This window comes from Zingiber officinale, chromosome 9B (assembly GCF_018446385.1).
Source record: "Zingiber officinale cultivar Zhangliang chromosome 9B, Zo_v1.1, whole genome shotgun sequence".
Classification (NCBI taxonomy): Eukaryota; Viridiplantae; Streptophyta; class Magnoliopsida; order Zingiberales; family Zingiberaceae; genus Zingiber; species Zingiber officinale.
This window is the reverse complement of record NC_056003.1, coordinates 31,454,028-31,595,123: the sequence shown is the minus strand read 5'-3', so window position 1 is coordinate 31,595,123 and position 141,096 is coordinate 31,454,028. Positions and strand designations below refer to the sequence as shown.

The 141,096-nt window shown below is 39.7% G+C and overlaps 12 protein-coding genes and 2 non-coding genes across 22 annotated transcripts; 5 read left to right on the top strand and 9 right to left on the bottom strand.

Moving 5' to 3' along the window:
- Window positions 1-9,110: 9,110 nt before the first annotated feature.
- On the bottom strand, window positions 9,111-15,796 carry LOC122022718 (ascorbate transporter, chloroplastic-like). The gene is made up of 11 exons (XM_042580790.1): window positions 15,501-15,796; window positions 14,041-14,648; window positions 13,798-13,905; window positions 13,436-13,591; window positions 11,900-12,115; window positions 11,281-11,490; window positions 10,682-10,819; window positions 10,293-10,394; window positions 9,917-9,982; window positions 9,616-9,700; window positions 9,111-9,524 (listed from the first exon to the last, which is right to left on the bottom strand). The coding sequence occupies exons 1-11, from the start codon at window positions 15,553-15,555 to the stop codon at window positions 9,427-9,429; spliced, it is 1,842 nt and encodes a 613-aa protein (XP_042436724.1). The 5' UTR covers window positions 15,556-15,796; the 3' UTR covers window positions 9,111-9,426.
- A 449-nt stretch (window positions 15,797-16,245) lies between these two features.
- LOC122022719 (O-glucosyltransferase rumi homolog) lies at window positions 16,246-19,708 on the bottom strand. The gene is made up of 6 exons (XM_042580791.1): window positions 19,342-19,708; window positions 17,704-18,284; window positions 17,398-17,590; window positions 17,134-17,198; window positions 16,839-17,049; window positions 16,246-16,691 (listed from the first exon to the last, which is right to left on the bottom strand). The coding sequence occupies exons 1-6, from the start codon at window positions 19,498-19,500 to the stop codon at window positions 16,344-16,346; spliced, it is 1,557 nt and encodes a 518-aa protein (XP_042436725.1). The 5' UTR covers window positions 19,501-19,708; the 3' UTR covers window positions 16,246-16,343.
- Window positions 19,709-20,066: 358 nt separating this feature from the next.
- On the bottom strand, window positions 20,067-20,140 carry TRNAN-GUU. Its single transcript has one exon. It is a non-coding gene; the product is annotated as a tRNA-Asn (tRNA).
- Window positions 20,141-21,635: 1,495 nt separating this feature from the next.
- LOC122022597 (K(+) efflux antiporter 2, chloroplastic-like) lies at window positions 21,636-30,364 on the bottom strand. Its single transcript, XM_042580632.1, has 20 exons — window positions 30,353-30,364; window positions 29,481-29,646; window positions 29,177-29,267; window positions 28,901-29,037; window positions 28,741-28,800; window positions 28,534-28,653; window positions 28,361-28,429; window positions 28,015-28,080; window positions 27,126-27,215; window positions 26,579-26,683; window positions 26,379-26,507; window positions 24,980-25,189; window positions 24,547-24,696; window positions 24,230-24,283; window positions 23,482-23,540; window positions 23,044-23,110; window positions 22,784-22,960; window positions 22,556-22,612; window positions 22,403-22,477; window positions 21,636-22,019 (listed from the first exon to the last, which is right to left on the bottom strand). Exons 1-20 carry the CDS (start codon window positions 30,355-30,357, stop codon window positions 21,894-21,896), a joined length of 2,013 nt encoding a protein of 670 aa, XP_042436566.1. The 5' UTR covers window positions 30,358-30,364; the 3' UTR covers window positions 21,636-21,893.
- Window positions 30,365-35,965: 5,601 nt separating this feature from the next.
- Window positions 35,966-36,752, top strand: LOC122022599 (brassinosteroid-responsive RING protein 1-like). Its single transcript, XM_042580633.1, has one exon. The coding sequence runs from the start codon at window positions 36,136-36,138 to the stop codon at window positions 36,607-36,609; it is 474 nt and encodes a 157-aa protein (XP_042436567.1). The 5' UTR covers window positions 35,966-36,135; the 3' UTR covers window positions 36,610-36,752.
- Window positions 36,753-43,444: 6,692 nt separating this feature from the next.
- Window positions 43,445-44,839, top strand: LOC122022596 (brassinosteroid-responsive RING protein 1-like). The gene has a single exon (XM_042580631.1). It carries the CDS (start codon window positions 43,860-43,862, stop codon window positions 44,334-44,336), a length of 477 nt encoding a protein of 158 aa, XP_042436565.1. The 5' UTR covers window positions 43,445-43,859; the 3' UTR covers window positions 44,337-44,839.
- A 401-nt stretch (window positions 44,840-45,240) lies between these two features.
- Window positions 45,241-52,107, top strand: LOC122022626. 6 transcript variants are annotated; one of them, XM_042580661.1, is made up of 12 exons: window positions 45,241-45,402; window positions 45,612-45,898; window positions 45,990-46,082; window positions 46,185-46,399; window positions 46,863-47,053; window positions 47,180-47,285; window positions 47,396-47,685; window positions 48,822-49,136; window positions 49,541-49,625; window positions 49,721-51,172; window positions 51,576-51,695; window positions 51,767-52,107. In XM_042580661.1, the coding sequence occupies exons 2-12, from the start codon at window positions 45,846-45,848 to the stop codon at window positions 51,910-51,912; spliced, it is 3,066 nt and encodes a 1,021-aa protein (XP_042436595.1). In that variant the 5' UTR covers window positions 45,241-45,402; window positions 45,612-45,845; the 3' UTR covers window positions 51,913-52,107. The 6 variants fall into 6 exon arrangements, with proteins under 6 accessions (XP_042436595.1, XP_042436596.1, XP_042436594.1 ...); XM_042580662.1 differs by having other exon boundaries at window positions 45,245-45,418; window positions 51,783-52,107; XM_042580660.1 differs by having other exon boundaries at window positions 45,245-45,418.
- A 618-nt stretch (window positions 52,108-52,725) lies between these two features.
- Window positions 52,726-53,444, bottom strand: LOC122025246 (auxin-responsive protein SAUR72-like). Its single transcript, XM_042584018.1, has one exon. It carries the CDS (start codon window positions 53,176-53,178, stop codon window positions 52,879-52,881), a length of 300 nt encoding a protein of 99 aa, XP_042439952.1. The 5' UTR covers window positions 53,179-53,444; the 3' UTR covers window positions 52,726-52,878.
- Window positions 53,445-64,074: 10,630 nt separating this feature from the next.
- LOC122024632 (ascorbate transporter, chloroplastic-like) lies at window positions 64,075-70,711 on the bottom strand. The gene is made up of 11 exons (XM_042583287.1): window positions 70,412-70,711; window positions 68,953-69,560; window positions 68,710-68,817; window positions 68,348-68,503; window positions 66,811-67,026; window positions 66,208-66,417; window positions 65,608-65,745; window positions 65,266-65,367; window positions 64,890-64,955; window positions 64,590-64,674; window positions 64,075-64,498 (listed from the first exon to the last, which is right to left on the bottom strand). Exons 1-11 carry the CDS (start codon window positions 70,464-70,466, stop codon window positions 64,401-64,403), a joined length of 1,842 nt encoding a protein of 613 aa, XP_042439221.1. The 5' UTR covers window positions 70,467-70,711; the 3' UTR covers window positions 64,075-64,400.
- A 454-nt stretch (window positions 70,712-71,165) lies between these two features.
- On the bottom strand, window positions 71,166-74,581 carry LOC122024382 (O-glucosyltransferase rumi homolog). The gene is made up of 6 exons (XM_042583000.1): window positions 74,245-74,581; window positions 72,623-73,203; window positions 72,317-72,509; window positions 72,053-72,117; window positions 71,758-71,968; window positions 71,166-71,610 (listed from the first exon to the last, which is right to left on the bottom strand). The coding sequence occupies exons 1-6, from the start codon at window positions 74,365-74,367 to the stop codon at window positions 71,263-71,265; spliced, it is 1,521 nt and encodes a 506-aa protein (XP_042438934.1). The 5' UTR covers window positions 74,368-74,581; the 3' UTR covers window positions 71,166-71,262.
- Window positions 74,582-74,962: 381 nt separating this feature from the next.
- On the bottom strand, window positions 74,963-75,036 carry TRNAN-GUU. Its single transcript has one exon. It is a non-coding gene; the product is annotated as a tRNA-Asn (tRNA).
- A 1,317-nt stretch (window positions 75,037-76,353) lies between these two features.
- On the bottom strand, window positions 76,354-86,977 carry LOC122025752 (K(+) efflux antiporter 2, chloroplastic-like). Of its 4 annotated transcripts, none has more exons than XM_042584621.1 (21): window positions 86,721-86,977; window positions 85,054-86,646; window positions 84,182-84,347; window positions 83,881-83,971; window positions 83,605-83,741; window positions 83,445-83,504; window positions 83,238-83,357; window positions 83,064-83,132; window positions 82,721-82,786; window positions 81,830-81,919; window positions 81,283-81,387; window positions 81,083-81,211; window positions 79,697-79,906; window positions 79,268-79,417; window positions 78,951-79,004; window positions 78,200-78,258; window positions 77,763-77,829; window positions 77,503-77,679; window positions 77,275-77,331; window positions 77,122-77,196; window positions 76,354-76,738 (listed from the first exon to the last, which is right to left on the bottom strand). In XM_042584621.1, exons 2-21 carry the CDS (start codon window positions 86,604-86,606, stop codon window positions 76,613-76,615), a joined length of 3,561 nt encoding a protein of 1,186 aa, XP_042440555.1. In that variant the 5' UTR covers window positions 86,607-86,646; window positions 86,721-86,977; the 3' UTR covers window positions 76,354-76,612. The 4 variants fall into 4 exon arrangements, with proteins under 4 accessions (XP_042440555.1, XP_042440557.1, XP_042440556.1 ...); XM_042584623.1 differs by having other exon boundaries at window positions 85,054-86,664; window positions 86,764-86,977; XM_042584622.1 differs by having other exon boundaries at window positions 86,764-86,977.
- A 1,117-nt stretch (window positions 86,978-88,094) lies between these two features.
- Window positions 88,095-98,259, top strand: LOC122025326 (helicase-like transcription factor CHR28). The gene is made up of 12 exons (XM_042584114.1): window positions 88,095-88,482; window positions 90,987-91,065; window positions 91,214-91,705; window positions 91,784-92,724; window positions 93,252-93,323; window positions 93,436-93,513; window positions 93,609-94,494; window positions 95,183-95,313; window positions 95,656-95,877; window positions 96,635-97,228; window positions 97,324-97,533; window positions 97,849-98,259. Exons 1-12 carry the CDS (start codon window positions 88,333-88,335, stop codon window positions 97,951-97,953), a joined length of 3,960 nt encoding a protein of 1,319 aa, XP_042440048.1. The 5' UTR covers window positions 88,095-88,332; the 3' UTR covers window positions 97,954-98,259.
- Window positions 98,260-120,225: 21,966 nt separating this feature from the next.
- On the top strand, window positions 120,226-122,420 carry LOC122022426 (indole-3-acetic acid-amido synthetase GH3.10-like). Its single transcript, XM_042580416.1, has 3 exons — window positions 120,226-120,633; window positions 120,706-120,807; window positions 120,895-122,420. The coding sequence occupies exons 1-3, from the start codon at window positions 120,239-120,241 to the stop codon at window positions 122,258-122,260; spliced, it is 1,863 nt and encodes a 620-aa protein (XP_042436350.1). The 5' UTR covers window positions 120,226-120,238; the 3' UTR covers window positions 122,261-122,420.
- Window positions 122,421-141,096: the final 18,676 nt, after the last annotated feature.

Here is a 141,096-nt window from a genome sequence, read left to right as displayed (position 1 = left end):
GATCTTTGAGAGCGCTGTGGAGAAGTTGGCGAGAGATCTGGAGTGAATCGGTGAAGAGATGCCGCAGCCATCGCACGCCTGCAGCTTAAATCGACGCCAACGGTCGGAACCCGATCGATTCAAATGTTCCCAATCGATCGGGGAGGCTTTGGATCGATCCACGGATCGATCCAGAGCGCCTCTGTGCTCTAGGCCTCGGATCGATCCACGGATCGATCCGGCGCTTGTCGCGCACTCGCCCCAATCGATCCACCGATCGATTGATATCTGGATCGATCCACGGATCGATCCGAGGCTTCTGTCATTGAAGCCTCGGATCGATCCATCGACGATTCAGCCTCGGATCGATCCCGATCGATCCAAGACTTGGTTTTGCCCAAAACCAAGTTCCAAGACTCCCAAACCAACATCCGGTCATCCTTGACCTGTTGGTACATCATGCCTAGCATCTGATCACTCCCTTGACCTGCTAGGACTTCCCACCAAGTGTCCAGTCAATTCCTTTGACCCACTTGGACTTTTCTCGTCATGCCAAGTATCTGGTCACTCCCTTGACCTACTTGGACTTTCCTATTCAGATGTCTGGTCAATCCCTTTGACCTATCTGTATTTCCTCGTGCCAAGTATCCAGTCAATCCTTTGACCTACTTGGACTTCCCAACACCAGATGTCCGATCATCCTTGATCCATCTGAATTTTCCCTTGCCTGGCTTCACTCACCAGGACTTTCACCTAGTTTCACTCACTAGGGTTTTCCATCTGCCTAGCTTCACTCACTAGGACTTTCCATCTGCCTAGCTTCACTCACTAGGACTTTCCATCTGCCTAGCTTCACTCACTAGGACTTTCACCTGGCTTCACTCACCAGGATTTCCACCTGGCTTCACTCACCAGGATTTCCTTCTGCCTAGCTTCACTCACTAGGACTTCCCAGTCAAGTATCCGGTCACTCCCTTGACCTACTTGACTCTTCTTCAATTAATATCTTATTGTCAAACATCTAAACCCAAACCAAGACTCAGCTTGGTTGACCTGAGGGACATTGCACCAACAGGGATAACTTCCCTAGATACCTTCCTAGTGACCTTGTTTGGCTTCTTAGAAGCCTTGGTCACTTTTTCTAGGTCAACTCTAGGGATAGCCTCCCTTGTGACCTTGTTAGTGACTTTCTTAGACTTCTTAGAAGTCTTAGTCACATTTGTTGTTGCAAAGATACTTCTAGGGATGACTTCCCTTGTATCCTTGACTTGACTTCTAGACTTAGGGTTGGTTCCATAACTATATGGAACTCTATGATAAGTAGGTACATCCCTTTTGGTTTTAGGTTTATATCCCAAACCTCTATGACCCTTGGATGACCCTTGTTGTCCTAAACCTAGATTTTGACTCTTGGACCCTTGTGTCATATTTATTATTTTTCGAAGAGTCCTCTCTAATTTGTCAAGTCTTGACCTCAAGACTTGATTTTCCTTCCATAATTCTTCACCCTTAAGTTTTTCACTAAAACCTTGATTTTTCTTCTTCTTAGGCAAATACCTAGAATCCTTAGGGTTCTTGCCTAAATTCCTATCTATCTTTCTAGGCCTAGATTGAGAGGTTTTAGCATGATAAGCTACATGATTTTCCTTAATCTTATCATGCCTTCTATTTTCATGGTAAATAGCATTAAAATGATATAGATTAGAACTATCATGCTTTTTACCATAATTTAAAGGAGTAGGCTCAATAAAAGATACCTTCTTTTTTACCTTGGAGGCTCCCCCTTGAGTTGAGCTTCCTCCAAGAGCCTTGACCACCTTCTTCTTCCCCTTAGGGCATTGACTTCGGTAATGCCCCTTTTGATTGCAAGAGAAACACACAATGTGCTCCTTGCTCTTCTTTGTATTGGGGATGGTCTCCTTGGGCTTCTCCTTACCCTTTTGTACCACTTGGCCCTTCTTCTTGGCCAATTTAGGGCATTTACTTTTGTAATACCCTTTTTCCCTACATTCAAAGCATATAATATGATTTTTATTAGTAATTGAAATTGTTATACCTTTGCTTGTAGGGGTGGCATCTTCTCCTTTTGATCCGGAGGTAGAAGCTTCCTCTTGATCCGAAGATGATACTCCTCCAATAGATTTGACTTGATTCATGGAGGTGGAAGCTTCTTCATCCTCTTCTTCTCTTGACCCGGATGTGGAGGATTCTTCTTGCTCTTGATCCGGTGTCAATGAAGATTGCTCCCCCTCAATCCTAGAGGTGGAGGCTTCACCTTCATCTTCATCCTCTTGTACATCAAACAAGGAATATACTCCTTCCTTGCTCTTTTGATTGCTCTCCTTTGAGGATGAAGCTTCTTCTTGGACTTCTTCTTCAGAAGTTGAGCATCTCTCAACTTCGAAGTCCTCCTCTCGGTCTTGCTTCAATGAGTCGCCCTCTTTGGATTTTTCTTGGCTTGGTACAGTGGATGAGATCTCATGAGTCTTTGCCAATTTGCTCCATAGCTCCTTGGCATCTTCAAACTCTCCAATTTGCTCCAAAATGTGGCTAGGTAATAGATTGATCAAAAGCTTGGTCACTTTTTCATTGGCCTCACATCTTTGGATTTGTTCTTGGCTCCATTTGCTCTTCTTGAGAATTTTGCCCTTTGAATTTCTTGGAGCCTCGAAGCCTTCCATAAGAGCAAACCATTGCTCTATCTCCATCATCAAGAAGTTTTCGATTCTTGATCTCCAAGAATCGAAGCTTGTCATTGTGAATGGTGGAGGCACCCTCGTGTCAAATCCAAGTCCATCTTGGAATTGCATCTTGAAGTTGAGCTTCTTGAATTCTTTGACTTTGATGAATTTGCTCCAACTTCTTCACCCTCTAGCTTTGCTTGTTTTGTTTGCCCCTTCCGGCGATGATTCCGGTGAAGAGCGACCTTGCTCTGATACCACTTGATGGGACCGAAAAGTAGCTAGAGGGGGGGGTGAATAGCTCTTCGCATGCTAGGTGCTGGTCGTTGCTTGTTTCTTCAGAGATATGCAATGGAAATACAAGAAACAAAAACACACAACACTAACAAGGATGGTTTACTTGGTATCCACCTCACAAGAGGTGACTAGTCCAAGGATCCACACCTACTCACACACCCTCCACTAATAAAACACTCCTTTATGGTTACTACCAAAGGTGGAGAAGCCCTACAAGACTCTCAATACAAGAAGAAATGGAAAGGTAATGAAATACAAGCACAAGCTTACAATGAGTACAAAAGCCCTAACCCTAGATTTCTTCTTCTTGCAATAGAGCCGCCTCTTGACTTGGAAGAAACTCCAAGATCCTTCAAGAACTGGCGTGGAGAGCTCTGTGGAGTCGCTGGTGAAGATCTGAGATGATTCGTGAAGTTCTACAAAAGCACTACCGAAGGAATCGAGCACATGCAGCCTTTATCGACGCCAATGGTCGGATCCCGATCGATTGGATTGCTCCCAATCGATCGGTGAGGCTTTGGATCGATCGGTGAATCGATCCAGAGCGCCTCTGTGCTCTAGAAGTTCGCCTGGATCGATCAGCTGATCGATCCAGGGCTTATCGCGATAAAACGCGCCACCCCGATCGATCCACTGATCGATCGGGGTCTCTGGATCGATCACCTGATCGATCCAGAGGCATTCTGTGCTCGCGACATTTCTTCCCAATAACTGATCGATTGGGAGGAGCTCTATCGCAGGGACTCACCCGATCGATCGGATGATCGATTGGGAAGCATCCAATCGATCGGATGATCGATTGGGAAGCATCCAATCGATCAGCTGATCGATCCAGATGTTGGTTTTTGCCCAAAACTAAGTCCCAAAGCCTCCAACCCAACATCCGGTCAATCCTTGACCTGTTGGAGCATCATGCCTAGCATCCGGTCACCCTTGACCTGCTAGGACTCCCTCACCAAGTGTCCGGTCAATCTCTTTGACCCACTTGGACTTTTCTTCATCTTGTCAAGTATCCCGGTCACTCCCTTGACCTACTTGGACTTTCACCAGATGTCTGGTCAACCTTGACCCATCTTGATTTCCCCCGTGCCTGGCTTCACTCACCAGGACTTTCACCTAGCTTCACTCACTAGGATTTTCTCCTGCCTAGCTTCACTCACTAGGTCTTTCACCTGGCTTCACTCACCAGGATTTTCCTTCTGCCTAACATCCCAGTTAGGACTTCCCAGTCAAGTATCCGGTCAACCTTGACCTACCTGACTCTTCTTCAACCAACCTGATCAGACCCTGATCAGAGGGGAATTGCACCAGACAATCTCCCCAAATGCACAACTGCATTGTCAAACATCGAAACCCAAACCAAGACTCAAGCTTGGTCAACCAGGTCAGCCTTGACCTGAGGGATATTGCACCAACAACTTTGATATCTGCTAACCATGCCCACGACAAAACAGATATCCAGTCTCGTATATAGCATCGCATAAATTAGGCTCCCTACAGCCGAAACATAAGGAACTGCCTTCATGTCCTCTATCTCCTTTGATATCTTAGGACACATATCTTTAGATAAAGGTACTCCATGTCGAAAATGTAGAAAACCTTTCTTGGAGTTTTGCATGCTAAAACGAGCTAGGATAGTATTGATGTATGAAGTTTGGGATAAGGACAATATCCTTTTCTTGCGATCCCTTATTACTTTGATCCCAAGAATATGCTCACATTTTCCCAAGTCCTTCATATCAAAATACTTGGACAACTGTACCCTTACTTCTGACAACATTTTGACATTGTTGCCAATGAGCAAAATATCATCTACGTATAGTACAAGAAATATCATCACGTTTCCATCACACTTCTTGTATACACAAGACTCATCCGGACATTGAATAAATCCATAAGACTGAATTACTTCATTAAACCGGATGTTCCAAGATCTTGAAGCTTGCTTTAGTCCATAAATAGACCGATTGAGCTTACATACAAGATGCCTTTGCCCTTTGCAATAAACCCCTTTGGTTGCTTCATATGGATGTTTTCTTCAAGACTTCCATTAAGGAAAGCTGTCTTGACATCCATTTGCCAAACCTCATAATCCATGTAAGCAGCAATAGATAAAAGTATCCGGATAGACTTAAGCATAGCTACTGGCGAAAAGATTTCCTCATAATCGATTCTTTCTTTCTGAGTATACCCCTTCGCAACATGCCTTGTTTTGAAGGTTTCCACCTTCCCGTCTGCCCCTCTTTTCCTTTTGTAGATCCATTTACATCCAATAACTTTTACACCATTTGGTGGTTCTACTAGCTCCCAGACTTTGTTAGAATACATAGATGCTATTTTTGAATTAATTGCTCTTTGCCAAGATACTGTATCTTTATCTTTGAGTGCTTCGTCATATGCTCGGGGATTATGTTCATGTTTGCCTGGGATCAAGTCCGAAGACTCTCCCAAAAACATGAATCTTTCAGGTTGCCTAATAGCCCTCCCACTACGACGAGACACTGTCTGTAGTGTGCATCATTTGTGATACGTGTTACAGTTTTTTGTGATATTTCATTTTGCACTGTTGGTACTATAGTAGACGTGTCCTCTTTCATTTCTTCTAGAACAATTTCACTCATGGGCTTATGGTTCATTACATAGTCCTCTTATAAAAATCGGACATTAGTGCTAACAATGACCTTCTGATCTTTAGGACTATAAAACAAACCACCTTTCGTTCCTTTAGGATAACCTATAAACAAGCGAACTTCTGTACGAGATTCCAACTTATCAGCATCTCACTTCGGCACATGTGCTGGACTTGTTGGTTGCTATGCGGAATATCATACTGGTTTCCCTGTACAAAAATTTTATACAAGTCATGAACCTTTACTAACAATCTATTGTGTTCTTTAGAAATTAAATTAGGAATCGCAAACGGTACTTAACATTATTGATTCCAAATTTAATTTATCTGTTCTTAATGATTTAGACTTGGATCGCAAACGATGCTTAACATTATTGATCCAAATCTACCCATGTTACAAATTCAATTAAATATTAATTTCTAAAATTGGCTTCCAGGACTGCATGGCAAGGTACTAGGCCTTCTTGGGTATGGGATCATCCACCACCGCCTAGACAAAGCCTTTTAAAGAAATTTAATATTTAATTTCCTTATATAACCCTAGGTTTAACCACAAGGAACAATCGAATCACAAATTCGAAAAACAAAAAAAAACACAAACTCGAATCACAAATTCGAAACCTAGAATCATATGCCTCTTGTGTTTGGTATTTCAAAAATCATACAAAGAAAACTAGTATGATGCGGAAAATAATTATTATTTATACCTTTCTTTGTACGCAACAACATCTTGATCTTCTATCGTATTCCTCTTCTTATCTCGGACGTTGTGTGGGCAACGATCTACCGAGATGAAAACCACCAAGCTTCCTTCTTCTTCTTGTGAGTTTCGACCACCACAAGAATTCCAAGAATAGATGAGGTTCGGCCACACCACCAAGCTCCAAGAGATGCTATAAACAAAACCTCCTTTCTCTCCTTCTTCAAGCAAAATCCTGCCACCAACAAGCTCCTTGAGAGTTGATGCCGCCAGCCACCAATGAAGAAGAAAAGGAGGAGAGGAAGAGGATGAGAAGGGTCGGCCACCAACCAAAGAAATAGAAGAGAGGAAAGCTAGAACATAAGTTGTGAGGTGAGGCACCTCTACCCTCTCTTTTATATTCCTTGGTCTTGGCAAATAAGGAAAGTTTTATAAAAACTTCCTTATTCTCTTAGCTAATGAAAGGAAAGTTTAATAAAAAAATTTCCCTTTCAAACTTAATGTGGTCGGCCACCTCTCAATCATCAAGCAAGGAAAGTTTTAAACACAAAATTAAAACTTTCTTATTTGTTTCCGGAAATTTTTAAAATAAAAATTTCTCTATTAATTTTCCCTTCATGGTTGGTTATAAAAGGAAATTTTATAAATTAAAATCTCTCCATTAAAACATGTGGATGATTTCTAAAAAAGAAAGTTATCTTTAAAATTAACTGTCACCTCAACAACTGTCACCTATTAAAATCTCTCTATTAAAATGTCACATCAACAACTATCACCTCGGACATGCGGCGGCTACGCCGACGACATGTGGCGTCCTCCCACAGGGCAGCATTTAATGGGCGTGGGCGCGTGCTCGGGCTTAATGGGGATGATTTGCGCGTGTTCCGAGCAGATTTGGGCGGCGTCAGCATTGACCACCCGGCTCGCACCCCTCCAAGAGTGATGGGGAAAAAAAATCCAAGTACAAAGGCTTAAAGCGCCGATCGGCATAGAAAGAGCAGTCCCACACGGGTTGATCAGAATCCAACCAACCCATTGGCTGATCGACCAATTGGTCACTAGACTACTTGTCCAGTCAGTTGGACTTCCAGCCTCCTTCGACTAGACTTGAGGGGGAGGCACGTGATCCGGCAGTAAGATAGGGCCCGGTAGGCATAAGATCAAAGTGGTCAACGTTAGGTGGGCGTCCGGTCGGGCGAATTACCTCCATGGCCAGCAAGAAGAGTAGCCAGTTCGACACTTCGACAGCTCGGTTAGACACCGAGCTTCCGACGCTCATGAAGCTCAACCAGGGAGGCACAAAGGCCGAGCGACCATCCCGCTCGGCCAAACAGTGGAGCTCAACCAGGGAGGCACGAAGGCCGAGCGACCATCCCGCTCGGCCAAACAGTGGATGCAGCCTTGACTCGACAGGCAGGACTCCTTCATCTGACAGGGTGTAGCCGGCAGCAGCTCATCGGCCAAGTGGACGCTCGGCCCGGCCGTTGCATCGTCCGGACAGCCGACTGGCCGAGCGGCTCTCCCGCTCGGCCCAATAACAGACAAAGGGAGCAGCTGGTAATATCTTCCTGGGGATCAGTGTCATTGACAGGCGGCGTGGTCGGCGGCGTGGGTCAGACAGAGAATCGTACGGTGAAAACTTCCACTGTCACGTCAGGGATATGCCTTGGCTGTTAAAGTATGGCGTCAGACACGCTTTTCTGACACATCATTTCTAGGTATGTTTTGAGAAGTGTGCATGCCTCGAGAAGCGTGCACCCGCATCTCAGGAGTCTTATATAAGAACCCCCAAACTTCGTCGGAGGTATGTTGGGGATTACTGTAGCTACAGTTACGCTGCTCCTTTCTACTTCATTCTTCATTCACTTGCCGATGACTGACTTGAGCGTCGGAGGGTCATCACCGGGGAACCCCTCCCTGGCTCAGCACTAACGATTCTGTGGTTACAGGCTTAGCTCGTCAAAGATCCGCATCGCCTTCCGTCGACATCTAATCAATGTGAGCATCATCTTTTCAACGTCCATCTACTTACATTCGGACAAGATCACAACCACTAAAAATTAATTTGAAGATCGGAGCAAAAACCAACTACATCATCCGTTGATGGGAGGGATGATAACTACAATTCACAATTTATTAGGAATAATTTCAATTCGCTCCGAAATGTAACTATTTTCTCTAAATTTAAAGTTATCTTGTGCTTTATTGTATAAAATAATGGCATTGTCAATTCAGAGTTTCCATATTTGCTTTCGGTTTAATTTCCATATTTGATATTAATGAATGTTCGTAAAAATATTTAATTTAATAAAAACTTATTTATATTCATTTAATTTTAAAAAATATATATATAATAAAAACTTGAATATTAATGAATTTTAATATTTGTGAACAATTTATGAAAATATTTATTTATTTATTTATATTAAATGTGATTATCAAAAATAGTATATTTTATAAAAAAAACATGTTCTTTTCAAATCTGATATTCATAATATATTAAAAGTAAAGAAATAATATAAGTTTCTGAATAGATAAAATTTTAATGTAAATTATAAGAATAACAACGTTATAGTTGAGTTCAATTCGAATGAATATCGAATAATATTCATGAACAAGTTTGAGCTCTTGCGCTTAATAAGATTTTTGATTAAAAAAATTCAATAAATAAATATACAAACTTGAACACAGCTAAGTTAATCTAAGCTTGGCTCGGCTTGTTTACATAGGACAATGATTCTTACTTCAGTCTACTAATTAATAATAATGTTTTTCTGATAGAGCAGCACAGCACAAACCCCAAATTGCATTTGCACCAGAAACAGGAGAATAATGCAATAGATTAAAAGCTCTTTGTTCTGTTTCTTTTTCCTGTCACAATGAGATTGAAAAAAAAAATTAAGAAGAATAAGAAGAAGAAATTCAAAAAATATATGCCTCCATGATTGTAGAACTTCTCGGTCACAAGTATGATGTTTGGCAATAATAATGTGCTCGTATTGCTGTTGGAATGACTCTGAGTTCGTCTTCCAAATGCTGGATTGGGTTTGAGCTGCCAAAAATTGAGGTCTTTGGTTCTAGTCTCTGTGCGCGACTGACTTATTTTCTTTCTAGTTGATAGTCGATGCATCTCATCTTCTTTAGTCAAGAATTTTCTCACCAGTGGAAAAAAAGTTCCAAACCAAAGTGCCAATGATGTACAAGACGACGGCTACCTTGAAAACATCATCCCAAGAGCCTGAGAATTTTGTATCCAGAGAAAGAATGTCATAGAATTGCAAGATTTGAAGCAGTTTAAAGGATGCTAGAACTGGAGGATGAAGGATTACCTCGTTGTAGAATCAAGCCGGTCACGGCAGTGCCAAACACTCCAGCAAGAACTCCGGCTGTGTTTGATAGTCCCAGCAACACTCCCTAATCGGATGGAGAGAAACAATTAGGTATGTGAATTATACTTCAGTGCAAATAAAATTTTTTCATATAATTGATATGAAACACAAGTCAAGCACAATGTTGGCAATTTTCTAGAACATAATTCCACAATAATATGGAACCTCCAAAGCGATCAAAAACTCTTTTGTAGCTCCTTGGAAAATGGTTGAGTGATGATAGAGCAGAAAAGAAACATACCGCATATCGTGGCCCAATATCTTGATGATTGGAATATAGACCAGACTGGGAGAAGGCATCACTACCCTGAAAATTATAGAACAGCTTAATAAGAGTAGGAGGTACTTCAGTGTAGATGGTATAGAGCAATCTTGCATGTCGTAAAATGTGACGTATAGTTTTAACATGTAGTGAAGGACAAGCAAATGTGCTAGGACAGTAAGTAACCAGTTTTGAGTAAAATGTGCTTGCAAATTGCAACTGCATTATTTGATTCTCATTGGTAGTCTAATGTGTTGTTTGGGCTGTTCTTTCAAATATGTAGACACAGACATAACTTTGGTAGAATAATCCTATTTATATAAATGTATCAAGTAAATTGGTTCGTAGGTTAGACCTGACTGCAAGCCATACATAGCACAGCTAAGGCTGGGCTGTTCGCATTCTTTAGCTGTGTGAGAAAGAAAGCAGGCCCAAGGAAGCCAATTGACTGCATTATCTGCAATATGAGAAACAAAAGTGTGATTAACCATCAAGTATATAGGACTAGATGTTTTTGAAGTCTCTGAGATAAAATGTGAAGATGTCTACAAATTGAATTTTCACAAACACAAAACAGAATCTAATATGGGACACAGGAAATTCATGGAAAGGAGGGAGAAACTTTAAAAGAGTCTTGAACATGGAATATGATTATTGGCAAAAAGATCTGTTGTGAAGAAAGCAATGTAGGAAACAAAGTAATGATTTTCCATGGTGGTGAGCTATTGAAGAGTCAGTACTCACTTTACGAACGTTGGTTATAGAAAGTCCTTTTGCCACCAGAGTATCTGCGATCCAGCCTCCTATATTTGCAAAGACCGCCATAGTTAACCATGGCAAGACACAGAAGAGACCGGATTCTGTGAGATTAAACTTCAACACCTGAGGAAAATCAATCCAATAAGCTTGATGAAAATTTGAATGATTCCAAAGTAGTTAATTGGTTGATATGAGAAAGTAGTGGCATACTGTGTTTGGAGTTTAGTACATCATAATCAGAGGAGCATCTAAATAAGCTAAATATGACTTTGGTTTGAAGCTAACAATAAACTAAACACTAGATATTGCATTCACCATAAAAGAATTGTGTTGGGATAAAAGTATTTTTCACGGAAATCACACAAGAAGCTTTTGTAAACCTTGAGTTTCCGTAAGTCTTCTATGTGTTTCAACTATTTAGAACCATCCAAAAGTTATGTATTTCCATGTAACCAGGAATTACAAGGTGAAGTGATTGAGCACTTGAGTATATACATTGACAGTGATAAAATCAGTCTGACAATAACACAAATCTTCCTAAGTAACACAAACAACATGGTTAAGACTAAAGAAACGTCAAGTACCTGATTATAATAAGTAGGCATCCATGTCAAGAGGATAAAGGTGCCCCAGTTATGACAAAAATGGGATATTATTAGGGCCCACACTGGAGCCTTTGATAAGATTAATTTCCATGGAATGGAAGAGACGGGCTCCTTTGAGACACTTCCTCCAAGGATAAGCTTACTTTCATCTTCACTAAGCTGTGGGTCTTCCTTGGGAGAACTATGTGCCTGAGGTAGACAGAAGAGAAAAATGTCAGCAAGTTAACGTGATAACCAAATTTCACTAAGAAACAAATGGGAAAAACTCATATAGCTATTTCTAGGCCATAGAAAAGATGCATCACATCATTTTTGTTGTTACACCCTCATCAAGCTCAACACCCACCAATATAACTTCCACTATGTGTGTGTGTGTGTAAGAACTTATCTATTTATTTATTTATTTATTTGTTTTCTACGGCTCTGCTCTTTTGGGCATCTGTATAGCTATAAGGTGTGAACCTAGTGCAGAAGACACTAAAGCACAACCAAACAAGTACACAGCCATATTAAAATCAACAGCTTCTCTAAAGCCAACACAAAAGAAATGAAAAGACAATGAATCATAAGAATGTTAAGTGCAAGAAGTAAAGCATACATTAGCATTCCACAAAGCAAACCAAATACTTCCAAGTGATCCAAATGCGTAGAAAACAGAAGGCCATCCAAACTTATGAATTAAAACTGGTGAAAGAGCCAAGCCAGTGACAGAACCAAGGTACATTCCACTGTAGACCAGTGCAAGAGATCTGCTTCTCTCGGATACAGGAATCCATTTGGAAAGTATGTTATTCATTGCAGGCATAGCAACTCCCTGTGAAAATGATTAAAAAAGTATTAAACTGATCATAATTGAAAAAAAATGATTGCAATGATTGAATTTTTTTTTAAAGAAGGGGTAAATTAAAAAATAAACCAGAAGAATTGATCTCAGTATAATCAACAATACTAACTAACAGAGTCTTAAATTAACACCTTCAGTTCCAGATTAAATTTGCACTTGAAATTGAGTTGTGTTATTATTTCATTCTTCAATACAGAAAACAAAGGTCTTTATCTTATATTCTTAAACTAGTAGTTAAGCTCCTATTTATCTTGCTAAGTTATTGTATTGGAGAAATAGAGATATGCTAAGTAGGGCTGTAACTTTTTAAGCAGTGAAGCATAATGAAATATCAAGTCACCAAAAGAGAAATCAGCATAATTGGCAAGATGCATACTGGCTCCACATAATACAATAAGGTGGGTTGTTGCAGACTTGCTGTCATACCTTGTAATCAGATAGATGGCAAATTTTCTCTTTTCAATAGTTTTATTCAATGTTTTAAAAGTAGTCTAGAAGGCCACATGAAGGTTATAATAGGGTGAAACAAGGTATTTCGACTAGTATTTTGGCCTCTGCATGATGCCATTCAATTTGGTCCAAGTTAATGAAATTTAAAATTGATGTATGCTAAGGCATTAATTAATTTAGTGATATCACAAGCAATCAACCTTGTTACTTCGGATGATGTTATAATGAGTTACATAACATATTTTCTGTATTCAATAGTTTTAAATTTAATTATCCAGTTCTTCGTTCTTTTATCTAATATATCGCCATGATATTAATCTTTCAATGCAGATTCACAGATATGGATAAAACTTACTGACTTTGGTTCCCGGAAGGGAATGGGTATGATAGAAGTGGGGAATGTGAATGGAAAGGTTTCCATATCCCTACCCCCCCCAAAATGCTATGTAATTGCCCATTCCCATGTTTGGGGGAATGAATCCATGGGACCCACCCACTAATTACCCAAACCAAGCACCAATATTCCATTCCTTTCCCATTCCCCATTCCCATACCATCCAACCAAGCACCCGCTAAATCTGTTATGACCATCTTAAAATAAGACATCTTATCCAAAAGATTGCATGTGGTGCCTTTGAGTGTATGCTACAAGTTTAATTGATGGCAGGAGTCCTTGAAAAGCTTGACCCGTAGCAAGCGAGCGAGCAAGAGAGAGAGAGAGAGAGAGAGAGAGAGAGAGAGACTAATAGCTGGAGAAGTATTGCAATGTGGTTATCCTGTTCTAAGCATAAAAAATCATTAATCTTTGCAAAAGGAAAAGAAAGAATCATATAAACTAACCTCACCAATTCCCATGAAAGCACGCATAACTAACAAAAATGGAAGTCCAATCTTAGCAGCAATTGGAGTTAGAATTGTTGCCATAGACCACCAAACAACACCAAAGCCTAAAACCAGTTTACCACCAATTTTATCTGCCCAGATGCCACCAACAATCTGAACATATGCAAAAGCTTATTAGAGTATTAATTGTAGTCCTGAGACATTGGATTAGAATTAGGCATCAAGGTACTGTTGAAGATTCTATATTCTTAATTGTATTGAAAAGCAAATAAGTAAAATATATGGGGAAAAAAATACACTATGAAGGATCAATCGTCAATTAGAGAAAGTATAAAAATATCCCCTAAACCAACACTCACCTGGGTAAGTAGGTAACCCCAGAAAAATGATGACTGAATTAGGCCCATAGTTGCTGAATTCCAATTAAACTCTGCTGCCATTGGAAGGATAGCGATGCTCATGTTGACCTGATTCAAATTGAGATTAGTAAAATACAAGTTCTCTTGATTTGTACCCAAGTTCCTAAAAATGAGTCATAGAGTAGAATATGATCATAAAGGAAGAAGGAATTTGTTGGCAGGTGTGAAAAAGAGTTAACTTACTCGGTCCATATTGCAAAGTAGAAACGAAAAGAAGCACAATAGCACAATCACCCAACGTTTAGGGAACTGTTTCCACCAAGGAGATACTTCTGTAACATTTGGACCAATTAAAACTGCTTCGCTGGATGCTTCTGAAGAAGTTAGTGAATCAAGCTGTGACTCTGGCACCTCATACTGCTCAGATTTGAAGTTTGCGCGTGTTCTAGTAGGCAATTGCGATACTAATTGATCATGAAGATCATTAGATATTCCAATATTCTCAAGTTTTCTCCTCCGCATTAGTTGGAGACCATGTGAAGAAACAAAACAATTTGTTCTTGCTGGAAATCTCTGCCTGAAACTGATATTAGTCAGACATGCATTTGAGCAATTACCTAAATAGCATGGCGGTGGATGTGCCACCTCCCCAAGGAAGGCATTTCCAGCAATCATGGTATTCTTGGAAAGTGAACAAGAAGTAACAGGAAATAAGATAGATCTCGACAAATAACAATTTTCTCTTTGCAGGAGCAAAATGAAGCCACCAGCCCATGCAGATTGATCTCCACATAACTTGGAATATATCTTCTTATAATGAGCTCTACCACACTTAACGTGATATGGAGTTCCTGCATCATAACACGCAATACTCTAATCATTCATTGTGAATAGAACTTATCTCAACTGCCTCACCTTCCAAGGAAAAAAAGTATCCCACTCCCCTTGGTGATAACAAATCTTCATTTTGCTCTTATGCTTATTTATGTTGGTATTTTTAATCATGTAATACTTATAGTTTTTTTAGCATGTAAAACACATAAGTTTTTCAATATGAACAGCAGGATAATGAAATTTGTGCACTAAGATAATTAGCCTTTCAAAGAAATTAGAATGATGAAAAGAGTAAATTTTTTGGTGTTAACAACCCAAGAGAAAACTAAGATGCTATCCTAAGCATGGAAAACACACCGGAGCTGGGACAACTTCATATGACTTTTTGCCAAAGCTTGTCTAGCTAGCAGGCAATGGACTATCGATTGATTTTCTGTCTTCTTCAGTTGCTCTGTTGAAGTCACACTAGCTGGAGATTCGGTATGTAACTATTCTTTTTGAAATTGTTTTCGTTTGGAAGTTTGTCCAAGTAGCTACTAAAAGACTTTAAATTGAAGTAGCACTTTACTAGGCCAAGCTGATCCGTCTAACCAACTGTTGTATATATGCTTGCTTGAACCACCAATGTAACCTCACAAGACTAGGTTCTTTATCTATTACATTCCTATTTTATCAATCCTCTTCCGAAATCAACTATAAAGTAGCAATTTTTTCGAGTTTCCAACACCAAAGATAGAGCTTCAATGCGGCATTAGGCAGTTCAGGGCTAAATACCGCACCGCACGATTCTCTCAGAGAGAGAAGATCGAGCAAAACTAGGAAGCATCAATTTCCAAATCCAAGGGGGCAAAAAAAACTGAAATGCGTACCCGGCACAGCAGATGAGCCGAATCCTCTACCGGAGACCAGCGTGCCCATCGCCATTCCCCCACCCGATTCCGCGAGCTATCCAGGAACGGGAGAAACCCCCGATCCAATCGCAACGCAAGTGGCTCTAAGTGATGGGAACCGAAGCTGAGATCGACCGCATCAAGAGGAGAAGGGCGAGGAGAAGATTCAGATAAGCGGAGCAGCGAGCGATTGGTGGCCTTCCAGAAGCGGGAAAAAGGAGAAGCAGGAGCTTTCCCGACGTTTCCGGCTCCGCCAGCGCCACGACGCGGCACAGATTCGCGGATAAGGCGCGACGGTGGGCGCTGAGATTGAACCTGGTCCGTCGGATCGGAATCCGATAGAGGGTGGAATCTTTGGCGTGACAATAAAACGGCCTCCACTTTCCAAAGATGCGGTGACAGCATCTGCGCTGCCAGCCACTCGTTTAGTGGATCAACGGTGGATCACCACAGTCCGATTTTGATGAACCGAACCGGTTCAACTCCGAAGGGTTCACTCAATAGGAATGCTTTCGAAGATGTGTCCAAGTCATTGTAACTTACAATAAGACTCAAAGTTTCATCTCCAACCATCTTTGTCGTTTAGATTCTTAAAGAGAACAATTTTATGCTAAACTATCGCATCGAATCGACAAGTCGATAGTACATTATCGTAATTATTCTTCGCATGATTACCCTATTTATGATGTACATTATCGTAATTGTTTATCGAGAAACATCTAGCTTGAGATCACTTGCCATATTTAGATTAGACTCGAAAGATTCAAGCTTTGTGCTACAATTTCATTTAGTTCATCAACTATGATCACAGCCATGGTTCCCTTAGAACTTGTTTGCTTCTTCCTCTAATACCGCAACTTCCTTCGCGGCATTTGCCTTCCTCTCCTGCATCTGTTGGAGCTCCTTGGGCGTGAAGGGTGGAGGCAATGAGCATGGCTCTGCCTCATGAGTCGTCTTCTCCATCGACTCCAACAGGAACTTCTTCACGTTAGTCGGGGCACGGCAGGCAATTGACTCCAAGCATAACTCTGTGGCATTTTCCGGGATGCTTGGTTTGAATCGCAGAAGCTTAGCGTATTCTGTCAACAAATGTAGCATGTAGTCGTAGACGAAGTCCATCTTCACTTCTTCTTGGAAGAAGTCACTGCTCGCCTTTCCCATAGCTTGTGCCTGTTAGATTACCGAACTCAGAATCAATTCGAATTGAGCTATGTTTAGATCAGCATCGTTAGAGTCGAACTATGTTTGTCTCAACTATTTGAGATTAGCTATATGAATCTAAATTCTTGGCGAATGTGTGTTAAGACGAGTGCATACCTCTTCGTTGTGCCCATTGCCAAAGTCGACAGCCACCTTGATCGCCCTGCACTTGTTGTTCCCTCGAATAGGCCAGTAATGGTGCCCCGGAACGAGGCCTCTTTGGAAAAACTCAATCCAAGGAGTGTCCAAGAACAATGTGGGTGAGTTGCATGCCATAATGTACTTCTGGCTCACCGACCACGCAAGGCCATCTACATAAATCCGATACCTGCTCATCGAAGAGTTTCTCACTGATATTAGATGAGAAGATTCAAAGTTTTTCTTGATCGAAAACAGAAACAATCAACTTGACCTGTTATCGCATTGCCTAGCAAGGTCTGAGTGTCGGAAGCCTTGCATTTCCTCTTGTTTCCAATCCTATGTAGAAGATGAAATACTAATGAGAGGCAAGTAATATCGAAACACATTCGTCTAGTAGAATGTGTCTAACTTAAGCTTAGTCCTACAAAAGATCCCTTAAACTACCAAAAGAACTACTAGTTCAAAAAAGGATCAGGCCTTTTGATTCGCACCGAGTTAAAAGAACTAGCCGACTATGAGCCAATTCAAGGCATACCTGTGCGTAGATCCTAGCATTCCAGTCATGTTCATCGGTAACATTACACTTGAGAAGATCAAACCTATTGCCACCCATATGGGGATTGCCCCTCCAAAATGCATAAGGCTCCCTATCGATCCACTTCATCTCTTCGTTTGCTTCTTTCATTTCCTTCAGCAGCGATGCCCAAGGCTTGATGTTGATCTCGGGCCTTGAATAACGAAAACAACAAAAAGCATCAATTGTAGTGTTCAATGGCACACATTCAACTTCAATACACTAAAGGAAACCCACAAACTAAAACTAGAGTGTAACAAACATTACCAGCCCCAGAAGGACCAATCCGGGAAAAGGATATCCCAAGTCTTATCGTTGTTGCAGTAATGGAACACCGGTGGTGGAGTCGATGAATTGTACTCAAAAGACTTAACTGCCGGTTGGTCCATGCAATTGAACATGAGATCAAGATCAGGAACACGTCCAGGATACCGGTTTACAAGCTGAAGAATGCCCCACAGGCTGAAAACATTCCTTGTCATGAATTTGCCATAGTATTCCTGAACATAAACGCGACCATCAAGCACCACCAATCGAAAGGTAGCATACTCATGTGCATTCTCGATCATCTCCCTTGTGATCCCTGTGGACTTCCAATGGCGCAAATCGTCATGGATCCACCTGAAGTATTCAGGACAGGAAGGTGAATTGTAGGAAGTGGTGAGATGTGGAGTAGGCATTGGAGTTGATCGTCTTTCACAAACCGTTGCGGTTGGACTTTCGCAGGACAAGGTGATAGGTATAGGTTGTGTTTTGGAGTGTTGTAGATTAGAAGTCTGACGATCGGGTCGTTTGGCATTCGGGGGATTTATAGTCTGTTGATAGACTTGTTCACTTGACCTGAAGAACTGCACACAATCAAAAATGAGAAAAGTTGTCTGAATTTATATGTTCAGAAATGTATTGTACAACATCCAAGAAGAAAAGGAAAACATTGTGCCAATTAGCATGAAACAATACTAGATAGTTGTCTTTTGAAAACTATAATGCCACAATTTAATTTGATTGTAGGAGGGACGTAGTTTGAATTGTTCCGTCAACCGATTGTCACATAGAATTGGCCAAGAGAGATGGAACAAGCTAGAGGACTTGAAACAGCCCCATACAACTCGGAAACAGTTGAAGATGGCTCATATCTAGTCGACATGAGACACGTCCATGCTGAAAAGCAGGCCGTGTTGGATGTTGTGGGTTGGACAAGCGCGTTGGAACAGCCAGTCACACGGTCGTGCCACCAAACACAATCGGGCCAGGCTGGGCCGTGCTTGGGTTTGGGGGAATAGGCACGCCCCAGAGCACGGGTTGTGCCACTGAACACGACCTAGCCGTGTTCGGGTCTAAGGGAACAGGCACGCCCGTGGCACGGGCATTCCCAAGCGCCAAGAGTTGCGGGATTTATAGAATTACTTGGTATTTTTTTTTTTGTCTAAAATTCTATGTATTGCTTGGGTTGTATATATAGGAACATTGTAACCCTAAAACATATAGAAAATTCTAATTGAAACCATCTTGGGCGTTTTGTGGAGTAGGCACATTGTCGAACCACGTTAAATCATCTTCTCTCCTCTCTCATTTTCTTCGGTTTCTCTTTTGCAATTCTTCGCTATTGTTGCAGCGCAATATCAACAAAAACATCTCCAATGTACAAAGGGGCTTCTTCGGTTTCTCTTTGTTCTTCTCCTTTTTCTTCTTCTTCTTCTTCTTCTTCTTCTTCTTCTACTACTACTACTACTATGGTACCGAAACCGCATCGCTCCGGCTCGAACAAAATTGTAAAGATCTAACAGTTAATCTCACATAATTGGGAATGTACAGGAACTCAAGCATCAATAGCACTCATAATCGAAGGCAAAAGAAAATCTTTAGCAGTAGCAACAGTAGCAGAAGGGGCAAAGGGGCACTTACAGTGTTGTTGGAGAGGAAGAAGGCCAGAACCGAGAGGGCAACAAAGAGGCCAATGACTGCTCTGATAGGGAAACCCTTTCCATTACCCTTTCCCTTTCCCTCCAACTGTGCCCTCATCGCCATGGTCCTTGCTGCCTCTGCTGAAGAGAACAAAGACATGCAACTGGTCTCTGATCCTGATGGAGCCCTCCTCCTTTCTTCGAGTTATTTCTTGAGATTCTCCGTGAGCTGCTCCTCCTCCTTCCCCATGGCTCTGCGTCCGAGCTAGTTGAGAAAAGTATCAGTCGAGCTGTGGCGGAGAGATGGAGAGTGTTGGAAAGTAGTCAAGGGAGAAGCCTGCCATTGGCTGTGTTTACTCGGCGTAGGTAGGAACAGCCTACTTTTTCGTGAAAAGTTAGGACGGTGGGCCTGCATGCGTGTCGGAATCGACAGATTTTTATTATAATTTGTACCGATTTTTTCAATCGATCGGCGAATTTTGTATGGGTGCAGGTAACGATTCGGTGGCTGCTGTCGGACCGGCTCGTGGCAGGACGGGTCGGTCAGTTTTAAATCAATCCACCTACCAATCCGAGTTCGTCTGGACTGTACGGATTGGTCCGTTGAAGGCCGCATTAAATAGAGATCTATCTAAATTGATGACTACAGTGAGTGCTGTGATGGATCGAGTGCGTTAGGAGATCTATCTTATTGGCAAAACGACAAACAAAAAATATAATATAATTCGCTAAAGGAAGGGCTTGAACCTTCGGCCTTGTGGTTAACAGCCACACGCTCTAACCAACTGAGCTACTCCAGCTCTTGTTAGGTATTTAAGAAAAATATTTAAAACTAATATTAAAAATAAAAGGACACTTTTTTCTTAATTATTATTATCAAAACATGAGTACATTTTTATCTTTTTTAAAAAAATAATCCTTATTTCAATATGATTATAGAAACTATACCAGTAAAATAAAACTTAATATGCAAGGTCAATATATTGGTTAAATCATAGGATTCGTAAAAAAAAAAAAAAACACATGCAAAAAGAAATTGAGGTAATTAGTAGGATATTTTGTATCTACTGAAAATCAATCCAGATCTATTAGCAATAATATCCTTGCATGTATCAATTACGTAACTTGTGGGTCTTATGGTTTAAATTTATAAACCATGTGTTAACTTAGTTGGATAATAAGAGCTCTTGAAAAGTCACTATAAGTCTTGAAATAGTATGGGTAAAACTTGAATAATACATATGATTCTTGTTGTTTTATAATAGGTGAGGCTCATTGAGAAACAAATTTAAGAAAAAACATCCTTCTAGGTTCTTAGATTCATCAAAACTAAAAACATCAATTAGTGTAACTGTTCATTAGTTAGTATTCATAATTATTATTTATAATTATTACTTTTCATTATTGTTCACAAAACTAAAAACATCAATTAGTGTAACTGTTCATTAGTTAGTATTCATAATTATTATTTATAATTATTACTTTTCATTATTGTTCACAATTATTATTCACAGATTATGATTCATTTATAATTATTATTTTCCATTATTGTTCACAATTGTTATTCACAGATTATGATTCATGATTATCGATCACTATTTATAATTACTGTGTGCACAAATAAAAACACTAAAAAAACTTTAAATATTAACTGAAACCTAACTTTTACTTTAAAAACCAACCCTACTTCTACAAGAAAGCAAATCAACCCAACTTTTATAATATAAAGAAACAAATATAATTTTAATATGGTGCCTGACTGAGTGTACACAACATCTGAATGCATATGAAAGTCACGGATGAAAGACTGAGCACTATATCATTACTATATTATTTTGTACATCGATCCATGAGCATTCAGAGTTAATTTTTTGTTTTTATTTTTTAAAGTTTACAGTTTAGTATTTACTTCAATTTTTACCAATGCTCACTAACCATGAGACTGATGGCCATATCGCCTCCTCCCATTTGTTCACCCCAACTATCTCTACGTCACCCGTCCCGCTATTGATCGTGTTGAAAGACTCATTGCCCCCAACTCTCGTCGCGACCAAGTTTCGACCCTTCATCAAGGATCTATCACAGACAAATTTTACAATGGAGAAATTATTACTTTAACGAGCTTCTTCAATCGTGGAAGGGGAGCAATAGAATAAAGGGAAAATGTTATCTCTACATCAAAGTAAAATAATGGAAAACAAACAATTTTTTCTTGTAAAAATTTGCCCCTTCAACAAATTTTAGACAGTTTTTTTTAAATAAAAAATAAACAAACCCTAAATCTTCAAAGGTCCATAGAGCAAGATCAAATAATCACTCGAATAATCTAGCAAGCTACAGTCTCAGCAACTACAAGGATTAAGGTGCCAACTCTAAATACTAGAAATGATTTTTTAAAACAAAATAAAAAATAAATAGAAAACAGAGAATTTTCCTATTTGGAAATTTAAAAAAAAAATAAACCATGAGATTTTATGAATTTTCCCTGTACATTTTGGAAATTTCATAGTAAAAAATAAGCTTCAAAATTAATGTAGTCATCTAGTGTGGAGATTATATCGCCAATGTTCCTTCCATAATTTCGATTTCATCAGAATCTGAACTCGGAGGCTTTGGCTTTGGCTTTGGCATTACTCGTGAAAACCCATATCCAAGTGAGCTCCCACTCGCTTGGCATAACTGCCAGAGAAAACTCATGGAGGTCAAGAGTCATCATGTCAAGTGTTACAAACCAGAAGATAACTTTTTTATAATAAACATGAATATTTTATTTATCCTTTACGTCTGCTATGCGACTCAAGTGCACATCGTGACAACATTTTCGTACCAGAACCTGAATCAGCCGGTTATAAGGAATGATTAACAACTCGAGCACCCTACTTGAACGAATAAACAAGCAAGAATCTCTAGACAACTGTCTTCCAATGATCTTTGAATTGATGAAGCTTAGTGTCTCATTTCAACTAACATGATACTCTTCCTCAATTTGTTCTCAGTGCAACATAATAAAAAAAGCTCGTGTATGGAGCGCCAAATGAACATGATAAAAGATAGTATCATACCTCGGTAAGCTCAGAGAGATGACGGGATCTGAACTCATTGATTGTGGCAGCTATCTCCGATGTCGGCAACTTGGCCTGCAAGGAAGCATATATTTGTTGTTAATCCTAGAAGCGGTGAACGCTCAAACATTCAATCACATTGCATAAGTTCACCTCTGCAAGAACAGCAGCCGCTAGCTGGAGACTTGGTTCCAAAATCTCTGGTACAACCTTAAGAATTTATAATAATCTAGTTAGAAAGCCAGAAAGGTCTCCTTCCATCCGATATGATATATAAATATGAGCTTTTGGAAAATCATGCTCAGCATATTTTGTTTCTCTTACAAATTTCAATAATGGCAATTGGAAAGGTATTGACTGTCAAGTGTATCGTCAACTTACTGCACTTGCTCCTGCCTTCTCTAAGTTAATGCCATGATCAACATCGTGGGCCCGAACAAATGTCTTTACATTCGGAAAGTATTTGCTAAGAGCCCAAACTGTTCTATAATTTGCCCCAGGAGTATCTAGAGCTATTGCAGCAGCACAAGCTCTCTCAGCCCCAACTTTATGAAGAACCTAAAGTTTCATATTATGGAAAAACAAAACTCAGATTATTATGTCCCATAAATTCAAATATGTACTATAGAAAAACTCCAAACCTCTCTGCTCCCTGCATCGCCAAAATACACAGGAAGGTCAAGTGCACGACCAGCGGCTACCCGGTCACTAACAGTATGGAATAAAGAATAAACGGGCTATCAATAACATAGTAGCTTCAGGCACAAAAGTAAATTTAAGGATCAGTAATTGTCAGAATTTCTACCAACTTCTTTAACTATTGCAAAATTCAAACAAAGGTATCATGGATTTGGATTGAACCTATTGCCAGAGAAGATAAAAGAATCTAAATAAACTAATTTCCATCTCAAAATTGTTACTCTTAACCTGCTATGTAGGATTGCACACAACTGACATGCAATGAAGCAGATGCAATATGTGCTCAAGATTATATGGTAACTATTGGTGCTTATCTAATTTGCACAATGGTATTAAGAGTCCCTTTGAAGACTCCAACTCAGAATGCTGGAGAGCCTTACCTTCTGACGTCTAGAGCGACAAATGGGATTAACCGCTCGGAAAGAAGTTGGGCTATGATCTGAAAAGGAAAGAAAAGAGAGAGATCAATGCTTTATATTAGGGGTGTAAACGAGCCAAGCTGCTCGCGAGCTATTCGGGTGCTCAAAAAAAAGTTTGTTCGATTAAGTTAACAAACCGAGCCTGATTTCGAGCTCGAAAAAATTATCGAGCCGAGCTCAAGCTTAACAGTATTTGGTTCATAAGCTCACGAACATGTTTGTTAACGAGCTCAAACTAAGCTCGTTTAATTTTTAAACGAACTTTTTTTGAGCCGAACTCGAGCTATTTAATTTTATTACGAGCCAAGCTCGAGCTTAAGAACTAAAGCTCAAATCGAACTCGAACCAAGATCGAGCTTAGGAAAAACGAACTGAGCCCGAGCTCGAGCCTCGTACTGTTCGGCTCAACTCGGCTCATTTACATAAAAAAGGATAGCCCGGTACACGAAGCTCCCGCCATGCGGGGTCCCGGAGAAGAATCCATTGTAAGCAGCCTTGCCCTACTTTTTGCAAGAGGCTGTTTCCAGGATTCAAACCCGTGACCTTTTGGTCACAAAGCAACAACTTTACCGTCGCGCTAAGGCTCCCCTTCAGCTCAACTCATTTATATCCCTACTTTATATTTAGAGCAAAGCAAATGTTGTCTGAATCATGAATTGATCAGCTATGAGGTGAACAAGTTAATGAAACATAGAATACCAATAAGTACCTGCCCAACGCGACCAAATCCACAAATGATTATATGATCTTGCAAGTCATCAGTCTACACAAGACAACCATTCAACCAATATTTAATGCTTGAGTAGTACACATTATAATTGCAACTGGAAAAATATAAATATAGAACAGTTAAACGAGAATTTGTAATTTGGTAGGGAGCCTAACGATACCAGTCATGCTTATTATCTGAATACCAGACAAGTACACTATTTTAGTCTGTGGCTGGTATTTATAACTCTTTTCTGAATTAAAATTTTTTAATATGGAATATCATGAAAGATATTAATAAATTATAAAATATTTTACCTCGCTTTCAACAGGCAACAGACTTCTGACATCATGCTGCTCAAATCTAGAAGCAAGCAATTGGCCTCCAGCTGCCAACCATGGTGTAAGAGCCATTGAAATGCCAACAACCAGAAACAGTAGCGATGAAAGTTGAGAAGATAAGATGCCCTACAAAAAGAAAAACAAGAAGGGAAGAGTCAATAACACACCTGTCAGTCAGAAAAATGTGCAACTTGTGTAAAATGATAATCTTTTCAGAGCAACTACAAAATGGCACATAAACCAACTGTGACATTAATGAAAAATCCATTTTTTGGACTGTTCAATGACTGACAATTTCTCCAGATAGGCTTGCATAGTGTTTAAGACACTTGATCCAGATTCCATAGAGTTCGAATAAGCCACTGCCTGATGAGAAAATAATGGATGCAGAGATCTGTTAATAAATCACCTGATTTACAGCTTCCCCAAATGCGACAAATGCAAATTCTCCACCAGGAGCAAGTAGAAGACCTACTCTTATAGCTGATATAGTTGAAATACCAAATAATCTACCTACTAAGGCAACCACCAGTGTCTTTCCAGCAATTAAGAGACTCAATGCCCCCATAATAACTGGAAAATTTGCAAGAAGAAGTTTTGGATCGATAGACATACCAACCTGAAAAGATATGATGGTCAGAGTGGGCAGTGTAGGTTATGAACAAGAAGTTTGTCAGTGATAAAGAATGAATAGTAGCATACTAACTCAAGGCAAATAGTGCAATCTAAAAACATATTTCAAAAAATAATTGACAGTATATAGGAACCAGTTTCTGCTACAAGAAAGATGATGCACTCTCTGAGTAAAAAACAGTTTAACTAAAGATGATGCACTTTCTGAGAAGAAATGCTATGTATCTCTGCTGATTACATGTCTTAGTCACAGTAGATGTGAAATGCAGATAGAAGCAACGCATTCCTCTTTCTCTCCACATGCCATGACCACCATGAACTGAGTCATGGTATGTCATAGAAACGAAATAAATAAAATCATCCACTGAAATAGCCTTCTGTATTGGGGCTTTTGGCTGGTTTTCATAACAGAAGTGGCTTTGTTCAGTTTGAAAAAAGCAAGAATACAACAAATTCAACTAAGTTCAGAGATTTAATAATGAGGTGGTAAAGTATCCATTTTGGTAATTGTTGATCTTTATTGCTGATTTTTCTTTCCATATATGCAATTTTAGAATTTCTAAAGGAATCCAATAGGTTGCAGATTAGTTAGCAAAAAGTTGAGTCTTTATATCTTGAACTGTCAGCCACGTGCTATTAATTTAGAAACAGAGATGCAGCCTTTAGCAAGGAAGGATATATAATGTGAAGGCTTTTATCACACTTATTCACTAAATGCTTAAGGTGGTGTTGAATTAGCTAAGCAGCAGTAGCTGGTATTGAATAAGTCAAGCAGCAGTTGTTGGTGCTGGATTAGTTAAGCATCAGTAGTTGCTGTTTTTTTTGTTTTTTTAATGTTTTTGCTCTTTCAGATCATTATGGATCTACTACCTTATCTGTTACACATGACATCATCATTTCATTAATTCACCTCTTTCTGCATGATTAAAACAAGAAAAATTCTTTTTCGAGGAAAGAAAAGAGAAAAGAGAAAAGAGAAAAAAAATCCATAGTGATTTTTAAGGGCATGATGTCAAGGTAAACTTAGACCTTTTCAGTCTTGTATGAAAATCACATAAAGCATCAGTAAGCATATGTCTGGCATGTAGAACCAAGTTTTACACTGGTCATCAATTTTATTCACTTGCTCTGTAAGAAAATTTTGAGAGGAAGATGAGCTCTCTTAGGATACTTGCCGTCATGAAAAAGAGGCCTAACAGAAGGCCACGATAAGGAGCAATATCTGACTCAACCTGTAGGGAAAACTCAGTTTCTGCTAGGAGGAGACCGGCCAGAAAAGCTCCCAAAGCCATTGAGAGTCCAGCCTGTCACAGGAAATTCCACTTGTCATCATTGCAAAGATCTGTTGGGAATTACAGTGAATAGCTGCACATACCCGTGCTGTAAGAAGACTAGTTCCTAGAATAACAAGGAGAGTATTTGCAGAAAATATCTCAGCATTTTGGTTTTCTGCAATTTGCTTATAAATTGGTCGAAGAAGCTGCCAGGTCGTAATACCAAAAGACAATCAGTATCCGCCCCTTTGAGAACCAAGACAAACTTTACACGCAAAACATGTTATAGAAGTGCATAACAAAGTTTGAATTCATAAAACAAAACGAGTTTAACCATATAGAAAGCTAACAAAATCCATCTAGAAATCTACTACTAGATTGCACAAACTAGACTTATGTTCTGCCAAAAGATACATAATATACAACTTGGAGAAAGAGGATAACTTTGCTAGGCTATGGAACTCAAAGTAACAGATATCATAGGCCGTAAAGTGTTAGTAGATCCTCTTTTCTTATGAACATGTATCCAAGGTACCAACAAGTGCACTCAGGTGCCTACAATGGGAATTGGACCTGCAACCCACACTTGTACAATTGGGTTCTGTCTATACTATAAAATTTCTATTTGAGCACCTATAGGTTACTTACCAAGCGCCCACCAGCAATTATAGCAGTAATAGCAACTATTGCTTTTACAGCAGCCAACCCAAGAGCCTCTGCTATTGCTTGAAATCCCACCTAAGAAAAGAGAAACAGTAATCATAAAGATTATTCAAATTGCACACAAAACATATTCATAAAAAAAGGCCTAATTAGGATATTAGAAGATTGCAAGTAAAAGCCCCTAAAAGGACAAAATTTGCCAGTGTGTTGGCTAATCATCAATTGCACTATAGTATCAAGGGTGAGCTTGTGAATACTCTACCAAAGTACTTTTATTCTCCAAAGCATTTTCTGAGAGAAATCAGGGGTTATGACAGTGCATTTTGAAACTGATTCTCTGTGCCGGATTTGAAATAGTTCAAGTTTGACTATAAAGTTTACAAATATTAATAATATTATAATCCCACAAAAGTAATAAAAGCTAAAATTTCACGTGACAAGAAGTTAAATAATAATAATAATTTAGATGATAATATGCCAATAAATAATTCTGTTAAATTGGACAGTAAATTGATTGGACAAATATATATACATATATAGACATCAACCCTTAGGGGAAATAGATTACTTTAATCGGATATGGATAGTTGTGGAAAAATGGATGGGAATTATAAGATTAGATTAATGAATTATTATAACTCAAGCTCAAGAATTGGGGCAGCGGATGAAAGTCAGAGGACTAATTCTCACATATGAACATATCTGATACTAAATTTGCTCGTAAAACTAGTTTATTTATCATATTAATTATTGTTTAAAAGGATGACCCTGCTGCTAAGGTAAATTTTAAATAATACTATACAGCAATTTAAGAACACGAAGATCACAACTTGTGAGATACAAGAAAATAAGTAAATGTGTAAAAGAAGAATACCCCTCCTTTTGATGAGTTCGGAGAAATGAGAGGTATCAAAATCAAAAGAACCACCACTGCAAGATCCTACAAGTAAACAAGTAAATCACACACACATATATATATATATAACTCACAAAATGTAACATAAGATTGATAGCATACAAAACCAGGATGTTCAAGTTCTACTAAACAAGGTACCCTGGAATAGAGAACCCCTTTTGTCAATTTTATCAATAAACAGCAAGGCAGATTTTTATGGCATGAAACCTAGAAGCATGATATTAACGCAAACTTGTATGGGGACCAAGATAGTGTCCTTCTTTAGAAAAAATATCTCAGTTCAACCTAGGAATGAGAGGTCTACCTGGAAGAGCAGCACAGAGAAAGTAGCACGCCCATGGCGTGAAGTGCTCTCACCTCGTTCTTGCAGCACCTGGAATATGTAAATGATAAATTAAGTTGAATCTTACTAAATATAGCTGTAAAATGTATAAAAAAAATATGGAAAGGAAAGAGGAGAGGTAAAAAAAATCCCACCTGCAACACAACTGCTGTAGATGAAAGTGCCAAGCCATTGCCAATAACAATTGCTGCTGGACCTAGTTGCCTAGAGACTAAATGAGCAACCAATCCAACAGCTACAGCAGTGACTAGAACCTGCAAATTGTAAGGAAAAGCAACAACTTATTTAAAAGATCTTTGCCAGCATCCCACTACATGTAGTAAAAAGTTAACTAGAATCACCTGAGAAGAACCTAACCCAAAGACATATTTCTTCATTGAGCTTAATCTTTCAACAGAAAGCTGCAATGTATATCATAAAATTGAAGGTTGTGTTCCAAAGAAGTATGACATATGATCATATATTAACATATTACAACAGATAGCAAATATAAGACACTACCTCAAGCCCAATATTGAACAGCAAAAAAACAACTCCAAATTCAGCAATAGCCTTTGTCCCATGAACATTCTTGATGATAGAAAAACCATATGGACCAATTAAGATGCCAGCTGCAAGATAACCTAGGACTGGACTGCCTGGAAGATGCAAAGAGCAATAGGTAAAAGAATGAATTGAACGTAGGCAGAAGTTAATATTTCCTCCAAAACAACTACAGCATTTAGTGCAAACTTCCAAGATTGGGCAACTGGTTCAACAGGATGTTTTTGGGCTTACCTCCAGGTATTTTCTGGAATGCTGGTACAAAGATAACACTAGCTAGAAGTAACCACAGCATGTCAAAGAGAGAGGCTTCTTCTTCATTAATCTAAAAACATAAGTCAGTACAAGAGCAAGATAGGCAGGCTGTATTAGAAATGTATGAGAAAAGACAACTAACCAAAATGAGTGAAAGCACTTTTTGAAATATTTAGATAACAACTTTTTCCATTTGAAAGTGTTGGATCTAAGTTGAATAAAAGCCCAAAAGATTGAAAGACTCAAATTTAATCAAATGAAAGTTGCAGTTAAAATAACATGCCTCTTGCTGAGGTAAGAGTTCAATTAACTTTTTCAATCTTTTGGGGAGCCTTCTTATTGCTCTAACCACAGGCTTGGTAGATGAGGCAACTTCCTCAATGCTTAAGACATCCGGTTGATGAAGCAATTGTGAGGTCCTTTCTGCTCTACTGCTTATAAAGAAAGCCCTGACACAGTATTGAGAAGGAGATCATTAACCCTGGCCAATTATTGGGCATAAAAAAGAAACAGTAGCAACTAATGTTGCAAAACATGTCATATCCTTCCAGGATACAAAGTAATAATGGAAGAAAATGCAGTTTATTTAAGTAGCATTGTTAACATATCTTATATAATCACGATAGCATAAAAATTGGTCCAAGTTTCATACTCATTGAATGCAATTAAGTGCTAGTAGATCTGCATCAGACATCAGTCACACAGAATCAATTCTTCCATGTTCAAATACTACAGAAGAAACTTATGTATGAAATAGTTGATTTCCTATATGTGATCAAAAGTATACCTATATGTTCAATAGGCAATTTCCTTGCTAATGTGCTTATTAGGCAATGTATGAAGATGTCACAAGCACATGAGAGTTGTTACAGAACACAAGTGATATCACAATCAATACTAGTGATATCTATATCATGCTTATATTAGTTTGGTATGCGGAAGATAGACAGCAGAATAAGAGATTCAGTAAAATTTGAGGGAAAGAAAAAATAACAAATTACTATTTCATCAAACAGAATTCCAAAAATGCCTAATTTGTTCTTTAGTTTCTCCTACAAGGTTCCCAAAGATTAAATTGTGCATGCAAATGCCAATAAAAATGGATATCAAATAGGATATGAGTGGCTGAAGCTAATGGATTTGCATAAAGCTTACCCCATCCCAAGAAAAACCTTTCGGATACGATCTCTAGTACCAACATTATACTCTTCAATCAATTTTCGTAAACCAGGATCAACAACAATTTCTACTTCACTACTCAGATTTCCAATATTTTCAAATAAAATTTGCAAAAGAGGAGGTGGTGGTGGTTGTGGTGCAGGAGTAGACTCTTCATCGGGAACACTAGATAATTCAATTAAACTCCTATGTCTCTTTGTAAAATATTTCAATATTTTCTATAAATTAAAATATATGAGAAAAAATTATCAACATAAAATATTATTATACTAAACTTAATGTGAATAATTTAACAATAACACAATTAAATTATTAGCATCATTCATCATTCATCATTCATCATTCATTGACAGGGATCCACCCCTGTCAATGATCATGCATTATTTTCACTAACCATCAAGACATGGAGTTGTATGACAATTCATGGCACAATGTCACCTACCATCGTGCCTTTGTTTTTCAACCTATTCCGAACTTAAAGTTGGGAATTTTCATGTTACCCTCAAACTTTATCTAATTTGATAAATGTAAAAACAATAACAAGATGGATGTTTTTTTTTTAATTAATTCAGGTATCTAAGTCTCGGATCCTATAGATCACTCGGATCCCATTAGTCTTGAACCCTATGATTTACTCACCGTGTAAATTTGAAAACTGGAATGGTTCCTGATACAACAACCTTAACTATCCCAGTAATTCGAGCACTGCGAATGAAAATCGAACTCATGACTCATGAGACTGTGCCTCTTACCGTTGAGCTGGGGGCTCTCTAAGTAGGTTAATGAAAGATACATAAGTTAGTAAAACAAATATAAAAAAAGACGTCCTTTATTTTTAAAATTAAAAGAAGTCTTATATTGGAAAAAAAAAAATCAAAATGTCATAAAATCTTTTTTTTATTCTTAAAATATCTTTATTTTAGTATTTTTATAAAAAAATAAGGCAACAATTTTGATAAAAAAAATTGAGAAATGTATTAAAAATAATTATTATAAGTAAATAGTTATTTATTTTCTAGTTATTAGGGAATAATTATTATTAGAAAATAATTATTTGTTTCCTAATTATAGTTTCCTAATATGGGTGTATATAAATGTCTTACTATTCAATAAGAAAGATATATTTTTTTCATCTCTAATTACATGATATCAAAGCCATAGAAATTAAATTAGGACTCTATCTCCTCTCCCGTCGAAATTAGGTTTCTTTTCTTTTTCTTCTTTCTCCATCGTTTCTCACTCGCGTGTGCTCTATTCGTCGTGCAACCAATAGGCATCACGACCAGCAGCGTTCCTTGTCCTCACACTCACAAATACTCCTGATTCTCTTGCCTCTCTTGTGGTTCTCAACGTCAATGCTCAAGCACCGTTGAAACTCACCACCTCCAATTATTCTGTCCGACGCTTGTAGTTCACGTATCTTTTATTCGGATATGACTTACTGGGTTTTGTTGATGGCTCACGTCCCTGCCCCCTGCGCAGATAACACCTACAGATGTCACACTCCCTCAGGCGAATCCTGATCATATTCTCTGGCTCTGCCAGGATCAACTTCTCCTCAACGCTATTATAAGTTCGATGTCTCCTACTCTTGTGCAATTTATTTCTTCATCAACTTCATCTAGAGACGCATGGCAGACGCTGGAGAGAACCTAAGCCACTCCCTCACGTGGTAGGATTATGACTCATTGTCGAAATCTTGCCAGCTCTCAACAAGGTAACAGGTCTATCACTGATTATATGTAGGACATCAAAAGAAATATTGACGCTCTTGCGCTTATGAATGTCAAAGTTGACTTGATGAGCTCTCTATTCGTGTCCTGAATGGTCTTAGCCAAGATTACTGCAATATCTCACATGCTCTGCAAGTTCGTGACACCCCTATTACCTTTGATGAGCTATTCGAGCAGCTCCTCAGCTATGAAGCCCAGTTAAAAGTCTCAACACCATCTCCATCTTCGAAGCCAATGACTGCTCTTGTGGCTTCAACAAGGAATTCTCGTAATCGGTATTCAAACTATCGTGGTGATCGCCAGCAGGTTCCGCCTGTATCCTATCAGCCACGCATGTCTACCCTTGGGCTATCTGCGTGTCCTCCTGCAGATCCAGCTGTGTCCAGTCCCAATCGTTATCTTGGGCGCTGTCAGATTTGTGGTGTCCAAGGTCAGTCTGCTCACCAGTGCGGTCATATGACTGCCTCGATGCTTGCTCTGCTTCCGCCGGCTCCTCCGCGTGCTCCGCGTCCCACGTATAGTGCGCCGCTTACACACACTGCCGTTCATTATACACCTTCGTTTGATTCTTGGGAATGGGTTGTTGACTCTAGCGCCTCTCATCATATCACCACTGATCTCGCTACTCTCTCGTTGCATGAGTCTTACTATGAGAATGATAGCATCGTCATTGGTGATGGTTCTAGACTACCTATTACACACACTGGTTCTTTCTCTTTCTCTACTCCATCTTTCCCTTTAGTTTTCTTCAATGTTTTATTTGTTCCATCTATGTCAAAAAATTTAATTTCTGTCACAGCACGTTGTGCTACTAATCCTGTTACATTTCTTTTCTTTGATTCCTATTTTCAAGTGTTGGATCGTCGTAGGGAGCGACACTGGTCAACGAGGTCCATAGAGATGGTGTCTATTACTGGCCAAAATTTATGTCTACGCTATCATCACCTTCCGTCTTTTCTATGTCTATCTCGTCATCTATTTCCTTATGGCATAGTCATTTAGGTTATCCGTCATTAGATGTTTTGCAACGTTTTTTTTATCCTTGGGTCTTTTGTTTCCTGCGAATACTTTGTCTAATTTTTCATGCACTTCGTGCAATATTAATAAGAGTCATAAATTACTCTTTCATAAATTTAGTATTTCGTCTCGTGCTCCTTTGGATATTATCTTTTCTGATGTTTGGGCATCTCCTATATCATCATTTGATGGACTCAAATATTATGTTATCTTTGTCGATCATTTTACAAAGTATACATGACTTGATCCTTTACGCAATAAATCGGATGTATACTCTACCTTTATTGCATTCAAAACTCTTGTTGAAAATCGGTTCTCGATGACTATCAAAATACTTTTCACTGATAATGGAGGTGAATTCTTAGTCCTTTGCTCCTTTCTTACTACTCATGGTATTAGTCATCTTACTACCCTCCCCATACTCCTGAGCACAAGGGATACTCTGAATGTCGTCATCGCCATATAGTCGAAACTGGTCTCACTTTGTTGTACAAAGCATCCATTCCACTCACTTTCTAGCCTTATGCCTTTGCTGCGACAATCTATTTGATTAATCGCATGCCTAAGGTCGGTCTCTCCCATATATCCTCTTTTGAAAAATTGTTCACCATCGTTCCTGATCTTTCTAAGCTTCGAGTTTTCGGGTGTCTATGCTTTCCGTGGTTGCGCCCCTACTCTCACCACAAGCTTGATCCCAAGTTAACCTCTTGTGTCTTCCTTGGTTATTCTCTCACCCAGAGTGTCTTCCTGTGCTATGATGTAGCTCTCAAAAGAATCTTTGTATTTCGTCATGTTAAGTTTGTGGAGCATGTTTTTCATTTGCCATCACCTCCTCCTTGGATTCCACAGTAATACATTGACTCTGAGCTCTCTGCTGCACCAGTTCTCTCGTGGGACCCTCCAGCACTGATGCCGCAACCTGTCACTAACCGTAGTCGTCCGCAAGTGACTTCTTCATCGCTGTCATCATCGCCGCTGTCATCATCGCTGCCATTATCTCTGCCATCATCACCTCTTGTTGTTGGGTCGTCCACGTTGCCTGGTGGCAATCGACCCTCTAGCCCACCGACTCTTTCTCCCTCTTTCACTTCTCTAAACCAACATCCCATGCAAACTCGCTCCAAAAATATCATCTACAAACTCAATCCAAAGTATCTTCTTTATACTAGTCTCCCACAACCCGCGCACCTCCTCCGCCACGCTGTGCGCCAAAGATCCGAATCGGGTACAAGCGACGATGAAGAGTACGATGCTCTTCTCCGTAATCAAACTTCGGGACTTTGTCCCACCTTCGCTGCACTAAAATCTGCGGGTACAAGGGTGTTTTGCATTAAGTTGCACTGGCTGCCTGAATTGATCGGTACCATCTGCTACAGCGTTTTCATCAACGCCCGGTGTTAATTTTCGCGATACATTCAACCTGTTAATCAATAACAAATGCAGCATCAGCAGTAGTTCGACCGTGAACCTGAGGTGGTGTCTCGCCAACTTGATGTAAATAATGCATTTCTTGTCGGTCATCTCTGAGGAGGTTTATGGTTTAACCTTCTCGGATGCTAGCACAGTTTCAACTATGTGTCATTTGCATAAGACGCTTTATGACCTGAAGCAGGCTCTATGCGCCTGGTATTTGGAGCTTCGCGCTTTCTTGGTCTCTCTTGACTTTATCGCATTCCAAGCTGACACCTCCTTATTTGTTTATTCTCGAAATGATACTATTATCTATTTCCTTGTATATGTTGGTGATCTAATCATTACTGGGAGTGAGGCTTCTTACATTGACGCTATAGTATGTAAACTTCATACAAAATTTGTGATTAAGGATCTTGGGGCTCTTTCCCTCTTCTGCGGTATTAAAGTTCTCCCAACTTTAAATGGTCTTCTCTTGTCTCAACAAAAGTATGCCACCGATCTTCTCTCCAAACATAACATGCTTGATTCCAAGCCGGTCTCCACTCCTATTGTTGCTGGCTCTCGTCTTACTTTGCATGATGGATCTTCATCTTTTGATACGACTAAGTTTCGAGAAGTGGTCGGAGGCTTATAACATCTCCGTATGACTCGTCCTGATATTTCCTTTACGGTCAACAAGCTTTCACAGTTTATGCATGCTCCTTCAGAGACGCATTGGGATGCTGTGAAGCGTCTACTTCGGTATCTCAATGGTACTAGGGATCTTGACATTCATCTTCTTACGGATAACACCTTTACTCTTCATGGTTTCTTCGATGCAGGCTGGGCAGGAGATCCAGATGATTAGTGTTCTACGGGTACATTTATTATTTTTCTAAGTGCTAATCCGATTTTCTGGAAATATACTAAACAGCGCACGGTTGCACGCTCTTTAACTGAGGCTGAATATCGTACCATTGCCTATGCAGCAACTGAGATCCAATGGATTAAGTCACTTTTGACAGATCTGCTTCTTCCGGTTACCATGTCTGTTGTACTTTTTACTGATAATTTGGGTGTCACGTATCTTTCAACTAATCTTATTTTTCACTCTCGGGTGAAACATCTGACTATTGACTATCACTTTATTCGTGATCTGGTACATGCCTCCGAACTACGAGTTACTCATATTCTTACTGAGGATCAGTTGACTGATGCACTTACAAAGTCACTTTTCGACCTCGGTTGTTTGCTATTTATAGCAAAATTAATATCATTTCTAGGTTACCATTTTGAGAGGACGTATTAGGAAATAATTATTATAAGTAAATAGTTATTTATTTCCTAATTATTAAGGAATAATTATTATTAGAAAATAATTATTTCCTAATTTCTAAGCTTGCTTGTTTGATAAGAAGATCGAATCAATAACCTTTTTTACTACAATTTTACCATGTCCTACACTCTTCTCCAACCTCCCACCACACAAACTCCATTTCTTCCCCCACACCACCAACTCCAAAAAAGGCGCCTCCTTTTTTTTCGCCCTTTCCGCCGCCGCCGCCGCCGCCGCCGTCGCCGTCGCCAACGGCACCACCTCCGCCGCCATCATCCCCAATGGGCTTCCCCTGCCTATGCTACACCGTCATCCTACCCCGCCCCGTCGCCCTTATCGTCCACCTCCTCGATCTCCTCAAGCTCGCACTCTCCGCCGGCCTCTTCTTTCTCGGCCTCCCCTCCTCCTCTGCCGCTGCCGCTGCCGCCATCGACGACCTCGACGCTTTTCCCTCCTACCTCCTCCCCGACTCCCACCTCCCTCCTCCCGCCTCCGTCAAGTCCCGCCTCCCCGTCGTCCGCTTCTCCGCCCTCCGCCCCAACGGCGCGGCCATCTGCGCCGTCTGCCTCGACGCCCTCTGCCCCCGCCACGAGGTCCGCCAGCTCGGACACTGTGCCCATGCCTTCCACAAGCACTGCATCGACAAGTGGGTCGACGTCGGCCAGCTCACCTGCCCTCTCTGCCGCGCCCCGCTCCTCCACCATCAGCCTCCGGAGGAGGATGAGGTCAGCCCTAGATCTCACACTATTAGCTAGGGCTCCTGCCTGTTCCGAATCCCTAAATGTGCCTAATTTTCTTCTCAATTTGTTGAATAATCGGGCGATTGAGTGCCATCAACAGTCCTAATGTATAGAATTGGTTACAGATCGACTAACAGATCGCCTGACCTTGAAACTAATCGATCCCTATAAAAAAAATATCTCCGAAAAGTTAATGAAACCTGCTTCTAATGGCTGTTTAGTAAAGCTTCAATCTTTATCCACTAAAGTAGCTTGATCTTAAGAGTAAGCTTGTTTCTTTGATCAACTGTGAAACCTCTTCAGAATACTGCCAAGATCTCCAGCAAACAAGTAGAAGAAAAATGCAATTAGCTCGATCTTAGAACATGCATCTCCTTCTGCAGGCAGGTTCATCATCATGTGAGTGTTTCAAAATGGAAAACCTAATTAAGCTACTCATGATTTGGCTTTAGAGTACTACTCAAAACCTCCAGCAAAGATCTCCTTCTGCAGACAGAAACCTAACTAAAACTTACTTCCTTGACCCAACTGTGAAATTGTGTGTCGGTTTAGCTGGGAAAAGAGCTGCCTTGAGCTTCAGAATGCTGCTAAAGGTCTCCAGCAAACAAGGAAAGAACTTAGTTTGCTTGATCTTAAAGCTTCTGCAATTTTTCAGAATGGAAACCTAATTAAAACTTGCTTCCTTGTGAAATGTGTGTTTGTTTGGCTACTTATCAAAAGTAAAGAATGTGATCAACTGTGAAATGTGAGTTTGTTTAAGTAGATATGAATTCTATTGATCATGTTTCAGAATAGGAACCTGGTTAAAACCTGCTTCTCATGAAAAGTAAAGATCAGGAGGATCTCCTGAAAACAAGGAAAAGAACTTGATTAGCTTAACCTCAAAGCTTCTACAGTATTTCCAGATGGGAACCTAACTAAAGCATGTTTCTTTGATCATATCTGAAAAAGCAAAGAACTTAACTTTAGCTTCAGAATACTTCTAGAAAAGCAATCTTTGTCTCCAGCAAACAAGGGAATAACTCAGTTTTCTTTATCTTCAATCCACTACTCCCCTCTTGTCTCCAGATGTATTGATGTGAATGTTCTTGATCAGATGCGAAATGTGTATTTAGATCTTTGATTAAGAGATTTTTCAGAAAGAGGGCTAGATCAAGGCAAATGTAGGGTTTAGCTTTTACCTACCCCTGCTTCCTTATGAAAATTATGTTTCCCTTGACTAAGTGGTATAGTTTAGCCAGTTAAGTTGGAAGTTGAACAGAAATTAGTTCAGTTGGATCGAATAGAAACACAAACTTTGGTTAGAGAGGATTTTTTATTGAGTTAGCCAGAAGAACTAGTAGAAAGATAAGGGAAAAAAGAATGAGGCTTTGAGGATGAGTTTAGGAAAGCATTAAACACTCGTATCACCGAGAACCCATGTTTTTGAAAACAAACTTGATCGAGTGGTTCGCTAAATACTAGTTTGAAGTCGAAACACTGGTTGATCGGAGAGCCAAAGTGAGCTTGTATGATCAAATTAGTGGATAAAGAACTGAAATTAAAGAATTTATTCATTGCCTGACCCCATTATTTGATCTAATATGAATTGAGGGCATTTGATTCTTTTCTAGAAATAGGAATTGGAATGAGAATGGGTATGAGCATGAATATCATTCTTAAAAGTAATGTTTGATTAATTACATATTTTCTATCGGAATAAATCAAAATTTTCTTTTTTACTCTTAAAGGAAAATAAGAGAAAAAATTAGATGTGAGAGAAAAATATGATGAAAGAGAATGATGAGAGAGAAAGTATGATGAGAGAGAAAGTGTGATGAGAAAGAATGAAGAGAGAGAAAGTGTGATGAAAGAAAATGAGAAAAGAGAGTGTGATAGAAGAGAAGATGACGAGAGAAGATGAGAGAAAATATGATAGGAGAGGATGAAGAGAGAGAAAATGTAATGAGAAAAATGAGAAGAGAGAGTGTGATGAGAGAGAAAGTATGATGAGAGAAAGTGTAATGAGAAAAAAAGAGAACAGTGAGTGTGATGGGAGAGATTGAGGAGAGAGAAAGTATGATGAGGGAGAAAGTATGACGAGAGAGAAAGTGTGATGAGAGCGAAAGCGTGATGAGAAAAAAAAAAGAAAAGAAAGTGTGATGAGAGCGAAAGCCTGATGAGAAAAAAAGAGAAAATAAAGTATGATGAGAAAAAAAGAAAGAAGAGAGTGCGATGGAAGAGATTGAGGAGAGAGAAAGTATGATGAAAGAGAAAGTGTTATGAGAAAAAAAGAAGAAAGAAAGTGTGATAGGAGAAATTAAGTAGAGAGAAAGTGTGTGATAAAATGATGAGAGAGAAAATATGATGAGAGAGAACAAGGAGAGAGAAGTGATATGAAAGAATAAATAAATAAATATATTTAAATATTTGATATTTGATATTAAGGTAGAAAATTTTAATTTTAGGTTAAGGGTATTTTTGGAATAAGAGAATATTTTGATTGATAAAAATAGGGTAATGACTCATTGAAAGGGAGATATATGGGAATGAGTTATTACTCAATTTCAAGGATTCATTCCTTTATTTGTATTCTTATTCCTATAATCCAAACATTAACAATGACAATCAATGATTCTCATTCCCATTCCCCACTCTTATTTTCCTAAACCAAACACCCCTGAGTAAATACTATGTAGTAGAACACAGTCACACTTTCAAGCACAATGAGATTGAGTAGACAAATACAAAACTTAAAGATTGTGTTCGAGAACAATAATGATATATTAAAATTTTCATTGAAAAAAACAAAAAAAAAAGAATTTGATTGGATTCTATATGTAACTCATTCACTTAGAATTTATTCATATGCAACAAAATAATGATATCTAGTTTTTTCTTCATGTTTTAGAATGAGATTGGAGAAATTGGAGGACCAATTGTCAGGATCTGGACATATTCGAGAAGAAAAGAATGAAGAAGAAAAAATATTTTTCAAAAAAAAAACACAAATATAATATTTTTAATTAATTAATATAAATATTTAAATGAATTATTTGTCCTTTTGATAATATGCACCCTAACAAAACATTCTTAACTCCAAAGGCCTAAAATAGTGTCACATTTTCCTCGTTCACTAGTATCTTAAACATTATGTAATGACATTTGAACTTTTGGTTGTAACTTTCCAGCACAAAAGGCAAAGCATAGAAGAAAAACGTCGGACGCCAAAAGAGAACTCACAAAATAACAATAGCTCAAAGTTGTGCAATCTTTGAAGAGAACTATTAGGTGTTGCAATCTATGAATGCCTACTAATCGATTTAAAAAGAAGAGTTGAATGGAGTTGAATCCAAGTTTTCTTCCATTTTCGTTTTTTTAGTTTGTTTAAATAATTTTAAAGCATATTCACAAAGGCAGAATAAGAGCAAAGTTTCTTAATATAAAACTTATACAATAAAAAAGCAAATTAAGTCATTGCCAACAATTTATACTATAGGGTTTTCTCCATTCTCATTGTACTTTTCTCTCAACGCTAATAGAGAAAGTAAGGTCCCCTTTAATACTCCCTAAACTAAACACCCAAAGTTCTTTCTTGAAAGGATTTCTCTTGTCTACAGGTTGTTTGATCTCTAACAATCTTCATTCTCTAGTCTCTAAATAGCTTCAAATGTGAGAATAAAAATCTCCAAATAGGTTTCTCCTTGATCGACTTGTATCCAAACCTAGTGAACCACACTGGCTCATTGCAGTATGGTTGCTAGCATTTACCTATACATGACGAACACATCTACATCGAACAACTCAAGCTAATTTCATACGACAATTACACTTACGACCGATTTGACTATCTTTACCCAAATTGGTCAATCCGATCAAACTTTGAAAAAAGAAGTTAAAGTAGTAAACAGAATATACAAAATTTAAACTTAGGATGTTTGTTCTTCCCATGGAGGGACCATTCCAACTCGCAACTCTAATTTGGACTCTACTTCCATGGGCGGAGACAAGGAGGAGACATGTTGCTCCCGCACTTTCAATGGTTGTACAAGAAACAAAAGAGGGTGATGTGAATGTTCCTACTTCATCACAATGATAAATAATTGACAAACACTTCTAGTGTCATTATTTTTATAATTATAGCTTATCTTAATAGTTTTTTTTTTCTGCCCCATGCTTTGTTTGTTTGTCGTTATCGTCACCGCCACCACCACCGCCATCTTTCGGTGGAGTAAGTAGTCAGCATGGTCCAAGGTGGCCCTGTGTATTAAGATTAGGGTTTTAGATAGGGTTTATGGCTGAGGTAGGGTGGCTGAAGGAAAAAAAAGTATTAGTACACCATTTGGACTATCTTTGACTGAAAGCGCACACCCTTGAAAGGAGGAATGTGAAGGCCAGATCACACCTAGGAGACTTTTTGGCCAGCTTCTCAAGTTAGGGGCAATGTTTCAGAAAATGGATTGGAGTGATGAATCTTAGTGTAGCTCAGTCCCCTGGTTTTACCAATTAAATAGATAGAATTGGTTTCTCCGATCAACTAGTAGAATCGTTTAGTTTGATCTGGATTGAAGTGTTCACACACCTACTCATCCCACCTAATAAGAAAGCAACAAATACTTATCACAAGTCTCCACCGCAAAGTCTTATTCCAAGTCAATATTTACTATTCGTCGAAAATCAGACAGGCTTCGATACATTGGTAAAATGTGGATACATGGTATAGATAGAAAGTCGTAGCTAGAGGAAGGAGATAATTGGAAGTTGAGGTATTGCAAGCATTAAAATTAATTGGCTTGAGCTATAGAAAAGTGACTATTTTATAATAGATTGCCACCCTTGTCCATATGAAACTAATGACCATGTAGTATTCATTACAAAGTGGCCATGGAGCAAGAAATCCACAAAAAATGTTTGTGAGTAATGTTCATTCGTAGAACACCAATGGAAGAAGACGAGATTGTCCAACACTTGCATTGCCTAGTAACTCTTATAAAAGATTTGTGGAGGAAGACAAGACAAGGAAAGCTCGTGGAAAAAAGGGATAGGGCTCACAGCAACCTCGCCGAATAAATATTGTGTATTAAGGGGTTTTGTGTGCCAATTGGCTAATAAAATGATACATTTCAACCTTGCCAACTGGTGTTAATTTGTCTTCATTTTCCCCCGTTTTTATAAATCTCACTCCACCTGTGCCCTAATTCCTCAATGTGCTGGAACATATGGGATATTGTCTTGTTACCAGGAGGAAGAGTGAATAAAATTTTAGGGTGGTACTGATTTGGGGAAGGGAGCCACATGGAGACCTGCACTTTTGCCTCAACCTTTGATGACACAAGGACTTTGATTAGGTGTGTTTGTTTGCTAAAACCATGATGGCTTCATGGTTGGATTACACCTGTTAGATTCCATTCAAAGCAGAAATTGATCTAAGAAAGATGAGAAAAAAACAAAAAACTAAAATTGATTCAATGCATGTGCCACCAGATGCAACACTCTAAGGCACAACATATGTCACATAGGCTTACTGTCAGAAAAAAATATTACTATCTAAACTTTAAAATCCTGATAAATCAAGGAAGAATTCTAATTACAGATACTCCTTAATTCAATTATCAACAACTCTAGTTCAAGGATCTTAAGCTCGTATGAATTTAGAACTCTTTGTTAATTGATGATAAGCTAGAGGCAATGTGAGATTTGACTGACAAAATTTAACTAATATGAACAACCTTGACAAAGACTCATCCCGCTCATATGGCTTTAAACAAGACACGAGCATAGGTTCTCTGTATCTAACAGACAAAAAAGTACCATATATTCTTATACTCAAACAGGTATAAGTTAAGTGATTTGAAAATCTTGCTCTAATTAAGAATACCAGATCTATCAACTAGGGATGGGCAACCTATCCACACGGGGGTGCCTGTTAGAGGGTAACAACTTTGCTACCATAGGGCAAGGGGTCAATTTCCGGCGGACGTATGTTCTCAAGAAAAACTTTTCTTATCCTCTAGCAACTTGGCGGTCAGCTATAAGTTGATCCTGTGATTTATCTCCCTTCACATAACTTGGGAACGGGCTACGAGAGATATCTGGGATGCGTGTAATCACTTTTTGCTACAATAGGGATGGACAACCTAATCAAGGTTATTTATTTGATTCTGTAGTGGTTTGAGCCTATACAAAACCTTAAAACCAAACCACACTATTAAATTTTTTTATAATATCAATATATATGTATATATAGATAAATAAGATGCTTTCTTATTCTTATTCATTTATTATGTTCATTAATGAGCATAATCCCTAAATTACAATAAGTTTGATTGCTTTTCTCAATAGGATTTTTCTTTCAATTTATAGCTTTAGACCAATAGTTTGATGGGTCTAACATAACAATTGTCTTTGCTTGATGCTAATTGACAACTTAACATAATCCTCCTTTTTTATCCGGACTTGGGACCGATGATGTACTTAGGCATTCAATAAATTCTCCAATTAGGTAATGTGAGATCATGACAAATACATATATTAAGCCTAATGATATAAAAGGATCATATAACCCACCCCACTTAATGAGATAAAGACTTGGTTGTTGTTGTTGTTGGATAAATTTAGACCAAATTGAACCAAAACAATTTTGATCTAAACTTTTCATCTGATTGAAATATTTCTATTCAGTTTTGATTTTTATCATGTGCCCATCCCTACTATCAACTCTGGTATAAATTAAGAACACTAGAAATTTGTAAACGGGTATTGAATTTACTGACCTGTCTAAATCTGAAAAACACATGGCTGGCAGCTGAGAATGATCTGTTCCACAACCCAACAACTTTTCAGATGATGAGTCAATTGCCAGGCAATAAATAATGCTTGCTTCCACAAAATTCATCACATGCCACTCTTCTGGTCTTTTCTCCAAAAAAAAGAGAGAGTGATGGAATTGGCAACACCACCACCCCTCCTTGAATAAAATATGACCAAGTCACCACCTTTTCACCAGACACAGCCACAGAGAGCAAAAAGCCAAAAGCAAATGTGGCCACAATACAAATTCTTATTAGCTGTGAGAATCTCTCAGGCACTTCCTCAAGCACTTGCAGGTTGTAGTCTCCTCCTTATAATTCCCTCTGCGGCATTTCCTCAAACACCTGCAGAGCTGCAGTCTCCTTCTTATAATTCTCTTTCAGGCATTTCCTTATACACTTACAGATTGCAGACCGTTCCCTTCGTATAATTCCCTCTCAGGCACTTCATCGAACATTTGGCTTACCAATTCCGCCATGGGCTTCCCGGTCGGCTACTCGGAGCTCCCCAAGCTGCTCCTCCACCTGCTGTTCTTGCTTACGCACCTTCGGAAGCTCATCAACTGGGCCTGCCGCTGCCTCGGCCTCGGTGGCGACCTCTCAGACGGCGATGTCCAGAGGGAAGGTCTCTGTTTGCTGCCACCGGTGCTGGCCGAGGTCATCGAGGAGGCCTCCCCGGCGACCCGGTTCGAACAACTCCCAGAGGCGGCAGAGAGCTGCTGCGCTGTCTGCCTGTACGAGTTCGAGCCGGAGGACGAGGTTCGGCGGATGAGCAACTGCAGACACGTCTTCCACCGTCAATGCGTCGACCGGTGGATCCAGCACCGGCAGCGCACCTGCCCCCTCTGCCGCGTCCCGCTCGTTCCCCTCCACCCGGCCCCCGCCACGCCCGAGGACGACGAAGACTACTACTACTCGTACTCGCTGCGCCCGCTAGGGTTCCCCTCAGCCTAGGATATCCGAATGGAACATAAGATTTCTGATCCGCCTCTTTTTTTTAGCTTGGATCGTAGATTTGGTCGGCGACAAATCAAGCGCTGGTTTTGGATTGGCGATTGCCGATTGGATTCTTGGTGGGCGGATCGATGCGAGAATGGATCGAAGATTGAGGAGTGTTTGACTTTCAGGATGCAGATTTCGAAGGGAAGAGTCTGCGATCGGAATTGTGGAGTGAGACTGATTCAAAATCCCAATGTTGTGGGTTTGAATCTTCTTCTTCTTCTTCTTCTTCAACAACTTCTTCTTCTTCTTCTTCTTCAACTTCTTCTTCTTCCGTGCTGCTGCTGACGACGACATGGCCGGCAAAATTTTTGTTGCCGACTGCTTTGTAACTTGTAAGCTTCTAAATAGATCATGTAAACATGTTTTTTGTTTTTGTTTTATTTTTTATTTTTTGTTTTTGTTTTGTTTTTGTTATTTTGCTTTAATGAGACTAAGAATGGTGTTATTTGTGTATTTATATGATATTTATATTACTTAGTGATATAATTAGTGTAAACACTAAAAGCAAAATGACGAACACATGCGTTGAAATTTCATACTTAAAATATATTAACAAAATATATATTGTTCGAAATGAGTCCATGGATCGATCGTATGAAAATAACAATAAAACAAAACTAATAAAATTAATGCTCACAAGGGAAAGATTTAAGTTATTTTATTAATTAACTCATTAAGATGCGTTAAACTGGGATTAAGTTTAGATTAGGATGTCACGGATGGTGTCTGGAATTTAATTAAGTGAGAGTATTGTGCCTCAGCTGGCAGATTGCCATCGCTGAAGTGCTGTTGCCTGTTCTGTCCGATGCAGAAGATCTCACGGCCTCAACGCCCAGTAATGTGTGTGGGTCTTCAAGGTATACTTTTGGGTCACATTTCGTTGTCCCCATTTTACCTCTCTGTTACCTCCCTCCTCTCTCTTTCCTCCGGCGGGAGAAGATATCGGTCGTCTTCGCTCGAATCCCTTCTTCGGCTCATCGCCGGCAGGGATCTCTCTCCTTGGACCTCCGGTTCCAGTGTACGCTCCTCAATCCGTAAGATTTTTCCGACATGGAATTTTAGTTCTCATCTGATCCATGTTGACCCTAATGGCATCTCATTTGGCGTCGGAATCCGTGGATTCGTTAGCTTAGATTGACGAGATACCTTTTGATTTCTTCCGATCGATAGGTGATTAAAATCCCTCTATGCTATCTGAGGCTGGTCCCTTTTTGTGATTTTGGACAGGGGCAGTACAGAATCTAGCTTCTCAGTCACCAGATTTTCCTTTTTTTTTTTTCTCTTAACGATTGACAATCCGTTCCTTCATTTGAGTTTGAGTTGGGATTATTGGGTTATCGCAACATGTATTCGATCTGGGTTAGTCGTAGGAGGCTCAATTAGCTGGAAGTTTTAGATATAGAAACCAAGGAACTGCTTCTTTTTAGTAGACAAGCATACTCGTGCATTGCACCTCCAGGAATGAGTTTGGAGAATGACGATCCGTTACTTGAAAGAAGTTCTGAAACTCAGAGGTGAGCAGCTATTTCTGCTTGTTGCTATGTATTGCAGTTGGTATCTGTTGGCTTATGCTTTACCTTCTTGCCTTGTGTGATTGTATCCTAGGAAAACTAAAGTATGCTATACGCGAGATGAGCTTTTATCTTTCAGCAAACTTTCCAACAAATTGCCCGATGAATTTGATGCTTCAGTTTTGAGGTAATTGATGATGAAAAATTAGTCTTATTTTAACTTTTTTTCCCCAGGGGTCTTATAAATGATTTTGTTTAACTCCCTGATGTTTTTTTTTTCCCAAAGCAGTGAATTGAATGAAACGTCTAATAGTGTAAATGAGAGGCAACGAGGTTTTGGAGGCTTAACCTTTCAGAGCACGAAGCATAGCGATTTTACCTCACAACCACCATACAGGTCAGAAGTTGCAGGGAGTTATTCTCGAGGAACCTCTGGGAGATGGGATGCACAATCCAACTATAGAGATGGGGACCTCCAATCTAATCGTGAAACAAATACACAAGGTTTGTTGTTTGAAGCAAATGAAAATTGAAGACACTGACTGATTTCATGCTCAATTGATTAGCTAAACTTTTCCTTGTCCATTTCTCCTTTTGACAGCTGTCACTTCTTCTCTTCACAACCATATTTGATTTTGCAAGTTACTGGCTTATCGTTCCATGTTGCTTTTGTTCATTTCAAATTTCAGTCCTAACATTGCCTAACAAAATATGGATTCTTAGATGTCTATGTCTTCTACAAGGCTATGTGCAGCTGGTTTAAATTCATTGTACTAGAATCTGATTGCCCATTTATGCATTTCGAGTCTCATCAGCATTAAAATGGAGATTTTCCTTTCAATGATTGTAGTTTATTTCCAAACTCATAAATAAAACTTGTTTGCTTGCCTACTGTACCAACCTTTTGTACCATTGACACTATTCTGAATTAATTTTTACACTTGCATGATGTTATTTCAAATTGCAGATATTGGACGACAAATTGGAATACAATCCAGATGTTATGCTCAACAGGATGAGCATGATGGACTTTTGGGCAGTGGTGCTTTCCCAAGACCTTCAAGTTATGGCAGACCATCAACAGAAAAATCAAGGGCAACTAGCCAATTTCAACTCAATAAGACTTCTGAACCCTATCAACCCCCACGGCCTTATAAGGTTAGGCGATCGGAGAATAATAAAGACACATTCTTCTGTTCCTACAAACACCTTGTTTTGTTATGTTTATTGTAATAACAGTTATTCTGAGGGTTTTTTTTTGTAAATTTCTGCCTTTTAATATAGGCTATGCCTTTTCAACGGAAGGACAATAGAGATTCATGTAATGATGAAACATTTGGTTCAACTAATTATTCAAGTGAGGACAGAGCTGGAGAACTAAGGAGAAGAGGTTATGCTCTTTGATTACTAGATTTTTTTATGATTGTATGCAGCTCCCTTCTAGTTCCTTCTTTTTCCTTGCTTTCCTTGGTTCTATTTATTTTGGTTATGACAATGCAGAATCCTTTGAGCTAATAAGAAAGGAACAACGGAAAGCACTGCAGGATAAGCAAAACAACCATAAACACAATCTTGATCCTGATATTGCTACATTGTTTGAGGATTCTGCTGATAAGAAAAGTACAATCAGCAAAACTGACAAGGAAGATGTTTCTTCACTATCTAAAATTCAATCTCCTAGGTCTCCTTCTATGCATGCACCTGTATCTCGGCCACTTGTGCCACCTGGGTTTGCTAGTACAGCAATGGATAAAATCCTTCCCGTTCAATCTAATTGCTTTGCATTAGAGGTATTTATATATAATATTCATTTTATCATCATTAATCATGAAGTTTTTTATTTTTCTTGAAGGACCAGATAGTCTTACAAAAATTTTGCCTCGCTTGTAGCTGCTGAATTGTGTGATAAATTAAATTCTTAGGAGCTTTCATCTATTGATGTTTACTTGCCCATTGAGGTTTGCTTCATTGTTTTCAAAACTGGCTTATCCTGATCTGGATTTGGCTGAGTTGTGTCACAATTGACCCCTTTTTGCCTGATATTTTGGGTAAAATCAGGATTGAGTTAAAAATCTGTCGCCTTACTATTCCTTCTAACCACTGATCTATGGTATCATAACCCCATTTCAAACCTTGTATTCATCCATCCATGCCCTTCCATAATGCATATGCATTATGAAATTACCTAAGTTAATGTCACCCGCATAAAACTGAATGGTGTTGCTAGAAGGCTCATGAAGCTTTGGTTGCCCACCATACCAACCTTACGTCACATGACATTAGTCATTAAATTCTCAACACAGAACACTGTGAAGATCAAAATTTTATGCAGACATGAAATAAATTGACCCTAGGGAAGCAGTAGTTCTGATATTTTGAGGAAGTTTCAAGTCTCAGAAATCGCATAATGAATCACAATCCATCCAACTGAATTTTCAGTTGATAGGAGGATTCAAAGGGGATGTATTTGGCGGTGTGTGGCTGCTTGAAGAGGATTTCACAAGCAACGAGGGAGAAGAAAATCTATTTTTCTTACACAATTGTACAACTTTTTTTTTTCTTCAAAATTTTAGTAGGACAGCCCCTATATTTACATGGTTGCCTTTATGATTCTAATATTTTAGATAGAGCACATGCCCCTGTGTCCAGTGACTACCACTGGAAGTGCTCTTGCACATAATTTTCTATCTCGGCCCTTCTAATTGCCAAGCATAATGATTCAGCAGATTTTATAACATGTCCTGCTGAGGTTACATGAGTGATATCTTGCGTGATACAAGTCCTGCTTGAGCTAAATTATATGGAATAATTTAATTAAACTTTCATTCATGTGATGCACAAAAGCTAAATCTATGTTAATTTATTTGACATAGGTTTTTGGTGATCATATTGATGTCTTTGACACATGCTTTCTATGTCATCTCAGACTAGTTTTGCTTGTACTGTCGACAACAAACATCTTGATAACACCTATAATGATCAGGAAAAGGGACAACAATTAGATGCCTACTTTGATGACAGCATTAGAAAACATGAAGTTGATAACCTCTCATCTAAGAGACCTAATTTTCAGAATGTTAATGAAGTTGGGGAAGTGGCCATAATAAATGATGTTTTTGATGAGAAAAAAGAGAATTATGTTGTTACAAATTCATTTGTGCAGAACAGTTCTGTCTCTATTCTTGAAAAGTTACTCGGTGGTTCTCTACAAACTTATGGTAGCTCATCTGCTTCCTCTTCTGTAAGTGTTTTCCTATAAATAAACTAATACCATTTATATTCTTTGAACTCTTCTCTTCTTTTTGTTCATTTGTCCTACTTTCTCAGTAAATCTACACATCTCTTATTTTGATGGTTGTTTAGTTCTCAACACATTAAGCCTTTAGCAACACACTGACTATAGTTTTACTCTTCGATACTCTCACATGTAGTAGCATAGTTGGGAGGAACGAACTAGCCCAAACCCAGCATTTGGATTGATTTAATTGAGCACTTGTTTTTAGTCACATTGGGAGATTTTGAATACAAAACTCTTATTTTGTTTAGTTTGGTTGGTTGACTACTTATGGAAAGTGTGATCCTTGTTTAGAACATGAAATACAGACACGTATACATCAGCGACCAACTTACTGTTCTATTGCTCAGAATCAGGGTCTTAAGACGGATGAAGAACCATGGACATCTTCAGTTTCTGTATCTTCTAAGTTTGCAAGTTGGTTTGTTGAGGAAGGTAAACCTGGAAGGCATAACTTGTAGATTTTGTGTGTGTGTGTGTGTGTTTTATTTGAGAGTTAAGCTAATAGTATAATTTTTTTGTGCACACAGAAAACAGGCGATCAGAAGATTTTTCATCAAAGAATTTACTTTCATTGATTGTGAATAATGATAAAGTTGGCTCATCAAATTTTACAGTTTCTCATGCCAATGTATTTGAACCCGGGAAACCAGGCAGTACTGATATAACTAATACTACACTCAAATTTGATGTGTCTCCTACAACTGTTTCGGAAATTGGGATCTCTGAACAATATCATCAAGTTGATAAGCTGAATTCAAGTCCTGTTGTACTTACATGTGAGGACCTTGAGCAGTCAATCTTGGCTGATATTGAAGGGGGGCCAAGTCTACAGCATACGGTACAGGAACCTGAGACAAGAACAGGTGGAAAATCAGAACATCCAAAATCTGATATTGACGAGCATGTTTCGCAACATCTTCTTTCTTTGTTGCAAAGGGGAACAAAAAAAGAAGAGACGGTGTCGGGGACTTGTGTAGGTGTTGATTTCTTTGATAAATTGTCTTTGACTGGTAAAAGTTCTTTGAATTATCCAGTTCCTGATAAGGGCATTGTTGAGGCACCATCCTGCTCAGATAAGACCCTGACTCTTGAAACATTGTTTGGGGCTGCATTTATGAACGAGCTTCAATCGGCTCAAGCACCTGTTTCTACACAGAGAGTGGCAGATGGTGGAACCAACACTTATGCCTTCCAATCATCGGCTGGATTTCCCGTTCCACATTCTGATGGTAGTTTCTTTTCTTCTAGTTCTGGAGATTATCAGCCAAATAAACCTGTTCATCACAGTGACACACTACCTCTAGGCACTGTCTCTTTTGACGAGAAAGTTGTCAACTTTCATTTGCCAGGTGAACAAAGTTTGATTATTGATAACGATGCTCTGGAATCTGCAACCTCAGATTCTCTTTCCTTTCCTAATACACGTAAAAATGAGGAGCTGTTTTCCAAAATGAATGAAGGACATCTTAAGGATAGTTTGCGTAATGCCATTCCAAGAGGTGCAGAAGATATTCCAACAACCATGTTGGATGGCTCTTTTCAGAGGCCCCGTGACCTGGTAAATGCTGGTGCTCTTCATCATCATTTGCAGGGAAGGACATTATCTCATACCGTCAACCACGCTATTCCTCTACACCCATTGTTGAATCATCTCGCTAATGGGGATGAGCATATGAAGCATGTTAACCCCCAACAGAATTTTCATGACCCTCAAAATTTTCTTGAAAATCTTGTTCCGCATAATAGTTACCATGTTAATGCCCCACACATTGATCCTGCTTCTTATCACTTGATACAGCAGTTGCCAATTCCAGGAAACTTCCCACAGCAATTGCCCCATCAAGGGTTTTCAGGAGGTATGCAATTACCTCATCAGATAAATCACGTGCAAAGCTTTGTACCAGAGACAAACAATATGCATAACATTGCATTACCACATCAGCAGTCTAACTATGGTAGTTTCGGAATGGGAATACCAGGTAATTTTCACTCCCATTCTTGTGTTCACTGGATCATTAAATTCTTCAATTTATTGGTACTTGAAATATGTGCCGCTTATGAACCCAATCAATTCATAACTCAAATAACATTGAAAATAAATTCTAAAAAGAAATTACACGATTTCTTTTAAAGATTTGTGCATGACTATGTGATTTTTGCATTCAAATTTCCCTCATGAGGTAAATACCCCCAAACTCTTACATATAACTTTACCCTATAACCTTATTATGTAAATCTTGTTGCTGCAGCCTGCATGAAACCTTTGTTTGTTGCTTATAGCTAGGAAGGTTTAAGCAGACTTTGCATTTTTTATGGATTATTTTCTGATTTTGAATTTTGGAATGACCTCTATAAATTTTGATATCTTATCGCCAAATGCAGGAGCATTTGTTGGTGGTGGAGGCGGTGGCAATCATCCAGATGCATTTCAAAGGCTGATGGAGATGGAGATGAGAGCTAATCAAAAGCATGCCCACCCTGCAGCTGCAGGCCACATTCCCAGTATGTTTGGTCCTGGATTTGACATGAACTTTCGATACAGATGACACTAAGTGCCGAATCATTCCAATTAGTTTGGTGGTGGTGTAGCTTTGGTGTGCGCTGTTCTTTTCTCGCTTTGGGTGGCATCTATCGTATCTCAAATATCTTCAACCAAAGACTTCAGCAGATTCAGATGACCGTGGGGAAACAGAGAGACTTCCATGTTCTGTATAGGTAAGCCAGCCAAGGGGTTTTTCGTTTCCGCTCAGTGTCAGTTGAAACCTAGACTTTCAGAAGTTGCTCGCTCATGTAACATGTAAATATGCTGTGTCAGAACCGTGTCAGAACTTTCTTCGGAGATTGCTACCCAATCACTTTAACATTTCTCAGTTGTTTGCTTATGGTATCTGGTTATCTCATGCCATTGTCTTCAGTGTATTGCTCTGTTGGTTCTCTGTGCTCTCCAACCGTTAACTAGGTAAAACAGGGTTTAGGCTGTCCAAAATATTAAAGCTCTTCTGACTTCAATCGTTCTTCAAACTGTTGCTGCTGTCAGCAACTTAGAATTGGATTTAACTGATTTTGAAACTTGATCAACTCGCCATAGAAAAGCAATTGTAGCATAATGCTTGGAGTTGAGTTGTTCTTTTAACTAGCTAGGACCATATGCAGCCCAATTGAGCCAAATGTGTTAGGATGATGATGATCTCAGGTATTACTCGGTGTGACCAGATATCTTCTGCAGGTCTTTTACAATCCTCATCTCGATGCTGTGTATAATATCTTGAGACACCTCAAGATTTGTCTGGCATGAAGGATTATCTACTCTTCGAATGGTCACTTTCGTTCGTTCACATATAAGAGTAAGTTTTCTTGTACTGAAATTAACAGTTGATAGTAGGGTGCTCATGAGTTTCTTACTCCATCCAAGTCTATCTTTTGTTGTGTGCCCATCTCTTATAGCAGCCATTTCTATTGCCTTAAACGTGATGCAATGAAACAATCTAACCGTGCAACCCTATTGAGCTCTATAATCCTTAAACCTAACCTTCAAATTAAAACACCTGAAATGAAACAGAGAACTACAAAGTCATGATCAATTTTCATATTACAGTTCTACAAGTAATCTCCCGTCAATTCTAACCAAACAACCCTAAACACAAGACACACAAAATCAAAGATAAGACAAAACAAAACAAAAAAACTAAAAATTCTTAATCCCCTTGATGATCCTCTCCAGCTCTGAAGGCTTGCAAGGAACAGTCAGTGCCCCTTCTTGCTGAAACCCAAACTCTTCCTCTGCCAGCTCCAGCAGCCTCAGAAACACAGGATTTGACAGGCAGCTGAGTGAGGCCACAAACCTGGTTGCCTCCTCATTCCACACCGCCACCACTGCAAATTCCCCCTCCTTCACGTCCTCCGGCACCTCGGCCGAACAAGTCGTCTTGCTGCCCCTGGGCCAGGACAGGGCCCTGGCTGCACTCCTGAGCACACCTTTCCCCATGCCACCTTCCTGTTTGCTTCAGCTCGGCGCACGGAATGAAAACATATATAGGGCTTAGTGGTGCAGTCCAAGTCATGAGAGATATGCATGCGTTGGCCTTGTCTCCCTCGAGGAGCAAAGACCAAAGGGGCATTGCACTGCTGCCCTTTTCTTTTTGGTGGAGAAAAATTCGGAGTGGACGAAGTGGAGGCTTAATTTAGTTGCCTTGTGGACATGCTTGTGCTGCTTGGAGCAGCAAGGGGGGCAGGCCTAACTAGGTTTTGCATGTGGAGGATCGAAGCAGTGCTGTGGTTTTGAAAGGAAAGGGGGGAAGTTGAAGGGTTACTGAGGTCAGATGCTGATGTTGCATCGCTGTCACTTGGAATCTATGGTTGCTCTTTGTTAGGTTGGCTACTGTTTGAGGTATGTGAGGAGGGGAATACCAAATACAACGATAAAGTTTGAAAATAAACCGAACTAACTAAGCATTTTAATAAAAATTAAGCTAATTGAATCTATAAAATATTAATTAACTCAATTTTCAACTGAACTTTTCAATAATAGTATATTTTCATCTAATTTTAACTTTTAAATCCGTGACTTTAAGGACATATACTTGTTTATCCTTGATTGTGACAATTTTAAGAATATGATAAATCGGTAAAGAACATGTATCTATTTATCATTGCTAGTGATAACTTTGAGAATATGATATAATAAAAATCATACAAAATCATATTGGATACTATCCCTCATTCCTTATGAAATCCTACTACACCTATTTACTTATTTAGCTAAAAGTACATTTTTAATGTAATACAGGACAATACTTTAGAGTACCATCTTTTAAATATAGTTTTTAATAGCAATACTAAATTCTTGTTCTTTTTTCCCTCAAAGTTGAACAGTGTTGATGAAGTTAGGCATCTTTATAACCTTATCCTTATCCAATTACTATTCAAAAAAAATCCTAATCCAATTAATCAAACTTTTTTACTTATCTTTATCCCTTCTATTGCTATTTAGGGAAAACGAAAACCCTAATCAAACTTCTCTTTATTTGAATCATTGAATCGATAAACATCTTTCTCTCAATGTCTCACCACCACCACCTTTGTATTCAAGAAACTTATCATGTGTATGCTTGTTACATCAATTGCCTAACCCAATATCATTATTCTTTCCCATAGCCTCCCAAACGGCCTCCACCACAAGAAAGCAAATCATGTTTATTCTTCGAGAAATCTATCGAGATATTGTTGCTCGAAGGCTCAATTTAAAGCGCCTCGGTCGATATAATTAATAGAAAAGGATGTTTGCGAAATGGAAGCATCAAAAGGAGACCACCCTTTGCCCCCCTTTAGTTTGGTGGAAACAAGGACATGCTCTAGTACATCACATGCGTAAGGATTGACTCATAGGAAGAAGCAAAGAAGAAAAGTTCAAAAATCTATCGAGACGATTTAAGTTGATATATAGATATTGGACAAGGAATTAATTGGTGCGAGACATGTTTTTGGTTATGCGTAAGTCGTAAGTCTAACATTAGGTCACAATCGAGTCGAATTGAGTTGCGAGTTCCCTTGAGTTGAATGTTTGAATTCATGTAAATACATTTTGGGAAAGTTTCATTTATGTGATTATTAAGCTAAGTGCTAATTTAGTTGGAATGTGATTTTTTTTAAATAATTAATTATATTTTTATAACAACTTTTTTATTGCGGGCCCCAGCGAAACGAGCCAGCTGCTGATTGGTCGATTACTCAGATTCCCTCGGTCAGCCGTTGTCCGACGGTGGAGGCGGCCCCGCAAATCTAGCTAAAATCGGCAGGAATTTTTTATTTAACTCTTTGTAGTTTATCTATTTTTCAAATGACCCTGTTCTTAAATCTTAAATTTAAATAATTAAAATTAAAATTAATCAAGTTGCTGAAATGATTATTTAAATTTGATTTATTTTTTTAATTAATTAATTAATTTTAAACAGAGCTCAAAGCTTTCAAACTGGTTCATCTATGTGCTCTTCTTCGGGCGTGTAAGTAAACAGGGCTCCGAGCCGACTTTAAGATTAGCAAAATGGGGTAAATAATGCATCAAGATTAGCTGCTGTCCCTTTTGAACGGTCAGATCTTCATCCACGGATAGTATAGGCTGCAGCAGTTTTATGGGAAATACATTATTATATCCCTATTATTTCTAATTTTTTCTGCTAAAATATTTCGGTACCCATTTATATCTTCCACCATTAGTTTTTATTTTAGAGAATATATCGATATCTATCGTTAATTGCTTTGCAAATATCAGACGGAAGTAATATATTATGTGCATGTGGCTCTAAAAAATATAAATTAGAGTCCGATTATTATTCATTTAGTGTAAAGAAGTCCTAACTCTCCAAATCAATGTTTTCTCTTCGTTCCAACTCCACTTGCGGCTGCCGATTTCTCTTGATATCGGCTGGAGAATAGAAGGAGACAACAATAAACCTCGTTTAGTCTATGTAAGTGTCATATTGTTGATGAAATTTTTTAATAAATTTCATTACTTTAATTGATGCTTTTGATGAACATTAATTATTATGTTGTTTAATTTTTAATGCATCGAATTAAAATTTGCTATACTTTAATTAATGTACATGTGTGATTTCTCAAAATTTTCCAAGAGATTTGTTCCATTCTCGATGTGATTTTTTTTTATGGACAATAGTACTCATTGAACTTTCATGAGTATGTTTATAGTTGAATCATTTTTTAAGCCATATATATTTATAGTTTCTTAAAAAATTTGAGTTTGTTTTTAAATTAAGAAGAATGGGGTTATACTAATCCCTATAAGATTATGTTTGATACGGAATGTTACGGGTGGACTTGGTATAATGTGGTACTCAAAGTCAAGGTGATGTGACCGTCAAAGTCAAGGGGAAGTGACAGCCAACATATTAGTCTCAATAGGACTTTAACCTTCGCTCAAGGCTAAGGCTTTCATAATGAGGACGACCGGCCGACCCAGAAATCGGTCGGACTTAAGGGACCTAGTGTCCCATTCTTGTATTAAGACATCTCATATATCCGAGCAATCGATAACCGACCAAGTTTAAGGGAAGTTTGACCTATCATAGATCCGACCAGTCATAAGTCCAGCTAGAACAAAGGGACTCAGCTTCCTAATCAGTATAAGTCTTTTAGCATATGACCGATCGTTACCAGTCGACCCTATGGGTTTTCTTACATGACTAGGGGTGACAATTTTTGTCCCGACACGAAAACACGACCCGAACCGAACACGAAAAAATCAGGTTAGGGTTGGATAGTTTTGGGTTTGGGTCGAAATCGGATTGACCCAATTGACCCAATTAATAAACAGGTCGGGGTTCGGGTCAACCTGAAATGACCCAATTACAACCCGCGAACCGTTTATAAATAATTATAAATTTAAACTAAAATTACAAATTTAAAAAAGTTAAAACTATAAACATAGAGATATGCTATTGATTGCAATGTTATCATGACTTATCATTTATGATATGAATTTTCAATTTGTGTAGATAAATGTTATTTTTAATTTTTAATTTAATATACAAAATTTCTTTAATGAATTCAGGTCATGTTCGGGTCAAACGGATCAAATGGATCAAACGGGTTAAACGGGTCGGGTTCAGGTCAAGTGCAAATAAACAGATCATGTTCAGGTTGAATAGTTTGACCCGAATTAATAATCAAGTTGGGTTTAGGTTGTCATTTGCCAATCCGCCAACCTGCCAATCCGAACCCGTCAACCCGAACACGAACTGAATTGCCACCCCTATACATGACAATCCTCCTTCATATAGTCGGACAGTAATAACTCTGGTCAGATTTACACAAGCATGCTCATCTCTTATACATACAAAAGATAAGTGTAAAGCAAATTTCCTTATAAACTCAGTTGACTTCTAGATCTCAGATTCTTGTTTCAAAGGCAAGCCTGTAAGTACCCCATTATAGTTTTGACGTAGTCAAACAAGTTATGTTAGGTTCTATTTGTATTTAATGTCTTATGTCTAAGTGTGCAGAAACTTAGGAGCACAAGAAGTCGAGCGGAAGACGCAGCGGACTAGAAGGATATCATGGGAAAGGAGTCAACGGGCTCGGTGCATCCGAGGGACGAGGAGCTATGGAAGAGTACACCGGTGGACAATAAGGACGTGCGTGATATTCAAGAGATGAGAAAATGGGGAGGAAACTTGCTCGAGGAGAAGGTCGGAATTAGGTTCGGGTGAGCTCAACTCCAGTTAATCGGAGCATCACCTAAGCAAACAAAGATCAGCTAAAAGGTTGATCTGCCTCATGGAAGGCGCGTTCAATGGCTTAGAAGGTGCCTCGCATGAACAATATCGAAAGTGCCATACAGCCTATTGAATGCGCCTTCAATAATCGTTAGCTAAAGGTAAAGTTTTATATTTGGCAATAAAACTTGTCTCATTGAAGGTGCTTTGGACTATCTTGGAGGCACCTTCAAGCCACCGATAAAATTTTCCATGAGCTATAAAAAGGCACCTAGAGCTAGGAATTAAATAACAATTTCTTTATTCATTTTCTAGTATATTTCTGAGCTATTAAAGAGTGTAAGAGGCTTCTTTGCCTTCAACGAAGGAGAATTTTAGTGAGCTTTCATCTACCTTGGATTAACAACCACCTAAATTATAACCAAGTAAAAATACTGTAGTCTTCTTACTTATTTCCTCTTATGATGTTCTTCTTTAAAGTTATAATTGCTTAATTAATATTGCATCCTTTCTTTGTTCAAATAACAAGAGATTCTTCTAACTCTGATTACAGGCTATTCACCCCCCTCTAGCCAGCCCCACTGGGATTAACAAGTAGTATCAGAGCCCAATCACTTCAAAAAGACTAATCGCTGACCGAAGCAAACAAGACAATGGCCAGACCAAGTATATACCCGCCAAAATTTAAGGGAAAATTCACCCTATGGAAAAAGCGAATGGAGATATTTTTTAAAACCGACTTTGAAGTTTTATTAATAATCAAATATGATTTTGAAGCTCCAAAAGATCAAAAAGACAAACAAAAAGAAAAGTATCTTTGAACAAAAAAGAGCAAGCAGACTTTGTGGCGAATAGATGAGTTGAATTCTACCTGCTAAGCGTGTTGTCACTGTTGGTTGCTATACCCGGATACCGTTCTAGTTCCCCTGTATAAAAATTTGTACAAGTATAGAACTATCATAGCTACCCATATGCTCTACTGAAGTTAAATTTGGATTGCAAACGATGCTTAACAATATTAATCCAAATTATCCTTCAGAAGTTAAACTTGAATTGGAAACGATACTTAATATTTTTACTCCAAGTTTAACTGATGTGTTCTTTATAAGTTAAACTATATTACAGAAGTTAATTAAATATTTATTTCAAAGATCGACTTCCAGGTTAAACATGGCGAGACACTAGGTCTTCTTGGGTATGGGAGCATCCACTTCCTAGACAAAGTCTTTCAAAGAAATCATATATTTAACTTCTTACAGTAAATTAGGTTTAATTACAGAGACCTCAATAGAAGCACAATATCGAAATATGAAATCAAAAAATAAAATCGATAACAAAAACGATAACCTAAAATCGATAGCCTCTTGTGTTTGATTTTTCAAGATCTATACAAAGAACATGAACTAGTTATGATGCGGAAACAAATAACTAGTTATACATTTCTTTGTAGTTTATAGACCTCTTGATCTTCTGTTGTATTTATCTCCTTCTCTTTGACGTCATGTGGGAGACGATCTACCAAGATGAAATCCACCCAAGCTCCTTCTTTTCCTCCAAGACTCTTGAGCCACCAAGGGATGCCAAAATAGGAAACTTTCTCTCTTCTTCTTCCTCTCCAAGTAACCGACTACCAAGATAGAGTCTTCTCCAATTCTTTCAAGTTTCGGCCACCAAGAAGAGATGAGTGCCGACCTTAGAAAGAAGAAAGAAAGAGAAGAAAGGATGGTGTGTTGCAGGCCTAAGGAAGAGAGAAGAGAGAAGGAGGAAGGGCCAACCACACCAAGGAAAAGAAAGGAGAGAATAAGGTTGTATGTCTCATGAGGCACCCTCTCCTTCTCTTTTATAATCCTTGGTCATGACAAAAAAGGAAAATTTTTAAACATAATTAAAACTTCCTTATTTGTGACCTCCCCTTAAAAAAGAAAATTTTAACAACAATTAAAATCTCTCTATTTTAAATTTCCTATTGTACATGGCAACAAAAAGAAAGTTTTAAAATTAATCTCTCTCTTTTAAAACATGTAGACAACTACAAAAAGGAAAGATTAATTAAAACTTCTTTTTTTAAATCATGGTTACAAAAAAGAAAAATTTTATCAAAAATTAAAATATCTCTTTTAAACATTATAGATAACTACAAATAAGGAAAGATTTTAACAAAATTAAAATCTCTCTTTAATCTTTTGTACTATAAAAGGAAATATTTAAAAATTTTAAAACTCTCTTTTAAAACCATGAGGATGACTATAAAAGGAAATTAAAATCTTTCTTTTAACCATTGTAGATAACTACAAAAAATGAAAGATTTTAACAAAATTTTATTTTAAAACAAAACATCCTTTTCCTTTTCTAGTGGTCGGCTCTTAGCTTGGGCACCAAGCTTGGCCGACCACCTCTTAGCTTCCAAGCCCTTTCTTGGACGACCCCCTTGCACCAAGCAAGGATGTGGCCGACCCATTACTTGGGTAAGAAGTGGACTTTGTGGATATAAGACTTTATAAATAAAAGGCTACAACAGGAACCGCGAGGAGGAATTGGTTTTGGTCTCCCGATAAGCTTGAGCTTCCCGTGTTCGCCCCGAACACCCAACTCAAGTTCATCAATAATAACTCATACCACTAAAGAGTTATTATTGCACTACCGCACCAATCCCATATTACAATATGAGCTCCTTCTTATCATGAGTGCGTTAATCTCCCTGTATTTAAGATATCGATGCCCACTAATTAAATGAGTTACTGACAACTCACTTAATTAATATCTAGCTTCAAGAGTAGTACCACCCAACTTTATTATCATGTTGGACTAGGCCCACCTGCATGGTTTACATGACAATCCTTATGAGCTCCTCAAGGGGACATCATCAACCTAGATTACTAGGACACAGTTTCCTTCTATAATCAACAACACACCATATAAATAATATTATTTCCCAACTTATCGACCTATTGATCTAACTGAATAAATCTCACCCATTGATAAATTAAAGAAATAAATACTAAGTATATGTGCTTGTTATTATATCGAGATCAAGAGCACATACTTTCATAATAACAGAGGTCTTGTTCTTTTATGTAGTCAGTATAAAAGAACAACCTCAAATGGTCATGCTCAATACACTCATAGTGTATTAGTGTATTTTTATAGTTAAGAAAAACTAATACCAAATTACACTATAACCACTCCAATGGTTTGTCTCATTCCATCTTGGTTGTGAGCTACTATTTATAATTTATAAGGAACTGATAACATGATCTTCTGTGTGACACTTCACACCATGTTATCTACAATATAAATTAAATGGACAACTGCATTTAACATAAATGTAGACATTTGACCAATGTGATTCTTATTTCAAACTAAATGTTTATACAAAAAAGCTAGGCTTTTAGTATACATCCTAACAATCTCCCACTTATACTAAAAGACTATGCTGCCATGTATGCTGCCATACATCTGATTCTCATCCCCTCAACATACCCATCAAAAGCTCTTGCCGGAAAGGCCTTAATGAAAGGATCTGCCAGGTTATCATCTGATGCAATCTTGGCGACAACAACTTCTCTTTATTTTATGGTGTCTCGTATCGGGTGATACTTGCTCTCAATGTGTTTACTTGCCTTATGGGCTCATGGTTCCTTCGAGTTTGCTACTGTACCATTATTATTACGATAAATTATGATAATTTTGGGCAAATAAGAAATCACATCTAAGTCCATCAAGAAGTTTTTGAGTCATACAGCTTCTTTGGCTGCCTTAGAGGCTGCCACATACTCAGCTTCTATGGTGGAGTCCGAAACGCATTTCTGCTTAACACTCCTCCATATTATAACTTCACCTCCCAAAGTAAACACATACCCTGAGGTAGACTTACTATTGTCCCTATCTGATTGGAAGTCAGAATCTGTGTAACCCATAGAGAGCAAATCATCTGTCTGGTAAACCAGCATATAATCTTTAGTCATTCTCAGGTATTTCAATATATGCTTTACGACAGTCCAATGTCCTTGTCCTGGGTTACTTTAATATTTGCTAACCATGCCCACGACAAAATAGATATCCAGTCTCGTATATAGCATCGCATAAATTAGGCTCCCTACAGCCGAAGCATAAGGAACTGCCTTCATGTCCTCTATCTCCTTTGATGTCTTAGGACACATATCTTTAGATAAAGGTACTCCATGCCGAAAAGGTAGAAAACTTTTCTTGGAGTTTTGCATGCTAAAACGAGCTAGGATAGTATTGATGTATGAAGCTTGGGATAAGGACAATATCCTTTTCTTGCGATCCCTTATTACTTTGATCCCAAGAATATGCCCACATTCTCCCAAGTCCTTCATATCAAAACACTTGGACAACCATACCTTTACTTCTAACAACATTTTGACATTGTTGTCAATGAGTAAAATATCATCTACGTATAGTACAAGAAATATCACCACGTTTTCGTCACACTTCTTGTATACACAAGACTCATCCAGACACTGAATAAATCCATAAGAATGAATTACTTCATTAAACCAGATGTTCCAAGATCTTGAAGCTTGCTTCAGTCCATAAATAAACTGATTGAGCTTACATACAAGATGCTCTTTGCCCTTTGCAATAAACCCCTTTGGTTGCTTCTTATGGATGTTTTCTTCAAGACTTCTATTAAGGAAAGCTGTCTTGACATCCATTTGCCAAACCTCATAATCCATATGAGCAGCAATAGATAAAAGTATCCAGATAGACTTAAGCATAGCTACTGGCGAAAATGTTTCCTCATAATCGATTCTTTCTTTCTGAGTATACCCCTTTGCAACAAGCCTTGCTTTGAAGGTTTCCACCTTTCTGTCTGTCCCTTTTTTCCTTTTGTAGATCCATTTACATCCAATAGCTTTTATACCATTTGGTGGTTCTACTAGCTCCCAGATTTTGTTAGAATACATAGATTTTATTTTTGAATTCATTGCTCTTTGCCAAGATACTGCATCTTTATCTTGGAGTGCTTCGTCATATGTTCGAGGATTAGGTTCATGTTTACCTGGGATCAAGTCCGAAGACTCTCCCAAAAACATGAATCTTTCAGGTTGCCTAACAATAGAGCCGTCAATTTGGGTTGGGCCCGTCGGGTTGGCCCGCCCCGCCAAACAATTTAAGCGGGTTGGGTTGAAATTTTATCAACCCAAGTCCGTCGTGGGCCGACTCGCCTAGGCCCGCGACCCGCGCGGGTCGGCCCACGGGTTGAAAAACACATGTAAGCTTAGTTTTAGGCCAATTTATTATCTTTCTTTGTTATAATTTTGAAATAAAAATAGTACTTTTCATCCCACATAAGTACTCGTTTGTGTTCATTTATATTTAAAATATATGTTTATGTATACATTTAATTGTAGAAAACTTTTTCGAAATAAAATGTTGAATATATGAAATATTTTTTAATTTTTTTAAAAATTTTTGATGGGTCCGCGGGTTGGCCCGCCAAACCCGCAACCCGCCTTAGAATGGATTGAGTTGGAAATTTCCCAATCCGCCAAGTTGGCGGGTTGGCCCGCCCCGCTCCGCCAAATGGTTAGCCCGCAACGGGCCGACCCGCCCCGTCACATGTTGGCCCGTCTGACAGCTCTACCTAACAACCCTCTCACTACGACGAGCCGCTGTTTGTAGTTGTGCATCATTTGTGATACGTGTTGCAGTTTCTTGTGATATTTCATCTTGCATTGTTAGTACTATAGTAGACGTGTTATCTTTCATTTTTTCTAGAACAATTTCACTCAACGTAAATGTCATCTTTCTAGTGTCCGTCTACTCACATTCGGACAAGATCACAGTCACTAAAAATTAATTTGAAGATCGGAGCAAAAACCAGCTACGTCATCCGTTGATGGGAGGGATGATAACTACAATTCACAATTTATTAGGAATAATTTCAATTCGCTCCGAAATATAAATATTTTCTCTAAATTTAAAGTTAACTTGTGGTTTATTTTATAAAATAATGGCATTGTTAATTCATAGTTTCCATATTTGCTTTCGGTTTAATTTCCATATTTGATATTAATGAATGTTCGGAAAAATATTTAATTTAATAAAAACTTATTTATATTCATTTAATTATAAAAATCTATATATAATAGAAACTTGAAAAATAATGAATTTTAATATTTGTGAACAATTTATGAAAATATTTATTTATTTATATTAAATGTAATTATCAAAAATAGTATATTTTATAAAAAAAATATGTTCTTTTCAAATCTAATATTCATAATATATTAAAAGTAAAGAAATAATATAAATTTCTGAATAGATAAAATTTTAATGTAAATTATAAGAATAACAAGTTATAGTTGAGTTCAATTCGAATGAATATCGAATAATATTCATGAACAAATTTGAGCTCTGTTTGTGCTAAATAAGATTTTTGATTAAAAAAATTCAATAAATAAATATACAAGCTTGAACACAGCTAATCTAATCTAAGCTTGGCTCGGCTTGTTTACCTAGGACAATGATTCTTACTTCAGTCTACTAATTAATAATAATGTTTTTCGGGTTTAGGGTTAATTCTAACGTTTTATATGCTAATTGCACAGATTAGCACATCACAGTTTGAAGCCCATGCTGGTAGAGCAGCACAGCACAAACCCCCTAATTGCACTTGCACCAGAAACAGGAGAATAATGCAATAGATTAAAAGCTCTTTGTTCTGTTTCTTTTTCCTGTCACAATGAGATTGAAGAAAAAAAATTAAGAAGAATAATTAAGAAGAAGAAATTCAAAAAATATATGCCTCCATGATTGTAGAACTTCTCGGTCACAAGTATGATGTTTGGCAATAATATGTGCTCGTATTGCTGTCCGAATGGCTCTTTGAGTTCATCTTCCAAATGCTGGATTGGGTTTGAGCTGCCAAAAATTGAGGTCTTTGGTTCTAGTCTCTGTGCGCGACTGACTTATTTTCTTTCTAGTTGATAGTCGATGCATCTCATCTTCTTTAGTCAAGAATTTTCTCACCAGTGGAAAAAAAGTTCCAAACCAAAGTGCCAATGATGTACAAGACGACGGCTACCTTGAAAACATCATCCCAAGAGCCTGAGAATTTTGTATCCAGAGAAAGTATGTCATAGAGTTGCAAGATTTGAAGCAGTTTAAAGGATGCTAGAACTGGAGGATGAAGGATTACCTCGTTGTAGAATCAAGCCGGTCACGGCAGTGCCAAAGACTCCAGCGAGAACTCCAGCTGTGTTTGATAGTCCCAGCAACACTCCCTAATTAGATGGAGAGAAACAAAAAGGTATGTGAATTATACTTCAGTGCAAATAAAAAACTTTCATATAATTGATATGATACACAAGTCAAGCACAATGTTGGCAATTTTCTAGAACATAATTCCACAATAATATGGAACATCCAAAGCGATCAAAAACTCTTTTGTAGCTCCTTGGAAAATGGTTGAGTATGATAGAGCAGAAAAGAAACATACCGCATATCGTGGGCCAATATCTTGATGATTGGAATATAGACCAGACTGGGAGAAGGCATCACTACCCTGAACGTTATAGAACAGCTTAATAAGAGTAGGAGGTACTTCAGTGTAGACAGTATAGAGCAATCTTGCATGTCGTAAAATGTGACGTATAGTTTTAACATGTAGTGAAGGGCAAGCAAATGTGCTAGGACAGTAAGTAACCAGTTTTGAGTAAAATGTGCTTGCAAATTGCAACTGCATTATTTGATTCTCATTGGTAGTCTAATGTGTTGTTTGGGCTGTTCTTTCAAATATATAGACACAGACATCTCATTGGTAGAATAATCCTATTTATATAAATGCATCGAGTTAATTGGTTCGTGGGTTAAACCTGACTGCAAGCCATACATAGCACAGCTAAGGCTGGGCTGTTCGCATTCTTTAGCTGTGTGAGAAAGAAAGCAGGCCCAAGGAAGCCAATTGACTGCATTATCTGCAATACGAGAAACAAAAGTGGGATTAACCATCAAGTATATAGGACTAGATGTTTCTGAAGTCTCTGAGATAAAATGTGAAGATGTCTACAAATTGAATTTTCACAAACAGAAAACAGAATCTAATATGGGACACAGGAAATTCATGGCAAGGAGGGAGAAACTTCAAGAGTCTTGAACATGGAATATGATTATTGGCAAAAAGATCTGTTGTGAGCTAGTGAAGAGTCAGTACTCACTTTACGAACGTTGGTTATAGAAAGTCCTTTTGCCACCAGAGTATCTGCGATCCAGCCTCCTATATTTGCAAAGACCGCCATAGTTAACCATGGCAAGACACAGAAGAGACCGGATTCTGTGAGATTAAACTTCAACACCTGAGGAAAATCAATCAAATAAGCTTGATGAAAATTTGAATGATTCCAAAGTAGTTAATTGGTTGATATGAGAAAGTAGTGGCATACTGTGTTTTGGAGTTTAGTACATCATAGTCAGAGGAGCATCTAAATAAGCTAAATATGACTTTGGTTTGAAGCTAACAATAAACTAAACACTAGATATTGCATTCACCATAAAAGAATTGTATTGGGATAAAAGTATTTTTCACGGAAATCACACAAGAAGCTTTTGTAAACCTTGAGTTTCCGTAAGTCTTCTATGTGTTTCAACTATTTAGAACCATCCAAAAGTTATGTATTTCCATGTAACCAGGAATTATAAGGTGAAGTGATTGAGCACTTGAGTATATACATTGACAGTGATAAAATCGGTCTGACAATAACACAAATCTTCCTAAGTAACACAAACAACATGGTTAAGACCAAAGAAACGTCAAGTACCTGATTATAATAAGTAGGCATCCATGTCAAGAGGATAAAGGTGCCCCAGTTATGACAAAAATGGGATATTATTAGGGCCCACACTGGAGCCTTTGATAAGATTAATTTCCATGGAATGGAAGAGACGGGCTCCTTTGAGACACTTCCTCCAAGGATAAGCTTACTTTCATCTTCACTAAGCTGTGGGTCTTCCTTGGGAGAACTATGTGCCTGAGGTAGACAGAAGAGAAAAATGTCAGCAAGTTAACGTGATAACCAAATTTCACCAAGAAACAAATGGGAAAAACTCATATAGCTATTTCTAGGCCATAGAAAAGATGCATCACATCATTTTTGTTGTTACACCCTCATCAAACTCAACACCCACCAATATAACTTCCACTATGTGTGTGTGTAAGAACTTATCTATTTATTTATTTTCTACCGCTCTGCTCTTTTTGGCATCTGTATAGCTATAAGGTGTGAACCTAGTGCAGAAGACACTAAAGCACAACCAAACAAGTACACAGCCATATTAAAATCAACAGCTTCTCTAAAGGCAACACAAAAGAAATGAAAAGACAATGAATCATAAGAATGTTAAGTGCAAGAAGTAAAGCATACATTAGCATTCCACAAAGCAAACCAAATACTTCCAAGTGATCCAAATGCATAGAAAACAGAAGGCCATCCAAACTTATGAATTAAAACTGGTGAAAGAGCCAAGCCAGTGACAGAACCAAGGTACATTCCACTGTAGACCAGTGCAAGAGATCTGCTTCTCTCGGATACAGGAATCCATTTGGAAAGTATGTTATTCATTGCAGGCATAGCAACTCCCTGTGAAAATGATTAAAAAAGTATTAAACTGATCATAATTGAAAAAAAAATGATTGCAATGATTGAATTTTTTTTAAAGAAGGGGTAAATTAAAAATAAACCAGAAGAATTGATCTCAATATAATCAACAATACTAACTAACAAAGTCTTAAATTAACACCTTCAGTTCCAGATTAAATTTGCACTTGAAATTGAGTTGTGTTATTATTTCATTCTTCAATACAGAAAACAAAGGTCTTTATCTTATATTCTTAAACTAGTAGTTAAGCTCCTATTTATCTTGCTAAGTTATTGTATTGGAGAAATAGAGATATGCTAAGTAGGGCTGCAACTTTTTAAGCAGTGAAGCATAATGAAATATCAAGTCACCAAAAGAGAAATCAGCATAATTGGCAAGATGCATACTGGCTCCACGTAATACAATAAGCTGGGTTGTTGCAGACTTGCTGTCATACCTTGTACTTCAGATAATGCTATAATCAGATAGATGGCAAATTTTCTCTTTTCAATACTTTTATTCAATGTTTTAAAAGTAGTCTAGAAGGCCACATGAAGGTTATAATAGGCTGAAACAAGGTATTTCGACTAGTATTTTGGCCTCTGCATGATGTCATTCAATTTGGTCCAAGTTAATGAAATTTAAAATTGATGTATGCTAAAGCATTAATTGATTTAGTGACATCACAAGCAATCAACCTTGTTACTTCGGATGATGTTATAATGAGTTACATAACATATTTTCGGTATTCAATAGTTTTAAATTTAATTATCCAGTTCTTCGTTCTTTTATCTAATATATCGCCATGATATTAATCTTTCAATGCAGATTCACATATATGGATAAAACTTACTGACTTTGGTTCCCGGAAGGGAATGGGAATGGGTATGATAGAAGTGAGGAATGTGAATGGAAAGGTTTCCATACCCCCCAAAATGCTATGTAATGGCCCATTCCCATGTTTGGGGGAATGAATCCATGGGATCCACCACTAATTACCCAAACCAAGCACCAATATTCCATTCCTTTCCCATTCCCCATTCCCATACCATCCAACCAAGCACCCGCTAAATCTGTTATGACCATCTTAAAATAAGACATCTTATCCAAAAAGATTGCATGTGGTGCCTTTGAGTGTATGCTACAAGTTTAATTGATGGCAGGAGTCCTTGAAAAGCTTGACCTGTAGCGAGCGAGCAAGCGAGCGAGAGAGAGAGAGAGAGACTAATAGCTGGAGAAGTATTGCAATGTGGTTATCCTGTTCTAAGCATAAAAAAATCATTAATCTTTGCAAAAGGAAAAGAACGAATCATATAAACTAACCTCACCAATTCCCATGAAAGCACGCATAACTAACAAAAATGGAAGTCCAATCTTAGCAGCAATTGGAGTTAGAATTGTTGCCATAGACCACCAAACAACACCAAAGCCTAAAACCAGTTTACCACCAATTTTATCTGCCCAGATGCCACCAACAATCTGAACATATGGAAAAGCTTATTAGAGTATTAATTGTAGTCCTGAGACATTGGATTAGAATTAGGCATCAAGGTACTGTTGAAGATTCTATATTCTTAATTGTATTGAAAAGCAAATAAGTAAAATATATGGGAAAAAAAATACACTATGAAGGATCAATCGTCAATTAGAGAAAGTATAAAAATATCCCCTAAACCAACACTCACCTGGGTAAGTAGGTAACCCCAGAAAAATGATGACTGAATTAGGCCCATAGTTGCTGAATTCCAATTAAACTCTGCTGCCATTGGAAGGATAGCGATGCTCATGTTGACCTGATTCAAATTGAGATTAGTAAAATACAAGTTCTCTTGATTTGTACCCAAGTTCCTAAAAATGAGTCATAGAGTAGAATATGATCATAAAGGAAGAAGGAATTTGTTGGCAGGTGTGAAAAAGAGTTAACTTACTCGGTCCATATTGCAAAGTAGAAACGAAAAGAAGCACAATAGCACAATCACCCAACGTTTAGGGAACTGTTTCCACCAAGGAGATACTTCTGTAACATTTGGACCAATTAAAACTGCTTCGCTGGATGCTTCTGAAGAAGTTAGTGAATCAAGCTGTGACTCTGGCACCTCATACTGCTCAGATTTGAAGTTTGCGCGTGTTCTAGTAGGCAAATGTGATACTAATTGATCATGAAGATCATTAGATATTCCAATATTCTCAAGTTTTCTCCTCCGCATTAGTTGGAGACCATGTGAAGAAACAAAACAATTTGTTCTTGCTGGAAATCTCTGCCTGAAACTGATATTAGTCAGACATGCATTTGAGCAATTACCTAAATAGCATGGCGGTGGATGTGCCACCTCCCCAAGGAAGGCATTTCCAGCAATCATGGTATTCTTGGAAAGTGAACAAGAAGTAACAGGAAATAAGATAGATCTCGACAAATAACAACTTTCTCTTTGCAGGAACAAAATGAAGCCACCAGCCCATGCAGATTGATCTCCACATAACTTGGAATATATCTTCTTATAATGAGCTCTACCACACTTAACTTGATATGGAGTTCCTGCATCATAACATGCAATACTCTAATCATTCATTGTGAATAGAACTTATCTCAACTTCCTCACCTTCCAAGGAAAAAAAGTATCCCACTCCCCTGGTGATAACAAATCATCATTTTGCTCTTATGCTTATTTATGTTGGTATTTTTAATCATGTAATACTTATAGTTTTTAGCATGTAAAACACATAAGTTTTTCAATATGAACAGCATGATAATGAAATTTGTGCACTAAGATAATTAACCTTTCAAAGAAATTAGAATGATGAAAAGAGTAAATTTTTTGGTGTTAACAACCCAAGAGAAAACTAAGATGCTATCCTAAGCATGGAAAACACACCGGAGCTAGGACAACTTCATATGACCTTTTGCCAAAGCTTGTCTAGCTAGCAGGCAATGGACTATCGATTGATTTTCTGTCTTCTTCAGTCGCTCTGTTGAAGTCACACTAGCTGGAGATTCGGTATGTAACTATTCTTTTTGAAATTGTTTTCGTTTGGAAGTTTGTCCAAGTAGCTACTAAAAGACTTTAAATTGAAGTAGCACTTTACTAGGCCAAGCTGATCCGTCTAACCAACTGTTGTATATATGCTTGCTTGAACCACCAATGTAACCTCACAAAACTAGATTCTTTATCTATTACATTCCTATTTTATCAATCCTCTTCCGAAATCAACTATAAAGTAGCAATTTTTGCAAGTTTCAACACCAAAGATAGAGCTTCAATGCGGCATTAGGAAGTTCAGGGCCAAATACCGCACCGCACGATTCTCTCAAAGAGAGAAGATCGAGCAAAACTAGGAAGCATCAATTTCCAAATCCAAAGGGGAAAAAAAAAAAACTGAAATGCGTACCCGGCACAGCAGATGAGCCGAATCCTCTCCCGGAGACCAGCGTGCCCATCGCCATTCCCCCACCCGATTCCGCGAGCTATCCAGGAACGGGAGAAACCCCCGATCCAATCGCAACGCAAGTGGCTCTATGTGATGGGAACCGAAGCTGAGATCGACCGCATCAAGAGGAGAAGGGCGAGGAGAAGATTCAGATAAGCGGAGCAGCGAGCGATTGGTGGCCTTCCAGAAGCGGGAGAAAGGAGAAGCAGGAGCTTTCCCGACGTTTCCGGCTCCGCCAGCGCCACGACGCGGCACAGATTCGCGGATAAGGCGCGACGGTGGGCGCTGAGATTGAACCTGGTCCGTCGGATCGGAATCCGATAGAGGGTGGAATCTTTGGCGTGACAATAAAACGGCCTCCACTTTCCAAAGATGCGGTGACAGCATCTGCGCTGCCAGCCACTCGTTTAGTGGATCAACGGTGGATCACCACCGTCCGATTTTGATGAACCGAACCGGTTCAACTCCGAGGGGTTCACTCAAGAGGAATGCTTTCGAAGATGTGTCCAAGTCATTGTAACTTACAACAAGACTCAAAGTTTCATCTCCAACCATCTTTGTCGTTTAGATTCTTAAAGAGAACAATTTTATGCTAAACTATCGCATCGAATCGACAAGTCGATAGTACATTATCGTAATTGTTCGTCGCACGATTACCCTATTTACCCTATTTATGATGTACATTATCATAATTGTTTATCGAGAAACATCTAGCTTGAGATCACTTGCCATCTTTAGATTAGACTGAAAGATTCAAGCTTTGTGCTACAATTTCATTTAGTTCATCAACTATGATCACAGCCATGGTTCCCTTAGAACTTGTTTGCTTCTTCCTCTAATACCGCAACTTCCTTCGCGGCATTTGCCTTCCTCTCCTGCATCTGTTGGAGCTCCTCGGTCGTGAAGGGTGGAGGCAATGAGCATGGCTCTGCTTCATGAGTCGTCTTCTCCATCGACTCCAACAGGAACTTCTTCACGTTAGTCGGGGCACGGCAGGCAATTGACTCCAAGCATAACTCTGTGGCATTTTCCGGGACGCTTGGTTTGAATCGCAGAAGCTTAGCGTATTCTGTCAACAAATGTAGCATGTAGTCGTAGACGAAGTCCATCTTCACTTCTTCTTGGAAGAAGTCACTGCTTGCCTTTCCCATAGCTTGTGCCTGTTAGATTACCGAACTCAGAATCAATTCGAGTTGAGCTATGTTTAGATCAGCATCGGTAGAGTCGAGCTATGTTTGTCTCAACTATTTGAGATTAGCTATATGAATCTAAATTCTTGGCGAATGTGTGTTAAGACGAGTGCATACCTCTGCGTGGTGCCCATTGCCAAAGTCGACAGCCACCTTGATCGCCCTGCACTTGTTGTTCCCTCGAATAGGCCAGTAATGGTGCCCCGGAACGAGGCCTCTTTGGAAAAACTCAATCCAAGGAGTGTCCAAGAACAATGTGGGTGAGTTGCATGCCATAATGTACTTCTGGCTCACTGACCATGCAAGGCCATCTACATAAATCCGATACCTGCTCATCGAAGAGTTTCTCACTGATATTAGATGAGAAGATTCAAAGTTTTTCTTGATCGAAAACAGAAACAATCAACTTGACCTGTTATCGCATTGCCTAGCAAGGTCTGAGTGTCGGAAGCCTTGCTTTTCCTCTTGTTTCCAATCCTATGTAGAAGATGAAATACTAATGAGAGGCAAGTAATATCGAAACACATTCGTCTAGTAGAATGTGTCTAACTTAAGCTTAGTCCTACAAAAGATCCCTTAAGCTACCAAAAGAACTACTAGTTCAAAAAAGGATCAAGCCTTTTGATTCGCACCGAGTTAAAAGAACTAGCTGACTATGAGCCAATTCAAGGCATACCTGTGCGTAGATCCTAGCATTCCAGTCGTGTTCATTGGTAACATTACACTTGAGAAGATCAAACCTATTGCCACCCATATGGGGATTGCCCCTCCAAAATGCATAAGGCTCCCTATCGATCCACTTCATCTCTTCGTTTGCTTCTTTCATTTCCTTCAGCAGCGATGCCCAAGGCTTGATGTTGATCTCGGGCCTTGAATAACGAAAACAACAAAAAGCATCAATTGTAGTGTTCAATGGCACACATTCAACTTCAATACACTAAAGGAAACCAACAAACTAAAACTAGAGTGTAGCAAACATTACCAGCCCCAGAAGGACCAATCCGGGAAAAGGATATCCCAAGTCTTATCGTTGTTGCAGTAATGGAACACTGGTGGTGGAGTCGATGAATTGTACTCGAAAGACTTAACTGCCGGTTGGTCCATGCAATTGAACATGAGATCAAGATCAGGAACACGTCCAGGATACCGGTTTACAAGCTGAAGAATGCCCCACAGGCTGAAAACATTCCTTGTCATGAATTTGCCATAGTATTCCTGAACATAAACGCGACCATCAAGCACCACCAATCGAAAGGTAGCATACTCATGTGCATTCTCGATCATCTCCCTTGTGATCCCTGTGGACTTCCAATGGCGCAAATCGTCATGGATCCACCTGAAGTATTCAGGACAGGAAGGCGAATTGTAGGAAGTGGTGAGATGTGGAGTAGGCATTGGAGTTGATCGTCTTTCACAAACCGTTGCGGTTGGACTTTCGCAGGACAAGGTGATAGGTATAGGTTGTGTTTTGGAGTGTTGTAGATTAGAAGTCTGACGATCGGGTCGTTTGGCATTCGGGGGATTTATAGTCTGTTGATAGACTTGTTCACTTGACCTGAAGAACTGCACACAATCAAAAATGAGAAAAGTTGTCTGAATTTATATGTTCAGAAATGTATTGTACAACATCCAAGAAGAAAAGGAAAACATTGTGCCAATTAGCATGAAACAATACTAGATAGTTGTCTTTTGAAAACTATAATGCCACAATTTAATTTGATTGTAGGAGGCACGTAGTTTGAATTGCTCTGTCAACCAATTGTCACATAGAATTGGCCAAGAGAGATGGAACAAGCTAGAGGACTTGAAACAGCCCCATACAACTCGGAAACAGTTGAAGATGGCTCATATCTAGTCGACATGAGACACGTCCATGCTGAAAAGCAGGCCGTGTTGGATGTTGTGGGTTGGACGAGCGCGTTGGAACAGCCAGTCACACGGTCGTGCCACCAAACACAATCAGGCCAGGCTAGGCCGTGCTTGGGTTTGGGGGAACCGGCACGCCCCAGAGCACGGGTTGTGCCGTTGAACACGGCCTAGCCGTGTTCGGGTCTAAGGGAACGTGCACACGCCCGTGGCACGGGCGTGCCCGAGCGCCAAGAGTTGCGGGATTTATAGAATTACTTGGTATTTATTTTTTTTGTCTAAAATACTATGTATTGCTTGGGTTGCATATATAGGAACATTGTAACCTTAAAACATACAGAAAATTCTAATCGAAACCATCTTGGTCGTTTTGTGGAGGAGGCACATTGCCCAACCACGTTAAATCGTCTTCTCTCCTCTCTCATTTTCTTCGGTTTCTCTTTTGCAATTCTTCACTATTGTTGCGGCGCAATATCAACAAAAACATCTCCAATGTACAAAGGGGCTTCTTCGGTTTCTCTTTGTTCTTCTTCTTTTTCTTCTTCTTCTTCTTCTTCTTCTTCTTCTTCTTCTTCTTCTACTACTACTACTACTACTACTACTACTATGGTACCGAAACCGCATCGCTCCGGCTCGAACAAAATTATAAAGATCTAACAGTTAATCTCACATAATTGGGAATGTACAGGAACTCAAGCATCAATAGCACTCATAATCGAAGACAAAAGGGGCACTTACAGTGTTGTTGGAGAGGAAGAAGGCCAGAACCGAGAGGGCAACAAAGAGGCCAATGACTGCTCTGATAGGGAAACCCTTTCCATTACCCTTTCCCTTTCCCTCCAACTGTGCCCTCATCGCCATGGTCCTTGCTGCCTCTGCTGAAGAGAACAAAGACAAGCAACTGGTCTCTGATCCTGATGGAGCCCTCCTCCTTTCTTCGAGTTATTTCTTGAGATTCTCCGTGAGCTGCTCCTCCTCCTTCCCCATGGCTCTGCGTCCAAGCTAGTTGAGAAAAGTATCAGTCGAGCTGTGGCGGAGATGGAGAGTGTTGGAAAGTAGTCAAGGGAGAAGCCTGCCATTGGCTGTGTTTACTCGGCGTAGGTAGGAACAGCCTACTTTTTCGTGAAAAGTTAGGACGGTGGGCCTGCATGCGTGTCGGAATCGACAGATTTTTATTATTATTTGGAACGATTTTTTCAATCGATCGGCGAATTTTGTATGGGTGCAGGTAACAATTCGGTGGCTGCTGTCGGACCGGCTCGTGGCAGGACAGGTCGGTCAGTCATAAACCAATCCACCGATCAATCCGAGCCGTCTGGACTGTACGGATTGGTCCGTTGAAGGCCGCATTAAATAGAGATCTATCTAAATTGATGACTACAGGGGGTGCTGTGATGGATCGAGTGCGTTAGGAGTTCTTATTGGCAAAAACACAAACAAAAAAAATATTACAATTCGCTAGAGGAAGGGCTTGAACCTTCGGCCTTGTGGTTAACAGCCACACGCTCTAACCAACTGAGCTACTCCAGCTCTTGTTAGGGGTTTAAGAAAAATATTTAAAACTAATATTAAAAATAAAAGGACACTTTTTCTTAATTATTATTATCAAAACATGAGTACATTTTTATCTTTTTTAAAAATTAATCCTTATTTCAATATGATTATAGAAACTATGCCAGTAAAATAAAACTTAATCTGCAAGGTCAATATATTGGTTAAATCATAGGATTCGTAAAAAAAAAAACACATGCAAAAAGAAATTGAGATAATTAGCAGGATATTTTGTATCCACTGAAAATCAATCCAGATCTATTAGCAATAATATCCTTGCATGAATCAATTACGTAACTTGTGGGTCTTATGGTTTAAATTTGTAAACCGTGTGCTAACTAAGTTGGATAATAAGAGCTCTTGAAAAGTCACTATAAGCCCTGAAAAAGTATGGGTAAAACTTGAATAATACATATGATTCTCATTGAGAAATAAATTTAAGAAAAAACATTCTTCTAGGTTCCTAGATTCATCAAAACTAAAAACATCAATTAGTGTAACTGTTCATTAGTTAGTATTCATAATTATTACTTTCCATTATTATTCACCATCATTGTTCACAATTGTTATTCACATATTATGATTCATGATTATAGTTCGTCGATCACTATTTATAATTACTGTGTGCACAAATAAAAACACTAAAAAACTTTAAATATTAACTCGAAACCTAACTTTTACTTTAAAAACCAACCCAACCTCTACAAGAAAGCAAATCAACCCAACTTTTATAATATAAAGACACAAATATAATTTTAATATGGTGCCTGACTGTGTGTACAGAACATCTGAATGCATATGAAAGTCACGGATGAAAGTCGAGCACTAAATCATTACTATATTATTTTGTACATCCATCCATGAGCATTAAGTGTTAATTTTTTGTTTTTATTTTTTAAAGTTTACAGTTTAGTATTTACTTCAATTTTTACCAATGCTCACTAACCATGAGACTGATGGCCATATCGCCTCCTCCCATTTGTTCACCCCAACTATCTCTACGTCACCCGTCCCGCTATTGATCGTGTTGAAAGACTCATTGCCCCCAACTCTCGTCGCGACCAAGTTTCGACCCTTCATCAAGGACAAATTTTACAATGGAGAAATTGTTACTTTAACGAGCTTCTTCAATCGTGGAAGGGGAGCAATATAATAAAGGGAAAATGTTATCTCTACATCAAAGTAAAATAATGGAAAACAAACATTTTTTTCTTGTAAAAATTTGCCCCTTCAAAAAATTTTAGACAGTTTTTTTTTAAATAAGAAATAAACAAACCCTAAATCTTCAAAGGTCCATAGAGCAAGATCAAATAATCACTCGAATAATCTAGCAAGCTACAGTCTCAGCAACTACAAGGATTAAGGTGCCAACTTTAAATACTAGAAATGTTTCTTTAAAACAAAATAAAAAAATAAATAGAAAACAGAGAATTTTCCTATTTGGAAATTTTTAAAAAAAATAAGCCATGAGATTTTATGAATTTTCCCTGTACATTTTGGAAATTTCATAGTAAAAAATAAGCTTCAAAATTAATGTAGTCATCTAGTGTGGAGATTATATCGCCAATGTTCCTTCCATAATTTCGATTTCATCTGAATCTGAACTCGGAGGCTTTGGCTTTGGCTTTGGCATCACTCGTGAAAACCCATATCCAAGTGAGCTCCCACTCGCTTGGCATAACTGCCAGAGAAAACTCATGGAGGTCAAGAGTCATCATGTCAAGTGTTACAAACCAGAAGATAACTTTTTTATACTAAACATGAATATTTTATTTATCCTTTACGTCTGCCATGCGACTCAAGTGCACATCGTGACAACATTTTCGTACCAGAACCTGAATCAGCCGGTTATAAGGAATGATTAACAACTCGAGCACCCTACTTGAACGAATAAACAAGCAAGAATCTCTAGACAACTGTCTTCCAATGATCTTTGAATTGATGAAGCTTAGTGTCTCATTTCAACTAACATGATACTCTTCCTCAATTGGTTCTCAGTGCAACATAATAAAAAAAGCTCGTGTATGGAGCGCCAAATGAACATGATAAAAGATAGTATCATACCTCGGTAAGCTCAGAGAGATGACGGGATCTGAACTCATTGATTGTGGCAGCTATTTCCGATGTCGGCAACTTGGCCTGCAAGGAAGCATATATTTGTTGTTAATCCTAGAAGCGGTGAACGTTCAAACATTCAATCACATTGCATAAGTTCACCTCTGCAAGAACAGCAGCCGCTAGCTGGAGACTTGGTTCCAAAATCTCTGGTACAACCTTAAGAATTTATAATAATCTAGTTAGAAAGCCAGAAAGGTCTCCTTCCATTCGATATGATATATAAATATGAGCTTTTGGAAAATCATGCTCAGCATATTTTGTTTCTCTTACAAATTTCGATAATGGCAATTGGAAAGGTATTGACTGTCAAGTGTATCGTCAACTTACTGCACTTGCTCCTGCCTTCTCTAAGTTAATGCCATGATCAACATCGTGGGCCCGAACAAATGTCTTTACATTCGGAAAGTATTTGCTAAGAGCCCAAACTGTTCTATAATTTGCCCCAGGAGTATCTAGAGCTATTGCAGCAGCACAAGCTCTCTCAGCCCCAACTTTATGAAGAACCTAAAGTTTCATATTATGGAAAAACAAAACTCAGGTTATTATGTCCCATAAATTCAAATATGTACTATAGAAAAACTCCAAACCTCTCTGCTCCCTGCATCGCCAAAATACACAGGAAGGTCAAGTGCACGACCAGCGGCTACCCGGTCACTAACAGTATGGAATAAAGAATAAACGGGCTATCAATAACATAGTAGCTTCAGACACAAAAGTAAATTTAAGGATCAGTAATCGTCAGAATTTCTACCGACTTCTTTAACTATTGCAAAATTCAAACAAAGGTATCATGGATTTGGATTGAACCTATTGCCAGAGAAGATAAAAGAATCTAAATAAACCAATTTCCATCTCAAAATTGTTACTCTTAACCTGCTATGTAGGATTGCACACAACTGACATGCAATGAAGCAGATGCAATATGTGCTCAAGATTATATGGTAACTATTGGTGCTTATCTAATTTGCACAATGGTATTAGAGTCCCTTTGAAGACTCCAACTCAGAATGCTGGAGAGCCTTACCTTCTGACGTCTAGAGCGACAAATGGGATTAACCGTTCGGAAAGAAGTTGGGCTATGATCTGAAAAGGAAAGAAAAGAGAGAGATCAATGCTTTATATTAGGGGTGTAAACGAGCCAAGCTGCTCGCGAGCTATTCGGGTCTTGGCTCAAAAAAAAGTTTGTTCGATTAAGTTAACAAACCGAGCCTGATTTCGAGCTCGAAAAAATTATCGAGCCGAGCTCAAGCTTAACAGTATTTGGTTCGTAAGCTCACGAACATGTTTGTTAACGAGCTCGAACTAAGCTCGTTTAATTTTTAAACGAACTTTTTTTGAGCCGAACTCAAGCTATTTAATTTTATTATGAGCCAAGCTCGAGCTTAAGAACTAAAGCTCAAATCGAACTCGAACCAAGATCAAGCTTAGGAAAAACGAACTGGGCCCGAGCTCGAGCCTCGTACTGTTCGGCTCAACTCGGCTCATTTACATAAAAAAGGATAGCCCGGTACACGAAGCTCCCGCCATGCGGGGTCCCGGAGAAGAATCCATTGTAAGCAGTCTTGCCCTACTTTTTGCAAGAGGCTGTTTCGAGGATTCGAACCTGTGACCTTTTGGTCATAAAGCAACAACTTTACCGTCGCGCTAAGGCTCCCCTTCAGCTCAACTCATTTACATCCCTACTTTATATTTAGAGCAAAGCAAATGTTGTCTGAATCACGATTGATCAGCTATGAGGTGAACAAGTTAATGAAACATAGAATACCAATAAGTACCTGCCCAACGCGACCAAATCCACAAATGATTATATGATCTTGCAAGTCATCAGTCTACACAAGACAACCATTCAACCAATATTTAATGCTTGAGTAGTACACATTATAATTGCAACTGGAAAAATATAAATATAGAACAGTTAAACGAGAATTTGTAATTTGGTGGGGAGCCTAACGATACCAGTCATGCTTATTATCTGAATACCAGACAAGTACACTATTTTAGTCTGTGGCTGGTATTTATAACTCTTTTCTGAATTAAAAAATTTTAATATGGAATATCATGAAAGATATTAATAAATTATAAAATATTTTACCTCGCTTTCAACAGGCAACAGACTTCTGACATCATGCTGCTCAAATCTAGAAGCAAGCAATTGGCCTCCAGCTGCCAACCATGGTGTAAGAGCCATTGAAATGCCAACAACCAGAAACAGTAGTGATGAAAGTTGAGAAGATAAGATGCCCTACAAAAAGAAAAACAAGAAGGGAAGAGTCAATAACACCTGTCAGTCAAAAAAATGTGCAACTTGTGTAAAATGATAATCTTTTCAGAGCAACTACAAAATGACACATAAACCAACTGTGACATTAATGAAAAATCCATTTTTTGGACTGTTCAATGACTGACAATTTCTCCAGATAGGCTTGCATAGTGTTTAAGACACTTGATCCAGATTCCATAGTTCGAATAAGCCACTGCCTGATGAGAAAATAATGGATGCAGAGATCTGTTAATAAATCACCTGATTTACAGCTTCCCCAAATGCGACAAATGCAAATTCTCCACCAGGAGCAAGTAGAAGACCTACTCTTATAGCTGATATAGTTGAAATACCAAATAATCTACCTACTAAGGCAACCACCAGTGTCTTTCCAGCAATTAAGAGACTCAATGCCCCCATAATAACTGGAAAATTTGCAAGAAGAAGTTTTGGATCGATAGACATACCAACCTGAAAAGATATGATGGTCAGAGTGGGCAGTGTAGGTTATGAACAAGAAGTTTGTCAGTGATAAAGAATGAATAGTAGCATACTAACTCAAGGCAAATAGTGCAATCTAAAAACATATTTCAAAAAATAATTGACAGTATATAGGAACCAGTTTCTGCTACGAGAAAGATGATGCACTCTCTGAGTAAAAAACAGTTTATACTAAAGATGATGCACTTTCTGAGAAGAAATGCTATGTATCTCTGCTGATTACATGTCTTAGTCACAGTAGATGTGAAATGCAGATAGAAGCAACGCATTCCTCTTTCTCTCCACATGCCATGACCACCATGAACTGAGTCATGGTATGTCATAGAAACGAAATAAATAAAATCATCCACTGAAATAGCCTTCTGTATTGGGGCTTTTGGCTGGTTTTCATAACAGAAGTGGCTTTGTTCAGTTTGAAAAAAGCAAGAATACAACAAATTCAACTAAGTTCAGAGATTTAATAATGAGGTGGTAAAGTATCCATTTTGGTAATTGTTGATCTTTATTGCTGATTTTTCTTTCCATATATGCAATTTTAGAATTTCTAAAGGAATCCAATAGGTTGCAGATTAGTTAGCAAAAAGTTGAGTCTTTATATCTTGAACTGTCAGCCACGTGCTATTAATTTAGAAACAGAGATGCAGCCTTTAGCAAGGAAGGATATATAATGTGAAGGCTTTTATCACACTTATTCACTAAATGCTTAAGGTGGTGTTGAATTAGCTAAGCAGCAGTAGCTGGTATTGAATAAGTCAAGCAGCAGTTGTTGGTGCTGAATTAGTTAAGCATCAGTAGTTGCTGTTTTTTTTTTAATGTTTTTGCTCTTTCAGATCATTATGGATCTACTACCTTATCTGTTACACATGACATCATCATTTCATTAATTCACCTCTTTCTGCATGATTTAAACAAGAAAAATTCTTTTTCGAGGAAAGAAAAGAGAAAAGAGAACTAAATCCATAGTGATTTTTAAGGGCATGATGTCAAGGTAAACTTAGACCTCTTCAGTCTTGTATGAAAATCACATAAAGCATCAGTAAGCATATGTCTGGCATGTAGAACCAAGTTTTACACTGGTCATCAATTTTATTCACTTGCTCTGTAAGAAAATTTTGAGAGGAAGATGAGCTCTCTTAGGATACTTGCCGTCATGAAAAAGAGGCCTAACAGAAGGCCACGATAAGGAGCAATATCTGACTCAACCTGTAGGGAAAACTCAGTTTCTGCTAGGAGGAGACCGGCCAGAAAAGCTCCCAAAGCCATTGAGAGTCCAGCCTGTCACAGGAAATTCCACTTGTCATCATTGCAAAGATCTGTTGGGAATTACAGTAAATAGCTGCACATACCCGTGCTGTAAGAAGACTAGTTCCTAGAATAACAAGGAGAGTATTTGCAGAAAATATCTCAGCATTTTGGTTTTCTGCAATTTGCTTATAAATTGGTCGAAGAAGCTGCCAGGTCGTAATACCAAAAGACAATCAGTATCCGCCCCTTTGAGAACCAAGACAAACTTTACACGCAAAACATGTTATAGAAGTTCATAACAAAGTTTGAATTCATAAAACGAAACGAGTTTAACCATATAGAAAGCTAACAAAATCCATCTAGAATTCTACTACTAGATTGCACAAACTAGACTTATGTTCTGCCAAAAGATACATAATATACAACTTGGAGAAAGAGGATAACTTTGCTAGGCTATGGAACTCAAAGTAACGGATATCATAGGCCGTAAAGTGTTAGTAGATCCTCTTTTCTTATGAACATGTATCCAAGGTACCAACAATTGCACTCAGGTGCCTACAATGGGAATTGGACCTGCAACCCACACTTGTACAATTGGGTTCTGTCTATACTATAAAATTTCTATTTGAGCAACTATAGGTTACTTACCAAGCGTCCACCAGCAATTATAGCAGTAATAGCAACTATTGCTTTTACAGCAGCCAACCCAAGAGCCTCTGCTATTGCTTGAAATCCCACCTAAGAAAAGAGAAACAGTAATCATAAAGATTATTCAAATTGCACACAAAACATATTCATAAAAAAAAGCCTAATTAGGATATTAGAAGATTGCAAGTAAAAGCCCCTAAAAGGACAATATTTGCCAGTGTGTTGGCTAATCACCAATTGCACTATAGTATCAAGGGTGAGCTTGTGAATACTCTACCAAAGTACTTTCATACTCCAAAGCATTTTCTGAGAGAAATCAGGTGGTTATGACAGTGCATTTTGAAACTGATTCTCTGTGCCAGATTTGAAATAGTTCAAGTTTGACTATAAAGTTTACAAATATTAATAATATTATAATCCCACAAAATTAATAAAAGCCAAAATTTCACGTGAGAAGAAGTTAAATAATAATAATAATTTAGATGATAATATGCCAATAAATAATTCTGTTAAATTGGACAGTACATTGATTGGACAAATATATATACATATATAGACATCAACCCTTAGGGGAAATAGATTACTTTAATCGGATATGGATAGTTGTGGAAAAATGGATGGGAATTATAAGATTAGATTAATGAATTATTATAACTCAAGCTCAAGAATTGGGGCAGTGGATGAAAGTCAGAGGACTAATTCTCACATATGAACATATCTGATACTAAATTTGCTCGTAAAACTAGTTTATTTATCATATTAATTATTGTTTAAAAGGATGACCCTGCTGCTAAAGGTAAATTTTAAATAATACTATACAGCAATTTAAGAACACGAAGATCACAACTTGTGAGATACAAGAAAATAAGTAAATGTGTAAAAGAAGAATACCCCTCCTTTTGATGAGTTCGGAGAAATGAGAGGTATCAAAATCAAAAGAACCACCACTGCAAGATCCTACAAGTAAACAAGTAAATCACACACACATATATATATATAACTCACAAAATGTAACATAAGATTGATAGCATACAAAACCAGGATGTTCAAGTTCTACTAAACAAGGTCCCCTGGAATAGAGAACCCCTTTGTCAATTTTATCAATAAACAGCAAGGCAGATTTTTATGGCATGAAACCTAGAAGCATGATATTAACGCGAACTTGTATGGGGACCAAGATAGTGTCCTTCTTTAGAAAAAATATCTCAGTTCAACCTAGGAATGAGAGGTCTACCTGGAAGAGCAGCACAGAGAAAGTAGCACGCCCATGGCGTGAAGTGCTCTCACCTCGTTCTTGCAGCACCTGGAATATGTAAATGATAAATTAAGTTGAATCTTACTAAATATAGCTGTAAAATGTATAAAAAAAAATATGGAAAGGAAAGAGGAGAGATAAAAAATATCCCACCTGCAACACAACTGCTGTAGATGAAAGTGCCAAGCCATTGCCAATAACAATTGCTGCTGGACCTAGTTGCCTAGAGACTAAATGAGCAACCAATCCAACAGCTACAGCAGTGACTAGAACCTGCAAATTGTCAGGAAAAGCAACAACTTATTTAAAAGATCTTTGCCAGCATCCCACTACATGTAGTAAAAAGTTAACTAGAATCACCTGAGAAGAACCTAACCCAAAGACATATTTCTTCATTGAGCTTAATCTTTCAACCGAAAGCTGCAATGTATATCATAAAATTGAAGGTTGTGTTCCAAAGAAGTATGACATATGATCATATATTAACATATTACAACAGATAGCAAATATAAGACACTACCTCAAGCCCAATATTGAACAGCAAAAAAACAACTCCAAATTCAGCAATAGCCTTTGTCCCATGAACATTCTTGATGATAGAAAAACCATATGGACCAATTAAGATGCCAGCTGCAAGATAACCTAGGACTGGACTGCCTGGAAGATGCAAAGAGCAATAGGTAAAAGAATGAATTGAACGTAGGCAGAAGTTAATATTTCCTCCAAAACAACTACAGTGTTTAGTGCAAACTTCCAAGATTGGGCAACTGGGTCAACAGGATGTTTTTGGGCTTACCTCCAGGTATTTTCTGGAATGCTGGTACAAAGATAACACTAGCTAGAAGTAACCACAGCATGTCAAAGAGAGAGGCTTCTTCTTCATTAATCTAAAAACATAAGTCAGTACAAGAGCAAGATAGGCAGGCTGTATTAGAAATGTATGAGAAAAGACAACTAACCAAAATGAGTGAAAGCACTTTTTGAAATATTTAGATAACTTTTTCCATTTGAAAGTGTTGGATCTAAGTTGAATAAAAGCCCAAAAGATTGAAAGACTCAAATTTAATCAAATGAAAGTTGCAGTTAAAATAACATGCCTCTTGCTGAGGTAAGAGTTCAATTAACTTTTTCAATCTTTTGGGGAGCTTTCTTATTGCTCTAACCACAGGCTTGGTAGATGAGGCAACTTCCTCAATGCTTAAGACATCCGGTTGATGAAGCAATTGTGAGGTCCTTTCTGCTCTACTGCTTATAAAGAAAGCCCTGACACAGTATTGAGAAGGAGATCATTAACCCTGGCCAATTATTGGGCATAAAAAAGAAACAGTAGCAACTAATGTTGCAAAACATGTCATATCCTTCCAGGATACAAAGTAATAATGGAAGAAAATGCAGTTTATTTAAGTAGCATTGTTAACATATCTTATATAATCACGATAGCATGAAAATTGGTCCAAGTTTCATACTCATTGAATGCAATTAAGTGTTAGTAGATCTGCATCATACATCAGTCACACAGAATCAATTCTTCCATGCTCAAATACTACAGAAGAAACTTATGTATGAAATAGTTGATTTCCTATATGTGATCAAAAGTATACCTATATGTTCAATAGGCAATTTCCTTGCTAATGTGCTTATTAGGCAATGTATGAAGATGTCACAAGCACATGAGAGTTGTTACAGAACACAAGTGATATCACAATCAATACTAGTGATATCTATATCATGCTTATATTAGTTTGGTATGAGGAAGATAGACAGCAGAATAAGAGATTCAGTAAAATTTGAGGGAAAGAAAAAATAACAAAGTACTATTTCATCAAACAGAATTCCAAAAATGCCTAATTTGTTCTTTAGTTTCTCCTACAAGGTTCCCAAAGATTAAATTGTGCATGCAAATGCCAATAAAAATGGATATCAAATAGGATATGAGTGGCTGAAGCTAATGGATTTGCATAAAGCTTACCCCATCCCAAGAAAAACCATCCCAACAACTAACTTGGGTGCTTGCTTCTTTGTAAAATTAACTAGACCATGGAAGACAGAGGCAAGTGTGAACTCTTCATCTTCTATGTCAGAAGAAAAGAATGATGCAGAGAAAAACCTAGATGACTTTTTCAACAATGCCTTGGGTGCATTAAGAGATGAAGGGATATCCTTATTCAAGTCCTTTTGTTGTTCCTGCTTCTTTGCCTTCATAAGCTCTGTATCAGCATCTTTGATGGCATCTGGAATCATCTTTCCATTCTCTTGATCACTCATTTCATCATATGATTTCACCCCTTCAATGCTTTGAACAGCTACATCACAAGCCATATCTTCACCAACCAAGTGTTCATCTCTTTCGGTAACACCATCATCAGCAGTAATTGCCATTACCTCCTCCACAGAGCTTGACTCTTCCTTGCCTATCTGGTCTTGAGAAACTTGTGGCTGCTGATCGAAACCTTCAGTGGAAGGGATAGCTTTCTCAGCTTTCTGCAGTACCAATTCTGCATCATTAACATGTTGAGTAGCCTCAACTTCATAAGCCACTGCTTTTTCAGCAAGAAGCATAATGTTTGCCACATCCTCCTCGGCCTTCAATGAATTTAACTGAGCTTTCTCAGCAATCTGTCGTAACCTCTCTACTTCTTCTTGCAATTCTAGTTTCCTTGTTTGGATGTGTCTCAAAGATTCATTGCAACTTTCTAAATTTTCCTGACAGCTCCTAATCTCTTCTTCAGCAGACAAAAGTTCTTGGTAATTATTACTCTCAACGGAAGGTTCAGACAATGTTGTTGGATCCATTTCTGAATCAATAGCTCCTACTGCCAGCTGCAGCCGGGCCTCAGCCATCGAGAGTGCCATGGTGGCCTTCTGCACTGCCTCTTTGGCAACATCCTCCTCGTTAATAATCTCCTGAATGGAAGAAGCCACAGAATTAACATCTCTCCAAGCACGTTCTGCTTCATCTTTTAATGCAATTGCTGTTTCTGATACTTTTTGTGCCTTTTCTTCAAACATGGTACTGTTCAGACTAGCAACCTGCAACTCTTTGATAGCTTTCTGGAGCAATTCCCTGAGTTCTTCCAGATGATAGGCATCCTTTTCCTCGGCCGGAGAGCCAATCAGCTTAGAATCAGAAGCAGGCACTACCTCCGATTCTTCCACTGGAGACTTTTGCTCATCTACTAATCCATCTTCATTTGCACTAGTATCCTCTTTGTTAGCGCCAACATGAGCTGCAAAATCATTGGAATGGCAGTTCAACAACATGGGTCGCTTGGAAACTTTCCTAAACTGTAACAAATTGCCTTCAAAATCTCTCCATGAAAATCTAAATAAGTCCACGCAATCTCTCCCATAAGCTGCAGTCGAAAAACTCAACAAATTCCTCCGCAACGAACAAGACTTAAATTGAACTCCAGACTCCCTAACTAAACAACCGCTTCGCCCTCTGTATCCAAACCTCACACGATTCGAAACTATGCTGAAATCAAGCGCGGGATACGGCCGGATACCCCAAGATGAGTCCATCACCGGCTTCTAAAGCAGACAAATCTGGCACTGCCCCAACCTGTGGAAGGCAACAAATCTGGAAAAATCAATCTCGCAAGTCCTCCGAAAATTCCGGAAAATAAATATTAAGACCTAGAATCGGGGGTCAACCAAGGAGAGTCGAAAACGGAGCTACCGCGGAGGGGGGCGATAGAGAGGCGAGAGAGGGATCATCGACGGCGGTGGAGCGAGCTCATCTTCAAACAACGTCGTCGCCGGAGCAGCGAGAAGAGTGCGGCGGAGACCTCGTCACTCGGGAAGTGGTGGACGACGTTGGTTCGCGGCGCGGCGGCTACAGCCGTGGGATACTTGGCGTTCTGTCACGACCAGCCATACGAATCTACTCACGAGTCTCAATTGGAATTGGATTGGACCGCGAACGGCGAAATCAAACGATGACGTCAGCATCGTGGAATTGGATTGGAACGAGGAGGGGGAGCGGGATAAAGTGCTGACGTGGCGAAGGGAAAAAAAATATATTAATTGATCGGCTTTGCCTTTCTTTCTTTAAATCGTAGACGGAGCATTAATATCCAATCCATTATTTTAAAAAACACCTGCAAATTTTAAAATTACTTAAGATTGGTCCAAATTAATCTAATAATAATTCAAATTATTACATAATATATATTTTGACTTAGTTAAAACTATTCTAAAGTAGCTAAAAATTAATTCGACTTCCAAAACTGCTGCTTTGAGTTGATTAAATCTATTTTTAATTTAAATCACTTCATATTATAGCAATGGGTAAAACAATAATTTAAGAAGAAAATTTAGGATAAACGCCCTTTTAATAGTACCAAAATAAGAGGTATATTTCTATTTTTACTATTTTTTTTGTTGATTTATAATTTTTTGCCTTATAAATTTAAGATATTACGATTGATAAAGAATTATTATTTTAGAGACAAATTTAAATTATAGGCAGTAGATGCTGTTTTTTTTAAAAAAGTATAGGAGTTCTTTTAGAAACAAACCAAACTAGTAGGGGCAAAACGAATTTTAATTTTTTATAAAAAAAATGAAAAACAAACGAAGTATCCGGGAAAAACACACCCGTGGTGGGCCCCGCTCGTGGTAAGTTTTGGGGTGCATGGAAAAATCGTCGACTTGTTAACTAAAGGAGGAGCCGCTTCCCTTGTCGGTGACTTATGAAACCGAAACGGGCAGACCAACCGCGTCGTACGGTATCAATTTAATTCACAAAAATAGAATTTAGAATTTTTAAAAAATATATTTGGAAAAATTAAATTAGATTAAATTTCGGAAGTCAAATTTAGAATAAGAAAAGAAAATCAAAGACGCGGTTAAAGAAATTGTCAAGCAGTTTTCCTCCATCAGAAAAATATATTTTTTAAATAAAAAATAAGAATTTTAAAATTAATTAATTTGGTAGAAAATAAAATAAAAATATGACCAAATTTTGAACGTAATTAGTTGGAAATAGGAGGGGCTTAATTATTTGTCTCCTAGCCCTCTTTTCTTCCTCCTAATTAAACTCCGCGGCGGCCAAATCGCCCCCGATTCCTCCCCCTCTTCCTCTCCCTGTCTCCTCCTCCTCGCTCAGCCGCCGGCGGTGATTCTTCTTCGTCGTCGTCCTTCGATCGTCTCGTTCGGGTCTCGTGGTGCGGTTCTCGGATCGGAGGTGGAAACTGCGAGCTCGGTCGCATCGGCGGGCAGTTAGGGTTTGGGCTTCCTCCCTCCGATGGAGGAGCCGCAGATCAATTCATGGGAGTTCTTAGGGGAGGAAAACGACCCCATGTTTTACGAAAACTTCGCCGTCGACATGGAGGAGTTGGAGACGATCCTCGAAGAGAAGCCGGAGCGACCTCCCTCTTCCGACGAACAATCCCAGGCAAATTCCCCTCCCTTCGGGGTTTCAATTGCGGTCCTTTTCTTGTTTGACTTTGGAATTTTGCTCTTCGGTGCCGCTATTGACTTTGTCTAGTTTCCATTGAGGTTCTTGGTTGGGGATGTTATACCACACAAATGTGTTGAAACAACAAGGCTCTTTACGGAGAGGGTCTATTTTGGAATCTCAAGCCTCATGTTAGTTTTGTAAAATCAGATGGTTCGATCAGGAACTAATGCAAGAATTTAGTGTCTACTTGCTGCTAATAACCTGTGATGTTACGTTTTTTCATCTAGGAAAATAAGTCTGATCGTTACACTGCCTTGGTTTTATCTGTGAAGCTCAGAGATGACTGTCTTCGGGAAGGCTATACTGAAATTTCCTCTTTCTGACTGAAATTGCTTTGGTTTGAGCCTCTTTTTAAATTTGACTTCTTACATTGCTAGGTTTGGCTTCATAACTTTGTCATGAACTGCAAACACTGTTTAAGTCTTAGGAAAAAAAGATCATTTCTGTTTAAACTGTACATGTCTTTGTATTTTGTCTACTAAAGGAACTTAAGTTTGAGTAACATATTACTAAAAGAAGAGATCTTAAGAAAAATCACTATAAGATACATGATTTGTTGATCCTTGTAATTTACTAAAATTGTGTTGCATTGTCGTTGCATGATGCCTTGCCTTTTATGCATGGTTAAAGGATTTCCTACCTAAACTTGGAAAACGGTCCATAAAGTAGGATTTGTACAATTTGATTGTAAGATCCTTCACTTTTAAAGGCTATATAACCTTTTGTAACAAATTTAATGCATCACCAGCATTTGTGGCTCTTGCTCCATGCAACACCTTATAATTGTAAATGGAAAATTAAATTCTAGTATTTTCTCCTTTTGTTGCAACTATAACCGAAAATACAAGTACCAATGCCAAGAAATAACTACAAAAATATTATGTTTGAGAAAATATTATCTTCTCTCAATTTACAAACCAAAATCACAAGAAATGATAAATTCAGAAAGTCAAATTAAACAAGCTTCACAAATCAAAGACATTCATTATCACTGAAATATCAAAATCACATATAAAAATGCCAAATCAATGTATTTAGAAATGAAACTTGATGGCTACAACAGATCTCAAAATGATTGAATTGTACTCAGTTCACAAATGAATTAAAACCAGAATTTTAAATAACAAATAACACTTTCAAGTAACTCTTATGATGCTTATTCAATCTTTGATCTTAGTTTCAGAATCATAGCTCCTTGTTGTTATATTCAACCTTGATATCCACAGAAAAGTGACACTGTTTGATTGCTGGCAAAGGAGAAAAAAGAGGATGAGAGGTGGAGTTCTGGTTGGTAGCATGAAAAAGGACAGTATATGCAAAATCTTAAATTTGACACGGTAGCAAATGAACAAAGAGGAGATATAGAGAAAGAGCAATGAGGAAAAAAACAACATCAATTGCTGTTTCATAAGAGATACTGAAATAAATCTACGAAAAAACACAGCTCATTAGAAGAGAAGCATGTTGGTCCAATAGTGTGCAAGGGATGGGAAAAATGGTCCAGCATAACTAGAATAAAACATGCAACATATTCTTTGTTTATACCCTTGGCTGCAAATCTATTGGTACACTGGTTGGCAATGCTACTGTGCAATCTACATGTTTCATGTTATCTGCCTTTCAGCCACATTTGATCTAGGAGTCCTATTTTACATAGGATTCATTTGGCTAATAAATCTTCTATAACTGTTTTTTAGACCCTACCAGACATTTGCCAATTATAATTTTGATGTCCTTTTTGACAAATGATCAACAGTTACTGTGGTTATCTGAATATTGGATAAATATTCTGAAAGATCTGAAACTTTAATAGCTGAAAGGATGTACTAAGCAAATTTCATATCATCTGAAGTTCTGCTATGTTGATGCTAGATTCAATCTTGACAGAACTAGATTGGCCCAAGATCAACTGGCCCAAACTGCATTAACTCTAAAATTTTGTGTACATCTCAAGTCATCTTCAGGGTTTTATACAATACCAGACCGTGGCCAATTATAAATTTTGATATCTTTGTATGATAAATGATCATCACTCACCATGATTAGTTGAATATGGATAAATATTCTGAAATTCTCAAACATTAATTTGCTGAAAGAATGTACTCAAGTAAACAGATGGTGATCCTGGTTATTCTTTTATGTAGATGCTAGATTTAACCTGGATGGAGCAAATTAAACTTGGATTGACCCAAGACCAACTCAACCAAATTACTAAGTGTAAAATTCTATAGCTGTCTCAAGAAATCAGTTATATTTATCAATAGGTATAGGCATTTATGCAAAAGTACACCTAGTCAGTGTCACATGATCTGATTATTGTTGAGTTTTATTTTAGTTTATAATAGTTGGAAGCTCTATTTCTTGATTCTGTTATATTTGATGATTATTATTCTTTCTAATTTTGATGGATGCTAATTTGCTGGAGATGTTTTATGCAGGTCACATATGAAGGTTTATGCCAAGCCAAATTAGATGAATACCGATTAGATGCTGATGTTATTGCTGGAACTTATACTGGTATTACTTCATAGTATATGTGGGTCTGGAAGTCTATACCAGTTTAGTTATACAATATGTTCAATGCATGAATATTATTACTTTTCTTTCTTTCTTCATAATCTTGTATCATTGTGAATAGATTTAATGGAATTGTTTTTGTGAATAGGTTTAACGGAATCTAAGGAATGCAGTGGGACTGTTGCTCCTCAATGGAGTACATCAGATAAAATTGGTGTTTTAGACTGCCAGAAAGAAATTAATGTAGGATTTTCCTTGGGATCAAAAGAAAGTTGTAACTATGATTTTCCTACAAGTAATGGCATAGGACATGCCTCAGAGCATGCTGAGTCTAAGCACACACTTGATTATCCTTCAAGTTGGCTTCCACCTTTTAACCACGAATATGATTTTAGTTCAAGGAAGAATTTAGTTGGAAGCTCCCGCAATAGTTTGATGGTCAGAGATCTCCACAACCAGCAGATACAACATGTGCCGAGTTATAATTCTGATACTGTTGATGAAGCAACCCTGATCATGCCACATTATGCTGAATCCAGGGATGATATGTACTTGGACAGCGGCCAAACGGTCTTCGAGCAGAGTAGAAGCCATCACTGTGAACCTCATGCAGACGATATGCCACCATTCATCATGCAAGGTTAAATGACATTCTGAGTGTAACTTTGCTCACACTAGAAACAGTTTACTAACAGTTGTTCTATTGCATATTTTGCAGATTCACATACTATGACGACTGATTTGTCAGTTTTAACTGATGCTGAGAGAAATGATGACACTTGGAGAGATTCTTTATTCCACAATCCTTGTACACATAACACTCCTAGTTTAAATTTTGAAAATTTGCATGATTCCAAGCCCATGTTGAATGCGACTGAGGCATCAGGTATCATGTATAATCCTTATGGCAGTGGTTACGTGACTTACAGAGATTCACCTATTGATAGTGCAAGGAATGCGTTGCATGGCCAATTTCCTCATCCAGTTTTTTCACATCAGAAGGTTAAGGATGAAAATGAAGAACCACTGCATCCATCTCAGAGTTTTTCTAGAGGAAGCGAAGTGGGGTTGGACATGAGAGTGGAATCTGTTGGATCCTTACTGCAAGGCTTCCCGAAGTCAGATATTGTTCGACCGCCGCTAGACACCTGTGCAGAGCAAAATGATTCTGATGATCTTAGCATTGAGAGTGAATCTAGTATAGATTCTTCTTCTTATGTCACTCGCAAGAGAGAGCCATCAAGTAGAAATTCTATCTCTAGCGATGCTGAATTATTTGTGATGAATGAGTCAGGAAAACTAATCCCTGATTATTTGACTCACTGGCAGAACAAGAAGCAAAAAATATCATCAATGATAGGAAGAGATGATCAGGTACAAATATCTCATTACCCACAGAGTAGGCTTAAGCATCATGATAATGATGGTCTTAGATGGGATTCTACCACAAGCTACATAAGTGTGGATGATGATGCTGACATATGCATCCTTGATGATAGCAGAAACTCTGCCGCCTACCCACCGCCACCACCACACCCATTTTATACAATTAATCCTACGGTAGTAGAGCAATCTGGATTTACTGAGACATATTTACCTAGGTTTGGAGGGATAAGGCAAAAGGATGAAGATAGATTGAATATCCAGCTAGCGTTGCAGGTTAGTGTTACCTCACTGATATTTAATTATATATGGTGTTATTGCTATTTAAAAATTAACTGTGAATCTTTTGTTTTCTTTTTATCAATTTTTACTCTTTTATTTATTCATGCTTCGATTTTACTTATGATTTAGGCACCTATTGTCAGATTAATTGAATGGGCACATTGTAATCTTTTTCTATTTTCAATCGTTCGATTGTTTGAGCTTTGCAACTTTTCATCTCTAGACTCTATGGGCATCTTCAGTTTGGAGAGTTAATGGAATTATTTTCTTTTGAAGATAAATCATTGTGCCATCCAAGCCTCTTGTCAGTCAGTGCTACATTTTTTTTGAAAAAAAAAACCAATATTGTAGATCAAGATGTGCATGAGTCAATATATGCAACAGTTGGAGGGAATGTTGAAATATGTAGTTTGGGCCACCATGCAGTCCTATATATTTTGATGTAGTTGTGCTCATTGAATGACGGACAACTGTTCTGTTTTAGCTATACATATGCTATAATTGATGTTAGTTATGTGCAGGATCTTTCTCAGCCCAAATCTGAGGTTAGTCCACCTGAGGGACTTTTGGCAGTTCCTTTATTGAGACACCAGGTTCAACTTAATGATTCCTCTATTAATCCTATTGATCTGATACATCTCTCTTGACATTTTTTGTTAGTGTTTTTACTACTATTGAACTAAAGGGAAGCATCTTGTTTTACAGCGTATAGCTTTGCATTGGATGGTACAAAAGGAAACTGCAAATCCACATTGTTGTGGTGGTATACTTGCTGATGATCAGGTTTGTACATTCCTTGACCTGCTAATCTCATATTTATTGTTGTTAATATCTTTGTTTGACAATGGCTGATAATCTCAAGTATCTCATTGTTTCAGGGTCTTGGTAAAACAGTATCTACAATTGCGCTAATTCTGATGGAGAGATCTCCATCTCCTCAACTATTTCCTTCTGCAGGAAATCATGACAAATTTGAACCTCTAAACCTGGATGATGATGAAGAAGATGATATTTCGAAGATTAATGAAGCAAAGCAGCTCCGAATTTGCAGTTCCTCGATGGCCAGTGGATCGAAGAGAAGGGAAGATCAGGTCATGATGTCTATGAAGAGTAGGCCTGCAGCAGGAACATTAGTTGTTTGCCCTACAAGCGTTCTCCGGCAATGGGCTGAGGAACTGAAAACTAAAGTGGTCAGCAGTGCTAATTTGTCATTTCTTGTGTATCATGGAAGTAATAGAACCAAAGATGCTCATGAACTTGCAAAATATGATGTTGTTCTTACTACATATGCTATTGTAAGCATGGAAGTTCCTAAGCAGCCTCTTGCTGATAAAGATGTCGAGGAGAAAGGAAATTATGATGGTCTGACGGAAAGTATGATTGATAAAAAAAGGAAGGAGGCTCCAAGCTCCTCAAGAAAGTGTGTGAAAGATGGGAATGTCAAAGCTGATGCTCGACCTCTTGCAAGAGTTAGTTGGTTTAGGGTAATTCTGGATGAAGCTCAAAGCATCAAGAATCATAGGACTCAAGTTGCAAGGGCATGTTGGGGTCTGCGGGCTAAGAGAAGATGGTGCTTGTCTGGTACTCCTATACAGAATGCAGTTGATGACCTTTATAGCTATTTCAGATTTCTTCGTTATGATCCATTTGATGCTTATAAATCTTTTTGTTCCAAAATAAAGAATCCAATTAGCCGTGATCCATCAAATGGTTATAAAAGGCTTCAATTGGTTTTGAAGACTATAATGCTACGCCGCACTAAAGGTGAAGTTCTTATTTTACTATTTCAACTGTGTAAAATTCACATTGAGAGACATCATTTTCGTTTTTAAAATATGTTGTGGATTTATGAAGGTTTCAGAATTTCCAACTGTATATCATTTCATAAATTAATCAATTTGATCCATCTCTTTGTTCTCCTTTTTGTGTTTTATTATGATTTCCCTAATACTTTTATATTTATTTATTTTCCCTGTGCATGTGTAAGCCGTGATGTTCGCTTCTTGTTGGATATCTTATTCCTTTAAGGTTGTGAGCTTGTGTTATCTTCCTGTGAGTCTTTATGGTGGCTTACTTGCTAGCTACTTAGACTGCATCATATTTAGAACTGAATGGTCATAATTGGAGCCTTAGCTTCTTATGATTCTTCATTACTCATTGGTCAGAAATGTAATTTTCATTGAATATTGACCATGTCTTCTAACTTCTAACAAATTCCCTTTCCATACTAGGTGTTTCTCTACATGATCACCACATTTTGTGTAATGTTTTCCTTTTTCCTCTACAAAATTCATGTCTGACTTTCAGAGCATCTTCTGGGTGTCTGATTTTTCAGGTTATTTGGAAGTAGATACCTTTATGGATGTATTCATTTGTTCTTTGTGAAGATCTTTTTCCTATCAAAGATATTCAATTTCCACTTAGATTCTAAAATTATTTGAATTTTTTTCAGGGACAATGCTTGATGGTAAGCCTATTATAAATTTGCCACCGAAGACTATTACTTTGATGAAGGTGGATTTCTCAGAGGAGGAACGAACTTTCTACACACGTTTAGAAGCTGAGTCAAGAGAACAGTTTAAGGTTGGTGTACTTGCTTTACTGAATGTTTTTAGATATTTCTTTACTTTTGCATCTTAGATATTCATTAAAGTTGTTTTTTATGGGTCTTGATTCTAAGATATTAACTTCTGTTGTGATTGCATTCTCAGTTTAGAACAAGTAAAATTGAGAAGGGACCATGAAGTCCATGTTATGTTTTATATTTTTTTGAGAACTCAATTAGATGGTATATGCATGGGATTATTTGCTTGAAAAGCATTTCTTTGCATATAATATGTTTTCTTAAACTATTTGTTTTTTAATAGATTTTACATGTTGTGCTATTGAACGTGGAGTATCAAAAGATTCTTGATTTTTTATTAGGTATATGCAAATGAAGGAACTGTCAAACAGAACTATGTGAATATTTTGTTGATGCTCTTAAGACTAAGGCAAGCTTGTGATCACCGTATTCTGGTAAATGGATATGGTTCCAATTCTGTGGAGAAGTCTTCTATAGAAACTGCACGGAAGCTCCCCAAAGAAAAACAGAAGGATCTCTTGAGTTGTTTAGAAGCATGCTTGGCTATTTGTACGATATGCAATGTAAGTGTCTTATTGCATTTGATTATGTACCACTCTTGATAAATGTTTAGTTATTAATCTTCCACTAAATTGTATTTCTTTGCTTCCTGGTTTCTTACCTTCAAGAAGAGTGAAATTTTCTTATTTTGGTTAGTGAAAAAGAAATCTACTATACACAGATGAATAAGTACCTCCAAGTCTATTGCCCTGCATAATATTCTCTTTCAGTATAGTTTAGTGAGTCATGCAACAACACATATTAGCTCATGGAATTTACTCTAGAATGTAAATTTTGTACCACGGCTTTGTGGAGATTCTGTTTATGCTCTCAATAATAATCACTTTATTCTTATCCAATAGCACGTTTGTTCAATGCAATCATATTGAATTTTATTCATGTTAAAGTTTTCATGGTATTCTACAATGCTAAAAAATAAAAAAGGAATGTTGTTAATAGGTCTTTAAAGATGTAAATTCAATGTTACATCACCAAGTGTACTAGTGTAGCCTCCTGAGTGAAATATTTATTAGTTATGTTGGACAAGCTATTCGTCTTGCATTTGCAGTATTGTACATAAAAGGACACTTAACTATTTATAAGACTCAAAAAGTCGGGGAGTCTCAGTTATCTTTACAGCTTGAATATTTTAATTATGGTGGGAACTGATGCAACATTCTCTTCCCAATATGTTACATTTTTTTCTGTTTTAGGATAAAACTTTGTTGTAACTGGAAAAAACTGTGAGGTTTTTTTTATTAAGATTAATGATCTTTGCAGGATCCACCTGAGGATGCAGTTGTCACAATATGTGGACATGTTTTCTGCAATCAGTGTATTCGTGAGCATCTTAATGGTGATGATAATATCTGTCCGTCAGCTGATTGCAAAGTTCGGTTAAATGCTGCTTCAGTATTTTCTAAAAATACAATAGTAACCTCCATAGGTGAGATGCCTGGTGAGGTTTGCAACTCCAATGGCTGTCGTTCTGGCATCTCAGATGCAACGACCAATGGAAATTCTTATTCTTCTAAAGTAAAAGCAGCACTCGATATTTTGCAATCACTACCCAGGTCCCAATGTTCTCTTCCTGATTGCAACTCCTCCAAACTCAAGGAAGAAGGTCATGGTTCTCTGCAGAATGCGGTTAATACAGTTTCACAGCGATGCTCTGTGAATGCAAATGAAGGAAACAAATCTAAACCAAATTCTCAGCATTCAGAAAAGGCCATTGTTTTCTCTCAGTGGACAAAGATGTTAGATTTATTGGAAGTTCCATTGCAAAAATCTTCTATACAATATAGGAGACTTGACGGTACAATGTCTGTTGCCGCCAGAGAGAAAGCAATTAAAGACTTCAACAATCTTCCAGAGGTCTGTGGTGAATCTTTATGTTGCAATACTCTACTTATCTACCCGAGCCTTGCCTCTTCCCTTTTGCATCTAAAGAAAGCATACCTTTGTTACAGGTTTCTGTCATGATCATGTCTCTGAAAGCTGCTAGCCTTGGTCTGAATCTGGTGGTAGCTTGTCATGTTCTTCTTCTGGACTTGTGGTGGAACCCTACTACTGAGGACCAGGCCATTGATAGAGCACACAGAATCGGCCAGAGGCGTCCGGTAACTGTTTCACGGTTAACCGTGAAAGATACTGTGGAAGATCGCATTTTAGCTCTACAGGTACTGCTGTTTACTTCACTTCTTTTTGATACACAACCTCCTGTTTTGTGTGGAAAGGGTTTCTTACAGTGGATGGTAGATGATAAACGTAGGAGATACTTGCAAGTTGGTTTCGACTTGTTATACCATGGGACTGACAAACTGAATCAACATGGGATATTTTCCAACTATTCTCCTGTACAGAACAAATCCCCATCGATACTTGTAATTCGATTCCTGAATAGTTATGCGCGTGATTAAAATTGTAGAGCGGATAGGTGATCTTGAAAACTGCCTCCATAACTCTTTGCACTAATGTATCTCTCTTTTCTACAGGAAAAGAAGCGGGAGATGGTCGCTTCCGCATTCGGTGAAGATGAATCAGGTTCTCGCCAAACTCGCTTGACGGTGGAGGACTTGAATTATCTTTTCATGGTGTAGCTCGCAACCTCTAGCAGCAAAGTTTTGGACACAGCAGGCTAACCTCAACATCCTTCCAGAGTCAATCCTCCGCTGCCTTTCATCGGTACCAAGCACTAACCAGCTTTCTTGTTAATAGCGAATTTAGAGCTTGCACAGTTTCTCGTTACTTCTCTTGGTCTTGAAGCATAGTTTTTCTTACAATTATAGGCAGTGTTATTTTATAGGAGAAAATTGATAAAATGTGAAATTCTATTGATTTCACCATTGGCATCATTTGTAAAGCTTCGGCGGCATTAGATTTGTGATCATTTGAAGGCTTTACTCTGCATGTTGTGTCAGGAACAACAATTTTTTTTTTAAAAATACCAATTTTAAGTGTATTGAAAATTGGAAATACTCGTGGCCACTTGCAAATAGTTTGTATGTTTTATTTGTTTAAGTCTGTTTGGATATGACGACGGAAGTTTCATTCACGGAAAGGAAAGAGCATGAAAATAAAGTATTTATTTTTCATATAAAATTATAAAATTATTCACAATTTAGGAACAAATAATTATAAAGTTGTCATTGATCCTAATGCAATCTCTCCTTTTGCCTGAAACAAAATATATGTTTTTGGTGGTATGTGAAAAAATTATGTGATCGGATTATTTTTTTTTAAAACAAAATATATGTTAAAGCAGTCCATGGAAGAGGAATCAAAGAGGAGCATCGAGGAATCAAAGAGGAGCATTGCAGCTCACCCATAGCAATAGAAGTCACAGCAGCGGCAGGGGAAGGCATTGCAGCTCACCCATAGCAATAGAAGTCACAGCAGCGGCAGGGGTGGATTCTTCGTCAATGGAGGTGAGATTTGAAGTAGAAGGGCAGCCTCTGGGCAGCAAAATTGGCCGCCTCTTTCTTATCATAGAAGGGCTCCACAATCTCTCTTTTCAATGTCCCGTAATCTTCTCTTCTTTTTTGAATGGAGCGACTTTGTCATTTGCCCTCGGAGATTGAATTAGGGTAGGATCTGCAATCATCATCTTCGTCATTTGCCCTCAGAGTTTAAATTAGGGTAGGATCCGTAATAATTGTCGTCATCTCTGACCTTCCTAGCAGTAGCTTTTGGGGTTTGAGAAAAAAGAGTTGTCAGTTGTTGACTTGTGCGTACAATGGAGCACAAAGATGGTGGCAAAAAAAAAAAGTGAATACCCTCGTTCCCAGCGCCCCCGTCAACCCGTCCCAGGGTCAACACGGAGGAGATAAATCACAGGATGATGGAGCACAAAGATGATACAATGGAAGGAGGTGGCGATGCCTGAGTCCAACAACGAAGGGTTTGCTTTGCGGGAAGAGAAGCTTGAGAGGAGGTTGGCAGCTCAAGGATAAAGTTAGAATAGAATTTTTTTAGGATTCCACTTTCTTAAAGCATTCATATCAATTTTTCTATAAGATCTCTAAAATTTAGAGTAAATCATTCACTTTATTAAATTTAGATAATCATTTTTCACTATACACTACATCAGCTATCCTAAAATCTTCATTATCTTTATTTTTTTTATTATTTTCTTATCTCTTCTATTTTTTAATTATTTTTTCTCTTCCAATATCTATTTTTTATTACCCAAGGCATTCCCTCTATTTTTTTCTCTCTCCCCAAATTAAATAATATTTTAATATTTAAGAAATAAATTTCATTCTCTAAATTTAGAAAAGTATTATTTATGAAATCTAAATTTAAGAAATAGATAGTATAGCTAATATAAAAATTTTGTTTACGTAAAATATAAAATTTAAAATAAATTGTATGTTTAGGAAAATTGATATGAATGTTTTTATCCCTCAATTAGAGTATAAAGAATGTTGTCTTCTTTCTTGTATTTACCTATCTTTCTCCTCCCCTTCCCTCACCTCCACCCAATCAAAGGATAATAAGTGGAGCACCCGTTTATTATCCAAAGTAGGTTTTCTAAACAGCTGTGGCATGTGGATATCCAATATTTATTTTAAACAATCTTAATTTTTAAATTTTATTTTAGAATTTTTTTAAAGAAGGTTTTTTATTTAATAATATTTTAGTGATATTAAGTTCAATATAAATTAACTAAACTTTTTAGGACTATTCTGTCCTAACTATTCTACCTTACGCATTAAATTTATTAATCTTATTTAAATTTCTTAATAGGTTATTCATTTGTCTGATCCTATCTTTATATTCATTCAATATTGAGTTTACGGGACTATTTGAATATATTTAATAATAAATTTGTAAAGAAATATAATGTGTAATAATAAAATTATATATAATCTGATATAAAAAAAAAATGGAGATGATTCCGGTTTTAAAATAATATTCTTTTCATCTATTTGAGCTCATGATTTTTTATTTTATAAATTGAAACACTACTTAATGATTGAGCGAAAGTTATAAAAGATTGTAAGGAAGTTTAAGAATAATAATCTTAATCATCATGAAATAGTAAATCAAATCGTAATCGGGGATTTCAAATAGTTAATCGTAGTCAATTTCTAAAAGTTAAAGTCAAAGATTGAGATGCTTTGTTTGAAAAAAAAAAAACAAAAAACCATTCACACGTCCACTTCCTTGCAGTAATTCCCCGATCAAAACCAATTCCTGTTCTCAACTTTCACTCGTAGCCATCGCTTTTTTCCCACTCTTGTTGTCTCCTTCATCACTAAATTTCTAATCTCTTTCTCTCTCATACGCAAGGATGGCAACGGTAGAAATTAAGGGGAAAAAAACAGGCTAGTCATATTATTATTAAATCCAATATATATTTTCAGAAAAAGAGAATATAAATTCTTATATAATTAAGTTAAAATATTTTAAATCTTAAATAGGAAAAAAATTAAATTATCCTAAAAACTATATATATATATATATATATATATATATATATATATAATCTAATATCCTCCTCAAACTCACGATGTTACGTATAAAAACATTGAGAGTTTGTTAGACAAGAAATGAAAGCGTAAAGCGAAATGTGTCTTGGTAAACATATCAGCAATATATAGATTTGAAGAAATAAAAGGTAATGTGGTGGTGTCTATCTGAAGATGATGAGTAATATAACAGTCAATTTTAATATGTTTAGTTTGTTCATGAAAAATTGAATTACGTGTAATTTGAATATCATTCTGATTATCACAATATAACGGAGTAAATTGATGAAGAGAGATACTCATATCCGCAAGCAACCAACGCAACCAAATTATCTCATAAGTAGTTGAGGTCATGACATGATACTCAGCTTCTACGGAAGATCTAGAAATAACATCTTGTTTCTTACTCTTCCAAGAAATGAGGGAATCACCAAGAAAAATACAGAAACCAGTGGTAGATTTGCAATCCGTAAGATCACCAACCTAATCAGCATCAGAGTATGCACACAGCTCCAGAGATAAAGCAGAAGGAAATAAAAGGATTTAAAATTGAGTGCCCTGAAGATATTTGAGAATACAAAGAACAACAATCTAATGAACTGTAGTTGGTACAACAATAAATTGACTAATCACATGAACAACATACGCAATATCTAGATGAGTTACGGTGAGATAAACTAAGCATCTAACAATAGTTCTATACAAACTAGGATCCGCCAAAGGTGAGTCATCAAATGGAGAATATCGAGCATTAGTCTCAATAGGAGTATCAACGACTATATTATCAGTAAGACGAGCACGCTCAAATAAGTCAAATATATACTTTGACTGGGATAAAAGATAACCTTTTGGGGAATAAGCAACCTTAATGCCCAGAAAGTAGCTAGTAAACTCAAATCTTTCATAGCAAAACAAAGAACGAACTCAGACTTCAAGGAAGTAATTCCATCAGAATCATCACTAGTAATAATCATATCTTCAGCATATAATGATAAAAAAATACGACCTGCACTCATACATCTGACAAATAATGCTGGATCATTATTACAAGGATGAAAACCAAACGAAGTAATCATTGTACAAAACTTCCCAAACCAAGCACTAGGTGCTTGTTTGAGATCATAAAGCGCTTTACGAAGCTTGCAAACTTCACCAAGTTGGTGTGAAATACCAGGAGGAGGTGTCATATAAACTTCTTCATGAAGATCACCATTTAGAAATACATTCTTGACATCCATCTAAGATATTCTCCAACGACAAACAGAAGCAATAATAATCAGAGTACGAACAGTGGTCATTTTTGCAACGAGAGCAAATGTTTCCTCATAATTCATATCATACTCCTGAGAATAACCTTTAGCAACAAGACGAGCTTTGTATCATTTAATAGATCCATCAGAATTAGTTTTGATGTTATATACCCAACGAGAACCAATAGTACGTTTTCCTGGTGGCAACGGTACCAAATCTCATGTACGAGTCTGATGCAAAGCAGTTAGTTCCTCATCTATAGCGCTCTGCCAAAGTGAGTTACAAATAACTTCTCTATAAGATACAGGCTTAGAAAGACAATGAACAAATGCAACAAATGAAGTAAAAGAATAAGAATAACAAGCGTAAATAAAATCTGGTGGTTTAGTAGACTTACGAACACGAGTGGATTGACGACGGTGGAGAGAAGGATCATCCGTAATCTCAAGAGATGATTGGGTAGTGGCAAAAAGAGGAGCATGTGGAATGGATATCTCGGAAACCAAAGTACTAGATTCAGTTAAGCTACCAGTAGGAGCTGTGGGTGAAGTTTCCTCAGTGTCGATATTGAAAGGATCAATTTAAAATATATAATTTTGTCATATTATACGAACTAGCCGAAATAGAAAAGAATGGAATATGCTCAAGAAACACAACATGATGAGAGACATATAATTTTTGACTAACGAGATCAAAGTAATGATATCTTTTTTGACTAACATCATAACCCAGAAAGACACAGAGTAGACCAAGAGGCTGACTTATTATGCTCTACATGTGGACGAAAGACGAAGCAAGTATAACAAAAAACATGGAAAGAGTAATAGACAGAAGCATGCCCATATAATTTTTCAAAAGGTGACAAGTCCGAATTATGTGAGATTAAAATTCTATTAATCACATGAGTAGCGGTAAGGATTGTTTCCCCCCAAAAGGCACTAGGAACACTGGAGACAATAAAAATAAACAAGCGATTTCAACAAGATGTCTATGTTTCCGTTTAGCCACACCATTCTATTCAAGAGTATTTGTATACGAGGTTTGATGAATAGTACCATCAGAAGTAAGTAAATGTGAAAAATAATTCAAAGTGTATTCACCTCCCAAATCATAATGAAAACACTTTATGACACTAGAATGTTGAGTTTTCACAAGAGCTCTAAAATTATTAAAAATTATAAGATAATCAAACTTGTCTTTTATAAGATAGAACCAAGAGTAACGAGTGTGATCATCAATAAATGAAACATAATACCTTAACCCCCCCTTTATAGGAATAGGAGAGGGTCCCCACATATCAGAATGTATATGATCAAATAGAGCAGAAGAAAAAAAAAGACTTTTAAAAAATGGTAAGACAGAAAATTTGACTAGCTTACAATCACTATAATAAGAAATATCAGAACTTTTTAAAGGTCCTAATACTCCTTAGAAGCTAAAAACTGCAAATGAGATGCTGAAACATGACTTAAACGAGAGTGTCACAAATAAAAATCAGAAGATGAATGACTCAGATGAACAGATGATAAATCCACACTCAAAGCTACAACTTCTGGTATTTTGAGTTGATCTAAAGCATAGAGTCCTCCTTGCCTATGACCTATCCCAATCAACCTCTTAGATTGCGGGTCCTGAATATAACAATTGGATAAAAAAAAATTAGGTATCCAGACTCACATAATTGACTAATAGAAACAAGATTTAAAGTAAGATTCGGAATATAATAAATATTAGTAAGAGATAAACAAGATGTAACAATTGAACCAATGCCTACTAATGACATAGGAGTACTATCAACAGTTACAATAGATATAGATGAAGTAGAAAAAAAGAAACTGTCACGCCCCGGGGAAGTCCCTGTCCGAAGAAGTTTCGGCAGCACCTCCTCTGTACGGGTGACAATCTGAAATATTTCTACAGACACAATATACATCAGCCACAGACGGCTGGAATATATACACAACCACGCAGTTATATATGCAGCCTACTCAGCTGATACCACAAAAATACAACCACGCAGTTATATATAAATCTAACAGCCCACTCAGCTGTATCAAAACCAAACACAACGGAAATCCAATAGACAACATATACAACTATAAACAAACACTGCTAGCCGGCTAGGCTTACACCACACAACAACACAACACTCCGGAAACAAAACCAGAACACAAAGCCAAATACACACATTCATATACCAAAATACAAATAAACAAAAACGGAGACAGGTCTTCTGATGTGACGTGGGGACCGATAGGCAGGATACCCCAAGCGACTCCATAAACAACCTGGTACCTGAAAAAGATAGTGTCCACGGGAGTGAGTTCAACAACTCAGCAGATACCAGTTGACATGTATAGTAAGCTATAACAGACAGTAATAACTATGGAGTACAGACTCCTAGACAAAAGCTGGAAATGCACAATAGAATAGGCTGAAGAGAACTGTACTCACCAGGGCCTCCTATCAGAATAGTCAGGTCGTCAGACCGAGAGTATCATAAATCTTGTATGCATGTCAAACATATGCATCCATCCAAATACAGCATATAAGTGCAACAAACACAATCAGTATATGCATCAATGCATATGATGCCAATGACATGGTCACCCCTGACGCTAGTCAGCCATCTCACACACAATGGTGAGACCGAGTGGGTAGGGCTGTGACAACCATGCACTCTGACGTCACTGCTCCTGATGAGTGACCGAGTGGACGGGATGTTGTCGGAGTACACCTATCCTCCTACCCCAAATCATAAATGGGGGAGCTCAATGCTCTCATCTCCCGGTACACAATGATGGGGAGGGATCCCGACGTGCTACCACGCTGCAGTACACTACCCATGAGTGTCCCAACGGAGCACCACCGAGCAAACTGACGTGCTACCACGCTGCATCACGCTACCCATGAGCGCACCAACGGAGCACCGACAGTGATGAAACTGGCGATGTGCTCAACAATAATGAAGCAGACTATCGCGCAACATGCAATCATGCAAATGATGCATGACACTAAGCATGACAACATCCTGAACCAATCCACATATATATAAAATGTGTACCCTAGTATCAATAAGTCATATCCGAAGATCTAAGGTACACAAGACAAGTATGGTATAAACAAAAACCTGGGTCCTGAACATAATAAGGTGTGGTATGTCACTACCTTTATGAGCATATATATAATCATATGGGTACTAACATAAAATGCATAACAGGTGAGCAAACAAGCATGTAACAGGTATCCGGTAGTGACATATCGAAACAAGAACGAACATAATTATTACTAAAGACTATAACCTACTAAATATATCAACGTGACATTATCAAAGATAAGTCAAGGTACCCTCCTCTAATAAGAAGGTCCAATCCAGTCAAATCCAACGTCGAGATGCTCGTCTCGAATCAGAGTCCTGTACTACATGATATACAGATTTATCTAATTGCATATAAATTAATTAGCTAAATCACATCCTCAAGAAGTTAACATAAATTCAGATCCAATTATAAACCCTAATTGGATCATCTAACTCCTCAATCGACTTAAACTAATCCATACGAATTAGAACTTGCAATAAGTATAATCCATCACAACAACCTAATCTAAACTTATTCATAAGAACTCACCAAAAATCCAGGATGGTCACTGATGGCTCACGGTCGAAAGGGTTCCCTGCCCAAAATAGAATGACCAGTGCTGTGGATCGCCAGTGAACAATGCTGGCCAAGCTACAAAGACTGGTAGACAAACAATCACAACCTCCAACTACAAATTAAACTCGCATCACTACCAATCTGATATCATACTTCTTACCTCAAATCACAGCCACTCTCGCTGCTGGAATCAAAGAGTTGCTACCCAATAGGGCTGTTCGCTGCTAGAAGGTGGCTGCCGGAAAACCCGATATACTACCATCGCAAAGAATCTACAATTAGAGACCACTATTCTTAGTTAGCATGATCTTCCACCCAACACAAGTGCTGGTCACAACAAGAGAAGAATCAGAGCACAAAATCGAAAAGCCAAACCCTAAACCCTCACCTTCAATCCCACTGCTGGATCACGGCTGGATACTGTGGCCGAACAACCTGATAATGCTGTTCTCCAACCTAAAATACCTCAGATCAGTACAGAGCAAAGATCTGGCACATACCCGAGTATATATCTAAGGGATACCATCTCGAAGTGGACCAACGAAGACAAAGCCGACGGTGGATAGTTCGGCTAGGGCTCGAAATGTGCAGAGGTGCGACGAGTCATGAGCACAGGGAGGAGAGGGAGTCGGTCGGGGCTAGGGCAGAGGAAGAAACTAGGACTTGAATCCTCCTTGCTCTTGGCCGAAAATAACCCGAGCAGAAACGTGCCGGCGGAGAACCTAGGGCACAGTGAGAGATCGGCTGCAGGGTCTCGGATGCCGACGGCCGGCGCTCGAGCGTGGATCGGTGCCGAGAAAAACCAGGAGGAAGAGGAAATCAGGGTGTCGGCGCCGAGAGAGGAAGATCTAGGGCTCGAGTGTGTGGCCGGCGACAGAGCTTTTCCTTGGCTTGTCGTCGCGTGAGAGAGACGGCAAAGAGTGCTAGGGCACAGATCAGAAGAAGGGGAAAACACAAGGCTTCCCCACAACCACTGCCTTTGTATCGGAGAGGAGAGGAACAGCCACGAGGGCGGCGTCGGCGCGGGCGTTGGGAAAAAAAGAAACCGTCGGAGTGAAGAGGAACGACGTCGGGGAAAGGAAATAGGCACGGGAGAGGAAAAGAAGAAATAGAAAAATAAAATAAAAAGAAAAATTGTAACTTTTCCTCGTTTAAATGGGTAGCCTAAATAGGCTTAACCGGGACCCCGTTTTTATCCCCGTAAACTCGTTCATACGGTCTCCGAAAATTTCCAGAAAAATTTCTAAAAAATTTTGAAAAATTCCATTATCATTATTCGCCATTTTTCGGTATTTTACATTCTCCCCCACTAATAAAAATTTGGTCCCCAAATTTCGTTATCTACCATCAACAAGTACTAACAACAAATAGAAAGTATAAATGCTGAACAGAAAATAACTCACACACCTCAAGTGAAAAGATGGGGGTTATCGAGCTCGGATCGCATCCTCGAGCTCCCAGGTAGCCTTCTCGACCGAATGTGCTGTCATCCGAAATTAACCAACCGGATAGTCTTGTTCCACAACTGACGCTCTTTCTAGTCTAGAATCTGTACCAGAACCTCCTCATAGGTGACGTCAGGCTGAACGGGAACTGGGATATCTGTCATCACATGTGTCGGGTCGGGTATGTATCTCCTCAGCATAGATACGTGGAATACGTCGTGGACGCCTGCTAGGGATGGTGGTAGTGCCAGACGATAAGCTACTGCTCAAATCCTCTCCAGGATCTGGAAAAGTCCAATATATCACGGAGCTATCTTTCCTCTGAGGCCAAATCTCTTCACCCCTTTCGTGGGTGAAACTCGCAGAAAAACATGGTCGCCCGTAGAGAATTCCAGGGGCCTACGTCTCCGACCAGCATAACTCTTCTGGCGGTTCTGCGCCTCTGACATCCTCCGTCAGATAGTACGGACCCACTCTGCCTCATGCTGAGCACTATAAGGTCCCAACAACTAGGCCTCCCCAACCTCAACTCAGAGGGTGGGTGTCCGACAATACCTACCATACAATGCCTCAACGGTGTCATCTGGATAACCGAATTAAAGCTGTTATTGTAGGCGAACTCTACCAATGGCAAATGGTCATCACAACTGCCTTCAAAATGCAATACACATGACCTCAGCAAGTCCTCTAGAGTTTGAATGGTCCTCTCCGACTGTCCATCTGTCTGCGGATGGAAAGCTATACTGAATCGGAGCTGAGTGCCCAAGGCCTGCTGCAGACTCTGTCAGAATCGAGACATGAACTGAGGGTCTCTATCCGAAATGATACTTAAAGGAACACTAAGTAATCTAATGATCTCCCGGCAATACAGATCTGCCAATCGATCCAGGGAATCAGTCTTCCGGATCGCCAAGAAGTGTGCTGATTTGGTTAATCGATTAACGATTACCCAAATCGCGTCATGGCCTCGTGGTGTCTTCGGCAAACCCACCACAAAGTCCATGGTAATATGTTCCCATTTCCACTTAGGAATAGGAATCCAATGAAGTAAACTGACAGATCTTTGGTGCTCAGCCCTCACCTGTTGACAGACAAGACATCTAGCTACAAAATCTGGGATGTCTTCCTTCATGTCGTTCCACCAATAGGAACACTTCAAATCTTGGTACATACGAATACCGCTTAGGTGGATAGCAAATCGAGAGCGATGAGCCTCCTGAAATAACTCCTGTAAGACCGGGTGAGATTGAGGTACGCATAATCTGCCTCAGGAGTATATAATACCCTCCTCATCTCGTGTGAACTCGATCTGCTGCCCGGAAGCTATCTAGCTGCCAGCAAACTGCAAATGCTGATCATCAGCCTGAGCCCCTCGAATGTTCGTTCTGATCGATGACTGAGCAACCATGGTAACCATTATACTCTGCTCTGTCTGTCCCTTCTCCTCAAGGCCTAACTCGGAGAAACCCTGAATCAAGTCTGTGACTGAAACTCGGCGGTAAGCCAAAGTCCCTCTGGACTTCCTGCGGAGTGCATCGGCAACCACATTAGCTTTTCCTGGATGATAGCTAATAGTACAGTCACAATCCTTCAAAAACTCCATCCATCTCCTCTGTCGGAGATTAAGTTCCTTCTGAGTAAAAATATATTTGAGACTCTTATGATCAGTGAGAATCTCAATTGTAATGCCGTATAAATGATGTCGACAAATCTTCAAAGCAAAGATGATGGCGGCTAACTCCAGATCATGAACTGGGTAGTTCTTCTCATGCTCCTTCAACTGTCGAGAATCATAAGAGACTACTCTGCCGTGCTGCATCAGAACAACACCCAAACCCTGAAGAGACACGTCGGTGTAGAGCACGAATCCGTCCTCTCCAGAAGGTAAAACCAAAATTGGAGTCGACACTAATCTCCGCTTCAGCTCCTGAAAGCTAGTCTCGCAATCCTCGGACCATGTGAACTTCACGCCTTTCCTGGTCAGGAGTGTCAATGACATAGCAATCCGAGAGAAACACTCAACATATCTCCAGAAATATCGAGCCAAACAAAGGAAGTTGCGAGCCTCCTCTATAGACTCCATCTACTCCCAACGGTACAACCTCTATCTCCTGTGGAACAACGGTATACTCCTACTGGTGATCGTGTGTCTCAAACATCTCACAGAAGACAACCAAAATACGCACTACTGATCTTCACAGATAGACGTTTCAGTCGAAACATCTCTAGAACTATGCGAAGATGGTGTACGTGACTCACCTCGGATCCGTAATAGATCACAACATCGTCAACAAAGACAATGAAAATCGATCGAAACATCCTAGGAATACCAAATTCATCGAGTCCCTGAAAACATCTAAGGCTCCGCAAGCCCTAATGGTAAAATCAAGACACATAATGTCCGTATCACAGACATTCCTAACCATAAGATCCCCGACAACAAGTCAGGAATCTGATCACCTACGATATAAATCACCAAAGAATAGATCCTCCAGTGTGAGAGCAACTCTCCATCACACGAAATACCATATATGTGGGAGCAACGCTCTATCACAAGAAATCCTCCATATGTGGGAGCAACGCTCCACCACAAATAATCCGTAATATGTATCTGCAATAAATATGGGAGCAATGCTCTGCTACAAGCAATCCGCAATATGCGGGAGCAACGCTCCACCACAAACAATCCATAACATGTGTGGGAGCAACGCTCCACCGCAAACAATACATAAGTGCCCATGGCACCTAACTATCCAGCTAGAGACTGCACGAGATCTCTCTACCACAGATCACTGTGGTTAGCCTAGGGTATAACAACCTAGTAAGCAAATCAAATCCATAGTCAACTCTATCATCATCCTAGTGGGTCGGTCACCCACTAATAGGAGAATTAGTTGACAAGGTAATACAACCAACAACATAATGTAGACACTCAACATTCTACATTCAACATAGGTAGAATCATCATGAGGCAACCAACCATACACCTGGCACACGTGCACACACAACATATGTATGATCGACATAATCCTCCAATTAGTACTACCCAATAGGGTTGTTCGCTGCTAGAAGGTGGTTGCCGGAAAACCTGATATACTACCATCGCAATGAATCTACAATTAGAGACCACTATTCTTAGTTAGCATGATCTTCCACCCAACACAAGTGCTGCTCACAACAAGACAAGAATCAGAGCACAAAATCGAAAAACCAAACCCTAAACCCTCACCTTCAATCCCACTTCTGGATCACTGCTGGATAATGTGGCCGAACAACCTGATATTGTTGTTCTCCAACCTAAAATACCTCAGATCAGTACAGAGCAAAGATCTGGCACATGCCCGAGTATATATCTAAGGGATACCATCTCGAAGTGGACCAACGAAGACAAAGCCGATGGTGGATAATTGAGCTAGGGCTTGAAATGTGCAGAGGTGCGGTGGGTCGTGAGCACAGGGAGGAGAGGGAGTCGATCGGGGCTAGGGCAGAGGAAGAAACTAGGACTTGAATCCTCCTTGCTCCTGTCCGGAAACAACCCGAGCAGAAACGTGCCGGCGGAGAACCTAGGGCACAGTGAGAGATCGGCTACGGGGTCTCGGATGCCGACGGCCGGCGCTCAAGCGTGGATCGGTGCCGAGAACAACCAGGAGGAAGAGGAAATCGGGGTGTCCGCGTCGAGAGAGGAAGATCTAGGGCTCAAGTGTGTGGCCAGCGACAGAGCTTTTACTTGGCTTGTCGTCGCGTGAGAGAGACGGCAGAGAGTGCTAGGGCACAGATCGGAAGAAGGGGAAAACACAAGGCTTCCCCACGGCCACTGCCTTTGTACCGGAGAGGAGAGGAACAGCCGCGAGGGCGGCGTCGGCGCAGGCGTTGGGAAAAAAAGAAACCGTCGGAGTGAAGAGGAACGGCGTCGGGGAAAGGAAACGGGCACAGGAGAGGAAAAGAAGAACTAGAAAAAGAAAATAAAAAGGAAAATTGCAACTTTTCCTCATTTAAATGGGTAGCCTAAATAGGATTAACCAGGACCCCGTTTTTATCCCCGTAAACTCGTTCATACGATCTCCGAAAAATTACAGAAAAATTTCTAAAAAATTTCAGAAAATTCCCTTATCATTATTCTCCATTTTTCGGTATTTTACCCTATCCCCAACTAATAAAAATTTGGTCCCTAAATTTCGTTATCTACAATCAGCAAGTACTAACAACAAATAGAAAGTATAAATGCTGAACAGAAAATAACTCACACACCTCAAGTGAAAAATGGGGGTTATCGAGCTCAGATCGCATCCTCGAGCTCCCAGGTAGCCTTCTCGTCCGAATGATGCTGTCATCCGACTTTAACCAGCCGAAAAGTCTTGTTCCGCAACTGACGCTCTTTCCAGTCTAGAATCCATACCGGAACCTCCTCATAGGTGACGTTAGGCTGAACAGGAACTGGGATATCTGTCAGCAATTGTGTCGGGTCGGGTACGTATCTCATCAGCATAGATATGTGGAATACGTCGTGGACGCCTGTTAGGGATGGTGGTAGTGCCAGACGATAAGCTACCGCTCAAATCCTCTCCAGGATCTGGAAAAGTCCAATATATCGCGGAGCTAGCTTTCCTCTGAGGCCAAATCTCTTCACCCCTTTCGTGGGTGAAACTCGCAGAAAAACATGGTCGCCCGTAGAGAATTCAAGGGTCTACGTCTCTGACCAGCATAACTCTTCAAGCGGTCCTGCGCCTCTGACATCCTCTGTCAGATAGTACGGACCCACTCTGCCTCATGCTGAGCACTATAAGGTCCCAACAACTCGGCCTCCCTAACCTCAACTCAGAGGGTGGGTGTCCGACAATACCTACCATACAACGCCTCAACGGTGCCATCTGGATAGCCGAATTAAAGCTGTTATTGTAGGCAAACTCTACCAATGGAAAATGGTCATCACAACTGCCTTCAAAATCCAATACACATGACCTCAGCAAGTCCTCTAGAGTCTGAATGGTCCGCTCCGACTGTCCATCTGTCTACGGATGGAAAGCTGTATTGAATCGGAGCTGACTGCCCAAGGCCAGCTACAGACTCTGTCAGAATCGAGACGTGAACCGAGGGTCTCTATCCGAAATGATACTTAAAGGAACACCATGTAATCTGATGATCTCCCGGCAATACAGATCTGCCAATCGATCCAGGGAATCAGTCTTCGGAATCGCCAAGAAGTGTGCTGATTTGGTTAATCGATTAACGATTACCCAAATCGCGTCATGGCCTCGTCGTGTCTTCGACAAACCCACCACAAAGTCCATGGTAATATGTTCCCATTTCCACATAGGAATAGGAATCCGCTGAAGTAACCAGCAGGTCTCTGGTGCTCAGCCCTCACCTGTTGACAGACAAGACATCTAGCTACAAAATCCGCGATGTCTTCCTTCATGTCGTTCCACCAATAGGAACACTTCAAATCTTGGTACATACGGGTACCGCCTGGGTTGATAGCAAATCGAGAGCGATGAGCCTCCTGAAATAACTCCTGTAAGACCGGGTGAGACTGAGGTACGCATAATCTGCCTCAGGAGTATATAATACCCTCCTCATCTCGTGTGAACTTGATCTGTTGCCCAGAAGCTATCTGGCTGCCAGCAAACTACAAATGCTGATCACCAGCCTCAGCCTCTCGAATGTTCGTTCTGATCGACGACTGAGCAACCATGGTAACCAGAATACCCTGCTCTGTCTGTCCCTTCTCCTCAAGGCCTAACTCGGAGAAACCCTGAATCAAGTCTGTGACTGAAACTCGGCGGCAAGCCAAAGTCCCTCTGGACTTCCTGCGAAGTGTATCGGCAACCACATTAGCTTTTCCTAGATGATAGCTAATGGTACAGTTACAATCCTTCAGGAACTCCATCCATCTCTTCTGTCGGAGATTAAGTTCCTTCTGAGTAAAAATATATTTGAGACTCTTATGATCAGTGAGAATCTCAAATATAATGCCATATAAATGATGTCGTCAAATCTTCAAAGCAAAGATGATGACGGCTAACTCCAGATCATGAACTGGGTAGTTCTTGTCATGCTCCTTCAACTGTCGAGAAGCATAAGAGACTACTCTGTCGTGCTGCATCAGAACATCACCCAAACCCTGAAGAGACGTGTCGGTGTAGAGCACGAATCCGTCCTCTCCAGAAGGTAAAACCAAAATTGGAGTCAACACTAATCTCCGCTTCAGCTCCTGAAAGCTGGTCTCGCAATCCTCGGACCATGTGAACTTCACGCCTTTCCTGGTCAGGCGTGTCAGTGACATAGCAATCCGAGAGAAACCCTCAACGTATCTCCGGAAATATCGAGCCAAACAAAGGAATTTACGAGCCTCCTCTATAGACTCCATCCACTCCCAACGGTACAACCTCTATCTCCTGTGGAACCACGGTATACTCCTACTGGTGACCGTATGTCTCAAACATCTCACAGAAGACAACCAAAATATGCACTACTGATCTTCACATATAGACGTTTCAGTCGAAACATCTCTAGAACTATGCGAAGATGGTGTACGTGACTCACCTCGGATCCGTAATAGATCACAACATCGTCAACAAGACAATGGAAACCGATCGAAACATCCTAGGAATACCAAATTCATCGAGTCCCTGAAAACATCTAAGGCTCCGCAAGCCCTAATGGTAAAACCAAGACACATAATGTCCGTATCACAGACATTCCTAACCATAAGATCCCCGACAACAAGTCAGGAATCTGATCACCTATGATATAAATCACCAAAGAATAGATCCTCCAGTGTGAGAGCAACACTCCATCACACGAAATTGTTGGTTGCTACTCGGAAAACCTATAGGTTCCACTGTACAAAAATTTTGTACAAAGGTCTGAACCTTTTCCTAGCTACCATGTGTTCTTTTAAATTAAATTTTGGATCGCCTGCGGAACTTAACACGTTTGATCCAAAACTTAATCTATTTGTTCTTTTAGGTTTTGACTTGGATCTCCTGCGGAACTTAACACGTTCGACCCAAGTCTCCTTAAGTTATTAATTCCATTAAATATTAATTTCCATAAAAGGTTCCCAGTACTGACGTGGCGAGGCACATGGCCTTCTTGGATATGGGAGCAACCACCACCGACTAGACAAAACCTTTAATAGAAAGCTAATATTTAATTTCCTAAAATAACTTTAGGTTAACCAAAGAGAACAATCAAATCACAAGGAAAAGAAAGAAACAAAAGAACACAACTTCGAAAAAACATATTCGAAATTCTAGAACGTAAGCCTCTTGTATTTGGTATTATTTCCATAAATAACTAGCATGATGCGGAAATAAAATTTACTAGTTATACCTTGTAGAAAAACCTCTTGATCTTCTACCGTATTCCTCTTCTAACCTCGGACGTTGTGTGGGCAACGATCTTCCGAGACGAGAAATCACCAATCACCTTCTTCTCCTCCTAGCTAGGTTCGGCCAACAAAGAGGAAGCTTCACCAAGGAAGAAAAACAAAATACTAACCAAGCTCCAAGAGATGCTAGCTTTCTCTCCTTCTTCTTCTTCTTCTCCGAGTAGTATCCGGCCACCACAAGAGCTCCAATAGAGGGTGGGTTCGGCCACCACAAGAGGAAGAGAGGGAGAGGTTGGCCGGCCACACCAAGGAACAAAAGAGGGAGAGGAATAATAGATGTTGTATCTTGTGAAGGCACCCTCACCCCTTCTTTTATATTCCTTGGCCTAGGCAAATTAGGAAATTTAATTACAATAAAATTTCCTTAATTTCCTTGACATGATTTAATTGAGAAAAATTAAATAAAATTTCCCAATTTAATCTCTAATGACCGGCCACTTCTAGAGGAAATAAATTAGACAAGTTTTAATCAACAAATTAAAACTTCCTAATTTGTTTCCGGAAATTTTAAAAATAAAATTTCTCTTTAAAATCTCTTCATGGTTGATAAAGGAAATTTCTATAATTTTAATTTTATCAACATGTGGATAATTTTTAAAGAGAAAATAAAATAACTCATCAATCTACAAATAAGGAAAGAGATCTAATCTCTTTCTTTAATCTTTGTAGATCTTTTACAAGAGAGATATTTTAATTTTAATTCTCTTTAAAAATTATTTCTTCCACATAATAAAACTAAAATTAAAATCCCTTTTTAATTTAATTTGGCCGGCCCCACTAGCTTGGGTTCAAGCTCCGGCCACCCAATAATATACCTAGGCGGCCCTAGCTTGGTTCCCAAGCTAGCTTGGCCGACCCTTATTAGTGGGTATAGAAGGTGGGTATAGGTGGGTATAAAACTTCTACAAATAAGAGGCTACGATAGGGACCGAGAGGAGGAATTGGTTTTGGTCTCCGATAAAATTAAGCATCCCGTGTTCGCCAACACACAACTTAATTTTATCAATGATAATTCATTCCACTAGAGAATTATCATTGAACTACCGCACCAATCCCAAATTACATTTTGGGCTCCTTCTTATTATGAGTGTGTTAGTCTCCTATAAGATATCAACTAATTGTGATGTCAGACTAACTCCATTTAATTAATATCTAAGTCCAAGAGTAGTACCACTCAACCTTATTACCATGTTGGACTAAGTCCACTGCAGGGTTTAACATGACAATCTTTATGAGCTCCTCTTGAGGACATTATCTACCTAGTATCTCTAGGACACAGTTTCCTTCTATAATCAACAACACACACTATAAGTGATACCATTTCCCAACTTATCGGGTTTATTGATTCAACGAACTAAATCTCACCCATTGATAAATTAAAGAAATAAATATCAAATATATGTGCTTGTTATTACATTAGGATTAAGAGCACACACTTCCATAATAACCGAGGTCTTTGTTTCTTTATAAAGTCAGTATAAAAGAAACGACCTCAATTGGTCCTACTCAATACACTCTGAGTGTACTAGTGTAATTATATAGTCAAGATAAACTAATACCTAATTACACTACGACCTTCCAATGGTTTGTTCCTTTCCATCATGGTCGTGAGCTACTGTTTATAATTTATAAGGTACTGATAACATGATCTTCTGTGTGTGACACCACACACCATGTCATCTACAATATAAATTAATTGAACAACTACATTTATCATAAATGTAGACATTTGACCAATGTGATTCTTATTTCTAGATAAATGTTTATACCAAAAGCTAGGCTTTTAGTATACACTCCAACAGAAATACCATATATGTGGGAGCAACGCTCTATCACAAGAAATCCTCCATATGTGGGAGCAACGCTCCACCACAAATAATCCGTAATATGTATCTGCAATAAATATGGGAGTAATGCTCTGCTACAAGCAATCCGCAATATGCGGGAGCAACGCTCCACCACAAACAATCCATAACATGTGTGGAAGCAACGCTCCACCGCAAACAATACATAAGTGACCATGTCACCTAACTATCCAGCTAGAGACTGCACGATATCTCTCTACCACAGATCACTGTGGTTAGCCTAGGGTATAACAACCTAGTAAGCAAATCAAATCCATAGTCAACTCTATCATCATCCTAGTGAGGAGTCACCCACTAATAGGAGAATTAGTTGACAAGGTAATACAACCAACAACATAATATAGACACTCAACATTCTACATTCAACATAGGTAGAATCATCATGAGGCTACCAACCATACACCTGGTACACGTGCACACACAACATATGTATGATCGACATAATCCTCCAATTAGTACTACCCAATAGGGTTGTTCGCTGCTAGAAGGTGGTTGCCGGAAAATCCGATATACTACCATCGCAATGAATATACAATTAGAGACCACTATTCTTAGTTAGCATGATCTTCCACCCAACACAAGTGCTGCTCACAACAAGACAAGAATCAGAGCACAAAATTGAAAAACCAAACCCTAAACCCTCACCTTCAATCCCACTGCTGGATCACTGCTGGATAATGTGGCCGAACAACCTGATATTGATGTTCTCCAACCTAAAATACCTCAGATCAGTACAGAGCAAAGATCTGGCACATACCCGAGTATATATCTAAGGGATACCATCTCGAAGTGGACTAACGAAGACAAAGCCGACGGTGTATAGTTCGGCTAGGGCTCAAAATGTGCAGAGGTGCGGCGGGTCGTGAGCACAGGGAGGAGAGGGAGTCGGTCGGGGCTAGGGCAGAGGAAGAAACTAGGACTTGAATCCTCCTTGCTCCTGGCCGGAAACAACCCGAGCAGAAATGTACCGGCGGAGAACCTAGGGCACAGTGAGAGATCGGCTGCGGGGTCTCGGATGCCGGGGGCCAGCGCTCGAGCGTGGATCGGTGCCGAGAACAACCAGGAGGACGAGGAAATCGGGGCGTCGGTGCCGAGAGAGGAAGATCTAGGGCTCGAGTGTGTGGCCAGCGACAGAGCTTTTCCTTGGCTTGTCGTCACGTGAGAGAGACGGCAGAGAGTGCTAGGGCATAGATCGGAAGAAGGGGAAAACACAAGGCTTCCCCACGACCACTGCCTTTGTACCGGAGAGGAGAGGAACAGCCGCGAGGGCGGCGTCGGCGCGGGCATTGGGAAAAAAAGAAACCGTCGGAGTGAAGAGGAACGACTTCCGGGAAAAGAAACGGGCACGGGAGAGTAAAAGAAGAAATAGAAAAAGAAAATAAAAAGGAAAATTGTAACTTTTCCTCGTTTAAATGGGCAGCCTAAATAGGCTTAACTGGGACCCCGTTTTTATCCCCGTAAACTCGTTCATACGGTCTCCGAAAAATTCTAGAAAAATTTCTAAAATATTTCGAAAAATTCCCTTATCATTTTCGTCAATTTTTGATATTTTACAGAAACAAAAGATGATAAATTAGATGGTATATTATAAGAGGCACCAGAGTCCAAAATCCATAAGGAAAAATATATACATGAAATATTTCTCAAACACATATACTAAAACGTTTTTCCTCCAAAAATGTCTCATTCTACAGGCAGCTCTAGCTCAAGTTCCAGCTCGACAAGCGAAGACGAAGTCCATGTTGAAATCGATGAGCAAGCTTATGATCCGGGTGAAGAATTGATGTTATTGGTTCTTCAACAACACCAACAACTTATGGAAGCATATCAGAGGAGGGACACGCGCAGAAGAAGGTTCGTCCAAAGAAATCGTGAAGCTGGGCATGAGAGGCTCGTCAATGATTATTTCTCTATAACCCCGATGTATCATGATGAAATATTTCAAAGACGATTTCGAATGTGAAGAGAGTTATTCCTCCATATAGTGAATGCATTAGAGAATCATTCAACATTTTCAACATAGGGACGATGTTGTACGAAGAAAAGGGTTGTCACCACTACAAAAATGCACCGCCGCGATTCATCAACTAGCTTACGGAGTCCCTGTCGATCATCTTGACGAGTACCTACGTATAGGTGAATCAACTGCCATCAGGTGTCTTTTCAAGTTCTGCGAATACGTGGTTGAAATATTTAGTGATAGGTACTTGAGAAGGTCAAATGCTGATGATATTCAACGTCTTCTTCAAATGCACGATGAGAGACATGGCTTCCCTGGCATGTTAGGTAGCCTTGATTGTATGCACTGGAAATGGAAATATTGTCCAGTTGCTTGGAAAGGTCAATTTACAAGGGGACATGGGTTACCAATAATCGTACTTGAAGCGGTCGCGTCTCATGACTTGTGGATATGACATGCATTTTTTGGGGTCGTCGGTTCACAGAACGATATTAACATGTTATATGAATCTCCCATATTCAACAACGTCTTGCAAGGAAATATGTCGGAGATTAATTTCACAATGAATGACACTGCATATACGAAGGGCTATTATCTAACGGATGGAAATATCCAGAGTGAGCTACTTTTGTTAAGGCTTTTCCTTGCCCGGAGGATCCCAAGAGGAAGTTGTTTAAGAAAAGACAGGAGTCTGCAAGAAAAGATGTTGAATGGGCATTTGGGATGCTCCAATCTTGATGGGCAATTATCAAAGGTCCAACTCGTTATTGGTATAGGAACAAGTTAAAACAAATCATGTTAGCATGCATTATTTTGCATAATATGGTTGTTGAGGATGAGGGAGGTCACGTGACAAATTGGTACAACGATGAAGGTAACGAACCCGCACAACCTATCCATGGCTCAAACCGAAGATTTTAGGATTATCTTCGAACAAATTCTGAGCTACGTGACAATCAAGTTCATCACCAACTTCGCGCAGACTTAGTTGAGCATATCTGGGGGCAATACAATAATAATCCGTGAATTAGTATTTCATATATTATTTTTAATTTCATAATTGTATGATTTATTTAAGTGATTGTTACATTTCAATTTCATAATTACATGGTAATCTAAAAGAAATTTTATTTTTTAAACTTTATAATTTTAGCCGCTCAGTTGTAATTTCATTTTTTCAACTTTATAATTTTAGACGCTCAGTTGTAATTTCGTTTTCCCAACTTTATAATTTCGTTTTCCTAACATTGTAATTTCGTTTCCTCACAACCATCTATTTTATTTAATAAATATATTTAAAAAATTAATATTATTTTTGAAAAATAATAAAATTATATTTTTAAAAGTAATATTATTATTAAAAAAAATAATAATAATAATTTAAATATTTTAAAACATATTTAAAATATATTTATTTAATATGATATAATTTTAAGATGGTTGAGTGGATTGTGAGACCCATAAATAATGAGTGTTAATGTTAATAGAGATGTGGATGAAAGAAGGATATTGTTATAATGAATATGTAAAGTGGATCCATTTTTTTTTTTTTTTTTTTGATGAAATGATAAATATTATAATATTATAATATTATGGATACATAAGAGGAGATAGAAAAAAAACTATTAAATAAGATATTATCGAACACGTTAATTGACTGACCTGTCCCATAGAAAATTTTAATCTAAAACTCCAGTGTTACTTAGTTGGGCGTTCCATTTGGATGAGACAGAGATAGGTCTTCTTGTGGCCACCCTTTCGTCGTACAACCAATAATTACTTGCTTATTCAGTCTACTCTTCGTCGCTTGCTTTTTGGGCTATGAATACGCACGCGTTTTGATGCATGGCGGAAGCGGAGGAGCTTTGATTGATACACTTCTTCTCACTTGCGCTGTTTCATCCATGGCCGTCCACGAGTACTGGCGCCCTTTCGCGGCGGAGGACGACGACGTCGTCGAGTGGTTCGAGCGGGTGGCGGAGGACGCCGGCGCCGCGCAGGCGGAGACGCTCCGCAGCATCCTGGTGGCCAACCTCGGCGCGGAGTACCTGCAGCGGTGGCTCGGTGCGCTCCCCGCCGACGTCGGAGACATGAGCGCCGGAGAGCTGGAGGCGCTCTTCGTCTCCGCCGTTCCCCTCGCTTCTCATGCTGACTTCGAGTCGTACATCCGCCGCATCGCCGCCGGCGACGCGGCGCCGCTGCTCACGCGCCGACCCATCACTATGCTCTCGCTCAGGTGATTCAGCTGATTAATGCACAGATTAGATCGTTCATCGTTTGCATTATAATAGATTTTGTTCATTTGCAGCTCAGGAACTACAGACGGCCGGCCGAAGTACGTGCCGTTCACGCGCTTCAGCTCTCAATCGACGCTTTACATCTTTAGATTGGCGGCAGCTTACAGATCGAGGTGCAGTTGATATCACCGGGAAGCTCGAGCTTCGAGTGGATCGTTAATGGTCTTTGCGATTGATGAAAAATCGTTTAATTCTTGTAGGATTTTCCCGATAAAGTCCGGCGGAAGAATTTTGGAGTTCATCTACAGCAGCAAGCAGTTCCGCACGGCCGGCGGAGGCCTCCTCGCCGGAACGGCGACGAGCCACTACTTCGCCAGCGACGAGTTCCTCAAGAAGCAGAGCGCCACCAAGTGCTTCACCTGCTCCCCCTACGAAGTCATCGCCGGCGACGACTACCACCAGTCCACCTACTGCCACCTCCTCTTTGGCCTCCTCCTCCGCCACGACGTCGAGTTCGTCGCCTCCACCTTCGCCTACAGCCTCGTGCAGGCCTTCGCCGCCTTCGAGGCCGCGTGGGAGGAGCTCTGTTCGGACATCGAACAGGGGAAGCTAAGCGTCAAAATTACCTCGCCGGAGATGAGGAAAGCTGTCACAGAGCATCTCCGGGGACCGGAGCCGGCTCTCGCGTCGGAAATTAGGAAGAAATGTGAGAAATTGAAGGGATCGAGTTGGTTTGGAGTGATCCCGGAGCTGTGGCCCAACGCGAAATACGTGTACGCCATCATGACGGGCTCGATGATGCCGTACACGAAGAAGCTGAAGCATTACGCCGGCGGCGAGGCGGTGCCGCTGGTCTCCGCAGAGTACGGCTCCACCGAGAGTTGGATCGGGGCGAACCTTGAGCCGCTTAGCCCACCGGAAAAAGTGACCTTTACGGTGATCCCCACCTTCGCTTACTTCGAGTTCATCCCCGTGCTCCGGGAACGGGATAAAGATGCCATCTTGGAAGCAGAGCAACCAGTGCCTCTCTCCGGCGTGGTGGTCGGCCAGCAGTATGAGATCGTCCTCACTACCTTCACCGGGCTTTACCGCTACAGGCTCGGGGACGTTGTGGAGGTCGCCGGGTTCCACAAGGGCTTGCCACGGCTTTCGTTCGTCTGCCGGAAAAATCTCATCTTGACGGTGAACATCGACAAGAACACGGAGCGGGACCTCCAGGCGGCGGTGGAGACGGCGGCGGGCTTGCTGGCGGAGACTGCGGCGGAGCTGGTGGACTTCACGAGCCACGCGAACATCGCCTCCGGCGGGGAATGCTCCGGGCACTACGTGGTGTACTGGGAGCTGAAGGGGGAGGCGGCGGAGGAGGTGCTGAAAGAGTGCTGCGCTGCCATGGACGCCGCCTTCGCGGACGAAGGGTACGTGGTGTCAAGGAGCACGAGGTCGATCGGGCCGCTGGAGCTGAGGCTCGTCTCCGCCGGGACCTTCCGGCAGATAATGGAGCACTTCGTCGGCAACGGCGCGGCGGTGAGCCAGTTCAAGACGCCGAGGTGCACCGCCAACGAGGCGGTGCTCCGATTGCTCGATCGACGCACCGTGCGGCGATTCTGGAGCACCGCCTATGGATGAATCGATCAGCAAGATCGCATTTTGATCATCGAATTCGATCAAAGATTAAATTTCTCTTGGTTTCTTGGTCTTGATCTTGATCGAGGAAGATTGATCATAATCAATCATTTCCTGTTTAGGATATACCTCAATAAAACAGTGAACTCAAATATTAGACCTAACTTCGATGGCACAACAAATTAATTGGGCATGAGAAGTTTGTTATATCCCCCTTGCAAAAAAAACTGCTTCTTTGGATTTCGATTTCATTGTTAAAATAGCTCTCCATTGTCGATAGTAGTTGGTTTGTTACGAGGGTGTTAGTTTTATTGACAGTGATCCTGCTTGAGGTCATGGAAGGTCAACTCGTTAGTGAAATGTTGCTGATGTTAATTAGCTAAGAGCACAGGAATAGTCGCTTCGTATCTTGGGAGGAAAAAATGGGTTAGGGTGATGGCGGAGAAGGTTTTCGACGTTGTTACTCTGACGTCCAAGTCAATTTTTAAAAATGAAGAGGAAGAAATACTCTAAAATTAAGGGTTTTAGAAGATGTATGTGCATACCTTTTCCTTGTAGTACTTTCTTTTTATAGGAATAAATTTTTCTTATTACGTTTTCATATTTTCCTCATACGGTATCACGTTCTCTGTAATAAAGAGTCATTATTATTCATTAACTTCGAAATAACTGTCCACATTCTCTTGCCTCTCTGACAAAAATGTGAGTGGGGTCAATGATTCCCCTTTCATAATAGCTCTCCCAAGTAGTTGATGGGAGTTGGGAGCCACGCAGTAGCCGAGAGTTGGGAGTCATGAGATACAACCAGAAGTTGCAATCGGGAGTTGGGAGCCACGAGTTGTAGTTGGGAGTTGAAGTCAGGAGTTGGGAGTCACGAGTTGCAGCCTAGAGTTGCAGCCGGGAATTGTAGCGAGGAGTTAGGATTTTTTTTCTTGTTGTCTTGACCATACCTTGGCATATTTATTGACTTTACTGGCTACATGACCTCTAAAGAATACCCTCGGATCACTAATATCTCCTTTTCGTCTAATCGAAAGAGGTGTTAATCTGATTGACTGACTTAATCGGTATGTTATCACTTTTCTTCCTTACCTTCATGATACATAGCAAAGAAAATCTTTGAGCACGGTTCTTATAAGATATGGACTCTAATTGCGGTCATGTCTATTAAATGCAAAACATGTTTTATTGCCCTCAATTTTCAAGCTCTTAGAGATGCTCTTGCCTCTGAGATTATTTCACATTAATGTAAAGTAACCCTGTTGCTAGGAGGACTACACGTATATCCTCACGAAGTGATTATTAGGTCTTTCTTGTAATTTGTACTTGATTGGATGATCTCCACCTTCTTTCAATACTCACGAGGATCTAATCTAGGGTTGAGATGGGCAGTAATGACCACGTTATCACATTTTTCATAAATTAGGTTGAGATGTTGCTCTCGTTTTTCATCCTATGCCACTCAGTCCCTATGCCGACTCTCCTTCCTCCGGCTTATACATGTTTTCGCTACCGTTTTCCTTTCTCCTTTGGACAACCTTATAATTTTCACTATAAGTTTTATTTCTTTTGGTGTTCTTCTCTTAACTCTTTTGCTTGTATCTCCTAGAATGTTGTTTTCCTTTAATTTTAGCGTATAATGCCGACAAGTTCCTCGGTGCCATGGTACAAATTCATTAAGTCCAGTTTGACCAACAATTCATTGAAGAGACTTCAGGATACTTACAAGATTCTGAAGGATCATCAACTGCTTTTACCTAATGGCAACGATCATCCTAACCACCGTTCTCCTAGATGCATGACTTTCTTCCAAAAACATCTTAGGAATGACCTCCGCTTCCCCATTCATCCATTTTTTTGTGGTGTACCGATATTTTCCCATCCTGCTCTCCCAACTTGACCCCAATTCGTTCGATCACTTGACTAGGGTTGTCATTCTTTTCCATTTATATCATATTCCTATAACTTCTCGAGTCTTTCACTACTTCTATCCCAAGAAAATTGATGATGAGGTGTTTTTTCTACCGGCCGGAGTCCATCTCCACCTTCCACTCTCCGACGGCATGAACCCTAGTTTTCTCTTGGCTGTGGTTGGCCTACCAAATGGTGTCTTGCCTTATCTTACCACTATACTAGCTTCTACCTTCACTGGCTATTTGAATTTCACTTCCTCGCTGTGCTTCACAGGAGGAAGAATTGCTTCGCTTGTTTGGGCTAAGCCCCATTCCCGCTCCTTTACAAACTCCTTTGGTAAGTTTCACACTACTTTCTATATTTGTAATTTTTAATTGAGACTTCTTTCTTTTTGACAATCGAAATAATGTTAAAGGCTTCTCTGAATAAAATCAAGTAGTATAGGGAAGAATTGGAAACTCATCAAGTCGAGATTATCGACTTGTCCACTGAAACAGCACCCTTATCAAATCTTATGGCACCTCCCATTTTGAGTTCGGTTGGAACCTCCACCCAAGTCCCCCCTACTCAGTAAAAACTAAAAGCTTCGATGGTCGCATATTCTCTTCCTGACCCCATCGCTTCCGAAGAAGAGTCCGAAAGTCCCCTATGGATTATCCGAAAACACCGCCGCCTGGATGAACTTCAAGAGGACCTGCCCCCAATCCTCAGTCACCCCTTAAGCTCCTTGCGTGACCTAGATGAATCCCCTCTCTTGGTCCACCCTTAACTGGGGTCAATTTCACCTGCTTGTCTCTTGTAGTCATCTTCCATGAGGCCTAAAGAACATCAACCAGCAGGCAGTTCGACTCTTCCCCTCACTAGCCCCTCCATTAGAATGTGCCTAAGTGGCTGAGCCCGAGGGGGTTGCAGATTCCACTGCCGCAGAAGTGGGTCCTTTCCAGTCGATTGGCGGCCAAAAAGTAATCCTCCCTGTCCTGACAATACTCCCAAGACCAACATCGTCTAAGGGGTCGTAGTTGTCCCTTACTTGTATGTCCCGTCCGCTATATGATGGTTTGAAGGAGAGGAATCTACCAAGAACATGTCCTCCTACGTACTAGCGGAAGAGCTTCTTGTGACAGAAGCAGATTGCTTGTCTAAGCTGCTCATGCTTGGAAGTCGATTTCCCAAGGCAAGAAGTAATCCTGATTTGTCTGCTCGGATCACGGAATTAGAATCCCTACTCCAATATTTTAATACCATTTGGAACATTGTCTACGCCAACTTGAGGTCAGCACACATCGAAATCACTCGCTTGAAGGACCTACATGCCAACCCCACTAGCGCCCTAGCTGAGCTCTCTTTTGTGAAGAAAAAGTTGGCCAAAAGTTGGGCGAAGAAGCCAGAGCTATCCATGATGCGCATATGATGAGGGAATTGTTGGTGCAACCTTAGGTCAAGGTTGACTTGGTTGACCTGACTCGAGTTGACCTGACTCGAGTTGTGTTTTGATGTTTGACGATGTTTGACGAGAAGAGAGTTGTATTCTTGATGTTTGACAAGAATAGGTGTTCGGGAGATTGTAGGTGCAACCTTAGGTCAAGGTTGACCTGGTTGACCTGATTCGGGAAAAGTCCAAGTATGGAGACTTGGCACTGGAAAAGTCCAAGCAGGGAGCTTGGCACGCGAAAAGTCCAAGCAGGGAGCTTGGCATTGGAAAAGTCCAAGTATGGAGACTTGGCACTGGAAAAGTCCAAGCAGGGAGCTTGGCACGCGAAAAGTCCAAGTATGGAGACTTGGCACTGGAAAAGTCCAAGCAGGGAGCTTGGCACGCGAAAAGTCCAAGTATGGAGACTTGGCACGGGAAAAGTCCTGGTGAGTGAAGCCGGGCAGTGAGAAAGTCCTAACTGGGATGTTAGGCAGTTGGAAAGTCCTGGTGAGTGAAGCCAGGCAGTGGGAAAGTCCTAACTGGGATGTTAGGCAGTTGGAAAGTCCTGGTGAGTGAAGCCAGGCAGTGGAAAAGTCCTAACTGGGATGTTAGGCAGTGAGAAAGTCCTAACTGGGATGTTAGGCAGTGAGAAAGTCCTAACTGGGATGTTAGGCAGTGTGGAAATCCTGGTGAGTGAAGCCAGGTGAAAGTCCTGGTGAGTGAAGCCAGGCAAGGGAAAATCCAGATGGATCAGGGATGATCGGACTTCTGGTGTTGAAAAGTCCAAGTAGGTCAAAGGGATTGACCGGACACTTGGTGAGGAGTTCTAGCAGTCAAGGGAGTGACCGGATGCTTGGGATGAAGTACCAATAGGTCAAGGTTGACCGGATATTGGTTCGAAGTCTTGGAACTTGGTTTGGGCAAAACCAAGCTCGATCGGTCACCGGACCGATCCAGGGATACTTTGCTCGATCGGTCCGGTGACCGATCGGTCGTGCTAAAATGCTTATTTTTGGTGACCGATCAGCAAGCGAACAGAGGCGAAAAGAAAGGCAGTTGATCGGACATGGGATCGGTCTGGGGACCGATCAGAGACGATGTCGGAAGCGGATCGGCGTGGACCGATCGAGCTTTGATCGCCCACGCATCGATCGAGTACGCATGTAAGGTTCGTGCACTAACCGATCGGTCCGGGACCGATCGATAGGGCCCGATCGGTCCGTAGACCGATCAGGGTTCTCGTTGCGACGCAACGGCTAGTTTCTTCACTGTTCTTCTTGGGGTCGAGGGCTGCTGCTGCGCGACAACTTCTTCCTCTTCTCTTCTGGAAAAAGAGCTGCTGTTCTGGTGCTTGAGCTTCGTTGAGCTCTTCTTTGCAAGCTTCGCGTGAGCTTCTCGACTGGGATATCCTGCTGTTGTAGGTGTTCTGAGGAGCTGCTGCTTCAACGAATCCAGTCGGCAAGGAGGCAAGAAAACCTGTGTTTTTACATTCATTGTTCTTGTCTTCTTGTATCTCTTGTTGTATTCCTTTCTTGCTGTTGCAAGAATATTGTGGCGAGGTTTCTCCACCCACAAGGAGTATATTGTATTAGCCGGTTTTCCGGGGACTCATCCACCGACGGATTGAGAGGCTTCGTCCACCTTACGGACACGCCGAGGAGTAGGAGCATCATCTCCGAACCTCGTTACATCGACGCGTTGAGGTTTGATCTTCTTGTTTTCGTTTCCTTGTTTGTTTTTCCGCTGCGCTGACAAATTGTAGGAAGAAACGCGAGAATTTGGGGTCGGCTATTCACACCCCCCTCTCTAGCCGTACGAGAGATCCCAACAAGTGGTATCAGAGCGAGGTCGCTCTTCATCGGATTCACACCCGTGGGAGCAAAAGCTAGAGATGGATCAATTCGGAGAAGACATCACCATTCCACCCTTCTACAACGACAACTTCGCATATTGGAAGGTAAGGATGATGTATTTTCTTAGGACTAATATGTGGAACTGGTTTTGTGTACAAGAAGGGTTTACTCCTCCAATGGATAAAGAAGGAGAGCCTCTAGAGAAGAACAAGTGGACGAAGGAACAAGTCCACCAATCCACGATCAACAATGAGGTAACTAAAACAATTGAATTTTCATTACCTACTAATATTTTGTGTAAGATAGGTAAATACAACAATGCCAAGGAGTTGTGGGATAACTTGGCCAAGTACCATGAGGAGAGCTCCACTTCAAGCCATGAAGAGGAGCCTAGTGAGCCAAGTAGCTCACATCATGGAGGGAGCGAATTAGAAGTTGAGGGTTACTCAACATCTAAGGACAAAGAGGAGGAGAGTTCTTCTTCAAGTTCGGAGCAAGAAGAAGAAGCTTCTACCTCCGAAAGGGATGAAGAAGAGAGCTCGCATCCACCCTCAACCCTAGGTAACTCAAGCAATTTAAGTTCAATTAAATTACACATTATGTGCTTTGAGTGTAGGGAACATGGACATTACAAGAGTAAGTGTCCAAAGAGGGTAAGAAAGACTCCACCGGCGCCAAAGGTCAAGGAAGCCGGAGTTCCGAAACGCAAGGGCAAGGAGCACATCGTGTGCTTCCAATGCAAGCGAAGGGGACATTATCGGAGTCATTGTCCGAGGGGGAGGCAACCTCACAAGGGCAAGAGACCGAGCACTTCTATAGGGGGAGCTAAGGCAAACCCTAAGGTATCATTTAAGTCTCATTCGTGCAATACTAGTAAGATGCATGCTAGAAATTTTATTGCACTAGTCAATAATGATAAGCATGATAACATTAGAAATCGATACACATGCTTAGGTGCCAAACATGTGAGCCTAGATAAGGATAACACTAGGAAAGCCAACCCTAGAATTACCTCATCTAAGGTTAAGGAGAACCTAGGTAGGAATCCCAAATCAACTAGACACATGCCTAGGAATGCCTCAAAGAAAAATGACAAATCAAAAATTGAGGTATTAGAGGAGGAGAATCAAGTCTTGAGGTCAAGACTTGATACTTTGGAAAAGGCTCTTAAGAACTTGGAGAAGTCATCTCTAGGGTTTAAGAGTCAAAAACCCAAGTCCAAGGACAAGAAAGGTTTGGGTCACAAACCTAAGTCCCAAATGGTCAAGCCCACTTACCACAATGTTCCATTTGATTATGGAACAAAACCTAGGGCTAGGAAGACCATTACCAAGGTTACAAGGGGAGTCACCCCTATAGTTGACCTTGATGAGACCCAAATGACCAAGGCTTCAAAGCCTAAGAGGGTCATTAGGAGGGTTGCTAGGGAAGTTATCCCTAGTGAATATTTAGTGAACCCAATGAGCTCTAATAGGTATTGGGTTCCTAGGAGCATCTTCTCTATCCCATAGATGGGTTAGAGAGTGTCAACTCCAATTAGAAGGGTAGTTAACCCAACTTTGAGGAAATTGACACTCAAGGAGCATTTTCAAGGTCTTGATAACCCTTGAAATTGAAAAAGGATTATTATTTACTCCTTAAAGAGTAAATTGTGCCATATTTGAAAAATATCGATTTTAATCTCATTTGGCACAATTTAAGAAAACCTAGAGAAATACCATAATTGGGATTTTGGTTGTCTCTTAGGGATATATGGGCAATCTAGGGTTAGATTCTAAGTTAGCTAAGGCTAAGGATACTTAGATAGGGAATTTAGGTATTTTATTTGTGCTAACTTCCCATGATTGGTTGTCATATGCCATGCCATGACATCATATTTATTTTATTATCATTTGAAATGTCATGATCATGCTTAGGCTAGTTTTTATGTCATGTTTATTTAAGTTTCAAACTTTATGCCATGACATCATGACATTGGCACATGTTTTCATTTATGATACCATTTTATGCCATGTCATCATCTCTTGCATTAATAATCAATTGAATTGATTTAAGGATGAAAAACACATTTTGATATTGAGATCAAAGTTGTGTTTAGAAAATGCATGAGACCTCAGTCTAAGATACCTAAACTCATATCTCACATCAAATTGACTTGAATGTGATTTGATACACTTTAGATGTGTGAGAGATATTAGGATCATGAGTTAGGATCAAGGTGCATAGTTCTTGTACCTAGATGAGCCTAATTCAAGAAATGGAGGATCATAGGGAAAGCTTGTGTACAAGTCATGTACATTTAGCCCTAAGATTATGGTCCTAAATTAAAAGGTTTAAAATCATTTTGAAATTTATTTGGAAAACCTTGATGAAGCCATCTTAGTGATTGCATTCATCATTGAACAAAGTGATACAAAGTTTTTGAAACTTTGAGCTATTTCAAAACTTTTCAAACTTTGTATCAAGATTTGAAAATGGAAGTTATTTTCATCTAAAACTATTTTTCCATGATAATATATGATATGAGGAATGTATCCTCAAAGTTTCGTAATTTTTTGAATTTTCTGGAATTTTCTAGGAGTTTCTGAATTTCGGGAAGGAAATTTCAGAAATCTGCCTATCAGAGTCTGGATCGGTCTGGGGACCGATCCAGGTAAGTCCTGATCGGTCTGCAGACCGATCCAGTAAGAACCAGAGAGCTTGGTGCGATCTGGTGAAGGCCTGATCGGTCTGGGGACCGATCCATGGGGTTTCTGATCGGTCTGGGGACCGATCAGAGCGTGCCAGTTTCTGATTTTCAGCTGTTGGTCTGAAATTTCAGCTGGAAGTTGGGTTTTGTGGATTTCTAAAGGTTTGAAACTCTCCAAGACATTGTTGGTGCAATAGTCAAGGGGGAGTTTTTACCTAATTGTCAAGGGGGAGTTGACTTTTAGGGGAAGTTGACTTTTAGGGGGAGTTTTTACTCCTTAAGACTTTTGAGGATTAGTGATATGGGATTATCACTAAGTTGATTGTTGAGTTTAGTATCAAGGGGGAAATTAAGAGTTTCAATGAAAGGTATGGGACTTTCATTAGGAAGAAACTCTTGACCTTGATACCCTCTTTTTCTTTTTGATGTGTGTCAAAAAGGGGAGAGCGTTCATTGGAGAATTATTGGAGAACCCAAGTTAGGTTATCGGGTTAACCTAAGCTAGGGGAAGAATGTCAAGGAATGTTCGAGGAAGAACATTGGAATTCTTTTTGATGTGTGTCAAAAAGGGGGAGAATTATTGGAGAACCCAAGTTAGGTTATCGGGTTAACCTAAGGGGAGAATGTCCGGAGAATGTTCAAGAAAAGAACATTGGACATTGGAAGATGGTTGGAAAACCTAAGTTAGGTTATCGGGTTAACCTAACTTGATTTTGGATTTTGTCAAATATCAAAAAGGGGGAGATTGTTGGTGCAACCTTAGGTCAAGGTTGACTTGGTTGACCTGACTCGAGTTGTGTTTTGATGTTTGACGATGTTTGACGAGAAGAGAGTTGTATTCTTGATGTTTGACAAGAATAGGTGTTCGGGAGATTGTAGGTGCAACCTTAGGTCAAGGTTGACCTGGTTGACCTGATTCGGGAAAAGTCCAAGTATGGAGACTTGGCACTGGAAAAGTCCAAGCAGGGAGCTTGGCACGCGAAAAGTCCAAGCAGGGAGCTTGGCATTGGAAAAGTCCAAGTATGGAGACTTGGCACTGGAAAAGTCCAAGCAGGGAGCTTGGCACGCGAAAAGTCCAAGTATGGAGACTTGGCACGGGAAAAGTCCTGGTGAGTGAAGCCGGGCAGTGAGAAAGTCCTAACTGGGATGTTAGGCAGTTGGAAAGCTGAGTAAGCTGGGAAAGTCCTAACTGGATGTTAGGCAGTTGGAAAGTCCCGTGAGTGAAGCCAAGTGGAAAAGTCCTAACTGGATGTTAGGCGATGAGAAAGTCCTAATCGGGATGTTAGGCGGTGAGAAAGTCCTAACTGGGATGTTAGGCGGTGTGGAAATCCTGGTGAGTGAAGCGGTGAAAGTCCCGTGAGTGAAGCCAAGGGAAAATCCGGATGGATCGGGGATGATCGGACTGGTGTTGAAAGTCCAAGTAGGTCAAAGGGATTGACCGGACACTGGCGAGGAGTTCTAGCAGTCAAGGGAGTGACCGGATGCTTGGGATGAAGTACCAATAGGTCAAGGTTGACCGGATATTGGTTTGAAGTCTTGGAACTTGGTTTGGGCAAAACCAAGCTCTGGATCGCACCAGACCGATCAGAACTTTGCTCGATCGGTCCGGTGACCGATCGGGCGTGCTAAAATGCTTATTTTCGGTGACCGATCAGCAAGCGAACAGAGGCGAAAAGAAAGGCAGGTTGATCGGTCCACGATCTGGGGACCGATCAGAGACGATGTCGGAAGCGGATCGGCGTGGACCGATCCACAGGTGGCGATCGCCCACGCATCGACAGTACGTGTATGTTCACTAATCGATCGGTCCGGGACCGATCAAGATAGGCCTGATCGGTCCGTAGACCGATCGGGCCTGTTGCGACGCAACGGCTAGTTTCTTCACCTTCTTCGCAGTATAAAGGGGTCGAGGCTGCTGCGCGACAACTTCTTCCTCTTCTCTTCGGAAAAAGAGCTGCTGTTACGGTGCTTGAGCTTCGTTGAGCTCTTCTTTGCAAGCTTCGCGTGAGCTTCTCGACTGGGATATCCTGCTGTTGTAGGTGTTCTGAGGAGCTGCTGCTTCAACGAATCCAGTCGGCAAGGAGGCAAGAAAACCTGTGTTTTTACATTCATTGTTCTTGTCTTCTTGTATCTCTTGTTGTATTCCTTTCTTGCTGTTGCAAGAATATTGTGGCGAGGTTTCTCCACCCACAAGGAGTATATTGTATTAGCCGGTTTTCCGGGGACTCATCCACCGACGGATTGAGAGGCTTCGTCCACCTTACGGACACGCCGAGGAGTAGGAGCATCATCTCCGAACCTCGTTACATCGACGCGTTGAGGTTTGATCTTCTTGTTTTCGTTTCCTTGTTTGTTTTTCCGCTGCGCTGACAAATTGTAGGAAGAAACGCGAGAATTTGGGGTCGGCTATTCACACCCCCCCTCTCTAGCCGTACGAGAGATCCCAACAGGAATGGGTGGAACCCTTGTCAGAGGAGATTCAATGCCTTAAGTCAGAATGAGAGGCTCTACAATACACCATCCAACGGAGGAAGAAGAAAGGAGCTGAGGCCACTAAGAGACGACAAGAAGAGTTGGAGAAGCCCCAAGCTTATATAACAACTCTTCATAAGGAGCTAGAAGTCGACCAACAAACTCTAGGTTTGTTGAAGCTAGAATTGGAGGCCACCTGGGAGACCACAGAGTCTTCCCAAGTTCTAGCGGAGATGTGCCTGCAAGAGTTAGAATCCCTCCATTCCAAAATGGAGACGGGGAAGGACAAAGCAGAGAGCAAGATGCAAGAGAAGTGGAGGTTGTCACTGTTAGGACCTTCGGATGCGGCTAGAGAGTGGGGTGTGAATAGCCGACCCCAAATTTTCGTTTCTTCCTACAATTTAGGTTAGCGCAGCGGAAATAAAGAGTAGAAACGAAAGTGGAGAAGATCAAACCTCAAACACGATGATGTAACGAGGTTCGGAGATGATACTCCTACTCCTCGGCGTGTCCGTAAGGTGGACGAAGCCTATCAATCCGTCGGTGGATGAGACCCCGGAAAACCGGCTAATAGAAACTCCTTCTGGGTGGAGAAACCTCGCCACAAACTTCTTGCAACAGCAAGATAGGAGTACAAAGATACAACACAATACAAAGGCAGTAAGAATGTAAAAATACAGCTTGCCTTCTCGTCGACTGGATGAAGCAGCAACTTCACGAAACACCTACAACAGCAGGAACCAGCCGAAAGAAGCTTCCACGAAGCTTCAGGAAAATGAGAGCTCAGCAAAGCTCTGATTGCAGTAAGATCAGAAAGAAAAGAGAGGTCGTTCTCTACTGTAGAGGCACTCGACCCCTTTATATCCCTGAACCTGCGAACCTGTGAAGAGGGCAGAAGACACAGCAGAAATCTAGCCGTTGTGACTCAACGGCTAGAGCTGGACCGATCAGGCTCGGACCGATCAGGCTCCACCCTGATCGGTCCAGACCTTCTCTGATCGGTCTTGGGACCGATCAGGACCTATGCTGATCGGTCCCCAGACCGATCAGCACGCTTCACAGAGAGTTGCCCAACTCTCTGATCGGTCTGTGGACCGATCAGGACTCAGGTGGATCGGTCCACAGACCGATCCCCCTCTTTCTTCTCCCGATCTTCTTCGCTTCTGTATGATTACTGATCGGTCACCAGACCGATCAGGTAATTCACAGAAACACACTGTTTGGTTACTGATCGGTCACCAGACCGATCCAGGTTTAGAGCTCCCAGCCCTAAACCCTACCTGGTCCTGAGAACGAGCTACCGAGCCCTCTCTGACCTAGTCCGGAGAACGAGCTACCGAGCCCTCTCCGACTCCATCCGGTCCAGAGAACGAGCTACCGAGCCCTCTCTGACCACAGTTCGGAGAACGAGCTCCCAAGCCCTCTCCGACTTCCCATGCCAAGTTTCCATACTTGGACTTTTCTCGTGCCAAGCTCCTGCTTGGACCTACTTTACTCATTTGGACTTTTCTCCTAGCTTCACTTGGATTTTCCCACTATCCAGCTTGACCTATCGGATTTCCCTGTCCGGCTTCACTCACCGTAACTTTTCACCCGCCTGGCTTCACTCACTAATTTCCTTGGCTTCACTCACTGAACTTTCCAACTGCCTGGCTTCACTCACCAGGACTTTCCCTTGCCTGACTTCACTCACCAGGACTTTCACCTGGCTTCACTCACCAGGATTTCCCGAATCAGGTCGACTCACCTCGGGTCAACCAGGTCAACCTTGACCAAAGATTGCACCCACAAACTCCCAAGTTTGTATTCTGTCAAATATCAGAATACAACTTTTCTACTCTCGTCAAAAATCAGAATAGAACTTTCCTATTCTCGTCAAACATCAAAATACAACTCGAGTCAGGTCAACTCGAGTCAGGTCAACCAGGTCAACCTTGACCTAAGGTTGCACCAACAATCTCCCCCTTTTTGATGTTTGACAAAAACCATAATCAAGGTTGGTTAACCCGATAACCTAATTTAGGTTTTCCAATGTTCTTCCTTGAACATTCTCCCCAAACTCTAATGTTCTTCCTTGAACATTCTTTGGACATTCTCCCATTCTCCCCCTTTTTGACACACATCAAAAAGAGTGAATCAAGGTCAAGAGTTTCTTCCTAATGAAATCTCATACCTTTCATTGAAACCCTTAAATTCCCCCTTGATACTAAAGTCAACAATCAACTTAGTGATAATCCCATATCACTCAAGTCTTTAGAGTAAAAACTCCCCCTAAAAGTCAACTCTCCCTTGACTAATAGGTAAAACTCCCCCTAAAGATCAACTCCCCCTTGACCATTGCACCAACAATGTATTGGAGAGTTTCAACCCTTTAGAAATCTAAAATACCAACTTCCAGCTGAAATTTCAGACAATCAGTCGAAAATCAGCATTTTGCCACTCTCAGCCTTTACTGGATCGGTCACCAGACCGATCCATACTTCCCTGGATCGGTCCAGTGACCGATCCAGACCTCCCAGGACCGATCAGTATCCCCTCTGATCGGTCCACAAATCTCTGATAGGGATTTCTGATTTTTCTCCCAAAATTCAGAAACCCCTAAAAAATCACAGAAAATTCCAAAAATTATAAAATTTTGAGGATACATTTCTCATAACATATATTATCATGGAAAAATAGTTTTCTATGAAAATCACTTCCATTTTCAAATCTTGATACAAAGTTCGAAAAATATTGAAATAGCTCAAGGTTAATCCATCTTTGTATCAACTTGCTCAATGATGAATGCTATCACTAGAAAAGCTTCATCAAGGTTTTTCAAATCAATTTTGAAATGATTTTAAACTATTCAATTTAGGACCACAATCTTAGGGCTAGATGTACATGACTTGTACACAAGCTTTCCCTATGATCCTCAATTTAGAATTAGGCTCATCTAGGTACAAGAACTATGCACCTTGATCCTAACTCATAATCCTAATATCTCACACACATCTAAGGTGTATCAAACACATCCAAGTCAATTTTGATGTGAGATATGGGTTTAGGTCATCTTAAGCTAAGTTCTCATGCATTTTCTAAACAACAATTTGATCTCCATATCAAATTGAGTTTTTATCCTTAAATCAATTTAATTGATCATAAATGCAAGAGATGATGACATGGCATAAAATAATATCATAAGTGAAAACATGTGTCAATGTCATGATGTCATGCCATAAAGCATGAAACTTAAATAAGGCATAACATATAACTAACCTAAGTATTATCATGACATGGCATATGGCAAACAATATATGGCAAATAACATATAAAAGTATAGAAAATACCTAATTCTAGATTTAGTTGCCATTTTTGATAATTTTGATCATTTTGCCATAAATTCTATATTCCTAAGTGTAATAGACCTAAAATCATATACTAAATATTTTTAGATCACTATGTGCCGATTAGATTGATCTTAGAAAACTCCTCAAATGTGGTTGGCACATCCTAATCACCTTAGGAATAATTTTTAATTTCATTTTCAAGGCTTGATTACACCTTGAATATTCCTAAAATGCCACCTTTTGCCATGAGTAGGTTAACTACCTATCCAATTAAGGTTGACACACCCTAAACCATCTAGCGTGAAGGAATCACGCTCCTAGGAACCCAATACCTATTTGAGCTCATTGGGTTCACTAAATATTCACTAGGGATGACTTCCCTAGCAACCCTCCTAATGACCCTCCTAGGCTTTAAAGCCTTGGTCATTTGGGACTCATCAAGATCAACTCTAGGGGTGACTCCCCTTGTGACCTTGGTGATGGTCTTCCTAGCCCTAGATCTTGTTCCATAATCGAATGGAACATTATGATAAGTGAGCTTGACCACTTGAGACTTAGGTTTGTGACTCAAACATCTCATGTTCCTGGGCTTTGATTTCTGACCCTTAGACCCTTGAGTTGACTTCTCTAAATTCTTAAGGGCCTTTTCTAAGTTGTCAAGTCTTGACCTCAAGACTTGATTTTCCTTTTCTAATACCTCAAGTTTTAATTTGTCATTTTTCTTTGAGGTATACCTAGGCATATGTCTAGTTGTTTTGGGATTCCTACCTAGGTTTTCCTTAACCTTAGATGAGTTAATTCTAGGGTTGGTTTTTCTAGTATTGTCCTTATCTAGGCTAACATGTTTGGCACCTAAGCACGTGTATCGGTTACTATAGTTATCATGCTTATTATTATTGACAATAGCAATAAGGCTACTAGCATGCATCCTACTAGAATTGCAAGAATGTACCTTAGAGATTACCTTAGGGTTTGCCTTAGCTCCCCCTATAGACGTGCTCGGTCTCTTGTCCTTGTGAGATTGCCTCCCCCTCGGACATTGGCTCCTATAGTGTCCCCTTCGCTTGCATTGGAAGCACACCACGTGCTCCTTACACTTCGGCTTTCTTGACCTTTGGCGCCGGTGGAGTCTTCCTAATCCTCCTTGGACACTTACTCTTGTAATGTCCATATTCCCTACACTCAAAGCACATTATATGTAATTTACAAGAAATTAAATTGCTTGAGTTACCTAGTGTTGAGGGTGGATATGAGCTTTCTCCTTCATCCCTTCCGGAGGTAGAAGCTTCTTCTTCTTGCTCCAATCTTGAAGAAGAACTCTCCTCCTCTTCTTCCTTAGATGTTGAGTAGCCCTCAACTTCTAATTCCTTACCTCCATGAAGTGAGCTACTTGACTCACTTGACTCCTCTTCATGACTTGAATTGGAGCTTCCCTCATGGAACTTGGCCAAGTTGTTCCACAATTCCTTGGCATTGTTGTAATCACCTATCTTACACAAGATATCGTTAGATAATGAGAATTCAAAATTTTTCATTACCTCGACGTTGCTTATGGATTGGTGGATTTGTTCCTTCGTCCACCTCTTCTTTTCAAGAATTTCTCCTTCTTCATCCCTTGGAGGAACAAAACCTACTTGTACACAATTCCAATTAACTAAGTTAGTCATAAGAAAGTACTTCATTCTTACCTTCCAAAACGTGAAGTCATCGCGATCGTAGAAGGGTGGAATCGTGACGTCTTCTCCAAGTCCATCCATTCTCTAGCTTGTGCTCCCTTGGGTGTTAATCCGACAAAGTGCAACCTAGCTCTGATACCACTTATTAGGACCTTCGGATGCGGCTAGAGAGGGGGGGGGTGTGAATAGCCGACCCCAAATTTTCGTTTCTTCCTACAATTTAGGTTAGCGCAGCGGAAATAAAGAGTAGAAACGAAAGTGGAGAAGATCAAACCTCAAACAAGATGATGTAACGAGGTTCGGAGATGATACTCCTACTCCTCGGCGTGTCCGTAAGGTGGACGAAGCCTATCAATCTGTCGGTGGATGAGACCCAGGAAAATCGGCTAATAGAAACTCCTTCTGGGTGGAGAAACATCGCCACAAACTTCTTGCAACAGCAAGATAGGAGTACAAAGATACAGCACAATACAAAGGCAGTAAGAATGTAAAAACACAGCTTGCCTTCTCGTCGACTGGATGAAGTAGCAACTTCACGAAACACCTACAACAGCAGGAACCAGCCGAAGGAAGCTTCCACGAAGCTTCAGGAAAATGAGAGCTCAGCAAAGCTCTGATTGCAGTAAGATCATAAAGAAAAGAGAGGTCGTTCTCTACTGTAGAGGCACTCGACCCTTTTATATCCCTGAACCTGCGAACCTGTGAAGAGGGCATAAGACACAGCAGAAATCTAGCCGTTGTGACTCAACGGCTAGAGCTGGACCGATCAGGCTCCACCCTGATCGGTCTAGACCTTCTCTGATCGGTTTGGGGACCGATCAGGACCTATGCTGATCGGTCCCCAGACCGATCAGCACGCTTCATAGAGAGTTGCCCAACTCTCTGATCGGTCTGTGGATCGATCAGGACTCAGGTGGATCGGTCGTGCATCTTCTTCTCCCGATCTTCTTCGTCAGATTATTAACGATCCTGGCCAGATCGAAATACAAATAAACACTTGCTCGGCAATTCAGTGGATCCCCTAAAACTAATCGATGCGATCTGAGGATCGATCCAGGTTTAGAGCTCCCAGCCCTAAACCCTACCTGGTCCTGAGAACGAGCTACCGAGCCCTCTCTGACCTAGTCCGGAGAACTAGCTACCGAGCCCTCTCCGACTCCATCCGGTCCAGAGAACGAGCTACCGAGCCCTCTCTAACCACAGTTCGGAGAACGAGCTCCCAAGCCCTCTCCGACTTCCCATGCCAAGTTTCCATACTTGGACTTTTCCCGTGCCAAGCTCCCTGCTTGGACTTTTCCGTGCCAAGTCTCCATACTTGGACTTTTCTCGTGCCAAGCTCCCTGCTTGGACTTTTCACCAGATGTCTGGTCAACCTTGACCTATCTGGATTTCCCTTGCCTGGCTTCACTCACCAGAACTTTCCAACTGCCTGGCTTCACTCACCAGGACTTTCCCTTGCCTGGCTTCACTCACCAGAACTTTCCAACTGCCTGGCTTCACTCACCAGGACTTTCCCTTGCCTGACTTCACTCACCAGGACTTTCACCTGGCTTCACTCACCAGGATTTCCCGAATCAGGTCGACTCACCTCGGGTCAACCAGGTCAACCTTGACCAAAGATTGCACCCACAAACTCCCAAGTTTGTATTATGTCAAATATCAGAATACAACTTTTCTACTCTCGTCAAACATCAGAATAGAACTTTCCTATTCTCGTCAAACATCAAAATACAACTCGAGTCAGGTCAACTCGAGTCAGGTCAACCAGGTCAACCTTGACCTAAGGTTGCACCAACAGTCACATGAGATGCGGATTTCGCCTGCTCTTTAGTGGACACTCACCTAAGGGAGGCCGAGGATGCTCGAACCGCCACAACCGCTGCTCAAGATGCAATACGAGATTCTGAGGAATCTTGGGTTGAGCCACAATTAGACTTAAAATCGGTAAGGAAACAACTGGAGGGGCAAGTTTCTGAGTTGCACTACTATCAAGTGGGAGAGGAGGCTAGATGGGATGCTAAGAAGAAATAATTCCTTCACTCGGAGGAGTTTTATGAGATGAGCGCCTTCTGTCTGGACCGCATGGTGAGGCATGGAGCTATCAGTGCTTTTTTGAATCTAAACGAGGGTGGCTTTCTGCTAGCAGACCAAGCTTCTCCATCTATTGATCATGATAGGCTGATAGACGGCCTATCTGAGGAAGATGTAACCGACCTTTTCTAGTCTCTTAAGAAACTTTTTATATAAAGAACTTTTGGTAGTAAAGTAACTTACCTGTTTTGTTTGGAAAAAGAAATGACTTTTCAAGGTGCCTCATTTCATGACTTTTGGCAGAAGTGGGTCCTTCCGAAAAGAATCTCGACCATGATTATGCTAGAATCAGAAGAGTTTAGGCTCTAAAAATGGCATAGTGATATGACATATGCTCGACTCCTAAAAAGGAGTGAGGTTTCTACCATAACCGAAAAAGATCTCAACCCTGACTATGTCCTAGTCAGGAGAGTTTTGAATCTAAAAAGGACAAGGATGATATGACATATACTCTACTCCTGAAAAGGAGTGAGGTTGCTACTGCAGCCAAAAAGGATCTCTACCCCGACATATCCGAGTTGGGGGAGTTTGGCCTTTGAAAAGGACACGAGTTATATGACATATGCTCGACTCCTAAAAAGGAGTGAGGTTGCAACCGCAGCCGAAAAGGATCTCAATCCTGATTATGCCTGAGTCAGAAGAGTTTTGACTCTAAAAAGGATATGGATGATATGACATATACTCTACTCCTTTAAAGGAGCGAGGTTGCTACTGTAGCCAAAAAGCATCTCAACCTCAACTATGTCCAAGTCGGGGGAGTTTGGGCCTTGAAAATGACACAAGCAATATGACATATGCTCGACTCCTGAAAAGGAGTGAGGTTGTTACCGCAGTCGAAAAGGATCTCGACCCGATTATATCCAAGTCAAGGGAGTTTGGACCCTGAAAAGGACATGAGCAATATGGCATTTGCTTGACTCTTGAAAAGGAGTGAGGTTACTACCTAGTCAAAAAGGATATCGACCCTGACTATATCCTAGTCGGGGGAGTTGGGGCCTTCAAAAGGATATAGGTGATACGATATATGCTTGACTCCTGAAAAGGAGTAAGGTTGCTACTTGAACTGAAAAGAATCTTGATTCCAGATATGTCCGAGTCACGAGAGTTTGGGTCCTGAAAAGAACACGAGTGATACGGCATATGCTCTACTCCTGTAAAGGAGTGAGATGGCTACCACAGCCAAAAAGGATCTCGACCTCGACTATGTTCAAGTCGAGGGAGTTTGAGCCCTAAAAAGGATACATGCAATACGTTATATGCCCGACTCCTAAAAGGGAGTGAGCTTGCTACTGCAATCGAAAATGATCTCGACCCCGACTATATCCGAGTTAAGAAAATTGGGACCCTGAAAGGACATGGGCGATATGCCATGTGCTCTACTCCTAAAAAGGAGTGAGGTTGCTA

What these genes read in the sequence shown, in the direction of transcription:
- LOC122022718 (XM_042580790.1), bottom strand. Translation starts at nt 15,555, where the DNA reads ATGGCGATGGGCACGCTGGTCTCCGGTAGAGGATTCGGCTCATCTGCT. An exon ending in GGGGTTACCTACTTACCCAG is followed by an intron (nt 13,592 to 13,797) that starts GTGAGTGTTGGT and finishes GCATATGTTCAG; the next exon opens with ATTGTTGGTGGCATCTGGGC. An exon ending in TATGTATGGCTTGCAGTCAG is followed by an intron (nt 9,983 to 10,292) that starts GTCTAACCTACG and finishes TATAATTTTCAG; the next exon opens with GGTAGTGATGCCTTCTCCCA.
- LOC122022719 (XM_042580791.1), bottom strand. Translation starts at nt 19,500, where the DNA reads ATGTCTTTGTTCTCTTCAGCAGAGGCAGCAAGGACCATGGCGATGAGG. An exon ending in TCTTCCTCTCCAACAACACT is followed by an intron (nt 18,285 to 19,341) that starts GTAAGTGCCCCT and finishes GATTGTGTGCAG; the next exon opens with TTCTTCAGGTCAAGTGAACA. An exon ending in GCAATGGGCACAACGAAGAG is followed by an intron (nt 16,692 to 16,838) that starts GTATGCACTCGT and finishes GTAATCTAACAG; the next exon opens with GCACAAGCTATGGGAAAGGC.
- LOC122022597 (XM_042580632.1), bottom strand. An exon ending in TAGGCCTCTTTTTCATGACG is followed by an intron (nt 25,190 to 26,378) that starts GCAAGTATCCTA and finishes ATATCTTTTCAG; the next exon opens with GTTGGTATGTCTATCGATCC. An exon ending in AGAAGGCAGGAGCAAGTGCA is followed by an intron (nt 22,613 to 22,783) that starts GTAAGTTGACGA and finishes TAAATTCTTAAG; the next exon opens with GTTGTACCAGAGATTTTGGA.
- LOC122022599 (XM_042580633.1), top strand. Translation starts at nt 36,136, where the DNA reads ATGGGCTTCCCCTGCCTATGCTACACCGTCATCCTACCCCGCCCCGTC.
- LOC122022596 (XM_042580631.1), top strand. Translation starts at nt 43,860, where the DNA reads ATGGGCTTCCCGGTCGGCTACTCGGAGCTCCCCAAGCTGCTCCTCCAC.
- LOC122022626 (XM_042580661.1), top strand. Translation starts at nt 45,846, where the DNA reads ATGAGTTTGGAGAATGACGATCCGTTACTTGAAAGAAGTTCTGAAACT. An exon ending in GCTCATCTGCTTCCTCTTCT is followed by an intron (nt 49,137 to 49,540) that starts GTAAGTGTTTTC and finishes TCTATTGCTCAG; the next exon opens with AATCAGGGTCTTAAGACGGA. An exon ending in AAGTTGGTTTGTTGAGGAAG is followed by an intron (nt 49,626 to 49,720) that starts GTAAACCTGGAA and finishes TTGTGCACACAG; the next exon opens with AAAACAGGCGATCAGAAGAT.
- LOC122025246 (XM_042584018.1), bottom strand. Translation starts at nt 53,178, where the DNA reads ATGGGGAAAGGTGTGCTCAGGAGTGCAGCCAGGGCCCTGTCCTGGCCC.
- LOC122024632 (XM_042583287.1), bottom strand. Translation starts at nt 70,466, where the DNA reads ATGGCGATGGGCACGCTGGTCTCCGGGAGAGGATTCGGCTCATCTGCT. An exon ending in TTGCTTTGTGGAATGCTAAT is followed by an intron (nt 66,418 to 66,810) that starts GTATGCTTTACT and finishes TGTCTACCTCAG; the next exon opens with GCACATAGTTCTCCCAAGGA. An exon ending in TGCCTACTTATTATAATCAG is followed by an intron (nt 65,746 to 66,207) that starts GTACTTGACGTT and finishes GATTTTCCTCAG; the next exon opens with GTGTTGAAGTTTAATCTCAC.
- LOC122024382 (XM_042583000.1), bottom strand. Translation starts at nt 74,367, where the DNA reads ATGGCGATGAGGGCACAGTTGGAGGGAAAGGGAAAGGGTAATGGAAAG. An exon ending in TCTTCCTCTCCAACAACACT is followed by an intron (nt 73,204 to 74,244) that starts GTAAGTGCCCCT and finishes GATTGTGTGCAG; the next exon opens with TTCTTCAGGTCAAGTGAACA. An exon ending in GATTGGTCCTTCTGGGGCTG is followed by an intron (nt 72,510 to 72,622) that starts GTAATGTTTGCT and finishes TCGTTATTCAAG; the next exon opens with GCCCGAGATCAACATCAAGC.
- LOC122025752 (XM_042584621.1), bottom strand. Translation starts at nt 86,606, where the DNA reads ATGGACTCATCTTGGGGTATCCGGCCGTATCCCGCGCTTGATTTCAGC. An exon ending in TGTTCAATATTGGGCTTGAG is followed by an intron (nt 83,505 to 83,604) that starts GTAGTGTCTTAT and finishes TATACATTGCAG; the next exon opens with CTTTCGGTTGAAAGATTAAG. An exon ending in AGAAGGCAGGAGCAAGTGCA is followed by an intron (nt 77,332 to 77,502) that starts GTAAGTTGACGA and finishes TAAATTCTTAAG; the next exon opens with GTTGTACCAGAGATTTTGGA.
- LOC122025326 (XM_042584114.1), top strand. Translation starts at nt 88,333, where the DNA reads ATGGAGGAGCCGCAGATCAATTCATGGGAGTTCTTAGGGGAGGAAAAC. An exon ending in CTTCCGACGAACAATCCCAG is followed by an intron (nt 88,483 to 90,986) that starts GCAAATTCCCCT and finishes TGTTTTATGCAG; the next exon opens with GTCACATATGAAGGTTTATG. An exon ending in TATTGCTGGAACTTATACTG is followed by an intron (nt 91,066 to 91,213) that starts GTATTACTTCAT and finishes TTTTGTGAATAG; the next exon opens with GTTTAACGGAATCTAAGGAA.
- LOC122022426 (XM_042580416.1), top strand. Translation starts at nt 120,239, where the DNA reads ATGCATGGCGGAAGCGGAGGAGCTTTGATTGATACACTTCTTCTCACT. An exon ending in ATCACTATGCTCTCGCTCAG is followed by an intron (nt 120,634 to 120,705) that starts GTGATTCAGCTG and finishes GTTCATTTGCAG; the next exon opens with CTCAGGAACTACAGACGGCC. An exon ending in GCGGCAGCTTACAGATCGAG is followed by an intron (nt 120,808 to 120,894) that starts GTGCAGTTGATA and finishes TAATTCTTGTAG; the next exon opens with GATTTTCCCGATAAAGTCCG.